The 143,661-nt window shown below is 40.2% G+C and overlaps 1 protein-coding gene and 2 long non-coding RNA genes across 7 annotated transcripts; 1 reads left to right on the top strand and 2 right to left on the bottom strand.

Annotated features, from left to right (window-relative positions):
- Positions 1 to 14,246: 14,246 nt before the first annotated feature.
- Positions 14,247 to 24,270, bottom strand: LOC132657984 (uncharacterized). The gene is made up of 3 exons (XR_009596835.1): positions 23,526 to 24,270; positions 16,245 to 16,429; positions 14,247 to 15,761 (listed from the first exon to the last, which is right to left on the bottom strand). It is a non-coding gene; the product is annotated as an uncharacterized LOC132657984 (long non-coding RNA).
- LOC105609229 (uncharacterized) lies at positions 24,125 to 49,255 on the top strand. 3 transcript variants are annotated; one of them, XR_009596825.1, is made up of 7 exons: positions 24,125 to 24,671; positions 24,937 to 25,007; positions 25,768 to 35,287; positions 35,426 to 35,567; positions 36,177 to 36,363; positions 37,035 to 37,153; positions 38,732 to 49,255. It is a non-coding gene; the product is annotated as an uncharacterized LOC105609229 (long non-coding RNA). The 3 variants fall into 3 exon arrangements; XR_001039406.4 differs by having other exon boundaries at positions 25,768 to 35,567; XR_009596832.1 differs by having other exon boundaries at positions 25,768 to 35,567; positions 37,101 to 37,153.
- ZNHIT6 (zinc finger HIT-type containing 6) lies at positions 48,010 to 110,492 on the bottom strand. Of its 3 annotated transcripts, XM_004002152.6 has the most exons (10): positions 109,680 to 110,492; positions 108,491 to 108,556; positions 108,299 to 108,405; positions 108,123 to 108,208; positions 100,439 to 100,542; positions 74,503 to 74,571; positions 73,387 to 73,467; positions 71,464 to 71,541; positions 55,534 to 55,658; positions 48,010 to 51,568 (listed from the first exon to the last, which is right to left on the bottom strand). In XM_004002152.6, the coding sequence occupies exons 1-10, from the start codon at positions 110,336 to 110,338 to the stop codon at positions 51,528 to 51,530; spliced, it is 1,416 nt and encodes a 471-aa protein (XP_004002201.5). In that variant the 5' UTR covers positions 110,339 to 110,492; the 3' UTR covers positions 48,010 to 51,527. The 3 variants fall into 3 exon arrangements, with proteins under 3 accessions (XP_004002201.5, XP_012030491.4, XP_060256581.1); XM_012175101.5 differs by lacking the exon at positions 71,464 to 71,541; XM_060400598.1 differs by lacking the exon at positions 55,534 to 55,658.
- Between the last annotated feature and the right edge of the window lie 33,169 nt (positions 110,493 to 143,661).

Raw genomic sequence — 143,661 nt, forward strand, 5'->3', positions numbered from 1 at the left:
ACGGCCCCTTCACTTGTGGCATGCAGTATTTTTCAAAGGTGGCTGCAACCATGTCTTCCAACCCACATGCTGTTCAGCAGTGTGACCCTGTTGCTCTCCAAAATAGATGGGGTCTACTTCTCCATCCTCTTGGAGCTGGGTGGGCTCTTTAACCGCCTTGACCAATGAATATCTAAGAGGTCATGTGATATGGTGCTAGTTCCAAATGGTGCACTGGCTAAGTGCTCCTATTTCCTTTCTCTTCAAAAACGAGCTTCCATAAAAGGATTATAAGTACCCCGAGACTAGAAGACTGAGAAGCCCATGCCACAGGGATAGGCTTGAGAGGATGAGATGCCATGTGGAGAGAGAGGAAGATCAGGGAGCCCTTGGGTACCACATGTGTATGAAGACACGATCTTGGAAATGGACCCTCCAGCCCCAACTGCCTCATAAGCTGATGTCTTGTAAATCAGAGATGAGCTGCCTGTTGAATCTTCCCAGAATTCGTGACACATAAAATAATGAACAAACCAATATGATTATTTAAGGCCCTAAGTTTTGAGTGTTGTTTGTTACATGGCAATAGTTAACTGAAACATCACTGGTTTCCAATCTTGACCATCAGTGATCCATTTTCCTTACAGGAGCTGGAGTAATTCTTTAAAAGTGTAAATCAGAAAGAGGTCAGTCCTTGACTTAAAGGCTTGATGGCTTCCTATTGCTCTTGCAATAGGATTCAACTCCTTACTTGGCACACAGCTCCTGGTAACTTGCCTACTTCTTTCATTTACTCACCATAAGTGGAGTTTATGGTGCTCCACTTGCCCCTTCCTCTCTGAAATAAGACATGTAATTTCCTCCTCAGGACCTTTGCACTAGCTGTGTCTCTGCCCCAAATGCCCTGCTCCCTGATCTGAACTTCTTCCTGTCATGCATGTCTCAGCATCAATGCTACATTCTCAGTGACCTTCCCTCCCCACCTAGACCCAGTCTAAAGTAGTCTACAGCAAAGTTGACTGTTTTAAATGTTAATCATATCTAAAAAATACCATCAGGGTAACATCTAGACTTCTGTTCGACCCAGCAAACCATCATTGTAGTCTAGCCAAGTTAACATATAAAATTAACCATGACCGTACTTATGTCATAAAACCTTTTGGGAAGAAGAAACTAACGTCATCTCTCTAAAATGAAATGCATTTTAGCAATCAGAAAAAAGCAAAATTGTTGCTAGATATGCCTACAATCCTTCTAGGCTGGACACTGCTTGGGTATGTATGGGGGAGGGGCGCCAGCCTTGATTTTTCATTGACCAAAGGTATGGGGCACCTCAAGAAGATTTCTAGAACACTAACCCCAAGCTCCATTTCGAGCCAGCAGGATCCACCTCAACTGAAATGGATGTAGGATTCTCATAAAAGCTCTGGAGAATATTCTTCTCCAAACTTTCATAAATGTGGTAAAACACAGTCCCTTGCTTGCACACACTACCAGAAAGAAAACAAGTGCTCCATCCATTGGCTCGTCAGGCAAATCCATGGTAGCAACACCACCACATTGTGAGTGGCTATTTAACTATTCCCAACAGATTTTAAATTCTTTAAAGAGTTTTGTCAATGAATGAGTGCCAACTAAGAACAGATTGAAAGGAGTTTGAGAGCAAGCTTCCCAAACCTCCAGATCTTCATGAAGGAGAGAAAGCAAGTTTGTCCTGCCTTGCCTCATAGCAGATATCCTAAGCACATGTGTGCTAAGTCGCTCCAGTTGTGTCCGACTCTACGGGACCCTATGGATTGTAGCCTGCCAGGCTCCTCTGTCCATGGGATTCTTTAGGCAAGAGTATTGCAGAGGGTTGCCATGCTCTCCTCCAGGGAATCTTCCCAACCCAGGGGTTGAATCCGTGTCTCCTGCAATTGGCAGGTGGGTTCTTTACCACTAGTGCCACCTGGGAAGCCCAGAGGTCCTAGGCTGGTGACTCAAATAGGATTGGACAATAAATATGTTTTATTCAGCCTGCAGAGAGTTTATAAAAACTGGGATCTTCTACCAATATTTGAAAATTGAGTTTTTTTTCATTGCGTTCACCAGAGATGGATGAAGAGGTACACGTGTATTCCTGCGGCTGGCGGAACTGAAGGGCAGGCAGAGATGGTCTTTAAAAATCCAGGATCTTTCTAAAAAAGGCACAACCAGAGCACCACTTTTACTATGAAAGTGCTTCAAAAAAAGATTTTAGGCATGGAAACTCTGCATTATAAGCCCAGGAAAAAATAGAGACCACTTCATTAATTTCAACTCTGTGGGACTGTAAATAAGCCCCCACTCCCATCTTCCTTCTACCATTCCAGACTGTGTATTTTTGTGGAGAAGTTGTACCTATTCCATTTACAATATCATGTCACATTTTTCAACTGACACCGGATAAGTTGATCAAAGATATACACTGCATCCTGAACCTCTGCTGAATTTAACCATCTATTTTTATAGTAACCAAAGAGCCTTCCCAGGAGAGTCATTCCAGGTAGACAGGGGGTTTGTTCTAGAATCTTTTTTAGTGACTCAAAAATGCTTCCTTCAAGTGCTGTCACATAAATATTACTCATTTTTCAGAGATGTTCAATGAACTTCAGATAGATTGAAGACTTTCCTGAGTAGATACAGTTAGTCAGTAGCAAAGCGGACGGCAGACCCCAGGATTTATTCCCTGAGCTTATCCCTGACAGAGTCACTTGGGGTGCAAGAAAGCACTTGGGTTACAGGGACGTTTGGCTGGCTCTTGGTATCAACGTGGCTCCTGGGACAACCAGAGCAAGGATGATGCCCTTCTCCAGCAAACAGAGAATGATTCAACATTGTAAAAATCTGTATCTTCTGTGAAGGAGACTGGCTAACTTAAAAAAAAAAAAAAAGTTGCTCATTCATGGAAGGAGTTTAAATTCTGGGCTCATGAGCAAAACTTTCAAAGAGGTCCCGCCCACGTTCCAAATTAGTTTACTCTTGGAAAGTGCCCCATGTCTTTAATTGACTTCTTGCATTCAAAATGATACTTGGCCTTTTAAAGTGCTCTTTTTAATATTTGGCTTTGTTTTCCTTAACAAAAGAAAGCATCGGTTCAGTTCCGTTCAGTCACTCAGTAGCGTATGACTCTTTGCAACTCCATGAATTGCAGCACGCCAGGTTTCCCTGTCCATCACCAACTCCCGGAGTTCACTCAGACTCACGTCCATCGAGTCCGTGATGCCATCCAGCCATCTCATCCTCGGTCGTCCCCTTCTCCTCCTGCCCCCAATCCCTCCCAGCATCAGAGTCTTTTCCAATGAGTCAACTCTTCGCATGAGGTGGCCAAAGTACTGGAGCTTCAGCTTTAGCATAATTCCTTCCAAAGATAAGAAAGCTGTTGTACATATACACAATGGAGTATTACTCAGCTGTAAAAAAGAATTCATTTGAATCAGTTCTGATGAGATGGATGAAACTGGAGCCGATTATACAGAGTGAAGTAAGCCAGAAAGAAAAACAATACAGTATACTAACACATATATATGGAATTTAGGAAGATGGCAATGACGACCCTGTATGTAAGACAGGGAAAGAGACACAGATGTGTATAACGGACCTTTGGACTCAGAGGGAGAGGGAGAGGGTGGGATGATTTGGGAGAATGACATTCTAACATGTATACTATCATGTAAGAATTGAATCGCCAGTCTATGTCTGACGCAGGATGCAGCATGCTTGGGGCTGGTGCATGGGGATGACCCAGAGAGATGTTATGGGGAGGGGAGGTGGGAGGGGGTTCATGTTTGGGAACGCATGTAAGAATTAAAGATATTAAAATTTAAAAAAATAAAAAACTAAAATTAAAAAAAAAAAAACAAAACAAAAAAAACAAAGAACACTCAGGACTGATCTCCTTTAGAATGGACTGGTTGGATCTCCTTGCAGTCCAAGGGACTCTCAAGAGTCTTCTCCAACACCACAGTTCAAAAGCATCAATTCTTCGGCATTCAGCTTTCTTCACAGTCCAACTCCCACATCCATGCATGACTACTGGAAAAACCATAGCCTTGACTAGACAGACCTTTGTTGGCAAAGTAATGTCTCTGCTTTTTAATATGCTGTCTAGGTTGGTCATAACTTTTCTTCCAAGGAGTAAGCGTCTTTTGATTTCATGACTACAATCACCATCTGCAGTGATTTTGGAGCCCCCCAAAATAAAGTCTGACACTGTTTCCTCTGTTTCCCCATCTATCTTCTGTGAAGTGATGGGACCAGATGCCATGATCTTAGTTTTCTGAATGTTGAGCTTTAAGCCAACTTTTTCACTCTCCTCTTTCACTTTCATCAAGAGGCTCTTTAGTTCTTCATTTTCTGCTATAAAGGTGGTGTCATCTCCATATCTGAAGTTATTGATATTTCTCATGGCAATCTTGATTCCAGCTTGTGTTTCTTCCAGCCCACCATTTCTCATGATTCACTCTGCGTATAAGTTAAATAAGCAGGGTGAGAATATACAGCCTTGACATACTCCTTTTCCTATTTAAAACCAGTCTGTTGTTCCATGTCCAGTTCTTACTGTTGCTTCCTGACCTGCATATAGGTTTCTCAAGAGGCAGGTCAGGTGATCTGGTATTTCCATCTCTTTCAGAATTTTCCACAGTTTATTGTGATCCACACAGTCAAAGGCTTTGGCATAATCAATAAAGCAGAAATAGATGTATTTCTGGAACTCTCTTGCTTTTTCTATGATCTAGTGGATGTTGGCAATTTGATCTCTGGTTCCACAAAAACAGCTTGAACATCTGGAAGCTCGTGGTTCACGTATTGCTGAAGCCTGGCTTGGAGAATTTTGAGCATTACTTTACTAGCGTGTGAGATGAGTGCAATTGTGTGGTAGTTTGAGCATTCTTTGGCATTGCCTTTCTTTGGGATTGGAATGAAAACTGACCTTTTCCATTCCTGTGGCCACTGCTGAGTTTTCCAAATTTGCTGGCATATTCATACTCATACAAATTCAATAGTATAAGAAATACAGAATGTCAAAAATGAAGGTCTCTAGGAGACCCTCCCCTTCACACAGGTCCCCATATCCAGCCTCTTTTATGTGCATACTACCTGTACTTATAGGTTTGGGATGAATAACCTTGTATTCATCATCATCATCATTATTATTATTATTATTATTATGAACAAAAAGATTAGACTACACTCAGAGCTCTACAGTTCTTATATCTTGAAAGTCATTTCATGTTGTTGTGTGTAGTTCCCCTTCAGCCACTGTAGTGGGTTCATAGACTTTCACTCTTTTATTGACGTGCCACAATTTATTCAAGCACTTGGCATGGGGACACCGTTAGATACGCACCTCACAGCCACCCTTCACTTCCTTGACTCCTTGCTAGCAGAGCCCCAGTTTTGTTCAGGTGTTCTCCCTTCCATACGTTCAGGGAAGGAGGCCCTTGTCTCTCCCTAACCCCAGGGGTTGCATCAGGACTGGCTTCAGCCACCATAATGGTCTCATTTCCTTATCCATAGCCCATCCATGATGGGCTATGATTTAATCCGGATCAATGATATTCCAGAAAATATCTCCTGGGGGAGGGTGCTGAAGGGTCTTCTGAGAAAGGATTTCTCTGATAATAAAAAGAAACTAGAAGAGGAGAGCCTTTCTTCTTTGCTGGACATCACCTCTCTTGAGCTCAGGGAGAAGTGTCACTAACACACTGAAGATAGCAGCACAGAATGTAGGAGGCCCCTGGGTCTCTGAAGACATCACTGAGCTGTCCAGTCACCTGACCTTCAACCCCTCTGACATCCATACCTCTTGTTTAGGGTGATAAGAGGAGAAGGCAATGGCACTCCACTCCAGTACTCTTGCCTGGAAAATCCCATGGATGGAGGAGCCTGGTGGGCTGCAGTCCATGGGGTCGCTGAGAGTTGCACACAACTCAGTGACTTCACTTTCACGCTTTGGAGAAGGAAATGGCAACCCACTCCAGTGTTCTTGCCTGGAGAATCCCTGGGATGGAGGAGCCTGGTGGGTTGCCGTCTCTGGGGTTGCACAGAGTCAGACACGACTGAAGCGACTTAGCAGCAGCAGCAGCAGCAGCGTGATAAGAAATATCCTATTGTTCAAGCTATTTTTTTAATTAAACCAACTGTTACAGCTAAAATCATCCTTGTTGTTGTTGTTTAGCCACTAAGTTGTAATTGACTCTTTTACAACACTATGGACTATAGCCCGCCAGGCTCCTCTGTCCATGGGATTTTCCAGGCAAGAATACTGGAGTGGATGCCATGCCCTCCTCCTGGGGATCTTCCCAACCCAGGGATCGAAAGCACATTTCCTGCAATGGGAGGAAGATTCTTACCACTGAGCCATCAGCGAAGCCCGAAATCATCCAACTGATGACTTTACACTTGGCCCTTTTTGAGGCCTATTGATTTTATAAATAACACAAAGATAACCATATCCAAAGAAGGAGAAAGTACTCCCGAAAATGAGTGAATGAACCAACAAACAAATATTTGGCAGAAATATACTATGTCCATTCATTTACCAAACATTTACTGAGTATGTAGTATTTGACAGGCCACATATCAAGACATGGGTAACAGATGAAATAATGAGACATTGTCCCTGGCCACAAGGATGTCGTATCTAGCAGAGGTAGCAAGGTATACAAATAATTCTGGTGCAGAGTAACAGCATTGGAGAACCTAGGACTGTGAGGGTACAAAGGGTAGTCAGAGAAAACTGCACAGAGGACAAAACATCTGAACTGGGTCTTGAAGCATGAATAGGAGTTTGCTACTTGGAATTACTTCCAAAACTGGTAGGGGGCTGGTGGGGAGAAGTACTTGAAGCCTGGGAATTCTATCAAAGCCAGCAAAGTATTTTAAATCTTGGTTTTTACAGTGGATAAGAAGAAAAGCAGCCTTCAGCAGGGACCTACAGAAGACCTGACCTGGTGATGGGGACAGGCCAGACCCTTCTATGGGAATTACCTTTGGAAATCCCCCACCACCACAGCAACAAGAGCTGCCATCCTACAGAGGGTGAAGTAGTGAAGGAGCATTGGCACCACCAGATACAGGCTGAAAATCAATCTGCTTCTCCCATATGACAGCCTCAATATGACAGGTCGATCTCAGACTGATAGGATCCAGTCTAGGCCTGACCCACTGGTAGGTCACTCGAGGAGGCCCTTGTGACTACTTGGACCCAGATTCGAAGGCAAAAAGCCCAGAGAGAAGTGATCTGGATGACTTGGTAGCTGCCACCCTCTTGTTTTTGTGCCACAGACAGAATCTCATAGGAGGCCAGCCCATTAATGCCTTCCAGTTCCTCCTCAAGTGATGCTTCCTGCTAGCTGCACACAGCTTTCTCATCCAGGATCTTAAAGTCTACGGTGTGTGACATGTAAACAAAAGGCCAGAGGGGCAACTCCATGCCGGCTCCTGAAACCTCGTCTATTCTTCCAGAACTCTCATAATTGCACTCACAGTCAAAGTGAATGTCAAGAAAAGGCATAACGAAGCAGTCAAGTGTCTTCATGTTCTGTATGGGCAAGAACTATAAAGTTCCTCATAGACTTTCTGGGCTACACCAATGCTAACCAAGTTAGAGGGTTTGGACTGTGCTATTATGTTGATGTGCTTGGTCTAGACCATTCCAGCTATCTGCACATGCTCTTAAGAATGTATTTAACCTACACCATCACTCTCACTATCATCTGCCTAGAAGCTGTACATTCTCTTGACCCTTTCAGCAGTTACAGACCAGATCTGTTGGCATGAGATAGGAACACAGCCATTTAAATAAATAGAACAGGGCAATGGTTCAGCATCCACAACAGGAGTCACTGTTTTTTTGGGTGAGGAATGGTGAAGCCAAAAAAAGATAAGGAAGAAATCCCCTGTAACATTAGACAGACTGTAAGAAATCATTCTGAATTTGAGCCAAGAAGTCAAGACTAGCAGTCACATTGACCTTTTTTTTGTAATAAAAATTTGGCCTCCATAACAGAAGTTCATTCTTTTGACATATATCTGTACATATATGTCTATCTGCACACATATGTTTATATCTGCACGCATACCACACACACAGTTGTTGTTTATATTCTTGTTTGTCATTGGCCAGGCACAGGGCTGGCTCTTGGAAGGTCCAGCTGGCAGAGGACTTGCCATCTAGAAGTCAGAGCTCAAACACCAATTTCCTCATTCCTGAAGGGCTGCCTCCCAGACCTGATCCTGCTGCTTGGCTCCTTTGGTTTTCTCAGGACCCACACGGAAGGCAATCAGTCAAGGCATGGCCACTACCATTTCCCACTCCCAGAATGGAGGAAGGGCAAGGCCACTCCAGCCTACTGTTCCTGGATAACTGTGGACAAGGGATATTATTTTGAACTTGTGACACACATTCTCTGCAACAGGAGACCCATAAGGTATACCCACACAGGGGCCCAATTTTGTCCTTCCAACATCAAATCTCACCTGGAGTTCTGCGGCATTAAACTGTCACCTAGCACTTACATCTATCCTATCTCACCTAAGATGCTGATGACTGCAAGGCAACATCACCTTTTTACATACCACTGAGAAAAACTCAGCCAGTTAAACTATCCACACCACCTGCAGTAAGAGGCATTGTGATTTCAGCGCTCTTAAAGGGTGAAAACATACTTTTAAGAATCAGTAAAATTCAGGGCTTGTCTTTCCCACTAGACTGTGAGTTCCTAGAGAATAGGGACACACCTTACAATCTCCTCTGCTTTGCTGTGCCTAGTACAGTGTCACACACAGAAAGTCTGTAGCAAACACTTCTGAATGAATGAGTAGCTGATACAAATCCCATGTTCACCTGAGCAATCAAGCAGCCTACTCTGGCAGAGCCAGACAGTCTAGATTGAGCCTGGTTCTTCCTATCACACCTGCCTTTGAAAAGTGCCGGCTCAGAGAGCTTGGAGGGGTCCCCTGAAACACACCTACTCCAGCACTTAGGGCAGCTCCAGGCCTGCTCACCTTAAGGTCGGGTCAACAAGCTTCTGGCCAGACACACTGCAACACCAGGCTCCCCAGGGACCTATTTATGTTTCGCCTGGAAACCGGTGTGTAATATCAAACTCTTGAAAATAAAATCGGAGGTAAAGTAGACTGTGGGAGTTGGCTATTTAGAGGAATTGCTGGCGAGTGCTCTTGTAAAGTCAATAACCACCCCAGATTTATCTATTTTATGACTTTGGATTTTTGTGTATCACGTTCCCTACAAGCAAGGCACACCCTTATATTGAGTTTCCCCACAGCAGAGTCTTTGTGCTGGGTCAGTGGCTTAAAGTGTTTTTGCCATAACGGGCTTCTCTCCCTTGAGGGTTCCTAGTCTGCTCGGGCCCCAGTTAGACCAATCCCCTCCCCCAGATGCCAGGGCTTCCCCGTTGTGGAGGGAACAGATGGAAATCACAGTTTCCTTTGTTCATTTACTTTAGAATTAAGTTCTTTCTGACCAGAGCTGCATTCCAACTTGAGCCAGATGGGCCACAGCGATAATGCAGGTATGTGCCCTGCATTGAACAGAGCATCAGTGAGCATGCGCCACGCCAGCTGGTGAAGAAGGGAGCACTCCGCACGTTCCACCCGCTTGAACTGAGCATCTGAGATGCTCCAGGTTCTGTGCCTGCCTCCTCTGAGGAAGAAAGAGGCGAACAAAGACCATCTCTGGTGGAACTAGTTACAGTGAGTTTTGCTGGATGATTCCAGGCTGCCTCGGCCTGAAAGAGTTGCGGAAGGTTTTTACACGGGGTAGAACCTGGAAGTTGGGCTTGACAGAAAAGGAGCAACGAGAAAGGGAAACCAGGGCTATGAGAACAGCGTGTGAAAAGCCACAGGTGTTCAGGAGCCCCAGAAGCCCTGGGGAAAGATAGGTTCAGAGGGTTCTCTGCAGCCCCTCCCTTTATTCTCACCCAGAGCCGGTGAGGGAGGAGAAAATGGCCCTGGACCCCGCCCGTAATTGCAAGGTCCCCAGGGAACCCGAAACGCCCTCCCAGATGTGCTGTTTCCCACGAACCTGCGACTCTGTGGTCCTCTCGCTCATCCTGGTACCATGGGTGCAGCCCGACCCACGGACCGGAAATGGCGCCCCCACCCCTGGAAAGGTCTTCTCCCCTATAGTTTCACAGGCTAGAGGGGGAGGGGAGCAGGAGAGCGCCAGTTAGGTGCCCTGACAGTGGTGCTGGCACAGAGCTGAATTCCTAATCAGGAATGCCAGATGACTTCCTCTCGCTTGTGTAGTCCTCTTCCCTCGTCCTTCCTGAACTGTCCACACTTGCGAAATCTGCAGGCTCATATTTGCCTGACCTGTTCCTCTGAGTCTGCCTCCAGGGCATAATAAATAATTCCCGGAAAACACAAGTTCTCACGACCCCTCAAGAGTGGTCAGAGACATTCAGGCAGCAGCTATGGGTCTTTGAGCCTTGACTTCTCATTCCCTTAATCTCTGGGCTCTGCACCACCTGTGGACAGTCCTCTCGCTCACCACTGGCAGGCCAGTGTCGGCTGGTCTAGTGCAGAATGCGAGCCCGTCGGGATGAGAAGGACAGAACTGCGGGGATGAATCCTAGGGCGGAACACTTAGGAGAGACTTAGCAGCTCCTGGCTCCACCTACTGCCAGAACCCCCTCCCCACCTGCTCGGCAGGAGGCGACCCAGGCCCTTCTCCGGAATCTCTGTGGTGCCCACTCTGACTCCTGCAGTTCATCCTCCGGACGTGTTAGACATTCTTCTGAATATTAATTTGAAACCCTGTAACTTTTAGATCCTGTGTATGTTTCTCCTCCTGGCACTTTTCAGAATGAATTTAATCCTCTTCCATAGGTCATAAATAAGTCTGTGCTCCATCCTTCATCCCTACTTGCACTGCCAGCCTGTCTTTTCCTTCTTGTTTCTTTTATCCATGGAGAAGAATTTATGGTGGCTACAATGATTTCTCACGTGATCTGATCTTCAGGCCTTCATTTCCTGATTACTTGCTTCCAGGTATACTTGAGTTTGTCAAGGTCACTGTAAAAAAATGCGATGCTGGTGGGTTAGATCTTGGGAGCTAGAGATTGGAGGTCCACTAGATCTTCCCTGAGTGCTGACTCCAGCAAGTCTATCTGCTTCCTTAAGGGACCTAAAGTGTTCTTCTATTCACATACCTACCTTCCCTACTAAACTGTGAGCACTTATTCTCTTGTCTTCCTGGCCCCCAGTGCTAGTACAGGCACAAATTTCAGAGTCCAAGAGAAAATATGGTACAGGAGAATTGGATCTTAAATTCCTTTTATCTTCAGACCCTGACACAAAGCCTGGTAACCAGCAGGCACTTAATAACTATATGGTCTTTAAACCAGTTCATTTGTTTCATGAAAACAGGCTGAGCTTGCATTTAGTTTCTTAGCAGTGTGTCAATGCTTATGGTTAACTGGAATCCTGTGGTCTAATTCTTGTGACATTCTGTAAGGATCATCTGCCAATTCTACTTGTATTGTTGACCTTTCTTAATGTAAATTTAGGACTTGACATTTGTGTATAAAACCCTTCCAAAATTTGGCCACTTAAAACAACAATGACTTAGCATTTGTCACAATTTTGTTGGTTGACTAGGTTTAGCTGGGTGGTTACTCCCGTAATTCCTCATTCAATTAGGAGCCTGGCTGTGAACTGGATGTCTGAGAAGACCCCTCAGCCCCCAGGGTTTCCCTTCTTGTGGCTTTTCATCATCTGTAGTCTAGCCTGAGCTGCTTTACAGCCATGGAGCTGGCTTCTGAGAGGGAGTGTTCCAGGCAGACAAGCCCCACTGTGCAAGTACCTATTAAACCTCTGAGTATGGCACACTCACTGATGCCTCATTGGTCAAAACAAGTCACATGATCACAGAGTCAAGGTGGGAAGGAACTGCGCAAGTTCATGGATGGCAAGAGGTGTGGTTCATCAGGGGCCATCAATGTTACAGTTTACCATGTTTACCCTTATTAAACATCACTGTCACACATTTGAGAGGGAGTATTTTTTTCTCTTTTTTTTTTTTTTTCAAAATCCAAATTTTGTGGATGATGAGGGAGGTGATGAGGAAGATGCATCATTTATTGTCTACTGTGTGCCAGATTGTTCTTCACACATTTACAACTCATGAAAAAAATCTGAAGGACAGAGTTACTCCCATTTTAGAGATGAGTGAGATTCAGAGAACCTCAATAAATTCCTCAAAGTCTCCCAATTAGTTGAAAGGCAGGATTTCAACCTAGACCTCTAATCCAAAGGATGTTTTTTTGTTTGTTTTGTTTTTAGTTGCTGAACCACACTGTTCTCTCTTGGAATCTGTGCTTTTGACTCAAAGAAATATACAGTTGTTTTTCAATTCTAATAAGGAATTCAAAAAGTCAGACGATGCAAAGTAACTTTTCTTTCTCTGGAGTTCTTTAAATGTTTCAATCTCATTTTGTCCTGGGATATTTTTGTTTCTTTTGTTTTACATAGCTAATTCTTCTAAGCAGTGAAGGAGCCCTAAAGTGCTGACCATACAGTAGAGCTGGGATGTTTAAATATCTGGATGAAGGTTCTGATAAGACTTTATAAACACAGCTATAAGGCAGGATTCCTATACAAAAAAGCTAAACTCTATCCCTACTGTCTGAATTCCCAGCCTAATTGGCCTCCAAGTAGAGAACTATGCTTTTTTCTTTATCTACTCTGGTAAATTATTAAAGGGCTCTTCTGCCCATGGGGGAAGATCATTAACTACCTGGGAGATTGCAGAAGGCATCTGGCAGGTGCAGCAAGGTGAACCTGGGCTGCTCTGACTAGGATGGCAGAACTGAGTGTCCTTAGGCAGCTTCCATTGGTGGCCAGAATGACAGAGAGGCCCCCAGTGGGAAGGGGTGGGTGGTGGGGATGGGCCAATGGGCAAGAATGGAGGTGAGAATGGATGGGGAAAGGGGGCCTCCCATGTGCAACCTACAACCTCATTTTAAAATTTTAAACTCATTTAACTAATAAAAACCCAATTTGCCTAGCTGAACATGTGTCAGTATGTGTCTGTGCTTACCCACACTCCATCCTTTCTGTCGTGGAGGGTGGGGCTACTGGGTCACCTGTGAAAGTAGAGGCTGGGCAAATGCCAGACTGCTCACTGGAGACACGCTTGTGTGTGTGACATGGGAGAGCAGGAGGTGTGTGCAGGAGCCACAGACCCTCAGCCAACCTCCTCCCCAGCCAGGTGAGGTGACGTGGGGGGTTATGTGACATGGCCAAGGCCCTGACTTCACTAGTGCCAGAGATGGGGATACAAGCTACCTCTCCTACTTCTGTGGATGTTACGTCACTCCAGTCATGTCCGACTCTTAGTGACCTCGTGCACCATAGCCTGTCAGGTTCCTCTGTCCATGGGATTCTCCAGGCAAGAATACTGGAGTGGGTTGTCATGCCCTCCTCCACACAGTCTTCCTGACCCAGGGATTGAACCTGGGTCTTCTGTGTTGCAGGCAGATTCTTTACTATGTGAGCCACCAGGGAAGTCCCTCCTACTTCCAGGGCAGGGTTTTTTTCCTTGGCACTGGGTGCTGTTGCTGATTTCAATAGCTTTAACCAGTATATTGGGTAGACCATGGAAAGCACTTTTCCCAGAGAGTCTAGGGACTGGAACACTAAATTTTGGCGTTCAGACCAATAACTCACAGCCTAGTTAGTCTTGTGTCCTTGTTCCATCCTTCATTTACTACTCATTTTGGAAAGTGATTGCAGTTGTTGGAGAATTCTCTTGTCTGTGATTCTGCTCTCAGCTTTTCCATCTACAAAGTGGGCCCTGAGTACCACCTTTCACTCCTTCCTTGCTCAAGGATCTGGGAAGGATTTCTGCAGTAATGTGAGGTTCCTCTGGAATGAGAGTCATCCTTCACCATTCACCCTTGTGGTGCCAGAACTCAGCCATATGCAGCCTCTGATTCACTCTGGCCCTGCAATACATGCACGAAAAATCATCTTTTTTTTGATTTGGTGGATGATCCTCTCCTTTTGTGGATGGAGGCACCAGTCGGCCTATGGTGCTAAAGTTGGTAAGGAAAGGGGGGACGGAGGTACGAGACTAGGAGAAAGATTCATCCATGATTATTTTCAACTTATTTTAATGCAGGTGTGCTATTCCTTGCTGAGACCAGTGTCTGGGAGTCTACGTCCCTGACCTTTGGGAGATCACATCTGTGGGAGAGGCAGATCAAAACAAATTATTATTTTTTTTGCAGTATTTATTAAATAGCTTTATTGAGGTATGATTGAAATATAGGAAGCTACATATATTACAAATGTACATACACCCATGAAACCATCACCACAATCAAGATAATAAAAATATCCACCACCAGTTTAAAATTTCCTCATGCACCTTTTCTTTTTTCCTTTTTCTTTTTACATTTATTTTTAATTGGAGGATAATTGCTTTCCAATGTTGTGTTGATTTCTATCATACAACAATGTGAATCAGTCGTAAGAGTATACATATGTCCCCTCCCTCTTCAATCTTCCTCCCACATCCCTAGGCTGTCACAGAGCACCAGGCTGAGCTCCCTGTGTTGTATAGCAACTTCCCACTAGCTATCCATTTTACATATGGTAATGCATATACAACAAATCATTTTAATTCCCCAGGAATGGGAGGTTACGCAGCATAGCCAAGGCCAGAGATGGGACCAGAACCCACATCTCCCACCTCCCAGGGCAGGATTTTCCCTCCACCCCAGAGCTGCCGCCAACTTCAATAGGTGTAAGGAGTGTATTGTGTAAGGTGTAAGTCAGCATGTTTCTCTAGGATCACGGAGTTTGGGGGTGACAAGCAGGCACAAAGCCCTGTGGAGGCAGGGCACAGAGCCTCTGCTTCTGACTGGAGCAGCCCAAGGAGGAGACAGCCTCTGAGCCCCGGAAGACAAGCGGACAAGGAATTAGGGGAAGGCATTCTAGGCTGAGGATATAGCCTGGGCAGAAGCACAGCAGCCCTTAGTAGTCAGGGGCTACTCTGCCTGGCCACAGCCTTCAACCCCACACAGCATGGTGTACAGGAACCAGGTGCCCAGGGGCCGCCCTTGCATTCTTCCTCATGGGAGGCCTCCCAAGGAGGTCCAGAGAGCTCTGCCTCAGGTTCTTATTGTCTGAAGTCACTGAGCCTCCTGAAAGTATTTCAAGAATGTGGAGGCCTGACTCACTCTCTTCCTTGAGTTCACAGTCTGAAGTTCATAAAACCGCTTTCCTCTTTAGTCATTCTTATTCAAACATCGGCTCACATGCCTCACAGATGGAGCTGGCAGGAGGAATCCAGGGACACATTTTTTTGCTCAGGATGTGAAAGTAGATGAGGAGTGAAGGAGATCAAGGAGAGATTATTCACCAAGAGCCAGGCCCCTTTGGCAGGGGCTGTCGATGTGTGCAGAGAACTGCTGGCTGGCTCGGAGCAGAGACCCCAGTAGAAAGGAAAGCTGTGGAAGCCAGCCTCTCCAGCCTCAATTTCCTCAACAGCCTCTTTACACCTACTGTAGAGAGTCAGGCTTCCCTGCTGGCTCAGTTAGTAGAGAGATCGCCTGCAATGCAGGAGATGTGGGTTCAATTGCTGGGTTGAAAAGATCCCCTGGAGGAGGGCATGGCAACCCACTCCAGTATTCTTGCCTGGAGAATCCTGTAGACAGAGGAGCCTGGAAGGCTACGGTCCATAGGGTCTCAAAGAGTTGGACACGCCTGGAGCGACTTAGCATGCACACCTGCATTGTAGAGAGGCATGACAAAGATGAAATGAATTAATGCATGTAAAACACTCAGAATACTTCCTGATACATAATAAACACTCAAGAAATACTAGTTTATTACTAATATCATTACTCATAGTTGGCAAAGAGTGAGTTTTCTAAACACAAAGTGATGGGGAGTGAGGGAGTCTTGCTGGAATAAGACTGCATGGGTTGCCCCTGAAAGTAGAACATCCCCCTGTGGTGTCTGGAGCGGTCTGGCAGAGGAAGACTTGGAAAGTAGCACACAGGAGGAAGGGCAGTGCCAAGAGAAGAAACTCAAGTGTCCGCCTCTGACCAGATGCCACAGACAAAGCTGTAACTAAAGTACTTCTTCTGGATGGGAAATAGGTATCAAAACATCCAGAGAAGAAACAAAAGGGACACAGAAGAAACATTTAGGACTTGGGCTGAGCAGACAAAGAACCCAATGCAAGTTTCCAAATTGGTATTATTCACCTTATTTCTCCTGTTGCCATGTAGCCAATGACATTATCAGCAAGAGAGGCCGGCCAAGAATGGATCAGATGCTCTGTTTTCCTCCTTTCTGACTCTGGCTCACTTTAGAGGATGGAGGATGCCAGGAGACTTCCAGATCAAAACTCCCGTCCACATCACTGCCTCGGGCTGTTTTGAGATCCATCCTAGAACACATCGTCAGTTATCTTGACTCACAGGTTTGAGTCTAAGCAGTCTTAGCACTGTTGGAATTTCGTTTGGCTAAGGCAAACCTTTCTGCCTTTCTGAATTCTCAATCTACAGAGAAACTCTCACTCCTGCCCAACTTAGACAAGGTGCTGAGCACCCTGGCAGAGGTACAGAGAGGGATGCATCCAGCCCCAGAGAGCCTCTGTAATTCACTTGGCAGGCCCACTGCTTTATTTGTTTCTGTTCCCTCGGCCCCTCTGTCCTCATCCCCCTTCCCCTCCTGCTTCAAGTGGCCAAAACATTGAGCACCTGCCTCTGGGTGCATCTGCCATTGCAGTGACCGCAAAGCAAGAATCCTACATGAATTTGAAAGGTCCTTTTAAAAAAGTAAAAATAGTCCCAGAGGCAGAGATGATTAAAGGGTTTCACTGAGGGAATTGAAAAAAATTATTAGCGGCACAAAAAGAGTTGGCTGAATACTATAGGAGGAGAAGGCCACTTTAGACCAATGGCATTACTCTCTTGATGCATGGAAAGTAATTGAGAGGAGAGTTGAGATGAGGTGATTCTTGAAAGAAGGAAAGGTTATTAGATTCCTTACTATTAATCATGAAAATTCCTCAATTTTTTATTAACCAGCTTTCCCCCCTATTAATTAGATACATGCTATGTCAAGTAATTCAAACTGTGTAGAAGGAAATGAGGTAAAAAGTGAAATTCCTTTTCTGCGCTATATACCCTCCTCCCCACACCTCCATGAGTCCCACTCCCTAGCAGAAACCACTCTGAACAGTTCCTTCCCTATCTTTCTAGAATTTTCTATGTACATTCTAGCCACCTCTCACACTACTCTTCTTCTTAACTCATGTACAAAGAGCCTTCAAACTTTGGATCTTGCAGCATTATCCTTCTTTTGTCAGGAAAGCTCTTCTAGTTTTTGTGGCTAGGCCCTTCAGGACTCACGATCTGCTTAGGACTGTCACCAGCTCAGAGAGGCAGCCTAAAACATTTCTGTTTAAATAGGAGCCTCATTGTCACCACCATTCTCTACCCCAACAATCCAGGCTCACCACTGTCGGCCCAACCTGTAGCACAATGTCTGATGCACAGAAGATATTTGATAAATATATGATGGATGCATGAGTGAGTATATTAGTTGCGTGCACGCACACACAGACACACACACACGCACACGCACATACACTGTCATATAAGTGTATAGATTCTTTTCACAAAATATAACTGTGGTGGTATTATAGCTAGGGGTCTGCAAAAATGATAATAAGCAACATTTCTTGAGCGCATTTGTTCCAAGGCCCATTCTAAACTTTCATGTACTCTTTCATTTAATTCTTACAACAATCCCATAAGACAGGTACTAATACTATCCCACTTTACAGATGAGGAAACAAAGAAATGAGACACAGGGAGGTTAACTGACTTCCTCAGGTGACACAGGTTGCAAATGACAGAGCTAGCACAAATACATTTCCCTTAATCTTACAATGACTTTAGCCTCAGCAAATATATTTTTTTGGTGGCAAAATATGCATAACAAAATTTACCATTTTAATCATTTTTAAGTGCATAGTTCAGCGGCATTAGGTACATTCCCATTGTTGTGCAACCACCACCATCCACCTCAGGAACGTTTGTCATCTTCCTAAGCTGAAACTCCGCACCCACTTATTAAACAAAAACTCTCCATCCCCTCTTCCTTCCAGCCCCTGGCAAACACCATTATATTTTCTGTCTCCATGAATTTGAATACTTCAGGTACCTCTAGGGCTTCCCAGGTGGCTCAGTGGTAGAGAATCCACCTGCCTAGCAGGAGATGCCAGTTTGATTCCTGGATCAGGAAGATCCCCTCGAGAAGGAAATGGCAACCCACCCCAATATTCTTGCCTGGGAAATCTCATGGACAGAGGAGCCTAGGAGGCTACAGTCCACTGAGTCAGACACACCTTAGCTACTAATACAACAAGGTACCTCATGTAAGTGGACTCACACAGTATTTGTCCTTCTGTGGCTTATTTCACTTGGCATAATGTCTTCTTTAACTAATATTTTAATGAATAATTTTATTGAATAAAATATTTGAGCACATGATATGAAATTCAAAAGGTACAGAAGGACACAGAATAAAAAGCAAGTTCTTCTCTCACCTCTGTCTCCAGGCACTCCTGGGGCAATCATTCTTCTCAGGACCCAGAGATGCACTATGCATATACAATTATATGCCCACATCTATTTTTTATACCAGTCATTACATATCCTACATACTGTTCTGTCTCTTGCATTTCCCATTTAACTTGGAGATCATTCCATGTCTCTGTACATAGAATGGCCTCTCAGTAACTATTTTAAACTGAAATATAATATGCATAAAGGGAAGTGCATAGACTATAAGAGTCCAGCTGAAAAAGTGTTCACAAACTGAACACATCCATATAACTAGCACCCCGATCGAGAAACGTAACATTATCAGTCTCTCCAAGTCTCTCTCTGGTTCCAGAGAGGTCCAGTCATGGTGCATCCCCTCCTCAAGGGTAGTCGCTTTCCTCACATCTTAACAGACTAGCTCAGGTTTGCCAGTTTATGTAATTTTTACAAAAAGAATTCTACTGCATATCCTCTGGTGAAGGGCTCATTTTGTTCACCATTATGCTGATGAGATCCATCAATGTCAGTGACTTTCAGCTGATATTTAATAAATCTTTGAATAAATTAAGGCCCCTGCTGCTGCTGCTGCTGAGACCATCCCTGCCTGTTTGATGTTTTGCTCAGTGTCAGCCTCACAACACTGGCCTTTCTCTAAATGGCGTGGTAAATGCCCAAAAGAGTTCCCAGATAGCCGAAATTCACCACCAGATGCAGCTCGTGATGAAAACCAGCAGCCTGGTGCTGAGAGGGCTTATGTGGGCATGAGCAGAGGGGAAGGAGGAGCAGCAGCCTTCCTTTCTGATCAGCATCTTTACAGCCACGGCTCAGTAAGACAAGCTTTTGGAGCCCTCATTCACTCAGCCAGGAACTCAAATCTCAAATTCCCTGTACATGAGAAATCATGACAAAGCACTGGTCTGCATTCCCTTTGCAAATGTTACTTTGAACGTGGAGTCAAAACGACTTCCAAGTAAAGAGCAGAGCAGCTTTAACTAATATCGGCAAAAGGCCTAAGAAAAGAGATGGAGTTAATGTATTCCATCTGTTTGTTTGCTCTCTTGTGCCCTAAGACTCAGGACAAAATACCAGTTTGGCAAAGGAATTGTATATACAGGGCAGGAACAAGGTACCAACAGGGCAAGGCTGGGCACACTGTTCAACCTGTGTTGGCCACGTAGGAACTTGAAATCCCAAGCTGGCAAATCTGTCCGCAGTCTCACCCCCACCCCTAGCCTGCCAATGACAGCAGTATCTATTCCCAGATATGAGTTGTTATTCGTCAGGACCAATCAGCACTTTCATGTAGGGCCAATCATCGCTGCCCTGATTGGTTCAGGAGGCAACATGCAGGACTGCATTCTTGCGGTTTGCCCTTCCAGAAAGGCCTTTTCCGAGCACCATATGCTGCCTGCACTGGGTGCAGCAGAAGAAGGGGAGGCAAATCTGTGCCCTGTGGCAGACCCTGTTTTACCAGAATAATACTGTGCTTCTTGCCTGGGTTGAATGCATTCCTTTTCCCCACACAGACCTTCTCTTGCAAGGCTTTGTTACAGTCTCCAAAAGACCTCTTCTCTATTTACCTGCCAGCTTGTAACAAATAATTATAGTGGCTGCTGGGTATCCTTCCAAACTGGTGATGACCTCATTCAGTTATTTTAGCAGCAAAAAAAAAAAAATTCACAGACAACTCAAGACAATCCAAAAATCATCTCCTAGCTTTCAGTTAGGATGTGAGAAGAGAAAAGGAAGGACGGATAAGCATAAGAAGAGAAAAAAGCTTGTGGGAGAAGTTGAAAATAAATCTTTTCCAAGTTCAGAAAGAATATCCCATTTAAGTGCTTTATAAAGGTTTTCTATGATGAGTAGTAGAGAACTGCACAAGATGTATAACTTTTTAGTGGCTTTTCAACCAGGCTTCTTTTGATAGGTGTCTGATACCCACTGCAGACAAGGGGAAAGGATACGGGGGAGACCATGTACCCCTACCGCTAATCAGGGATGGGGAAGGTCTGCCAGGGCCATTGCCATCTCTCAGTTTGTATCACCAGGAGCCTGTGGAGGCCACTCCTGGATAAATACAACCCTGTCTAGCTCTATTCCACAAAATTATATTACAGTCCTTCCTGGAAACTTCTTCAAAAAGAGGATGGAGATGAGAAATGCCCACAGGGAAGGTTTTCATAGCGGTCCACAAGCTCAATTGACTGGAATCTGAAGAAGGCAAAAAAATAAAAAAAAAGAGAAAAGATAGAAAGAAAATGGAATCTTCACCCAAATGATTGAACAGAAGATAATGAAACATCGGGTGACAGAACAAACAGACAGGGAATACGACCTACCAGTCCTGGGAAGGGATACAGTTCTCGTATTCCTATCAAAACGTGAAGAAGTTCTAATTAACTCTGCGGCTTTGAACCCAAGTCTGAGCAAAAGCTTCAGTCTTGATTCCTGGAAGAGCTGTATGAAGTGCAAGGGCCAAGGACTTTTCAAGCTAATAGGATCTGAGAGTCAGTCTCATGTGAACGAAAGTTCCCAGAACCAACAGTAGCTGGCAGCAGATAAACTCTCCAAGCTGGAAGACAGCCGAATCCTTGACTGTTAGTGCCAGAAGGTATCTTAGAGATGGCCCAAGCCCCAGTCCTCTGCTTTAGAGATGAGGAAACCTAGATCCAGAAAGGGTAATAGCTTGTCCCAGGTCACAGAGCTGCGTAATGGCACAGCTGTGACCAGGATCAAGGTGGTCTGGCTTTCATTGCCACCCCTCAGCCAATGTGTAACCCAAGATAAAAATAGTCAGGGGCAGAAGGAAGGGGAAAAGTTATGGGGTTTGAGTCATTAGTAATCCTAGCATTAGATACACAGTGGACATCATTAGCCAGCTAACTCTGCTGATGTCCCATGTCCTCAATGTAAGAGGCAGTATCTATTGTATTAATGAGGGGACTGGTACCATTAGCCATTTGGCAGACATTTTTTTCAAGTTTAGGGTTCTAGCAATATATATATATATATATATATATGTACTAATAGAAGGTATCCCTGATGGCTCAGCGGGTAAAGAATCCTCCTGCAATGCAGGAGCTGCAGGAGACTTGGATTTGATCCCTAGGTTGGGACTATCCCCTGGAGGAGGAAATGGCAACCCACTCCTGTATTTTTGCCAGGAAAATCACATGCAGAGGAGCCTGGTGGGCTACAGTCCAAAGGGTCATAAAGAGTTGGACATGATGAGCATACACACACACACACACACACACACACACACACGTGGAGATTTAAATAATGTAATCACTAAATATACACTTTGACCATTTTATTATGTAGATTGAATGAATGAACATTTGTCCTTTAATTTTGCCAGGAAAAAAAAAATTCCTTTGAATTATACACAAAGTTATATGGCTTGTAGTTTAAAAACAAAATTGGTTAGGTCCCCCTCCTCTTTTTTTACTGTTTATTAGTTTTTAAAAAGTGACTAGTTTTTAAAAAGTAACGAAGGTGTTGAAAGAGCAGACATAAAGTCCATTCAATCATCCCTGGCAGGATGAGGAACATTTGTCCAATGGTGGAGCTCCTGAATCGGGACAAGGAAGAAGGGCTTGCCTGTGAAAGGTATGGGTAAGCTGGTATATTTTAGATGTTTATTTTGAGGGACCCTTCAAGGGACTGAGTAATTAGAATGCCAAGTTGAGAGAGGATATAGAGTTTTTTCTCATTGTTTTCTGATGTAGGTTAGCTAAAACATTAACAATACTGGGAGACCTCTTGTATGTTATTCAAGGTAGATGAACGGCAGTCATAGTCATTTAAGTCTAGCAGGACCTCAGAAATCACCTACTTCAGAACCTTCATTTTCCAGATCAGAAAACAGAGCCCCGGATAGATCCAGTAACTTGATCAAGGTTAGCGCAAGCTCTCCGCGTGTTTTGCCAACCTCTACTGTGTGTACCTGGGGGTGGGAGTGGGGGGGTGGGGGGAGGCAGTGGTAGGGGCAGGGGTGAGGGTGGGGAGACAGCATTCCAGCAAGTCTGTGAATCTTTCCAACTGCAAGCCATACAAAATATGTATGTAGAATACTCCCCTGGCAGATTTCAATCTACATGAATTAACTTGAAGATTTAAATGAAGATTTTAAAATGTTTTGATTATAATCATTACCCAGCCCTCCAAAGTGTTTAGGTGTGAACGCTCTGGAGACAGATTTTCTGTTCTCTTAGAGGTGCTGGAGTCTGTGCAGTTCTAGACCACCGCTGATAAAACAGAATGGGTGGACTGATAGGATCCAGATGCTGGGAGGCCGCTCCTCGTAAGCGTCACCAACTTGCCTCAACTAGGCATCCTAGCTGTTTGTAGCAGATCACCTTTGGCAGCTGAAGTCTATACTTTTCAGTGATGGTCCCATCTTATGACAACTGTCCACAAAACCAAGGCGGGCCAGCACTGAACCTCCTTGGCGCTGCCTTAATGCTCCAAACCTCAGAACCCCAAAGACAGCTCGATGAATGAGCCCACACCCTTTGAGCTTAATGGGATGGCTCTCACCACTCCACAAGGATGGCTTTGAAAAGTAGTAGTAACGGTAGTTGCTCAGTTGTGTCTGACTCTTTTTGACAGCATGGACAGTGGCCCACAAGGCTTCTCTGCCCATGGAGTTCTCCAGGCAAAAAAAACTAGAGTGGGTTGCCATGCCCTCCTCCAGGGGATCTTCCTGACCCAGGGATTGAACCTGAGTCTCCTGCATTGCAGACAGATTCTTTACTATTTGAGCCCCCAAGGAGGACTACTATTTATTTATTGAACAGTTATTGTGTACAGAGCTCAAGACCTGTTATCTTATTTCCTCTCAATATCAGCAATGCAAGGTAGGGATAATGGCTCCCTGATACAGAGATGAGGAAAGCAGAGGTCAGCCAAGGCTTAGTAACTCACCCACTTAACTCACACAGCTTGTAAGCGGCAGAGCTGGTCAAATCGTTGACTCTTGGACTCTAAAACCTTTGCTTCCTGGGTCAGAGTCCCTGCTGGTAAAGCAGCACCCATACACTGCAGTTCCAGACTTCAAGTTATTGTCAGAAACCCTCTTAATTCTAGTGTGTTTGGAATCCTGTCTTCTGAAACTTCATGTCTGTCAAGCATACATACGAGGTCCTTCGATTTCTCTGCAAATTTTTACCACATAAAATCATATGCACTTCCATAGCAACATTACAACACAAACATGGTGTAATCTTTGTCCACTGCAGTACACAGCTTGAAAAGTTTTTTTTTTATTAGAAAAAAAATTACATCTGTATACAGTTGAACTGAACCCCATGGCAACAAATACAAACATAAACGAGGGCTCTTCTCTTTAAGCATTTTCTTCTTTTCTTTGCAGGCAAGAGTTTGAGAACATCAGAAACTGGGTTGTACCACTTGTGACTAAGCAGAGCCCCAGTTCGGTGACCGAGGAGCCGCCAGGGCGACGCGGGCCTCCTGCAGGACAATGGCCCCTGCCCGCTGTGCGCGCGCGCGCGCGCGCCACTCCCGGCCCGGGAGCCCCGGCCGCCGGCGCTTGACGCACGCGGAGCCGCGGAGGCCGCGACCCCGGCCTCCTGGAACCCGAGAGCGGCTAGCAAGACGAGCCGGGTCAGGTCCCCGGGGGAGGCCGGGCGCCACCCGACCCGCAGGAACGCGGGTGGCTGTAAGGGAGGGACCGGGGATGCGGGCACATCCTTCCGTTGCCGCTCTGCCTCTGCACCCCCTGGCGTGGCGCCGGCCGGTCCCATTTCATCCTCCCCACGAACCTCCAAAGCGGTGCTACCATGAGCCACGTTCACAAACGAAATCCTCCAGCCTCACGGAAGATATGAACTTGCCCAAGCCGCCTCGGCTGGGAAGGTGGAGTGAAGCGACTTGAATACAGGACTTTTCTTCTTCTTTTACTTTATTTCGCGCGGCTCCCGATTCCTAGGGCGCCAAGGAAGGTAATTCGCGCCGCTTCGCGCCGGCTGTCGCGATGCTTCCCGGAGCAGTCCAGGGTGCGCCTTCTGGGGAGCGCTGGGGCGGAGGCATCGGCTGCGCTGAGTGATGCAGGTAAAGGCGGGTTTGTAGAGGTCCCTGCTCCTCTCCCCTGATTTTCCCTCCTCCCAGAGCCCCAGCTGTTTAAGACTTTCTATGTCTTGACAAATGGAGACACTACCGAAATGAAGACAATCCCAAACAAACTAGGCAACTGGGGTTTATGCGGTGATTTGTTCTCGTTTCCATAGGGAAAGGCCCAGCACGCACCAGCTGATGGGGGATGGGGGTGGCTGTCACTGAGTAAATGCTATTCTTTGTGTTTCATTTTCTTGAACAGGAGAGACTTATTATGAGCAGGTGCTAAAACCTGAATGTCCTTGGCTGCTTCCTCACTGAGCTTGTGCTGAGGTATCCAGTTGACTGCTGAGGGGGTGGGAGGGGTGGAGGTGGGTGGGTTGAAGAACATCCAAGTGATGATAACAAGAAAACCTCCCATTTCTGAAATACTTGCTAGGTGCCAGGCACTCTGAGAAGCCCTTTATAGCATTTCATCCTGACAAAACAGGGGAGGCAGATAATACTGTTTATTCTTATTTAACTCATGAGAGATCCAGAGCTCTCAGAGGTAATCTGTTTTGCCCCAGATCCTGCAGTGGCGCAGTGGGTTCTGCCCAGGGCTTCAGACTCCAGAGCCTGTCCAGCAGTGACTTCCCTATAGAGGAGGGTGTTGGTTGGTTGGTTAGTGGCACAGTGGTGTCTGACTCCTTTTCGAGTCAGACATATATAGCCCTCCAGGCTCCTCTGTCCATGGGATTTCCCAGGCAGAATACTGGAATGGGTTGCCATTTCTTTCTCCAGGGGATGTTCCCAGCCCGGGGATGGAACCAATGTTTCCTGCTTTGGCAGGCAGGAGAGAGTGACCTAGGGAAGCCCCAGAAGGGGCTGAGTGTGTGCTCAGTCGTGTCTCCTATGCCACCTGAGAAGACACCCATAAGACCGTGCCTGGAGAGACACAGACTCTCAGGTGGTCTTGAACCAGCTTTAGGATATGGTGGGGGAGGAGGAGGAGAGGAGTGGGAACACCCCTGCTTCTTGTCCAGATCCAAAGAGGGGATCCAAAGTTCAGTCAGGAAGGTTCTTTATTTAATCAATTGTTTTTTGTTTTCAGAACTAAAGTGGAAATGACCCAGTGAGGAAGGAAAGTGAGCACTGCCTGCCCTGGCCACACAATTAAAACATATACGCCGGCCAAAGGTGCATTACTCCTCCGCCCATCTCTTCAGAGTGAGAAAGGCTCTTTTTGACCTGGAAGCCTATTAAAGCATTCCACTTGGGGAATTCTCTGCCCCTGCTGAAGGGACACTGTGAGAAAATCTTGTTCTTTAGAATGCAGCCACACAAAGGGTTTTGTGCAAATACCGAGTCATGATTCTATAAATGCAAAGAAGAATTAGGGATGGTATGTGAACAAAAGCTGGACAGAGGATGCACGCCCAGATGCTGTCTTGGCCAGGTTGCAGTTTGAATGATCTAATGTTTTCTGGCTCCTTCCTTTGCTTTTCCAATTTGGTTTGAATATTTGCATTGCTGTATTATTTTCCTGGTACAATTGCTGTTGTCTGTACACAATTAGGTCATTTTCACAGTTGGGTGAGGAGACACTTCAGACCTGAGATGAGCTGCAGCTGTTAGCTGATTCCCTCCTGGGGTGTGTAATTAGATTCCCATCTTGTTGGTCCCAAAGACACCTCTTGCACCCAACATCTGAAAGTTTTAATGTAAGCCATTTAGCCAAGTGGAAAGAAACCATGGCATCCCTTTGTAATGGTGGCTAAGCACATCTTGTCTCTGTAAGTTTCGGGTTAATTTGCTGGTCTAGTCATCCTGCTCTTTGTGCCGAACATAACCTTGCATTTCTATGCTCCAGACAGGAGAAAAGGCCTGTTTCCTGGCAGCCTGTGGCTTCTTGGTTTGTGGCAGGTCTGCTGAAGACCTGGACAAGGCAGGAGAAAAGGAAATTAACAGGATGAGGAGGAAGGACCAGCTGCCTCCAGAAGTGCACACGGAAATTCATGTAGATGCTCCGATCAGTACAGAGGCTAGACTTTGAACTAGGACTTTGAAGAGTGAGAGAAAGGGGATCCCAAAGGAAAGGAGGCTTATTTGGCAGGTGAAAGCTGATCAGGGCCATGTCCACAAAGTTCTCCACAATGCCTCACTGGTGTAAACTCTCACTGATACACACTGACTGATAGAGCTTTCTCAACTAAGTGGAGTTTGTGGCCCTTCAGTCAAGGCCAGGGCTAAAGTTTACGTCCATGCTACTTTGAACTAAGGTTGGGCTAAACAAATGGAAAGGACATCTATGATTATAATCACTAGGGAAGCCCCCTGACTCTTAACATGCTTCATAATCAGACTTGACTGTGCCCAGCTGATTGAAAGGGCAGGATGGTCTCTCTGGCTCAGCCTTCTCATTGTTTTCTGCTTGCTTTCTCTTTGGTACCTTAGGTCTGAATCTGAGAGTGGCCTTGTTACTCCTCTTTTCTTTTTTCCTTTTTATCCAGATCACTCGTTCACCATTCATTTACTAGCTATTTGATCCCCTTCTGTGTGTCAGACATGTGTTAGATGCTGGAGTTACAAGTGAGCAAGGAGTCTTTGCTTTCATGGAGCCTGCAGTCTCGTGAGGAACACCAACCATGAGTGTGAAAGGGAAACCCATATTCAGGTGCTGAGTGATGGCTGAAGGATGAGGCAGCCAACCCTGAGAGATGGGACACCTTATCTAAGCTCTCACAGATGGCTGATGACAAAGTTGAAACTAAAGAGATCATTTGGGAATAGAAACCTGGCCTCCTGCCATCATCTCCTTCGAAGGCACCACACTCACAGTCTTTTCCTCTAATTCTTTCTCATCGAGTTGCACGTGCTTAGTACTTACCCTTTTCTCAAAACTGAGCTATTCCCATCTCAGTAGAATTCACATTTGTCACTAAAGCTAGATGTCTGTCCTATCTCTAAGAATTGATGTGCTGTGCTTTGAGAACTAAACCCAATACAAACCTAAGTAACAAAGCTACTATCTAAAATATTGATTCAATACATGAATCCATCAAGGGATCAACCATTAATTAATACTAGGTTCTGTGAGGGCAGGACATGTCTTCACATACAGGATGGCCCCATCCCTAAAGGAATCTGTGGACAAGCTGATGGTACAGGGTTAAAGAGGGAAGAAAGTAGGCATTTATTGAGTACTTATTGTGTGGTATGCAGTGTACTACCTGCTTGTCCTTACAGTATCTCAGATAATCGTCACAACAATCTAGGAGGTTGGAGTGACTTCTTAATGTATGGATGGAATGCCCTCCCCCAATCCCTGTCTGTTCAGGCGCAACGTAGCATAATAGCTAAAAGCCTTGTAACAGGACTCAAACTTCTTGAATTCATATCCAGGCAATGCTAACTACTTTTGGTATGACTGAGCAATATAGATTCTCTGTACTTCAGTTATTAAATTGGAATGATAAGGATGGTGCCAATTTTATGCTTTGTTGTAAGGATAAGATACATGGGAAGTACTTGCCACAGTGTCTAGTACAGAGTAAGCACTAGATAAAAATTAGGAATTGTTGTTATTATCCAGCTCCAATCCCTTTTCATCTGCAAAGCCTTCCCAGATCCCCCATCAGAATTGATCTCTTTTGCTTCTGTAGTCTGACATTACTGTGGGCATGTCTTAGCACATTCTTATGTGTACGTGGTTATCTGTCTGGCTCAGAAAACACATTTAATAAATGTCGATGGTTGGATGAATGGATGTTTCTGTCTCCTAGATCTCTCTCCTGTGCTCATAGAAGGAAGATAGTATTGTGTTTCTTGCTATAAGGCAGACAAAACACCCAGATGTTCTAAATAAAATACAACAAATATACTTTGAATGCATGGCCAAACTCTTGTGTAAATTAGGAAAATCCTCATGGACACACACACTCATACAAAGAGGGACTGGAATTCAGAGAGGTAAACTGCTACTGAAACTCTGCTGCTTTGAGAAATCTGACTATCTTGTGACTTTGGGGTTTGGTTTCAGGGACTTTATGGAGGACAGAAGACAAGGCATAGTGTTCTCAAAAGATGGTAAGCTGGAGTGAGATGTCTGCATAAAAGTGAGACTCACGAGGGTAGACTAACGGAAGAAAAAACAAAACCCTATCTATATGAAGAAAAATAAAAGAAATGTCTGTCTTGGCCTGTCATAAGATGTTAAAATCACAGACTTCCCCATCACAGATTTTGCATTTAAATTTGTATTACCTGCATGGTCTGGGAACTATGGCTGAAAATTAGTTTCGGTTGGTCTCAGATTGGTAACATCCCAGAGCACCTGGCATCTTCACTGGAGGGATAGTCACTAAGGTCTCACTGGAGTCTAACAGATAAAGCCCCACTGAACATGAGATCACAATCTAAAATTACAAATCACACTAGGAAACAAGCTACCATGAGTGAAAACTAGTAGAAACCATAGAACTAGACATTATAACAGTTATCATATATGAAATATAAATTGCTTAAAATGTTTAAAGAAATAAAGGGGGAAACAAAGACATAAAAATGAATAAATAAAATCTAAAAGATCAGGAAGAATTGAGAAAGAACCAAATACTACTTCTGGAAATAATACATAATTATTAAAGTTAGAAATATGGCAAATACATAAAAGTAGCATAGATACAGATAAAAGGAGAGTTAGGGAACTGGAAGACAGATCTGAAGAAATTGCTCAGGATACAGGAGAAAAAAGGGAGAGCTAGAGAGACAAAGAAATGTGAAACATAAGATGTTAAAGGAGTCAGGGAGGAAAAAAATAGAATATGAGAAAGGCAGCATTTAGATAAAATGGCTAAAGTTTCTAGAGTTCAGTTCAGTCGCTCGGTCATGTCCAACTCTTTGTGACCCCATGGACTGCAGCATGCCAGGCCTCCCTGTCCATCACCAACTCCCGGAGTTTACTTAAGCTCATGTCCATTGAGTCAGTGATGCCATCCAACTGTCTTATCCTCTGTTGTCCCCTTCTCCTCTCTCCTTCAATCTTTCCCAGCATCAGGGTCTTTTCAAATGAGTTAGTTCTTTGCATCAGGTGGCCAAAGTATTGGAGTTTCAGCTTCAACATCAGTCCTTCTAATGAAGGACTTTCAGAGTTAAGGGCAGGAAATAGGACTTGCTTAATTTTTGAATCTAAAGCACTTTGGCAAGGGCCTGACACATAGTAGATGTCCAGTAAGTGTTGAGCTGAATTGACACATGTGCTGTGGAACTTGCTTGTCCTTTACTTCATACACCTATTTATTTTAAAAATATTCACTAAAGATACAGTTGTGAACAAAACAGACAAAATCCTTGTCTTCACAGAACTTATGCTCTGGATGAAGAAAACAAACACGTTAAGAAATTAATATTCAAGATACTTTGATACTGTAAGAAATGTTATGAAGAAAGTGAAAGGGTCATTTAATAGAGAGACTGGGAATAACTTCATTGACAAAGTGAGAGCTCAGTGATAAGAAGTCAAGTGAAGACATTACAGACAAGTGAATGATACAGTGAGTGCAAAGGCCCTGAGTGAGAAATAACTTGGCATTTTTGAGGAAGAGAAAGAAGTCGACGTGTCTAGAGCTGACGCAAAAAGTGGTATGAGGTGATCTGATGGGCAGGAGCAACAGCATTTTTCCCCCTTGAGAGCAGCACAAAGTCACTGGAGGGATTCAAGCACAGGAACATGTATTCTGCCACCCTGCATACTGGGTGGTAATAGATTGTAGGGGTAGCAAGAATAGATTAGGGATCCCAGTTAGTGATTTCAGTCATTCAGGCAAGAGATGACAGCAGCTTGGACTAGGATGATGGCCATGAGTATGGAGAAAAGTGGAGGGACTCAGATATATTTTGGAAGTAGAAACAGGGTATTTGGCTGGTGGCTCAGACAGTAAAGCGTCTGCCTACAATGCAGGAGACCCAGGTTCAATCCCTGGGTCGGGAAGATCTCCTGGAGAAGGAAATGGCAGCCCACTTCAGTATTCTTGACTGGAAAATCCCATGGATGGAGGAACCTGGTAGGCTACAGTCCGTGGGGTTGCAAAGAGTCGGACAGGACTGAGCAACTTCACTTTCTTTCACTTTCTTTTAAAAGGTGAAGGAAAGGGGAGGTGGGATTAAGTGTGATTCTTACGTTTTTGGATTGAGCGGCTGGGTGAATAGCCATGCCATTTTCCAGACAGAGAAGAGTAGAAGAGTAGTACGTGGGTGGGAACATGAAACAGGAGTTCTTTTTTGTGCATGTTAAGCTTGAGATTCCTGTCAGATGTCTGAGCAGACAGCTGTAAATGAGAATATGGAGGAGCTCAGGAAAATGAGCCCCAAGCCAAGGAGTGTTCCTATTTTGCAGCGTATGTTTCCTTCGAGATCCTCCTATAGGGTAGGTATGGATGGGGGTACGCATGGGGGACTGACCACTTTTAGCGACAGACTCTGTGGGAGCAGGGTCAATGGAACTCTGGAGTTTAGGAGACTCTTTTGGGCCCATTGCTTAACTCAGCATGGGAGCTTACAGTCTTCCAGGCCCATGTAACCCTGATGATTTTAATAGCTGCCGTAGTTTTAAGGCGATGTTATTTTTGAGGGATGTCAAAAGTCTGAGTTCAGAAACGACTCAGTGACAAACTCAGGCAGTTCTTGTGTGGGGAGGGGTGGAGAAGTCATCATGTCATCTGGCTCCCACCCACTCCCACCCACTAACTCAGAGCATTGTATCTCAGAGATCCAAGGGAGTCAAGTGTCAAGAATATGACGCATCAGAGATACAAAGGAAAAGGAGATCCCAGCATGAGTTAATGACCAAAGAATGTCTTAGCCCATTACATAAGCGAAAGTGAAACCTCTGAGGAACAAATAAACAAAGGGTATCATATTGATATAAAAATACAAGCTTACTCTGTGGTTGCTAACATACATCACTGTGGAAACAAACTCATGTCCGAAGTGACTATGGTTAAACTTGGAACCACATGACAGGAGCTTTAGGAAGTTTTGAAGTAATCAAGAATAACTTGAACAAAATAGCTTTCTTCCCCAAGCTTATGGCTTTGAGAGAAAGGACAAGGATTCCTCTCTGGAGAGGAGGGACCACAATGCAAGGGGACCAAGTGACTCAAGGTATGTTATTTCATATAAAAGAAAGAAACTACTGTCGCTTCGGAAAACGACTGTAAGTTGACTGCCATCAGTTAGGATTCAGCTCTAAAATCCATGAGACTGTGGTAGGATTCTTTTCTTCTCAGCTATGCATACATTCAAGGTTGCTGAAAAATCTTTCTCCTTTCATTTCTTAGGAAAACCAAGACTGTTACCATGTCGCTCTGCCAACTAGGAAACTCAGAGTCAAACCAAGGCCCACTCTTAACTTATAAGTGCAGAAAACTTTAGGTAAATGTAGCTTTAAGTCCACCTCATTATTGGATTAACTTTGTTTTTAACCCTTATTTTTCTTTCATTCCCCATTTTATGATTTTTTTTAAAACAGTGTGTTTCACATACCATGTGTTTTAGAATGAAGTAGAATACAAGAAAAAAATAAACTTTCTGCCCAAACAAGGCAGCATGAGAAACAGGTACCTGCTGGTGTTACAATATCTCAATGAACAGAACAGGTTCTAATTGCTGTCTGTTAGACACCTACGTCAGTATCATTAAGTTCATTAGATAGACAGGAATCTTGTTGCAGCTATAACATGATGGCACATTAAATGTTCATGAACAAAAGAGGAGGTATTCAAGGTAAGATGGGCAGAGCCAATGAAAACAATCAGCTGTGCAATTCCAACTCTTTTAGGGTTGATTTCCACCCAGCCTGGGAAAGGCTTCCAAGAGGAGCTCCTTTGGCCTGCCTAGGTGGTTCTCTTACAGAAACTTGGTTGTATCCTAGGTACACTTAGTCCCTCAGCTTCCACCTACTGGGACAGACCAGACTGTTGTCCAGACCAATGGGTCAGAACCCACCCTTGACCTCTGGAAAGGTTACTTTGCTTGTTATCTGATTATTTTATTTACATGCTAGCAGTTTTATTTCTTTTTTCTGTTTTTAGAAAATTAAAAAATAATTTTTTAAATCCCAAGAGTAAGAGAAGGGCAATAAAAATTCAGATATACCAAAATATATAAAATATAAAATCAAACTTCCTTTCTTTTCCTCTCTTCTCCCCTTCCAATGCTCCCACCCATTTGTCAAATGTTAGTCAGTTCAGTTCAGTCACTCAGTTGTGTCCGACTCTTTGTGACCCCATGAATTGCAGCATGCCAGGCCTCCCTGTCCATCACCAACTCCTGGAGTTCACTCAAACTCATGTCCATCAAGTCAGTGATGCCATCCAGCCATCTCATCCTCTGTCATCCCCTTCTCCTCCTGCCCCCAACCCCTCCCAGCAACAGAGTCTCTTCCAATGAGTCAACTCTTTGCATGAGGTGGCCAAAGTACTGGAGTTTCAGCCTTAGCATCATTCCTTCCAAAGAACACCCAGGACTGATCTCCTTTAGAATGGACTGGTTGGATGTCCTTGCACTCTAAGGGACTCTCAGGAGTCTTCTCCAACACCGCAGTTCAAAAGCATCTAACTGCAGTGTGAACCCATCTGGATCTTTTCTGTACACATTCAGACATCTTTACATACACATACATGTGCTCATAAAGTCTGTGTATAGTGCTTTTTTCTTTAAAGAATTTTTCTCTTCACATTCTATAACTTGCTTTTTACAGTCAGTAAAATATTGTGAACTACTGTTACATACATAGCAACCACATTCTTTATAATGGCTACTGAATGAATCATGAAACTATACCAAAATGTACTCAACCTATTAAGGAACATAGGTTGTTTCTAATATTATGATAGGACAGATTAATGCTGCATTGAGCAGTCTTATACTTGTATTACTCTTTTTATTTCTAAGAGTAGAACTGCTGGGTCAAAGGGTATGCATGTATTGAATTTTGATAGCCACTGCCAAACTGCCTTCCTGAAAGACTGACCAATTTGTACTTCTACTAACTATGAAAGAATGCCCTTTGTTCACATTCTCATCAACAATGGATATTGCCTGCTTTTTTTCCATTTTCTGTTTTTTTTTTTAAATTTTGGCAGAACTGATTGGCAAGAGCATGGTACTTATTTTAATTTGTATTTACCAGACCAATAGTAAGCTTGATCACTTTTAGTCTTTTACTATGGGTGCAATGAAAGACGAAGTTGAAGGAGGGGTTTTAATGTATTTCTTTTAGATACAGATGACCAATCCAAAGTGTGATATGTTCAGCTACTGATCTCTAAGAGGGCTTCCTTGGTGGCTCAGATGGTAAAGAATCAGCCTGCAATGCAGGAGACCTGAGTTCGATCCCTGGGTTGGAAGATGCCCTGGAGAAGGGAATGGCAACCCACTCCAGTATTCTTGCTTGGAGAATCTCCATGGACAGAGGAGACTGGCAGGGTACAGTCCATAGGGTCACAAAGAGTCAGACATGACTGAGCTACTAAGCACAGCTTAAGAAGATCCACATTTGAATGTTACACATTTCCGTGTTAGGAAAGTCAGTCATAATTGTACTCCCAAGGTCAAATTGCATATGATGTTTATTCTTGGCTTTACATAATGGCTTTGGCCCAGAAAATTAAAAGATGTCAGAACTATATTTTGATAATTTTCCCTTGTGCCAACATTATCACACTAGCAGTTACAAACAACAGAAACAACTCTGACCAAATTATGGATAATAAGTTTATTCTGTAATGGTTGAGAGCCCACAATTGGGCTAATTAATGGGATGACTGGCCCCCAGTCAGACCTTGGTGGTCTCTTAGCAGGCATGGTATGGCTGGAAGGTCTCCTCCACACAGCAAATGTTTTAAATTTCTTGATCTCTGTGCTCAAGAATCTACTTCTAGGGAGAAAGCATCTATTGGTTTAACTTGGGCCTCAAGGGAAGGCAGGCTCTTAATTACAATCCCAATAGACTGAATCCAACAGGAAGAGATCCTTCTTCAAAAGAAAACTGGGGTATTGTCAGGGAGTGAAGTGGATGCTAGTCAGCCAAAACTGAAACAGAACAAACAAAACCATCCTCTACACTAATCCTTCCAGCTGCCATTTCTTCTCTTCCCCTTGTAAACCTCTCAGTGCCCGCAGTCTTCATAATCTTTCAGATAGCATAGCAAGCTGCTTATATCCAGAATGGGGACTCCATGGGAGCATAACAGAGACCATCTTACTCAACTTGCATTTTGTGCTATGCTTTCTTAAGTATTTTCTACTATTCCAGCCCTGGGATCAAAACACCAAAGTCAAGACTTCTCTTGTGGTCCAGTGGTTAAGAATCTGCCTTCTAATGCAGGGAATGAGGGTTCGATCCTTGGATGGGGAACCAGGATTCCACATGCCGTGGAGCTACTAAGCCTGCTCAATACAACTAGAGAGCCCAGGTGCAGTAACTACTGAAGTGCTCCAGAGCCTGCGCTCCACAACAGAGAAGTCCAAGCATCGCAACCAGAGAAAACCTGCACACTGAATGACGACATAGTGCAGCCCAAAGCAAAAAATACGCTGGAGTCTTAGAATAAGAAAAATTTTCCGGAGAGGTTATAATATTGGCTTTCTCTCACTCTGCATTTTACTTGGTTATCCTTGAATACATAGACATTCTGTGCATTTATTTATTCATTCATTCATCCAACTACTACTTATAGAAAGCAATGTTGTGCTATACATTGTTCTAGGTGCTGAAGGAACAGCAATGAAATGGAAAGACAAGGTCTCTGTCCTAGTAACAGACGATGCTGGAAGGAGGAAGCAAGGCTGGAATTTGGACTTGGGATTTTATCCGAAAAGCAATGTAAAATACTTAAAGGTTTTGGACAGGTGAGAAATACAATCAGATTGTATTTTGGATACATCATTTTAATTTGCACTTTAAGTCTGTAGAGAATGGACTATGAGGAGATAAGAAGAGAAGCCAAGAGAGCAGTTTGAGGACCAGTGTAGTAGCTGGATGAGAAAAGATGTTAACTTGGACTAGTTTGGTGGCCAAAGAGAGAATGAGATGTGGACAGAATAAAGAGATATTTAGAAAGCTGAATGAATAGGATCATGTAGCTGGTTGGAGTCTTAGGGAAAAGGAAAGGCGAAAAAGATAATTCTGATATTTCTGGTGTGAGCAACTGAATGAATAGAGATGACCCAGGGGAGCTGGTTAGGGGGAAGTGGAGAAAAGAATGAACTAGCCATGTGTTACACTGAGTACATGTGTGATTGTCAAGAAAGCAGTTAGGTCAGGTCTGAAGGTCAGAAGACAGATTCAGTGGTCACTAAACCAAGGAGTTAGAGGATGATGTCCAAGGAGAGGGTGTAGATTGAATAGATGGGTCACCAACATTGAACTCTTATCTTACATAAAGGAACTCTGGAACAGTTAGCCTCAAGAACTGTCTATTTCCCGTGGAGCCCCACATCAGTTCTTTTCTGCTGCAGTTTTTCCAGTCTCCAGCACCAGCTGGCCCCTGCATGTAAGGAGGTTACTAACTCAAGCAACACTGCTGGTGGACCCATCGTTTGGCCCAGATCATAGAAGGATTCTCAACTAACTCTGTTCAGTACCATCTTGTTTGGAGGGAGACATGTTCCTCATCATGCCCACATCCTCACACAGACTGTAGAGGTAAGTCTCCCAGCTTTGGCTCAAGGGCTTACAGGTTTCTGGGGCCACTGGACACAGGGATACACAGGCTATGTGTATGGGATGGTGGGTCTACCCCTTGATGATATCCTAGCCCCGAGCCCTTTCTACTCTGTTCCTCGGTCTTCATGGCAAATCCGAGGATCCTCCTTCCTCCACCGTGTCCTCTCTGGTGCCACTTGCCCCTCTCCTGCCTCCTTTCCTCACACCAGCACGAGGATGTCCAGTCATTAACTATGGAACGATCGTACACTCAGTGGATCTTTTGGGTCTTGGTTTCTGTTTCCATCTGCAGTGCCCTTAGGTATCAGGGAGAGAGAAGAAGGGAAGGGAAACACACAGGAAGCATGTCAATAGGCTGAGAACTCTGCCACACTTTCAGATGACAGCTCACCTACAGACAGATGGTTCAGGAATCAGCTAAGCGCTGGATTTCTTAATACTGCCAGGAGTAACTCAGAAGGCTGGGGGCAGAGATCAGACACCAAAGCTGTTGAAAACCACAGTTTTGGTAAATATATGCACAATTAAAAAAGTGTATTTGCAAAAATCTAGTTGCCTCCAGTCCAGTCTTGCCTATTAATCAAAGGATTTTTTCTTGAGCTCTGTGGCCCAGTCTATGATCCCAGCTCTGACCGCTGCTGCCCATGCAGGTCTCAATGAATTTCTCTCAGAGTCTCCAGACTGCCTTGGCTGACGACTTGTTCCTCTTGGGACAGATTTCGCCGGAGCTGAGCAGCCTGGCCCCCAGCTGTGCGGGGCCCTCTCTCCGGTAAGAGGAAACGCTTTCAGCTTAGTCCATTAACACAAACATTCAAAAGCAAACATTCAAAAGCCACAGATCGTGTTCACATAAATAAAACAGGATTGAGAAAAGCTTCACCCCAAGAAACCGAAGGGGTGTTTTATAAAACTGCCCCTGCCTTCCAAGTAGGCAGGCAGCAAAAGCCACAGTGATTCCAAAGCCTTGTGTGCTCCTTAGAGCTGGGTGGCTGCAGCCACAGGCCTTTGAAGAGGAAATGCCATCCCTGGGACAGGCAGAGAGCCAGCCCCCAAGTCCTGAAAGTACCAGAGAGAAGCTGAAAGCAGTGAAGGGGAAGGGGGAGCACAGCTGGGAAGTGAAAAATGGGAGGAAGGTGCAGGGAAAATAAAGGGGGAGGCTCTTCCCAACTGGGCTCCCCACACCCAGGCCAAAGAGTCAGTAGACAGAGCAACTCACTGTGCCCCTGAGACAGAGCTGGGTATGGAGAGGCCTGGGCGGCGGGCACAGCCCAGGGTGACTAAGGCTCCGCAGAGGGGTGTGTGTCCCTGCTGAGGGGTGGAGAGGGGTGGTGGTGTCTGGGCTGAGAGATGCCTTTACTTTGAAAGCTTCTGAGGAAATTAACTTTACAAGGTGCCTCCCTGTCTCCCAGAGTTATTAAAAGAAAGGAGGCAGCAAAGAAGAAATGGAAAAATGGTAACACCTCAGGAAGGGCTGAATGATCCCAACTGAAGGAAATGGGAGGCAGCTTAAGGGATGAATGTGCCACCTCCTCTCAGGGAGGAAGAACTCTGAGTGTGACCTTGTGTAAATGGGAAAAAAACACAACAAAACGGAAAACCCCCACACAAAGCACAACACTCAGTGTGGCCAAGGGCAAAACACACAGACACACATACACATGTCCTTTGAATATGCAGGATGAATGACTAATTAAATAGCCTAGGAACGTACAGTAAAAGGTCTGTGGGTACTTCTGTCTCAATGGGGCAGCACTGAATGCTAAAGGAATGGAGCAAGGAGAGGTGCTGTAAATCATGGGGTTCCGAGAAGATGCAAATCTTGGGAGCCTTTGAGTCCTAACAGTGGGGCCCATAGATGGATATCTATCTGGACATCCGTTGCTCATTTGTTGATGAAGAGAAAAAAAGCACTAAATCTAATCACTCTTTAAAAAAAAAAAAGGAAGCCAACTGAAGCCATTCATTTCACAGGAAGCCAGGTGTTTTCCTATGTGTTAAAAATCTGGGATTTAAAAATTTAAACCCCTCCTGCCTGACAATAATCCTCAGATCAGATGAGGCTACCCTCACCCAGCTTTGGCAAGCCCAGTCAGTGTTTGAAAGCATGATCCTTAGAAGCTTGTGCCTGCCCAGACACATGTACCCACAACTGCCTTACATTCAGAATTGCATTCAGGTGGGCTATAGCAAATCCAGGGTTGGAAAAAATATACTGGGAGAGAAACAGCCTACCTTCCGCTCCTCTTCTTGCTCTTCACTCCTAAGCCCTCAGTCTCCTAAGACTCTGCAGGTGACACTTGGAATGAGTGGCCTTCTAGTGGCTGGGTATCTCTGTGTTTCCTTCCAGACGGTGGTGCTACATTTGCCTGGTCGTGGAGGAAACATTTCCAGCTGGTGTCTGCTGGCTCCTTCATCAAAGCTGCTTCTGAACCTCTCATAGTGCTCCTCCCAACATGCAAAGCCTTTGGGTGGTTAGGAGTTTTCTCCACCAAATTGTCAGAGTCCTGATGACAGTACTTCAAGACAGAAGCTGACTCACCCAGGTACACAAAGTCATGATGGACAGCTCCAGTCTCCATGGGCTAACTTTTATTTTCAACTCCTCTAATTATTTTGTGTGTGTTTTAAGAGAATTAGAAACAATCATAGCCACTTATATTAAGTGTTTACCATGTGCCAGATGCTTTATATGTATTACTCTATGTAATTCTTGGCCCGAGACAGGCACCGTGCTGCTTCCTGGGTTAACTGAGGCTCAGAGAGGCTGTGCAGCTTGTGAGAGGATACAGGACTAGAAAGTCAAAGAGTCAGCATTTGAACTCAGTTCTGTTTAATTCACTAATGGGTTCCTTCAATCAGTATCCTGGACTGGCTCCAGGGGCCAAAGATAGGTTTATTTCTGCAACAGAGAAAAATTGGTAAGAAATCCCATGCTGAGCTAAACCTTTACCTAATATAACTCAATGGTCTGCCTCTGGTGTTGACCAGCAGAAACATTAGACAGGCAAAGTTAGGATATCATATTAAAAAAGTTGAGCACCTCCCTAAGTATCTCCTAATCTCTCACTGATATATGCTAAATCCATTAATATTTTCAATCTATATCAGTCTTTTGGATACTAGTTTCTATGTTTATTATTTTCTACATTTACTATATTTTGGGGTACTCAATTGCTTTTAAATTTCAAGGGACACTCACATACTCTGTTATTCCTAGATTTATTGGCTCATAGAAATCAAGACCAAAAGGAAAAAAATCTCAACAGGCTGAAATGATAGAATGAAAATGTGTGAGAACAAACGACAAGTCATGAACTGAGGTTCAGTTACTCAGCTAACTGACTGCAGGATGGGGAACAAAGATGGATGTTGTTATTTCATGGTTAGCCGTGGATAAGGTGATCTTAGGCTGCCCGAATAGAAACACAGAGTCTAGGACAAAGCGGAGGACAGCTCTAGTTTAGTCTACACTGTATATATATTAAGTCATATTCTAGCCACACAGCTTTAATAGTGACAAAGGCATTTGGGTGTTAAATTAAAAAAAAAAAGTGAGAAAACCACATTTCATAAAGAGATCTGAGGTGTGTATTGAGGGAAAAGTGGAAGAGGGCAGGATTAAGTGTCTTGAAACATTTGAAGCCAGGGAACAGCTTCAGAGGGAAAAACTGGAACCAAGTGGAAAGAAATTTCAAGGGGCTGATTTTGGTTCAGTATATGGGATAATTTTTCTACCCAAACTTCCAAAACAGAATGTGCTGCCTTAAATGGTGATAAGCTTTCCATCCTCGGGATATGCAAAAAGAGGCTGGATGACCACTTGTGAGAGATGCTTCGGAGGAAATTCTGAAATTGGAAGTGGGCAAGGGCAATTTCGTGACCTCTAGGCTTCCTTCCACTTATAAGATTCCCCATTTAATATCTCTCATCCTTTATTCACCATCTGGGCAATCCCTAAAACATCCAGTAATCTCTCAAAGCTTCAATTTTCCCTTCAGTAAAAGGATTACATGAAACCTGTTAAATCACAAGTTTACTATGAAAATGCTAGTTGTATTTTACTAGGATTCATAATTATATTTTAAAAAAATTTCATGAATCACATAAAAATCACCTTGCTTAAACCCCTGACGCATCTTTGGAGGTCCTGGAGTAGCTGATTTCTATGGTCCTTTTGGTTCTAAGATCCTACAGTTCTGTGGTTTTGCAGAGACCTTAAAGGTCATGACACACAGGGGAAAGAAAGCTCCTTGGAAAAGATAAGACTACTAAAAAGAGGTGCTTGTTTGAGTTTCCTCACATTCTCTATGTCACTTAGGAAATTTTGTTGTTGTTGCAAATGAAGGGAAAGCCCTCCAGAATGACTCCAAAATGAAAGCAAAATGTTATAACCAGGATCCATCTCTTAGCTCTGCTTCTAGCTTCCCATGCTGGGTCCCCTTGTGGCAGCAAAAATGGTGACATCCCTGAGTTAGGCTAGTGAGGAAGAGAGATGGAGTTCTAGCAGTCCTAGCAACAATTGGAGGCTCACTCTGGTATGGATTTCCATGCCCATTCCTGAACCAATGACTGTGGCTGAGATGGAATGGGAAGGCGGGCATCAATCCCAACCAGCCCTACAGCTGAGGATATGGGGAAGCGGCTCTCAGAAGAAATGTGGAGAACCAGCCAAGACTCAGCAACGTTGCCTGGTCCAGCCTTTGGCTGCCTGACAGCAACCCACAGCTTCCACACACTCAGGGCACGATACTTCTCTACAGGGACATCATGTGAAACTTCATTACTAAAGCTAGATCCAAGTTCAATATTTCATGTCAGTGTGCAAATCTTGTCAAGTGATTCTTCTTTGTTCAGTGATCTGTGGGTAAATGAGAAGTTAAGCCACACCCAGAAAAATTCCAAATTGCAAAGGACATCCAGTGGCTACCAGCCCTCACACATACTACAATCTTTTTGGACAAAAGTGGCAAAGACTCCCTATTTTGCAGTGAAGTGGTGGTCTGGGGCTGCCTCAGTTTCACTTTCTAAGAGGATCCTCTTGTCTCCTGTTTCTGTGAGAGAGCCTTTTCATAGGACAGCACAGCTTTAAATACCATTTCTCTCTGGTATAAATGGGAGTGCATCTGTGCTCGGGGAAGGGGTTCCAAGGACAGTTTTCAGACTGGTTCCCATCTATGTGTTTCTGGTTGTGATGGTTAATTTTATGTATCAACTTGACTGGGTCAGGGGGTACCCAGATATTTGGTAAAACATTATTCTGGATGTTTCTGTAAGGATATTTTGGAAAGAGATTAACATTTAAATCAGAAGAGGCAGTAAAGCAGACTACTCTCCCTAATATGGGTGGGCCTCAGCCAATCAGTTGAAGGCCTGATTAGAGCCAAGCGGTTGACCACCCCCTGAGTAAGAAAGAATCCCTCTGGCCTGACCACCTTTGAACAGGGACACTCCTTCAGACTCAAACTGAAACATCTGCTCTCCTGGGTCTTAGCTTGAGCCCTTACCTTATAGATCTCGGGACTTGCCAGACTCCATAATCACATGAGCCAGTTCCTAATAAATCTGTTTCTCTCTCTACATATATACCAATTGCTTCTGCTTCTCTGGATAACCCTGATAACACACTGGTCAATTCCATGAGTTAGTAATAAAAGCAGAGATCTAGCTGATTTATAGCTTCATTTAGAACGCGGATTTGGGGTGGCTGTAAATTGATGGCTTCTGCCTCTATACTGGCCTCTTTGGGGGCAATGCAATGCAATGACCTGGAGCTACTCTCCTTTGCTGGAGGGCTGCACACCAGCTGCAGCTGTTCAAGAGGCATGGCTGTCCCTTTTGACAGGTCAGGAGCGTGCAACAAGAGGATTCTAGAAGATGTATGGAGATCACACTTATTCTAGGTCCTAATCTTTCTTTGGGCTTTCCAGGTGGCTAAAGAATCCTCCTGCCAATGCAGGAGACCAGGGTTCGATCTCTGGATTGGGAAGATCCCCTGGAGGAGGAAATGGCAACCCACCCACTCCAGTATTCTTCCCTGGGAAATTCCATGGACAGAGGAGCCTGGCGGGCTACAGTCCCTGGGGTTGCAAAAGAGTCAGACATGACCGAGTGAATAAACAACAGTAACAATCTTTCTTTATTGTACTTTTCCCTTCTTTTTTCTTTTGCTCAAACTAATTTAACTTTACAAGGAATCTGGCTTTTCTATTCAGCCAAGGATCCAGATGAATACACTCAGTTGACTTGGGTCACAGGCAGAAACTGTTTTTTGTAGCAAAGCCTTATTTCATTCCTTCTTGGTTTTAGAGGCATTAGCTCTCGTAAAATTTACAAAGGCTTCAACCTGCAACCACTACATTCCTACAACCTGAACTTTCCATCCAAGTCCCTGAATACTGCTGCCTGGAGAGTCACATGGGCTGAAAATCCCAGTATACATTAAACAATTTACCACCAAACAAGAACTGCCAATAACTGACTGTGTTAAAGACCGTTATTGTCCCAATACCCATCTAATTACCCTCCTTAGTAAGAAGAATCCACAATTTTTAGTTAGGCACATTGCTAATCAGAAGGACTTCTTCCCATTCCTTTGAAGCAGGTGTGGCTATATGGCCAAGTTCTGGATATGGGATATCAACAGAAGTGCTGTGTGCAACTTCCACAAACTGTCCATAAAGGGTCCGTTAAGATTATTTTTCCTTTTACAGACCAACCTAATCCTCACTAACACCCAGAAGTTCTTCTATCTTCATTCATCCAATTCTATAATCCAGGGGCTACAACTTGCCGTGCTTCATTTCCTGGTATTAAATTCTGACAGTTGACAGAAAATCTAACTTACATAAACTTGATTAAGGGAGGAAAAAAGAGGAATGTAATGGGTAATGTAACTGAGCACTACACAGGGATATATGGGCTTGGCTTAATCTAGATTCAATCAGCTTCCTCTGAGTTGTCACCAGTCTCAGGCAGGCTCCCCTTACAGTAGCAAAACAAGCTAACCCGCTTTTAACCTGCATCTTTATAGTAGGGGAGATTCTATCTATCTGCCTGTAGAATCTGTAGACCTACAGATTCTATCTGTAGGTCTCTTGGATTGCACCAGCTTAGGTCACCTGCACAGTTCTGAACCAAACACAGGATCACGGGAGTGGGATCTGTTGAGGCTGCTGAAAACCCACCCTAGAGCTAGGGTTGGTCTTAATTCCATCTGAACCAGATCACTGTGAACAGAAGGAGCTACTAGCTTCCCAAAGAAACTCAAGGTAGTGTTCTGAGAAGGGGGATGCATGTTGAGTAGTAAACAACACATTTTACTACACTTTTTAATTTATACTTAGACCGTCACCTGGCCTAAGGTTTACAGATTCACTACCACCCTTCGGAGAAATCTTACACCAGGACTAAAGGAGATTACAAAATATTTTAAAGTCCTTTTGAATAGACTAAATTATAGGATTTCAAATTAAGTACTGTTTGACGGGTTAAGAAAGAACTTGCTGTCCTTCATACTCCTGAGGGGCACGGAAGTTTGGTAGGGGAAAGGAAGATTTGATTGCTTAGGAAAAAAGAAAATCAAACCAAACCTCCCAACAGGTCTTGGCACTTAAGAAAGTTGAGAAAAGAACACCTGGATCATGCTTTCCCTTTGACTGTCCACACACAGGTCAGCCACAAACAGTAGCTTCCTTCTTGCAGAGTCGCATTAATTCAATACCTGGAAGACTGGATGCCTGCTCTCACTTGGTTTCCTGGCCACCTCAAGTTTTCCATTTCCAATGCTTAGAAGTTTTGTTTGTGAGGGTCCAAATGTGGCAGGAACTATTTACAGGCTTCTAAGCTGCACTCGTTGTGCAGGCCAAGGTTGTTGGCTGAACAACCGACCAACCTTTCCAGGGAGAGATCTGAAGCAGGGGATTTGAAAAAACACCTTCCAATCTGTCAGGAACATGGAAAAAGTTGCTGTCTCTTCTACATTGGCGGGGGCGCCAAAGCACAACATCACAGCATCTGGTTAACCAACTGCTAAAACTTCAAAACACAGAGATCAGACGCTCCTGTTTTTCTTTAGGAACACAGAGCAGCAGTCAAGCATAGGACCACAGGGTTCTAGGAAAAATAAGAAGTTATTGGGCTTCAGGGACTGTCTTTGCACCACAGAATCATACTGTATAGACTTAAACTAGAATCAACTGTTCAGAGAGCCAAAAGAAATCATACCAAGAGGTGATATGTGACAATCTCTTCTCATGGTAAAAATAACTGAGAATACTTAGCAGAAAACTGGGAGAAAGGAAGCTTTTCTGAGATACAAAGTGAAACAGTTATTTGATGAACACTGCATTACCTACCCAAGGGGGATGGAAATTTCTTTTAAAAATCAAGAGGCTTAGCTTACTCTCCTTGGTTATATAGTTTAGAGCATGAACACTTGCTTTCATGAAATTAAGACTCACATTTTACTATTTACAAGCCCTTTGTCTTTTCATGGGTTTTCTCCAACTATCCCATTTCCACTTTTGAAGTCATTCTCAAGATTTCCAACAGGTCCTGAGATTACACCTCCTCCCCTATGGTTGTCCAAGCTGCCCAAGCCTGTCCTGTCCTTAGGCAATGCCCAGCAGCTCTCAGTTGGATTCACCAGTGTGCCAAGCATGCGTTCCTGCCGCAGCTCAACATCAGGTCAACTTGACACTCATTAGCAGCTGTCTTTGTGTCCTTATTCCTTTCCATGTGGGCTCCCTTTACCATATAGTCCTGGACAGCCATGTTCCTTGAGGTCGGTTGTAACAGCTCTGAGCAGTGCTCAGTACAGCGGTGCACAATCCATCATGGACAGTGAAACAGACTTGATACTAACATCTTGGATTCCACTAAAAGAAACTGGCACTAGCATTAGCAGCTGGTTTCAAACTAACTGAAGTGATTGAAGGTTTTATGCCCAAACCAGCAAAATATGAGTAACATGGATGAAAGACTCAAGACAGGAACTGAAAACATTAGGAGAAACAGCCCACTGTCCATCAACGGTGAGAAAAACCTCCAAGAAAAGCGGTTTCACAAACTCTGAAGAAACTGTCCTTTTTCAAAAAATTCTTTAGGTAAAGTAGCCTATTAAAATAATTATCCATTTTTAAGTAGCAGTAAACTGTAATAACATCTCAAAATCATTATGAAACATAGTATGACTTCAGGATGACTTGATGACCTGGGCAGAGCCCATCCAGGAGTCCAATTAACCTAATGGTTAGGGACATGACCTCTGAAGCCCATCTTGCCTTGGTTTAAATCGTGGTCTGCCTAGTTAATTTCCATGTAACCCATCTGGTTTGGACCTTAATTTCCTTTCCTATATAAAATGGGGATGATGGTACTGTACTTTATTGACACTAGAACCCACATTTTAACATTCTTGAAATCTTTAGGGCCTTAAAAAAGGCTGGTGGCCAGGCCATAGTCATGATGTACCTGACAATCCTCGTGCATATGTGGTTGTTTCTGGTGGCACAAATGGACATCAGCAATCTTTCGATATTTCATTCCACAGGCTATTGTCTTAACAACAGCTGACCAAAATCCTTCTATTAAATACCTTTAGATCAAGGAAACATCAGCATCAGAACGTGCAGAATGGGTGTCAGTGTCTGACTCTTTGTGACCCCATGGACTGGAGCCTGCCAGGCTCCTCTGTCAGAATTTTCCAGGCAAGAATACTGGAGGGGGCTGCCCTTTCCTCCTCCAGAGGATCTTCCCAAGCCAGGGATCAAATTCATGTCTTTAGTGTCTTCTGTATTGCAGGCAGATTCTTTACCACTATGCCACCTGGGAAGCCCTCATTCCACAGACCATTGTCTTAATAACAGTTGATCAAAACCTTTCTGCTAAATACCTTCTGATTAAGAAAACAGCAGCATAAGAACTTGCAGAATGGGTGTCAGTGACTCTGAAGGAAATTGCACAGACAGTGGTGGAGCAGTTCATTCAGAATTGGTGCATCATGTGGTCTGAGTCATAAAGGTCAGACCGTGAAGTTTTAGGAATGCCTTACCCAGTTAATTTCACTTGTTTAAAATATAAGCACAGAATGATATGCTTGTCTCAATATCACATTACATCAATTCTAGCTATTTTTTCCATATTTTAACATTTCAAGTCAGGATGTGTCATACAATTTGTTGATCCATGTATTTTTATTCTTAGTGCTATACAAAATGGTATGGCTTATAATTGACAAAGTCTGAGATTTATTGAAATGAAACTCCTAAAAGAGCTTTTTGCATAAGCATTCTAAATTTTCTAAAAAGCATTGTCACAATTTAATTGGCAGCATTGTTTTCTGTTAATAAAATGGCACATTTTACCACTAATGACACTGTGGAGTCAATGAAACACAGCAGTACTTACTTCACTGGACTGTGAAGAATCAGTGATTAACAGTTTTAACGTGCTTAGAACGGTGCCTTAAAAATTTGTTTTCAGCCTAGAGAGCTTCCCTACTTCTCCCAACTTATCTCAATATCCAATCTTTACTGAGATCTTACTTTATGCCAGAAACTGCTTGATACTGTGCCATAATTATCAACCATAGATTTGGCCTTCAAGACCAGTTAAACAACAGTTTGAGCAATAAGGAAAATATCGAACACCCATCATTCATCATTTAACAGTGTGATCTAAGGATAAGTTTGAACCTCTATTGCCTTAGTTTCCTCATCTGTAAAATGGATTTATTGTAAACCCCACTGATAATGCTGTCTACCATAACATGAATCAGTTTCATTTTCCACCTGAGCCCCTGTTCACAAATGCACGTGGGCTCAAATTGCAACTCTTGGTCGAGGTGAGGAACATGAAAGACAGGGTGAAGGTGGGTGAGATGGTAGGCTGTCTCAGGAAGTGGGGAGGCAGAGGGTGAGTTATCTCAGAGAAGGGTGCTGAGACGGGCACTGACTACCTGAGAGATTCCTGGGCTCCTGCTATTTTCTTAGATGTACAAGACAGACATAGGCCTGGCTCACAATTGTCAGAATAGTAAGCTATTAATATATGCTAGTTTAACCTTATTATCAGTGTGATATTAAAAACACTCAACAGGCAGTGTGGCATGAGCATCTGCCTCTCAGGAGATGCATGCAGTGTGAACGTAACTATGGGTTCTACGTGAGAGGCTCACAGCCGTGACTGGTCAAGCTGAGTCTCAGAGAGTAGGGAGAATATGCTCATATGGAGATTATGAACAAGGAGAAATGCACTTCAGTGGGGGAAATGCTTGGGATGTATATATGGTAGCATTTTTGTTGTTTTATGAGACTGAAGTTAAAGGGTGGAGATACAGGAAAGAAATGGCTGTAAAATTAGGTTGGGGCCCAGTCATGAAGAGTAAGTGGTATTGTATTCATTAAGAAAACAAAACTGGCGATAGCAGAATTGTATAGCAGCTTATCAAAGGCTAAAGGATGCATTTGGTTATGAAGTTCAAAATGAGTGCAGCTCACCACACTTCAATATGGAAAACTGTCCACATTTCAGTTCATTTTAAAGAACACATGCACACATACTTTAGATAGCTTTCAGCTGACCAAAGTTAAAAGAAAATATTTTGTAATGAAGTACAGATCCTCAGAGGTTTAAGGGTCTATTTTTACTAAAATAGTCATCATTTTTTTGAAGCATTATCCTCCAGTACAACTCTAATTTCAAAATCAGTATTTCTCATATGTTGACGAAATGGGCAATTTCCAAATCCATCTTGGAAACAGACTGGTGCGGTGCATCTGATCAAACCAGTAGCAACATAATGTCAAACACAAATGGGAAGCATTAAAAAAAAAGCCTATAATGGCAACTCAGCAGCAATGGCACAAGTAGGAACTAAAATCTCTAGTTAAAGCCAATGAAGCCCTGCAGATTAATTCTGAATTTTACTCCTTATGTGATTTCAAATCAGTAACCCCCTGCTACTCAAATTCCAATAAATGTGCAATGGACATCTGTTTCTTTTGTATTCTCAGGAACCACCTTTCCTCTACAGTTCCTACACCCTTCCTTTTTCTGGTAATTTCCCCTTCCTTTGGGGGAACTCCTTATCAGCTCAGGGATAGAATGTGATCTAATCTGGTTAAAATGAAAGTTCTTACCCCCAGTTTTACATAACTTGCTGCCAAGCTTTGTATGATGATGTAACTACTATCCTCACCTCAGTGCAAAGTGGGCATCCCCAAAGAGAAAGTTTGCCTAGGAAAGAAAACCAGTCCATGGAAAAAAAAAGAAAAACAGGGTCAAGTATGGGAGATGGAAAGACATACGGCTTCTTTGTTGTTTGGACCCAGTCATGCCTGGACTTCCCAGCACAGGAATCAATAAACTGCCTTTCATGCTGACACTAGTTTGAGTTTTTGACACTTGCAGTTGAAGGATGATTGGTTAATAAAAGTATTCAATACTTACCTGAAAATAAACCTACCACATTTTAATACAGTAATTTATGACTAAATAAAAGCAGCTTAGGTTATCTTTACTTAAAATTTAATGCCTGATATAAAGTCAGGCACAACACACTGTATATGCCAAAGAAATTAAACAAAACATATAAAGTAAATTGTTGGCATTATATGTTTAGCATTTCACTAACATCCTGAAACCTGAATCCTATCACTTGCTACAGTGAAACAAATTGGCTCAACTACACTTAGGAATATTACAGTAACTCTTTAATTCCTATTTATAATATGAACAGGTGCAAGTTTTGTTTACTGTAAATTTATGTCTATTAACCCCATATGTAATAATTAGCAATTATGAAAGGCCTACCTTCCCTTTGAAATCATTGTTTAAAAAATAAAGGCCAGGTGGAGCCCTTCTTTTAAAATATGGTTTGTGAATGAAATGCAGGATGTTGAACTTAACATGGGTCAGGGAGTTTGTTTATTCATCAGAATTTGTCAGGAATCCAAAATGGTGAAGGCCTCTAAAACAGAAATTGGGTTTTAATACTACAAACTTAAAGGGCTCTCAGTGAATTGTTCCCAGTTTACCCCATCCAAGCAGTTGACATAGTTATTCACTACAACACGTTTACTGTAAATTCTGTGGGAATAAATGTGCATATTAATCAAATGATCTGATAGTTATATTAAGGGAACTCTGCTATATTCTTTGGAGAAGGCAATGGCAACCCATTCCAGTACTCTTGCCTGGACCTGGTAGGCTGCAGTCCATGGGGTAGCGAAGAGTCAGACACGACTGAGCGACTTCACTTTCACTTTTCACTTTCATGCATTGGAGAAGGAAATGGCAACCCTCCAGCATTCTTGCCTGGAGAATCCCAAGGACGGAGGAGCCTGGTAGGCTGCTGTCTATGGGGTTGCACAGAGTCAGATACGACTGAATTGACTTGGCGGCAGCAGCAGCAGCAGCAGCAGCTATATTCTTTCCGAAGGAATAGTCCCTAATTTAAAGTCTAACAGAATTCTAGACAACAGATATGGTAAAGATGCAATAGATCATGTGGGGTTTTTTGTTTTGTTTTGTTTTTTTTTTTCCCCCTCCTGGGGAGGGAAAGTACAGGATAAGTCCTTTGGTTTTTGTCCAGTTTTTTAACTTAAATTCTAGATGGGATGGAACTCAACACTTTTCTTGGAAATGAGACACATCATAACAGATTTCACTGTCAGGAAATTCCTCTCCACCCTGATACTCAGATCACATGTTCTTTTTTGTGTACTTTATCCCATTTTTCCCAATAACAATTCTGTGACACGTTTGATTCAATTCATTCTCCTTCTTGCCTGTCTCAAGAAGATAAATCTCACTGTCAAGATTGTGAAATCCCATTTAGTTGTCAGTCCAGTAATTATTGTGAAAAACATAATTCTACACAAAGTTTTTACTATATATAGGGAGAAGATCCCTGAAGCTGCTTTAGGAAGTATATGTATTTTTCAAACGCCTAACCCTTATTGTCTATGAATCACATTTCTACCACTACTCTGTATCAAAGGTCTTTGGGCCATGACTGTCTTCAGATGCTCTTCTCCAATTTCTACCCCAAGTTACATATATTCGTACTCTACAAGTTTCTTCTGTGCTTATAATAATGTTCTCATTATCTTTTCATATTTCTAATCTTTCCAAGTCTCTTTTAATGAATATCTCTGGTTTCTTTTTGGTCTAAAACTTTTCCTAATTATAAACTAAAAATGAATTTCATTGATATTCAATTTTATCATTTGTTTTCTTAACCGTTAGGTACACAGATGCAATACAGATGTAATAATCTTTTATAGTCATATTGCAATTTCATAACTACAAATTCCAATAAAACTAGGAAACTTTAATTTTAATAAGTGAGATCATAATGTATACAGAGCTGCCATAAGGTATAAATTAAATCATGTATATACATAAATACACATACACATTCCAAAAGCACTTTGAAGAGTTCCAAGTGTTTCTTCTTTAGCTATTGTTAGATGTTTCCAAACACAGCGTAAAACTGCTCATCACAACACCCTGTGTGGTAATGTCAAGAGGAGAGTCGAAATGGGGTGCAAGGCACAGAATTCACAGTAAGACACAGCTCACTGTGTGGACAAGGAAAGCCAGATTTGTGAGCACTGATGATTCAAACAACAATGCGGAGCCGCTGCTTTTCTGAACTGACTGTAAGAAATAGCAGTTCCTAGTACTTATACAACCTTTTACATAGGACATCATACCAGGTGCCACCCAAGTATAAAAGATCCATTCAGTTGTCTCAAAAGGTTAAGTTACATACAAATCCTAAGGACAAGAATGGGCACCTGAGAGACCAGTCCTCCTGTGGCTAGATGGTGTGCCATATGGCCCTTCTTTAGTGAGGTCCCGCTAAAGAGAATGCCAACCTTTGGCTAACGCAGGATCCTTGGATCAAACTAACAACAGTTTTCAGCCTACAGAATAAAGCATATTAAAGTCTGAGCCTTACAAGTCAATTCAGGAAGCTAGAAAATACATTAAAACATTTTTTTTTCCAAGATGGTTTAATCAGTTTTCAGAGAAACAAAACTTTCCAATGACCAAGAGAAAGCACCCCCAAATCTTCCAACAAGGTCCTCTGCCACTATCTGGGTACTGTCACATTCTTCCTCCAAAAGAAGTGTTCAATTTTCATCACCAATGTTCTTAGTAGATTCACTTTTCACTGAAAAAATAAGGAAACATACAGTCAAGTGTGTATACTGTTTCTGTTTAGCCTGTTCTGTTTTTCCCTCTTCTCTCCTCCCTTCTGATTCATACCAACAGCACTGCTCATGGGGACAGACAAACCATGTCATGTCCCAGGCAGCTGAGATATACAATTCTGGCCACCATAAATACAGAAATGATGTCTGAAAGTGGCAATTATATTTTGTGAGGTAACATCCTTCCTGCCTCTGTGGAAGACTCAGGAATGGTCACTTCACAGTGTGGGTAGGATCCGATACTTGCACCACTGGACAGACCACTATTATCACTCAGGCTGGCCAAGTGTGGTTGGAATAAATTTTTCCAGGATTTTTTTTAAACTTAAAATTGAGGGTCAGTATATATTGAATGAATGTGGGCTGACAGAAGACTAGCTAATCGCCATCTCCTTCTTTTCACAGGAAAGGAGACTGAGAGCAGAAATGGAGCTCCTTTAAAGGAGCTGTCTTGACTACAGCAAAACTATGATTTACTCACTAATGCAGAGTTCCACGGGGATAGACACTGGGCCTTTCTCTCCTATATTTATTTCCCCAGTGTAGCATGTATACTGAATTAATATAACTGTAAGCTACTCCAACTTATAGACTGGTTTTTTTTTTTTTTTTTTCAATTTGCAAAATGGGAACCAGAATAACTGCTCTCTTTATTTTATTGTACAGGGAAGCTAAAAGGAAATGGCACATAAACACTTTGAAAACTGTTAAGGTTAAAATATAGATTATTTGCTTGAGGCTTATAGCCCTTTATCTCCATTGTGTAGGTAAGGAAAATAAAGCTCAGAGGCAGACTGAATGCCAAGGACCCAGCTAATAAGAGGTGATGTTAGAACCATAAATTTGGATCTTGCTTCATATTCCAATTGCCAAGTTCCTTGGGTTTGTCAATGGTACCTAGATGTAACATTGTACCAGCAACCAAACTGGTGTCCATAGGGTCATTTTCACAAGGAAGGCATTGAAATAGGTTCTACCCAAGATATGGTCCTGATCTTTGTAGAAGTTCATAAAGATCCTAGCAGAGTCCTTCAGGTCTCTCTTCATGATAATACAAGTTACTCGTCTTCTCCTCTGGCTTTCTCAGGATTGAAACCATTATAGACCTTATTGCACTGTAAAGTTGCCAAGCTGTAAAGATGGCCTGAACTCCATCCCCATCCCACTGCCCCCCCTCTCCCTCACCGCACCACACACACACAGAAACAGAAAGGCGGGGGGTGGGGGTTAAAGCAGGAGTGAGGCAGGAGAATGGAAGAAAGGATTTATTGGCCCAAGAAAAGACTGATGTGGGAATTCCCTGATGGTTTGGTGATTAGGACCCAGTGCTTTCACTGCCGAGGGCCCAGGTTCAATCCGTAGTTGGGGAACTAAAATCCCACAAGCCTCATGTCACGGTCAAAATAAATAAATAAGAAAGGACTGATAGGTAAGTAACTTCTATGTTAGTATTTTCACTAATCCAAGTAATCATTTTTGGGTTGTGTGCGTGCATGCTAAGCCACTTCAGTTGTGTCTGACTCTTTTAGACCCTATGGACCATAGCCAGCTAGGCGCCTCTGTCCAAGGGAGTCTCCAGGCTAGAATGCTGGAGTGGGTTGCCATGGCCTCCTCCAAGGGGATCTTCCTCTTAAGTCTCAGTACTGGCAGTGCCACCTGAGAAACCTAAAAAGGCAGAAGTAGTCTGTGATTCTGAGTTATATTAGAGAACAATATTTTGCTAAGTTTTAAGTTAGTGGGCTTTGTCCTGTTTGGTATTGCAGTTTGGGATGCTTTTCCTTTTGTTGCCTACTGAAGTTGCCCAGTTTTCTTCTTTTAATGGAGCTCCATTCTTTTTTTTTTTTCCCCTTAGTCTGAAATGTAGCATGCCTTTACTGTGTCATTTAAATCTACCAGCTAAGTTTGGCAAACAGGACCTGTGAGACAAGAAACACCATTCTGAGCATTTCCCACTGGACTGATACAAGGTGTGGGGACAGCACTCTACACCTCCAATCCAGTGGGGCTACATTAACTGCTTAACCTTTTCCATTTCATAAAAAGCCAAAAGCAAACAAAACTTGTCTATTGCCCATAGATGGAGGCAGACTTTTTAAAAAATAAACTATGGCCATCTATACTCATAACAAACATTTTAACAATCATCAAATGTGAAAACAACTGAATCCCAGGCCAGAAATACACATTCCCCAAACTAGAAGAGAAACACCATTGCTATGAACTCAAGATCAAAATCCAACTTTTTTTGCCTCTGGAGAGAGAAAAAATTTCAAGGCTTTCCAAAGAAAATGCCCCGTTCTTATATAACACCCCCTTTCTGCCTCCCTCTGCCCCCCCCCCCACCCCCGCACTAAGGGACCACCCTGTAGAATATCCAGTGCTGTGAGAATGTACAAAGAAAAAGACACCTTGAGGTGCTTACACAAAGAAATGCATCTATAGGAAAACCTGGCAGTATTTTTAGAGTCCATGTATTCACGATGTGACAGCACTGATGTGGTCCTTAAAATCCTGCTAGGTCCTCTTCAGTTCTCTGCCACAGCAGCTCTAAATAATCCTCTATACTGAAAGCGCAAGTCACTTGAGGTTCGTGTAAATAAGTCAAATATCGAACAACCACCAAAAAATACCAAATTTTACTTCACAGGGTTCCAAGTACACTACAAAAAGTAGCCTTTTCTTTTTGCTTCGTGACAGGAAGCCTTACTTCAATGCGCATTCCTAAACAAGGTGAAAGAGGAGCTGTGTGTGCTGTGTTTATTTACACAGACAATGTTTGCTCTGGCTAGTAACCCATATTACTAAACAACTTTCCCTGAAACCAACATTTAGAGAGAGAGAGAGCTATGTGAATTATATTAAGGAAAAAGAAAGGTATAACACAGTTTAAAAAAAAAAAAAGTGAAACTGGCCATTTAGTACTGAAATTTCTAATTTAATTTGAAAAAATAAAAATGGATGTTCTCAAATTATTAAAAAAAAACACCAAAACATAAAGTCAAGAATTAACCTAAAGATTTAGAGAGCTAATTGATTATTAGAAACTTCATGTTTGCCAATTAAAAATTTGGCTTCAAATTGTGGCACTAACAAAGTTTGGCTAGTTTAAAAAACTTTTTTCTATTAACTTTCACAAAGAAAAAAAGCTACCATACACATATACAGAGAAGACCTTACAACAAAGGCTATTAAGAGTCTATAATGCTGGTATAACAATAAAACCTGAACCATGTATTTCTAATCCAAGGATTTTATGTTTCTCTGGAGTTACAATGAGACTTGACCTGTACCTATAATTCTTAGCTGAAAGTGCTATCTAGTGGTTCTGAGTTAAGGTAAGTAACTTCTTTTTCTTTTTAGAAGTAATTTTTAAATTTTATTCATCTTTTAGAATTTACATTCAGCTACATAATTAGTTTCAACAGTAACTGCAAATACGGATAAGTCACCTTATATACGAACATTTTACACATACCATTGCCAGTTTTGGTACTTCCTCCCAACTTCACTACTCATCAAAGAGGGAAAAGTATAGAATACTAAAAATGTTTTGTGATCTCTCATTTTAGGAATCTCTAAGGAGTTTTAACTAGGGAATAAATTTATCTGATCTTAGACAGACTGTTACTTAAAGATTATTACCTTAGAAAAAGACAAAATACAAAAAATTCCAAAGAGGCAAAGGACATCTTTTTAGAGGCAGACATTCAATGATTCATTCATTTTAAGTTGATAAAAGCTTACAAGCTCTCAAACAGGACAGAAGCAACAGCTCAATCATATTTTTCTTTATAGCATTATCTGTAGTTACAGAGGAAATTCAGTTAAGTGTGTAAATACAGTGGAAAAATATATAAAGACAATCACGTAACTGTTTCAATTTCACCCGTTATTTAAAAGTTACCAGGAAGAAATTTACACTCACCTTGGTGAAGAACTTTCATGTCATTACTGTATTCTTTTAATACTACATGTAATGTTGGGTACTCAATGATCACTTTGCCCCTCAAATTGTCAAGGAGACTTTTGTCAGGATCCAGCTCATAATATCTTTTAGAAAAAAAGCAAAATAAAAATAAAAATACCCTTTTATTTGAAGTTATTCATAAATAAAATGAGTTCCTTATATTAAAAAATTTTACATGGAGATGACAATAATTCAATAACTGTTTCCTTATAATATAGTAAGTTTACCACCACTAAGAAAATTGAGTAAAAGAGCTATTATTATGAGATCCCAAAGTAAATCAAAAGCATATCAAATAATTTGATATTAGGAAAGCTCTAGAATAAGTTATTCATTTTCATCTTAAGGGATAAAGGCTTTTATATAATATCTATATTTGATGTGTCATTAATTTTTCTTGGATACAATACTGACTAGCTAAAAACTCAAATTCCTCAAATATATTTAGTTTGAGCCTTAAAAGATAACCAAACAACTAGCCCTGATAGTTTATAGTAATATATGGCAGTAAAATAACTGGCTATAAAATACTCTGTAAAAATTTAATTCTAAATTATATTTTCCAAAATTTATATTACTATATAATTAAATCTGGCTTTCCTTTATTTTGAAATTAAAAAAAAACAGGTTTGAGTTTATGAATGAGGTAAAAGCACAAAATATAAGAAATATGGAGTTTATCTATAAAGAATTGGAAACGACTGAGTGACTTGCACTTTTTGGGCTTTCTTGATAGCTCAGTTGGTAAAGAATCTGCCTGTGATACAGGAGAACCCAGTTCAATTCCTGGGTTTCGAAGAGCCGCTGGAGAAGGGATAGGCTACCCACTCCAGTTTTCTTAGGCTCCAGTTTTCTTAGGCTTCCCTTGTGGCTCAGCTGGTAAAGAATCTGCCTGCAATGTGGGAGATGTGGGTTCAATTCCTGGGTTGGGAAGATCCCCTAGAGAAGGGAAGGGCTACCCACTCCAGTATTCTGGCCTGGAGAATTCCACGGATTGTATAGTCCATGGGATCGCAGAGTCAGACACATTTTCACTATGACGTAAACCAGTAAATGTGTCACAGGAAATTAGATGTTAATATTCCCTAAAGACGGTAAAGCATTCGGTAAAGCGTCTGCCTACCATGCGGGAGACCCGGGTTCGATCCCGTAGTCGGAAAGATCCCCTGGAGAAGGAAATGGCAACCCACTCCAGTATTCTTGCCTGGAAAAATCTCATGGACAGAGGAGCCTGGTAGGCTGCAGTCCATGGGGTCGCTAAGAGTTGGACACGACTGAGCGACTTCACTATCTATTCCTTAAAGCATGAAATTCTCAAGTCATTATTTAAAAACATTTTTTTTTTTCAGTTGATTAAAGATATATGCCCCTAGCATTCTTCCTTGCTTGCTCTCTGAGGTAGGAGAATTTCAGCTAGCTCATTAGGAGCTGTTTAAGATAATGTGCTGGCATGTGACTATCACGTCATGACCAAGAGGAAAAACCTCAGAACCTCCACCAGTGTAGCGCAGAAGTTCTCCAACTTTTTTTCTCTTATCTCCACAGATGACAGATGATATTCACATGCAAAGCACATATACCAAGAGATACCAGGCCTGACAGCTGAAACACCATCCTCCTTTCTTCCACTCAAGAAAGTACTCTGAAATACCAGTGATCAAGAGTGAGGCTGCTATTGAGATACATTTGAATCTGCTGTAACTTTAAGAGTAAAACATTCAAATTTTAGTATTTCTTAATTAGCAACAAACTGTTTGCACCACACTTTGCAGCTGACTGGAGACAGGCAGCACACTACACTCTTGGTGTAGCGATTCCTCTGTATGCTAACTCTGTCCCATGCACTAGTTTTTCAATGAGGGAAAACAGAATTTCTTCACAAAATGCAAAGCTGAGCCCACTACAAAAACTGATTTCTTTTTAAGAAATGACTGACAAGTGAGAAAACAACTGTAAACCAAAACTTTACTTATGTTTGCATGACCACAATTAAATTCTTCGCTTTAGAATCACAGAATATTTTATCTGTTGAAAAGAAACTTGAAATGCAAAACATCAGTTTTCCTAAACTAGTCACCCTCGTGCCCATAGGCCACAGAACGTGTACATTCTTTTCCCTGTGTAATATAATACAGACGTGTTTACGATATTTTAAAAGTGGTTCCAGCCTTCAAGGAATAAATGTTTCACATCTTTTGCACGTTATTTCCATTTGAAACAAGCCATATTTTTTTTTTAAGTTAACAGTGATTATACAAAAAAGAGAGACTGAATTAGATATAGATGTATACAATTAACTTTTATAAAGTAAAATATAAAAAGGATGTAACTCAATTTTTCTTAGGAGAAAGTAAGACTTGAACTTTCAAATAGGAAGTTTTCAAGTGGCATCCTACAAACACTTGTGGTAACTTATCTTCTGTACATTTTAACTAAATCATAAGGCTTCTATTAAGAGACATTTTCCAAATAAGGGAATGTTTTCTACATATTTAATTATTTTTGGTAAAGAATTTTCAGTTCATATCTAATGTTTTAGGTATTTTCTTTGTAAAATATTAAATCTTCGTTAAGCTTCTCTAGACTTCCAAAGTTAAACAATTAAAATAAACCTGGTCAGTTGTGTGATTTTAATTAGAATCACTGAATTTTACTGTTTACTAAAAGATGTTGCAAACTTATCATAGCAATATTGCTATCGAGTGTCAATCAGCTTGGAGACCTGTTTTCCAGTTTGTCACTTAAAAGAGGTCAGACTTCACTGAAATTCTGAATTTCTTTGATTTTTCTTACTAGTGGTTACTCTTAGTCTACCATTAATATTTGCCAGTAATTAGGAAGTAAATTATATAAACTGTTTTATAAAGAAAGGCTATTAAACAGAAATATGGTAATGTTTTGTGGACCTGGCGTTTAGTTAAAGGAGGAAGTAACTTTTGCTGGTTGCTTGGGTTTGGAGTCTAACACTCAAAGTCCTGGCTCCATCTCTTACTGGTCTGTGATTCTTGACAAGTTACTTCTCTAATTCCTATTCCATGCTCGAAAGTGGAGATAATAACTGTATCATTTCAGAGAGTTATAAGGGCTAAATGATAAAACACAGATATTGTTAACTCATTTACTTAATCTGTGAACACAGTTTTACAGTTGTATTTACATAAAATAACAATGCATTCTTACAGAAACTTTAGTTCAAAACAGTCAGTCAACATTTTCAATAATGAAGAATGGCACTTATGTAGCACTAAAACACTTACTTTTTTATGCGTTCTGCATTTTAGAATGTAGCCTCACAGCCTTCCTCACAACTTTCAAATCATTGTTTCATATTACATTTACTTCCAAGAGGCTGTAACTACTTTGAATGCTTCTGTTTCCATTATCTAGAGGCAAGCTGTACAGTCTAGCTTGGCACTGCCCAAAACCTTTAGGAGTCAGCTCCTTTGCAAACCATTAAGTCACTGAATCCTAAGTGAAAGCTTCATCTTTTTAAAAAATTTTCAAGAACTCTGGTGTTCCCATTAGTAAAAGGGTTCTACTACCACAAGACAAACTACTTGGGTTTGAAAGAATTAACATACCAACATTTGTCTTTTCTTTTTCCCTTAGGGACTCTCTTAGACATTTCCTCTTGTTATTTCACTTGCTTATTACTCTCACAGGCTCACTAGCCGACCCAGCTCTAGGCATCTTCACCGGGGCATTGCAAGGGCAGCACAGCTCAGGAGGCTAAACAGGTATTACAGTGATTGACATCATATACGTAAAAGGGGACTGATATTCAAGGGTATGCTTTTAAGCTTAGCTCTGTTACTAACTTTCAAAGAAACTGGCCAAGTTCTTGAACTTCTTTCTCCGCACTTTATTAGCAAATTAGGATTTTTTAAACTTCCCATAACTCAAAAGGAGACAGATTTAAAAAAAAAAGAGAGAAGAGTCACAAACCACTCTATTTCCTATCTAACCACTGACAACCCTTAGATCACCTTCCCTTTCACCCCCTTAAAAAACAGGTGAACTAAAATTGAATATTCTCCAAATTTAACAGTTTAATAGCAATCCTGAGGCCACAGAATTTTTCCACCACAAAATAAGGTCATTGGGTGAGGTGATCACCAAGCTCCCTTCAGCTCTAAAACTGTGCAAGTTTTTGACATTTATCTACAAAAGGCAGCACTTAACCTATATTCTTCATAGTTGTGTGTTATTTCTTAATTTAGGTTTCTAGGTTAAAAGTGCAAACTGAACACAGTCGAATCTCTTGGTGTTTAGAAAGACTTAGCCTTAACATAAATCAGTTTATTGTTATCTTATAGGCAAATGTTTTTCAAGTATGACTTATCTTGGTATAAACTGAATTCAGTAATCAATTATAAACTAAATGTTTTAGATTCATACTTATCAAATTCCTTTAAAATAAGTACTAAACTTATTTCAATAGAGCAGAAAGAGAACAGATTAAGTGAACAAACTAGTTTTTAAAATCCAAATGAAAAGGAAGAAAGAAACCAGATTGGTAATGAAGACCCAGAATAGGGGGAAAAAGGATACATAAATTCTAACTAACACATGTAAAACCAAACTAAATACAGGGGTCAGACAGTTTTTTTAAAAACTCTTCTGTTTAAAAGAAAATGGCATTAGTTAAAATTTCTCCAAATGATACTCCCGTGTGACAATTTTTGCAACTCAAACTGTCCATGTCACATTAGAAACAGGTTTTGCCAAAGTCAAATTTTCTTCTTACCTAATTTCATTTAGTTTTCATATTAAAAATATAACAGTAGTTGAACCAGTAGTTTGCTGTGCCTTGTTTTGGGACTTTCATGTAATTTATGTAAACATGTAAATGAAGACTCCACATGCTTGGCATGGAGCACTGGTCATGAGTGGGGGCAGTGCAGACACCTGCCTCCGTTCATAAAGCTCTACAGCTCAGAAACACACAGGTAGATGATCCCAGTCTATTGATGACATGAAAGCTATGGGATGTAGTGAAATAAACTGACCAACTACACAATTTAAAACATTCTTTAAAGAGGGCTTTACGAGGCTCTTATTCTACATGCCATTAGTAGTAAGCTCAATTACTTGTAAATCCAGAAGGCTTGGGTTCCAATCTTATCACAGATCCTTACATGCTCTGATTTCTCAAGAGTATTCAGTTTTCCTCATCAGTATAATGATGGACGTTATCTAGCTTGTAAAAGCTATCTAGCTCATCAGCTAGCTTGTAAAGATTATATCTAATAGTGAAAATGTTTCTAAAATGTAACTTGCCAAACTAGTATCAGTAATAAGACTTTGCACTTCAAAGGTAATTTTGTCCCTTTAGCAGGGAAATAACAAACTTTTCAGGAATTATGTTCATCATTTAAATGATGGACAAGTTAGCAGAAAAAAGCATAAATTCTGTAGACAAAAAGACCTGAGTCCAAATCCTGGCTTTGTAACTGTAATTTGGTTTTTTTGGGTAACTCAATTCCTCAGAGTCCACAATCCCTATCTTGTAGAGATACAGTACATGCTTCATTAGAATTAACGCACATGAAAATGTTGTCAACAGTCCCTAGCATTCATTCATCAATCAATTCCTCAAAAATTTATTTAGCATCTACTATGTAAGGTGGCTCAGACGGTAAAGAATTCGCCTGCAATGCAGGAGACACAGGTTCAAACCCTTGGCTGGGGAGATCCCCTGGAGAAGGAAATGGCAACCCACTCTAGTATTCTTGCCTGGGAAATCCCATGGACAGAGGAACCTTGAGGGCTACAGTCCACTAGGGTCGCAGAGTCAGATATGACTGAGTGACTAACACTAAGATAAAGATAGTCTCCTAGGTAATGGAAGTTCACAGAAATAAATCCTACAGTTTATTGGAAGTGCCAGTTAAAGAAACAAGCTATCACATTTCATTGGGACACGTGTCATGATAGAAATCTAAACCTAAGTAGATACTCAATAAACCTTCTCTCTTATCCCTTATTCACCTCCACATGTTCTTTCAGGCTGCAGAGGTGCCTGTAGTATCTAGGCACTTCATTTGCTAACTCAAGCTCCTTCCCTCCTTAACTGGTTTCTTAAAAATCCTTCCCCCTGCATGGATTTTCTCCTAATTAACACAGGGAATTTTAAGTAGTCTTTCTCCTGTTAACAAAGCATATCCTTCTTCTGGTGCTAGACTAAATGCAAGAGTATTATACACCTTCAATCTTCAATAGGAAGTATCACTTTGGAAAATATGATCCTGTTCCTCCAAATAACTTGCTTAAATGTTAAGCAGTTCATGAATTAACTATACCATAGAATTATTTGCCTGTTTGGTTATTCCTCACTCAACACATACTTACTAAGGTCTGCCACGTACCAGCTGCTGTTTCAAGAACTGGGAATACAATGGTGAACTATTAGGTATTCACTAGAGATGAAAAGATGAAGGCTTTCTAGGAAGAAATCACATGTACAAGGTATTAATAGAGAATATGGGGACCCACACAGAATTCAGTTTTGGTACTTATGAATTTCAGTGAGAAGTCTGGTTGAAAAGGAGATGAGGTACTTTGGCTAAAATGAATCACCTAGAAATTTCAATATGTTGTTATTCTCTCTGCAGAGTATATAAAATTTGGCACGAGTTATTATGTAATGTAACTAGCATGGATAAAATTAGTGGATTAACATCAAGCCGAGACTTAAAATTTATTTTCCAAGTTTTTAGAGAAAACTTTTTATGTTTTACATAATCCTCCTAATCAATAATCGAAATAGTATACAGTTGAAATGAGATCATTACTATGGAAACTGTAGGCTTATCATCTGTTGAGACTTTGACTGTCATATCATTTTGGATCTACTTTTCTGTACAATCTCTGTGAAATTAATATTCACAAGTTCACAGCAGCTGAAACTTCAACCACTCATCCATCCAGCTGAGTTTCAGCTTCCCTGGAGCTAAATAAGAGTCAACTTCTCTAAAGCTATGTTTACAATTCTTACCATAAAACTGCCTCAAGCAGAATGCCACACATGAAACCCATTTCATCACTGGATGTGTTGTGAGATGATGAAAATATTCAGCAACCTGTGCTACATATTTTCTTTATGTGTGCAGACAGTCTTCACGTTGATTCTAACATTTTCTAGTTTTGAAATGATCCCTTGCTTCCTCTGTTCTAGAGTCTAGATCCAAAATGTGGCCAACAGTTAAGACCATTTGGAGCATACTCATCCTGCTCATGATTCTCACTTTGGAAAATAATCAATAATCCCAGCAATGGATAACAAAGAACTGGGGTTGAGTTCTACATCTTCCAAGAATGTATACTCTGATCATTTATGGTGCTGAGAGCCATGTGTTATATCGAAAAGACCATACCAAGGCTTTGGAAGCAGGTGTGCCTATGTTTGGACCTAGGTTTCACTAGTCAGTGGTTACAAATTTGCAGTCAGGGCTTTCTGGGTAATAAAACATATTTATGATGTATAATGTACGTATGTTGTTGTTTAGTCGGTAAGTCGTATCTGACTCTTTGACCCCATGGACTGTAGCCCACCAGGCTCCTCTGTCCATGGGATTTCCCAGGCAAGAAAACTGGAATGGGTTGACATTTCCTTCTCTAGGAGAACTTCTGGACCCAGGGATTAAACCCTCATCTCCTGCAGTGCAGGAGGATACTTTACCACTGAGCCACCAGGGAAGCCCAAGGTACATACTGTGTAACATAATTGTAATGTCTATAAAATGCTTAACAAAGTACTTAAAAAACAGTAGGAGGCACTCAATAAAAGTGTCATTAATACTTATATGTTCCATAAAGACATCCAGCAGCCTTTAGATTAACTCTGATTTTAAATACCCTTGCAGCAAACATTTGTGTATGTCTCCATTTGGGAAAACTTATGCACGTTCTTCACATTTTTCTGCTATCATAATCTAAAATAATTTTAGAAAACAAAGATACTTTTGTACATTTTAAAATAGACATCTAAAATTTCATTTAAAAATCTTTATTCACAAGTTTAAACAGATTATAAAGAACATAATTTGTAGTGCAGTGCAAATACTGATAATTTAAAATGAAAAAGTTATATCACTCTTAAGCAAATTCGCTGGAATTTCACCAACTTAAAAATTGTTTGAACAAGTTCTTCCTTAATAGTTAGAAATCTTATATGGTTTCCCTTTCTCCTTGATTGTCTTTCCATTTCAATTTTCCACAGAATTTTATCCTAAATACATTCATGCTTGAAAACCTTTTACTTATCACCCAGTTATACTTCCCTATAACAAAAATGCGTATGTTAGGTAAAAATTTCATTTTATTATCTATGACCTTAAGGCTTTACACGTTAAAATTTCTTCTGGATAGAATAATTTTAATTATTAGTAGTACAAAAACGATCAAAACAAAAACATATCACAAACATTTAAAGTACAATTTTACTGGGAATGCATCTCTTAATGAGATGAGTGAGTGCTGATGATGGCATCTTCTACTAACCTGCAAGGTTTTTTACAACTGATTCTTAGATTAAGTGATTTCCCCCCATTTATCTCTGCAGAATTCATTACTAGAATTAAATTCCAAAAGGGAAACAAAATGAAGTTTAAGTAATCTCATCTAGAGAGCACACTGCTGTTAGTCACTAACCCTTCCTTCATCACAGTTATTCTCAACGGATCTAACTAAAAGGCAAAACCGGTTTCTGGCTATTTACATAAGACAAGGCATCTGAAAGTAGTTAATGCCATTCTTAGAAATCCTGGAATTCCTTTAATGTTCTCTGATATATATTTAATTCTATACCATTATTATCAAAATAATCTTAAGTTCAAAGGTCTTCAGTTCCTTAATGGCAGGATTTTTTTAAATCCTTTTAACATGTATATTATAAATTTTTTATTTAGAATATCTTCAGAGAATACTTTTCAATCATTCTCTGTAAGTCTGAAATAAGATTTAGTTTCTTACTACTAGTTTGATTAGGCAAAGGGTACAGGCCCTATCTTTAAAGATGTAGAAAATATGACTTCAAAAATTCATCCTCAGTTCAGTTCAGTTGTTCAGTCGTGTCTGACTCTGCGACCGCATGAACTGCAGCACCCCAGGCCTCCCTGTCCATCACCAACTCCCGGAGTTCACTCAAACTCATGTCCAAGGAGTCGGTGATGCCATCTAGCCATCTCATCCTCTGTCGTCCCCTTCTCCTCCTGCCCCCAGTCCCTCCAAGCATCAGAGTCTTTTCCAATGAGTCAACTCTTCGCATGAGGTGGCCAAAGTACTGGAGTTTCAGCTTTAGCATCATTCCTTCCAAAGAACATGCAGGACTGATCTCCTTTATAATGGACTGGCTGGATCCTAATGTTACACATTTCTACATACAACTTCAACAACTCCACTGCATAAACATCTACCAAATACGTTTTATATAGAAAATACATTAGATACTTGTACGGGATTTAAAAATGTCCTCAAGGAGTTTACCATTCTGGGCAGTGTTTCTAAATGTGGTTCCAGGGATAACTTCTGTCAGGGTCCCTTAGGAGGCAGAGATTAAAAAATGCAGGTTCTGTGTAAGATTGACTAAACCCAAAACTCTGAAGGAGGGCTGAAAATCAACATTTTCATCTGTCCTAGATAATTATGATGGACACCGAAATCTGAGAAGCAATGTTCTGAGAAAAGAAACACAGGCTAAATAATCAGTTGTAGAGATGCTTATGCTAAGTGAGCAAAATCAGCCAGTAGGTGTCTGCTGCTGCTGCTAAGTCGCTTCAGTCGTTTCCGACTCTGTGTGACCCCATAGACGGCAGCCCACCAGGCTTCCCTGTCCCTGGGATTCTCCAGGCAAGAACGCTGGAGTGGGTTGCCATTTCCTTATCCAATGAATGAAAGTGAAAAGTGAAAGTGAAGTCGCTCAGTCGTGTCTGACTCTTAGCAACCCCATGGACTGCAGCCTACCAGGCTCCTCCGTCCATGGATTTTCCAGGCAAGAGTGCTGGAGTGGGGTGTCATTGCCTTGTCCAGTAGGTGTCTGGGCGAGGTGAAAAGCAAGGAGAGACCTGGAGGAGGTGACACAGGCAGGAGACCAGGCTCTCAGAATCGACAAAGTCTGAGAGGTGGTGCCTTGCAGGCAGAATTCAGAGTCTAGGAAGTCAGAAGCTGAGCAAGTAACCTGAGCTGGGGGGTCACTCTGCTTTACGGTAGAAGTGGGCGGGAGGAGGTCTTTGCTTGCTGGTGGGTGGGTGTTAGTGAAAATAAAAAAGAAGTCAGGAGGGTCTCACTTGAGGCCTTTATGGAGGCAAAACCGATTTCTCTAAAAGGGCATAGGAGAAAGTAACCTCTTAACCTCTTAACTTCACAGTAAATGATTTTTAAATATTTCAAGTTACAGATCCAAAGAAAGTAAAGTAACTTTAGTTTTTTATTTAAAAAACATCCTCTCAGCATGGAAATAAAATCATCCAAGAGAAACAGGTCATTCTTTTGCTGGTTGCTTTTTTGCTTAAAAAAAAAAAAAAAGTGTTCCAAAATTATTAGCTACAACCAACAACCAGCATAGTAGGAAACAACTAATAGAATCTGTTCAGGTACAATAGGTAGTCCCCACAAAAGAGTAATAATGTCTTTGTGACGTTCATGAAATCAAAGCTTAGACAATATTTTAATTTGGTCTGGGTTTAAAGTCTCAACTCCTGGCTCTATATGCTGATTTTTGCAAGTAGAGTGAAGACAACTGGTCTGTGCACCGATCAAAAACTGACATGCAAAGATGCCCATGTTTTCTGCTATGCCATATTATTAAATACAAATCTATTATAACATTTATCACATACCTATCTCCATTCCTCAACTGTGAGCATCTTGAGGGCTAGTCTTTTAGATGTCTATGTGTTCCTAAGGCTTAGCACTGTGCTGGCATATGGAAGGGACTCAATGAACATTAACTGAATAAATGAAAAATAAAGACTTGATCAATCTTAACCTATTGATACTTCAGGTCAAGGTTACATATCAAAAAGCCTGTTCTCTGAACAAGTGCTTTTTCTAAAGAAACTTTACATTATACTTGGCAGTTGTTTTAATAATCTATCTTTCTCTCTCATTTTAGAGAACTGAGAATTGCAGCACGCAGGAATTGGCACACAGTCAGCAGGCCAAATTCTGTCCATCGTCTGTTTTTGTAAATAAGGTCTTACAGTCATACCCAGACAGTAATTTATGTCCTGTCTACAGCTGTTTATGTGCTACTGTGGCAGCTTGACAACTGCAACTGTACTGTCTGGCCACTCGCAAAAAAAGCTGTCCGAACCCCGCTTTAAAGTGGTATCAACGCCTAGCACATAGCAGGCACACATATATTTAAATGAATTAGTATACTACCTACTGGGTCTTCCCTCATGGCTCAGTTGGTAAAGAATCTGCCCGCAATGCAGGAGACCTAGGTTCGATTCCTGGGTTGGGAGGATCCCTGGAGAAGGAAATGGCAACCCATTCCAGTATTCTTGCCTGGAGAATCCCATGGACAGAGGGGTCTGGCAGGCTACAGTTCCTGGAGTCACAAGAGTCAGACACGACTGTGGAACTAAACCACCACCACACTACTTATTGAAAGAGTTAAGACTGAATTCCTACTATGGGAAAGTCACTGACTCAGCACTGTCAGGAATATAAAAATGAAGATGCATATGGCAGCCACTGTTTTCAAAAGGGAGTTTATCACTATACGGGATGTTTCATTGAGATAAATATAAGACAGGGATGCAGGAATCTATGAGAAGCTTTTGATGCTCAAAGGATATAGAAATAGGGAGCTTAGTAATAAGGGATTAATACAGAAAGGCCATTCTTTTTGAAAGTAATGACTGAGAAAATGATGACACTTCTACTTGAAACTCAATGTGCCTTAACCCTCTCCAGACCTTATCTCCATCTCTCAGAAGACAGATCCACACCAGGCACCCCAGTCAACTTTGCTTCATGTCTATTTTCTTCATTACAACAAAACTGTACCCTACTCAGTCTTATATAAACCCCAATTTTTGTAATTTATAGGCCAAGGATAGTAAATGTGCTTAATTAATGGCTTTTGAGTAAATCTGAAAAGAATGCATCCCACAACAGCTTAAATCACATTGTTATCAAAATCAGGATCTTATATGAACATCAAAGCAGCAACAAAGTAAACATAAAACAATAGAAAATGCATCTGAATTTCTTTATGGAAAATAAATGATTCTTTATGGAAAGTAAATAGTAAAATATAGGTCTAAAATTTAATAGTTTTGAAAAATTACAACTGAATGAACAACATCAAAGCTGGGAGTATTCTAACTTATTTTGTCAACAAGTTAGCAGCAATATAATGACTGCCTCTGATGGTGCCTAGTATTACTGTCATAGCCTTTTCTGCTTCAAAACACTCATTTATTCTCTGAAAACAGAAACATGGTGAGAAATGATGTGCAAGAGAGTATCTTACATGAATTCTCCTCCATTGGGAACATGAGCTCCACAGAGTCAAGAATGGTTTTCCTTGCTGCTATCAGTTTAATGTTTATAACACCTGGGCCACAATGGGTACTCACTAAGTGTCTGCTGGATGAATGAATGGATTTACTTAAGCAGACATACTTACATTTATAGTGAGTGAGTGAAAGTCGCTCAGTCACGTCTGACTCTTTGCCACCCTATGGACTATACAGCCCATGAAATTCTCCAGGCTAGAATACTGGAGTGGGTAGCCTTTTCCTTCTCCAGGGGATGTTCCCAACCCAGGGATGGAACTCAGGTTAGGTGGATTCTTTACCAACCGAGCTACAAGGGAAGCCCACTTACTTTTATAAGAAGATACAAATTCAATCCTGTGTATTCTGGAAAGAAAACGCCTAAAGAGCAACAAATTCCTTAGGGTGAGATACACATTCTATGATCACCTCAATCTAAACATAGAAGTTGAATAAAGTAAAGCTAAAGCATGGGAAAATTTAAGATTGCTCTAGCTGATCAGTTACATAATGGGACAATTGTGATAAACCCTCCAAGAATGAAAAACACAACCAGTGGAAATCACCAATACCAAGTATTTGGTCAAAAGACTACTCTGAAGTTACTGGAGTGCTATAAATCGTATGATATATTTAAAATCAGAAAGCCACAAGAAAAATATGTTTCAACCTTCTAAGCGCTTTTCAGGAAATAATAAAACCCTCCTTATCTTAAATTAGAAGTCTGCATTTTATAACCTATAATAATCTTACTTAGATGTTCTCTGAATGTACTTTCCTTTAATGGTGTAACTGTAATTAAGTATACAATGAAGTGTAAATGCTCATCTTAGCCTATCTATGAATGTATAATCTGAAGAATACAGGTTTAAAAATCTTTAATAAAAAAAATACTTCTAAATGTATCTCCATAGTATCAAATATCATTATTCATGATTCAGTTCAGTTCAGTTGTTCAGTCATGTCTGACTCTTTGCGACCCCATGAACTGCAGCACGCCAGGCCTCCCTGTCCATCACCAACTCCCGGAGTTCACTCAAACTCATGTCCATCGAGTTGGTGATGCCATCCAGCCATCTCATCCTCTGTTGTCCCCTTCTCCTCCTATCCCCAATCCCTCCCAGCATCAGAGTCTTTTCCAATGAGTCAATTCTTGGCATGGAAGCTAATAAAACTGGGGAGTTTTGTAGAAATTAGGATAACTATACTTAAGGCTGACTTAACAGTCAAGATATAAGGATGTACCTTAGTCCAACATAGGTCCACCTTCAGGATAAAAGGTATCTCACTTAAGAGTTTCTAACATTATTATTGCCTTAAAGTGAAAAACATCACTTTATTATTTATTTATTTATTGATATATTTATAGTCAAATTACACAGCATGGCAATTTTTAAAAACAAAATTCTTAGACCTTGGTTGTAAGCTACTGCTTCCCCTTTTTGACGGCATTTTCATATATTATTGAGTTTAAGTAAACAACTCAAATGGAGAAATCTGGAAGACATGTTTTCCTACACAGATAAGGGAAAGCCAGAATGCTTTTCATGTTTCTCAGTTTGGCTTGGGTTTAGTATTCTCGGTATTCCTTAAAGTCGATACCACTCATCTTTTACTTTATTACTGTACCATTGTCTCCCCTCTGGGGATTAACAAGGCTAATACAAGGCTCAATAGAAGTCCTTTTTAGGTTTCTAAAGAAGGAAAGCCATAACGTAAAAGAAACTAAAGGCTCTTACAGGGGAATGGAGCCCAGAGAAGTTGAGTGTCTAGAATTAGGTCATCTGATCTTCACTGCAGTACAGTCCTTTGGCCTTTTTTGGTGAAGGTTTGTCCTCTTTGGTCCTTTGTTAAAATATAATCTACCAATTTCACTTGTATCTTCCTGTCTTGCTATGTTTGGATTTCTTTCTATGCAACTTCCTGTAAAGGTTTTACCAACTGCTCCCCTCTGGGTTGTGTCGTGTTCCAGGTATTTCTGTCACTCTCCGAGAAAACTCTGTCCTCTAGGACAAGCTGAGATCACCATTCCCATTCTCTCTTCACAGATTTACAGTATGTATTTCCAAGTCAAAAACGAACACTTACTTGTCTAGGCCTAAGCAGTCTATCCTATATTATAAACTTTGAACTATGCAGTATCTTACATTTACCTTACCTTTTATAATAGGTAAGGAATTAAAGGCATTTTGGTTTCCTTGAATTTTGGAAGGTGTTTTGTAAGAATACATTTATCTGTTGTAATAGTAGTAATAACAGCAATAGTAGCAATAGTAATAATAAAAAGCATGCACTTACCATGTGCTAATCGTTATCTCAGTCTCTCATGACAACCTGATTATAATTACCCCCAGTTTAGAGATGAGGAAACTAAGGCAGTTAGGCTATGTAATTTACTCAAGTTAATGTAATTAGAAACAGACTGAGCCAGGATTCAAACCCCGCTTTGTTTTCACAGCTTGGATGCTTAAATCTCTAAGCTATACAAGCATATGAGACCAATCATATTTAGACTGAAGTGAATCTAGTAGTTTTGTTAATGAAACAAAAGGGGGAAAGCATCACAGATCTTAAGAGATCAGTGTTCTGCAATTTAGTATAATGCACACATAACTGGCACTTATTAAGGACACACTGCAGGGACTCTCAAAGATCTGTCAACGTTGCCTGCTTCATCAATCCATTAAAGAAGGGACAGAGAGCCTACTGATATTGAAACTCTCAAATCACAAGGTTTGTTACAGCCTGGCTTTCTTCACGTTCTGTGTAGAGCTCTTTCCACTGTGATATAGTCTATGGTCAGTTTATCACATGAATTTTTTTATTCCTAAAGCAAAACCTGGAACACTGGAACTCTGTTGTATAGAATAGGCTTCCTCGGTGCCTCAGTAGTAAAGAATCTGCTTCAGTGCAGGAGATGCAAGAGACTTGGGTTTGATCTCTAGGTCAGGAAGATCCTTTAGAGTAGGAAATGGCAACCTACTCCAGTATTCTTGCCTAGGAAATTCCAAGAACAGAGGAACCTGATGGGCTATAGTTCATGGAGTTGTTAAATAGCTGGACATGACTGAGGATGCAAGCACAGACACCTGTACAGAATATTTATTGAAATAAGTTATAATGAAATTTGAAAACCTTTCAGTTGCACATGATGTTATTTCAAAATATTCTAACCAGGGTGATTTTTCAATTGCATTTATCCTATATTATGATGTGTGATTATCTAAAAATTTTAATTTGAAAGTTATTTTTAAAAGCCTAGGCTTTGCTGACAGCCAGATAATTAGTAAAATAACTAGCCACTTCCACTAAGCAAGCTACTTAGTTGTATTACAGAATTGGAAAACATTTAAAGAAATGGAAAGAGAAGCAACTTTACCTTACTAAATTTTGCTGCATATTTTCTACCTTCATTAAAATGCGGACCCCAGTCTGAGAGCAAATGTAGGCTTTCAACCTGAAATAAAACAGTCAGATTAAAGGAAGTAAAACTGCTTTTTAGTGTATTTTAAAACTGTGTCTATGGAAAACTAAGCATCTATAAATAGCTAAGTATAATACTTTAAATTTACCTATCCAAGCACAGAAAAAGGGTTAAAGATATTTTCTAACCACCAATCCAAATGTAAAAAAAATTACCCATCTTCTCTCTGCACAGATTAATCTTGCTAATCTATTTATTATTTTTTTAAAGTATCTAATTTGATGACAGGTATTTTGCCTCACTGTTAAATATATGACCAGTGATAACAATTAGATTATTCGTAGTAAGAGGAAAGGTTTCCCTGGTGGCTCAGTGGTAAAGAATCTGCCTGGTAAGCAGGAGATGCGGGTTTGATCCCTGGGTTGGGAAGATCCCCTGGAGAAGGAAATGGCAACCCACTTCAGTATTCTTGCCTGGGAAATCCCACAAGCACAAGTCTGGGGGGCTACAGTCCATGGGATCGCAGAGAGTCAGACATGAGCTGAATGACTAAACGACAACTACAGTAAAAAGAAAAGAAACATGGCAGCCGTCCCAAAAACACTGTGTGGATGTGACATAGATCGGGTTTGAGTCAACATTTTTTATGAAAAGTAAAAGAAGAGATTTAACTAGAACTGAATCAGATGCTTTAGAATTCACCCAATTTAAAATTTAAAACAACCAAGCATTACTATCTTAAGCAGGTATCACCTGGTGAAAAGAAACTCCTGCTCAGAAACACATTCCCGTACTAACAGTTTCCTTCTTTCAGTGCTGACGACTATGTGTAACATAGGACACACTGCAGGGACTCTCTTTAAAAGCAGTAGTAAAGCAGATTCTTTACTACTGAGGCACCGAGGAAGCCTATTCTATACAACAGAGTTCCAGTGTTCCAGGTTTTGCTTTAGGAATAAAAAAATTCATGTGATAAACTGACCATAGAATATATCACAGTGGAAAGAGCTCTACACAGAACATGAAGAAAGCCAGGCTGTAACAAACCTTGTGATTTGAGAGTTTTAATATCAGTAGGCTCTCTGTCCCTTCTTTAATGGATTGATGAAGCAGGCAACGTTCTGTACCAGGAACCTTATATACATAATTTTTTAAAAGCTTCATAACAACCCCATCTAGTAAACATCATCATTCTCATTTTATTGATGGAAAAAATTAAGGCCCAGAAATTTAGGTAAGTAAGTTAGCTCCTGATCACATAGCTAATAAGGGACAAAATTAGCTATTCTAAAGCAGATATTCATAACTGAATCTTTCCACTATGCTACGTTAACCATTTTTGTCCATGTATTTCTGGACAGGAGGCAGAACTATATTAGTTTTATGAAGACTTGGCTGAAACAGGATTTCCTGTCTTTAACTACCTGGAAACTCTAATTTTCAGAGTTTTGAGCTCAACTTTGAAAGGCAGTTTAGTTTAAGGGGTAAGAGTACAGACTCTGAATCCAGACCGCCTGAATTTGAATCCTAGTTTCCCTAATTATTAGCTCTATGAGGTCACTTAACCACTTTAAGGCTCAGTTTCTCCACCTGTAAAATGGATATAATGGCAATAATCTACTTTAAAGGGCTATTGTGAGGATTAAATGAATTAATACAAAGTGTTAAGTACTGTTATTTTTACTATAACTAAAATTCCCATCCAAAACATCACCTCTGACTGACAAAGCCTTGAGTGCACCCCAAGGAAATGGGACAGAAAGTAAACTGTGAAAATATCACATTCTAATAAAAACATGGCTTTATTTAAATATGCACATAATACACACCTCATTATGTAGAATAATGTCAGAAAGTTACAAGATTTTTGAAACATACCTTTGACGAATTACAGGATCAGACTTTTCAGGATCAATGTAAGGTCTTAGGATTTCATTAATAGTTTTATCATCTGGTACTCTTCCCAACAGAAACAAAAACAATATTTATTATTTATAATTTTCAACTAAAGGTATTAATTTAGAATTATTAAATATTGTGGCTTTAGAGAAAAAACTGAACATAGGCCTTTTATTCTAGTCTTGAAAAATATAACATCCTTTTAAGCAAAAACTACTTAGGAAAAAAGCTCATACATATTCATATACACTACTGTGCTACATATCCCTACCTGCAAAATATAAGTCCTTTCCCTGTTGTTAGTCAGTTATGCAACCTTAAATAATAAAGTTCTTCCCTAAAATTGATATGGCAATTACAAAGAGAGGACATTTATGCATAGTATGAATATATGCTAAAGATATTATTTAAAAGGCAACTTTAAAATTTTCTTAACCCAAGGAATCAAATAGCATACCACCATTCAAATTTTTAAATGGTATCTGAAAACGTTCATAATATGAAAAAAGTAGGATAAACAACCGTTATGTGAATTAATTCCAATTATGAGTATATGTATTATTCATGTCCAAAATAATGTATTTTCTGAGGACACATTGTGATGTTAACAGCAGTAATTTTATCACAGTAGAATTCGGGATTATTTTCATTTCCTGTATAACCACCTGCCTGAAGATGTTTGCTCCTGATTCAGCCCTCCTGATTCTTCCTATGCTGCTCTCCTTAACATCTGTCCCCATGTTGAAGTAAACACTATTGTGATTTCTGTGCTAATCACCTCCCTCAGAGTTTTACCATTACTATAGGTATTCCTAAAGAGTATACTTTTATTTTTTTCCATATTTACATACAAAAATCATACTTTATATTCGTCCTTAACTTGATTTTCTCACTCAACATTACTTTTGAGGTTCATCTACGTTGATATGTGTAATTGTAGTTGATTCTTTTTCAGTGGTGTGTAGCATTTCATTGTATGAATATACCATACTTAGTTATCCATTCTACTACTGACATCACATTTAACAGTTTATTTTAAATACGGAAACGTAATGAAAACAAGTAAATTCTGAATAGACAGTGGTGATACTATACCTTTTTTCTACATACACAGCTTGACTCTGAGGAAATTGAAGCTTTACATGCCAACAAAACTGTCGTTTTCTAAGAGAGAAAACAATCATGTGGGGGATAAAGGCAGACAACAGAAATATGAACACACAACTAACTTTCTAAATTTTTGTTTTCAGATAATAATTCTAGAAGTATTAGAGTTTAAAATTTTTTTCTACTAAAAGCTATTTTTTCTTTTCTAGAATGTTAGAGGCTATGTTTTTTAAACAATATACTTGCAAGAGGTTTTAAGAGGAAAAAATATTAAGCAGAACAGAAATTCCAAGGACTTTGCATTCTTGAATTAAAAGGCAGTTTCTCATAGTTCAAGGGCTTCTGAGATCAGTGAGCTACTACTTGAAGTTTACAAATAAATTTCCTCATGACTAAAAATAAAAAGCTGATGTCTCTGCCTGACTAGTCTGGAAATTAGGTGAATGAAGTATTGTCCAGTTGAGACCAGCTGGCTGCAGATACAATTCTGAGCCATGAGTACGTGCATTCAGTAGCAAAACAGGAGACAACAACTTGGTTGCTAAGCAGAAAGCACTCTGAGTTAGTTGGTTCGCTGTTAGTCTAAACTTTGGCTTGACACAGAATCAACTGTAACAATTCACTAAATGTGTGATTTTAGAAAAATGGCCATATGCTCTATCTATACATCAAAATTTGGAGACCATTCCTTTTTTTAAAAATTTAATGCTCAAAATATTCAATCCATTACAGAAATTTAAATGTCTTCACTACATGATCATTTTATACATGTTTTCCTTTCTTAGCAAATAAATTTCTAACAACCCACTGGCAAGTTTATTGCTAGCTGTACGTACAAGCAATGGTCAACATCTCCTATAAATCTATCCCTTAGCAGCATGGTCCTAAAATCTAAAATAATTTTTAATACTATCTGGTAGAATACCTCCCACCAAACATTTATATGATTTGGTCAATTTTTTGTGTGAAGACTAACATAAAATTAAGTAAAAATCCTTCTATTGATGTAAGTTATCACAGATTTGCTTATGGATGCTTTCTTCAGTAATAAGATAGTTTTGGGCACTAGGTAGAGAAAAACATATTGATGATGCTTGATAGTGCCACTTATGCAAGAAGCAATCATGTTAAATTTTTTTTTTATACATTTCAGTTGTAAAGCACCCCTTACTGATTTAAAGGTTGGATATCTAAAATCTCAGAGGAGAAAACTTAAAGAAAACAAACAAAAAAAAACCTGAACACAAACACAACAGTTACTGATTTTAAATAAAGAATTCTTCTAAAATGAAACACTTTGCAGTATTTGCTATTTGTGAAATAGGTAAGTATAGTATCAAGAGGCCAAGAGACACCACATTTCTTAGTATGAAGTAAAGCAATTTTTTAATCTCAATGCACAATATGGTTTCCTTCTAAATATATTTAACTTACAGAGGGAAGAGGAAAGATTACCAGCTTCTCATGTTTTGGAATTGTAAATCATAATCACGGCAATCATTGCTTGAGTAATTTCAATAACTATTTTCCTTTCTTAACATTCCTTGGATTCCAGATACCCTCAGAAAATACTTAACATTCCAAAAACAAAGACAGAAAAGTCCTTGGAAATAATTTTATTAGTTGTAGTTAACTAGTTGTGCTATATGGAAATCATTCATTACCATTTTATTATATATTGCTAAATTATGTCTATTATCCATTTATATTTGGCCTGAGTTCAAACATGAACAAATCTGAAAAGTGTATTTAGCTTAAAAACAAAAAGAGAATAAAAACATTCAACATACACATAGTCAACCAACTTGCATGTTGCCATATTTATATGCTTGAGATACTTTCTTCTAAGAAATGTAAGATTATAAATGTGGTTGATGAGTCTCTTCACTTTTCCTTGATCCAATTCCCTTCTCCTTAAGAGAAGTAATTACTATTCTGAGGTTGGGTATCTATTTTTGTTATTTATGGTTTTACATTTTTAATACATATATAAACATATCTATAAGGACTATTTTGTGTGATAGCAACACCTATTTCAATGTTATCATACACTAAATACCTCATGTCATGCTATTTATGTTATGCTTTGAAGACTTATGATGATACATGTAAATCAGTTCATTCATTTTAACCATTACACAGCATTCCGTTGCATGAAGAATGCCAAAATCTATTTATCGACTCTCTAGACATTTATGACTGCTTCCCATTTTTTACCACTTGTTCTTGTCCTTACATCACAGTAAAGAAAAAATAGAAGAATGGCCTCAGGGAAGGGGCTACCATCTACTTTTTCCGGTACATAGAACTTAAAGTTAACTTCACTGAAAAACTGCCTCTATGTTTTTACTCTATGATGGTATCAGGGGTATTTGTGAACAGTAATGCAGAGAGTGGACAAAGAGGTTCAAGAGTACTGTATAAAAAATTCCTGAAGTGAATGAGTTAATTAATTACCTCTGAAGTGGTTCTTTAGTGTTCCTGAAATTGATGCAGTCCTGACTAAGGCAATGAAATCTCTAAGTCTGAAAGAATTAACTTTGTTTTTCATTTTTCATACATATATAGAGTGATATGGGCTTCCCTGGTGGCTCAGACAGTAAACAATCTGCCTGCAATGCAAGAGACAGGGTTTGATCCCTGGGTCAGGAAGATCCCTTGGAGAAGGGAATGGCTACCCACTCCAGTATTCTTGCCTGGAGAATTCCACAGACAGAGGAGGCTGGTGGGCTACACTCCATGGGGTCGCAAAGAGTCAGACACAACAGAGTAACTGAATAGCAGCATATCACTATGTGAAAGTGAAAGGAGTCACTCAGTTGCGCCCGACTCTTTGTTACCCCATGGACTGCAGCCCACCACCAGGTTCCTCTGTCCAAGGGTTTTTTCCAGACAAGAATATTGGAGGGGACTGCCATTTCTTTCTCCAGGGGATCTTCCTGACCTAGGGATCAAACCCGCATCTCCTGCATTGCAGGCAGATTCTTTACTGCTGAGCCACCAGGGAAACCCATATAGTGATAAAAGTCCTACTTAAAAGAATACATACATCAAAATGAAAGGAGTCACTCAGTCGTGCCCGACCCTTTGTGACCCCATGGACTACAGCCCACCAGGTTCCTCTGTCCATGGGTTTTTTCCAGACAAGAATACTAGAGGGGACTGCCATTTCCTTCTCCAGGGGATCTTCCTGACCTAGGGATCAAACCCACATCTCCTGCATTGCAGGCAGATTCTTTACTGCTGAGCCACCAGGGAAGCCCGTAGAGTGATAAAAGTCCTACTTAAAAGAATACATACATCAAAATCCCAACAACATTATTTTTTGGGGGAACTGAGTCCCCGTCTCTTTTGTTTGTAAGTTTTCTGAAAGACTATTTTGTAAAAAGAAAAAAAAAGATTAAAATTAATAATGGTTCAGCGAGCATCTCCAGGCATACATACAATTGTTTCTGAATTTTGGGTTATTTTCTAAATATAGATTTCAAGATATAGCATCCTTAGGATAAAGCTGGGTTTCTCAACCTCAGCAGTGCTGACAATTTGGACCAGATAATTCTATTATGGTTCACGGTGGGGATACATCAACCTGTGCACTGCAAGATGTTTAGCACCAGGCCTCTCACCGTGAGGTGCCACTAGCAACACCCACTCCCTCAGTTGTGACAACTAAAAATGTTCCCAAACACTGCAAATGTCCTCTGGGAGGCAAAATCATGATTTTTGACAGCCACTGGGATAGAGGTTTAAATATTTATTATTGTTCTTAATGCATTAGGACTTCTATTCCCTCAATTCAACAAAATGCCTTCAATTATAAAGATGTCATTGTGTCCTTGCCATATGTATCAACATTCTCAAGGATGGAATTACTATACCCAGAATATTCTCAGCAACTTAGGCACCCTAAAGCACGACATTTGTAGTTCGATAATAGACCAGTGAAGTAATGGTGGCAATAATTAAATCTAATGTTCCCTTCTGGACAACCTGACAAGGTAGTAAAAACACTGGCTCATTCTCTGAGTGCCATGAAACTGAAGTAATCATTCATGCACAGCAAAGCCTTTTCTCCTCCTCTCCCAAATACACACACACATACACACACACTTTCTCTCTCTCACACACACACACACTTTCACTCTCTCTCTCTCTCTCTCTCACACACACACACACACACACACACACACACACACCATACATTCTCAATGTGGGAAGCATCACTCCCAAAAGGCTGAAAACTGGTTCTTAACAGGGTAAAAAAAAAATTAGTATAATGGTTTGTTTGTGGCTCTTTGGAGGGCTCCAGTACATAAACAGATAAATACGTGGTATCAAAACATCAGGGTGGGCAGGCAGGCAGCAATTTGAGGGAAAATGTTTAAAAAGGTTCCTTGGGAGGTGATAATGAGGAAAGACTGAGAAACACCTATGTGAACAAGTATTAAATGACAAAAATAATTATTATTTTACACTTGATTTTAGTGAGTTAACATAGGGCATTTATTCAACAACTCCTGCTTACTAGAAACTGTTGAGGTTCATTCTCTCCCACAGTTCCAAGACAGTAATATGTGGATGAAACACAAATTTGGGGCTGGGGAAGTACTGTATTTATATACTCAACTACTCTTCTGACTTCATGACTTTGTATTTAGAAGTATGAAGGATACGCCCCAAATTTTAACTACGGTTATTTCTTAACATTATGAAAGGACTTCATTCTTTCTTTGTGTGTCTGTATTAAATAAACTGTTGACATAATGACTGGCTATTTTTTATTATCAGAAAAATCAAAGATGCTTTCATGGGGAAGTCACAGAACACACAAGAATAATTTTAACATTCTTTTTAAACTTAAAGATATTTTACTCACTGACATATATACACTACCATATGTAAAACAGATTGCTAGTGGGAAGCTACTGTGTAACACAGGGAGCCCAGCCTGTGCTCTGCGAGGACCTAGATGGGTGAGATGGTGGGGGTGGGAGGGAGGCTCCAGAGGAAGAGAATATATATATGACTGATTCACGTTGCTATATGGCACAAACCATCACAACATTGTAAAGCAATTATCCTATTAAAAACAAATAAATAAAAGTGATGAATATTCAGGGGAAAATTCTCAAGTTTTTCCAAATAAAAAAATTTTATTATTAGAAGTCCTATTTTAAACTGTTTATCTCAGAAATTATTACTCAACCAGAACTAGGGTTCCTTATTTAATCTTCTGACAGCTTCAAAGCTTTGTGCCTCAAGAAATATGTTGCAACTAAGAGTAACATATGGAGACTGAATTCTAAGAACTAAGATTTCTAATACAAAGTTTAAATGCACGTGAACACTTTTGTTCCTTAAAAAAGTTGCCAATTCTCATTCCATTACATCACTGATTAACCAACATTTACTCAAAGAACACTTATGAGGGCTCGTTGGGTATTAGGGATGCAAAGAGACAGAGGGGATGAGCCCAAAGCAGCCTCTTTTTAAAAGGGCAGTGAATGAACCACCAACGCAATGTTTTTCCTTCCAAATCACTGTAAGAAGAGTATAGAGTCTCACATAAAAGAACTCTGTTCTTTATTGATACTGTACACAGAAAAGATATCCAATACATTGTAATGCACAGAGGCAGGAGAGGGGAGAGGTTAAGTGGACTCTGTTTGAATCCTACTCTTAACAAAATTTATTACTTCATGTGATCTTGAGAAAGAGACACATCTCCTCAACGCCTCAGCGTTCTCACAGTAAAACAGGGAGAACAATATTTATATCATAGGATTAGGTGAGTATATATAGGTCAAGCGCTCAGAATGCCACAACCAAAAACGTCAGTTACTGTTATTACTACTGTTATAATTTTACATTCAATTTAATGTCCTGTGCGTTATGAAGCTTAGAACAGAAATACTGGAGGTCTTCAACTTAGAATATTGTGCCACGAGTTTATAACCAAAATCTACTTTCATGGAATTCAGTGTTTATGAAACTGGATATGTGGGCTAATACCAGAGTGCAAAGGGCTCTGAACGTTCTGTCAAACAATACGGATTTTATTCTGATTAACGCACTACCAACAAAGGTTTTTAAAGAAGAGCAAAATGAAGGCTTAGAAGGAAGTCTATCATCCTGCTATTTAACTCTCCTAATAACTGTTTCTACGGTATATTCAGGCCATTAACTCTTCAACCCTTGTTTGCAGTTATTAAGGGAAGTATTTCCTACTATTGTGGAGAAGCTTGCTGATACAGTGCAGTTTAAATATGCCTGAAATTTTTACTTATGATTCATAAATACAGGTGACGTCTTGAGGTAAGTGAAAGCTAAATTTTCTACAAGTCTGGTCTTCAGACGACCATGTGTACGTGCGTGCTCAGTCACTTCAGTCGTGTCTGACTCTTCATGGCCCTATGGACTGTAGCCCGCCAGGCTTCTCTGTCCATGGAAGTCTCAGGCAAGAATACTGGAGTGGGTTGCCATGCCCTCTTCCAGGGGATCTTCCTGATCCAGGCATCCAACTCATACCATTCATTAACTCAGAAAAGTCTACAGGTTATGCAAACTACCAGTGAAGCCTTATACCAGAAAGCACTAGCTAGTAGCAACAGCAATAACAATAGTCATCCTTTGGTATCCTGGGGGAATTGGTTCAGTCCTCCCCTGCACCCTGCTGCACAGATACCAAAATTGAAGATGCTCAAGTCCTTTACATAAAATGTCTATCAGCATATAACCTACACACATCCTCCCAAATACTTTAAAATCATCTCTAGACTGCTTATAATATCTAACACAGTATAAATGCTATGTAAACAGTTGCTGGTATACAGCATATTCAAGTTTTGCTTTTTTGGAACCTTCCAAGATTTTCCGCAAATATTTTTAATCTGTGATTGATTAAATCTGTAGATGCAGAACTGGCAGATGCAGAGGGCTGACTAGTTTATTAAGTGCCTCCTGAATGCCAGGCATTGTTCTAAGTGTTTTATATGTATCAATTAATTAAATTCTTGCAATTCTATGGGATAAAGGCTACTATTTCATTTATAGGAGAGCACACTAAGGTAAAGACAAGTCAGGCACTCTTCCAACATTATTATTCTGCTGGAAAGTGGCAGAGCTGGGGTTTGAACACAGGCAGCACTTTAATTCTTAAGAGTTTAGGCTGCAATCTAGCATACTATTATGAACTTTCCAGAAATCAAAGTTCAATAACAAACCATGTATTTTTCTGTACTAATAACTCAAATGGATCTCAATTTTATTTTAAACACTTGCCTCCATATTTTAAAATCACTTTTAAGAGTTATCTTGGACATTCTGTTTCCTTGGCAATCCTTTACCTCCATTCTCCTTCCTAATCCATAATCAGATTTTGATGAATAGATCCCATCCCCATCTCTAGGAACACACACTTACTGTTTGGCTTAAGAAAGTCACATTTTATATTCTCCTGAACACAAGGTCTCAGGATTGGACAGATGACCTAGGTGGTCCAATCACAGTGAATTTCAGGTTTCCTGTTCAGTTACACTGGGAAACAAGCACTCCTAAATATGTTACCTAAACCATTGGAAGGATTTGGCAGACATCACAGAAAATACAATGAAGAATCATCAATAAATAAACTGGGTCTTTCATGATACAATTGAGTCACTGTACCTGAAGTCTATCCTACCTGTGGACATTCAGTTATGAAAGCCTATATAATAATACACCACATTTATAGCTCAAATTAGTTTGAACTGAATATTTTATTTCATGCAAATAAAGCATCTTGTTTCATACAAGAGATTACATTTTTCTTTCTAGGTTCCTTCTTGCATTTCTAAGCCATAATGAAGATAGATTAATCAATATATTGTCAACTGCTATAAAATTTGGAAACAGAAAATAACACCCAATGGAATATCAGGAAAAAGGAATTTTATTCCACTGTGGATTATAAAATCTAAGCAGAAAAGAAAACCTACAAAAATGTGAAACCCTTCAATAATAAATAAATGCACATAATCCTTCACTCACAGGCATTTTATCTTTTGAAATTTAAATTTTTGTCTTTTAAATTTAAAGCCTCAAAAATAAACATAACTATCTTCATAAAAATAACCCATCTATTTTGTTAGGATTGGTACCATAGTAAATGTTTTTGGAAGAGTGAATGCAAAGGGTTACTGGAACTGGGGAGAATGAAAACCGTAATTTTATGCCTCACATCATTATGAAATACTTTGAGAAGTTCCAGTTATATTTTGCTCTTTTAAAAACCAGTTTCACTACTGGTAATACTTGATAATAATAGGAAACAGGTTAACCTATTTGTGGAGTATGTGCTAGACAGTATATTAAGAAAACGGATATAGTAGGTAAAGATCAAAATGAAAAAAAGTACATTTTGCTTCAAATAACTAATATATATTCGAACACTTAATAAGGCAGTTCTCCACCGGGAGTGGCACCAACCTCATTTGGAAGCGGCTAGGCAGTTTTGATTGTTCCAAGACTGGGGAGCACTTTAGGTATTTAGTGGGCAGGGACCAGAAATGCCAACCTTCCTGTAATGCACACGAAAGTGCCACACAACAGAAACTGTCCTGTTCAAAATGTCAACAGAGCCCTTACCAAGAAACTCTAGAATACAGAAAGGAGAACAGATACATGCATACCAAAAACGGAACACCAGCACTAAATGCAGGCATCTGTTTTACATTAACTTTGGAGAAAATATGTACCATAGGAACCCTGGCAAAGGAGACATAATGGAGAGGATGAGCTACCATGTGTACTTCACAGATGTCTAGGGAACAGGAAAGGGGAAGGCATTCGAGGATTAATAATATAACCACTCTGGGTACCTTTAGTTGAACACACTAGGAAATCAGGTGGGGACATATCTGAAAATCTACTGTTTAGTATGGATCCCAATCCTTAGAGGAACAGGAGCATACTGCTTCAAGTAAGAAATATTTGGAAGAGATATTTCCAACTGCTGAAAAGTAGCAATTTCAAATGGGGGGTGGGTAGGGAGGGATAAAGGAAGGTAATTTTAGGTCACAGAAAAGAATAAAACACTTGAGACCTTCAGACAGTCCAAAGCTGGTGAGGTGACAAATTTCACCTACTGGCAATTCTGCCTGTGACTAGTACAGGTATCTTGGAGCTAATGACTCCTGTGGGCACAGAAGCAGTAAAGGATTCTGAGCAGGTGACCATAAACACACGCTTTTAGAAGATGGATTGGCATCAATGTATAAGAGTGACTGAAGTAAGGAGACACTGAAGGTACGGAGAGTTCCTTAGAGGTTCCCCCATAAGCCCAGGTGAGGCAACATGGGCCTGCCTGGGAGAAGATGATAGCTGCTGGATGCTACAGATGATAGATGCTACAGTGAAGGAAGTGGAAAGGTACTCATTCCTGAGATGACCAAGCAGACTCGATGACTGAGGACAGACTTTCCTAACTGAACCAATACGGGGACCATAACATCATCAACAATGTTTGGTTTCCACTTGCGTGAATGCTGCCTGTTGCCGTGGAAAGGTACACCCTCTCTGATGCTGTGGAGTAAAAACTTCCTTACCACTGTCTACATGGCCCCAGTAAGGAAATACCTGATTAACCGAAGAACCATTAGAAAAACAGTGTGAAAGAATAGAGGCAGTAAGTCCTTATTGTTGCTTTGAAATTCTTCCATCAAACTCTTATCAGTTATGGGAAAGCACCACAGAGCTAACCATGTTCAATTAGTTAACAAGTTTGCACTGAAAACCTACTACGTCATATTCTCTAACCCACCTCTCTCATCATCTAATCCATCTCTCTCTCTCATTAGACCATAACTGCTAAATCCATTATTTCATTTTCTTTTGTTCTTTTCTTAAGTCAGTTTGCAGCAAGGTAAAAACCTATACTACTTATAAAACACCATGCCCAAAACGAAACAAAAAGCTCAAACCCACAAAAACAAAACCAAAAACCTATCCTTTAAGAAATGTATTGCCATATAATTGTTGAAGGAAAAAAGTGCTACTGATGTTAATACAGTGATGGATAGGTATATCACTGCAATAAAATTTGAATGTTATAATTTTATTCAAAAAGTAATGAAAAATAATTTTACTGAAGCGTAGTTGATTTAGAATGTTTTGCCAATCGTTGCTATACAGCAAAGTGACTTAATTATACACATTTAGACGTTTTTACAAAAAGTAATTTTAAGACTCTGTAAAAGGTTATTTCTTTACAAGAGAGACATCTAGTGGCTAGCTTCTAAAACAGGACTGGAGCTCAAATATCAATTCATACTGCTGTTTAACAATGGACACACTTCTACTATCTAAACACTCTAAGTTTAAGACAGACCCATAGACAGAGAGCCTAAGAACTCTGAGCCAAAGTAAGATAGCAACTCAGTTCTAAGTTGACAGTGGTAAAGGAATGAAGATAGACTGGGATGCTTAGAACTGAGGGTCAGGGTCATGCGGAGATAAACTGCCAGAAGAGGAAGGTCAAAAGCTGGGTCCACTCCTAGGGAATAAGAGGTTAGACCACACAAGAGAGCATATGCCTGGAGATAAGGTAAATATATTACTGGGGAGGAGTCCTCAGTCCAATTCTTTTTTTCCAAATGATAACTCAAAATATATTGCTCCTCACTGCTGAATCCTCAGCTCAGACCCTAATAGCCCAGGAAAATAAAATAAGGAACTTAGGCAACCAAATGAGATGTTATTCAAACACAATCAAGATAATCTCTAGGTTTGCTACCCATGGCTTCCTTTAAAAGAAAAAATAAAAAACTAAAATACAACTGAAAAGATGAAGCCATGGATAAAAACATGGAATTTTATCTGAGTATCAGAATACTTTCTGAAGACTATAACTACAACTCAAAATGTATAATGGTCCTACCACATTTATCAATTTTTAAAAAATTATCATTTAAAAAATTCATTTATTCTTAAAATAAATATAACATGCACAGTCTAAAATTCAAAAAAGGTACAAAAGGGCACATAATTCCCACTCCTGTCCTCTACATAGTTCCCCTCCCTTAAGATAACTACTATTAATAGCTTATAACATAAGAAGAGATATTATATTAACCTTTACTTTTCACACAGTGGCAGAAAATGGTAGTATATCATGAATGTAGTTCTGTATCTGCCTTTATTCACTTAGTATTTCTGGCAACCACTCCATATTCATACATTTAGAGTTGCTGAATTTTTTTCCCATTATAAAGGCACACCATAATTCACTTAAGTAGTCCACTATTGATGGGTATTTAGATTCATACTACTCTCTTACTATCAAAACACTGCACTGAATATCTTTGTACATATTTAATTTTCCACACATATGATTATATGTGCCAGATACATTTCTAAGAGTAGCACTGTTCAGTGAACAAGTCATTATCATGCCTTCCTGATCCATCTCTCTTCAACAACTGAAGTTCCCTTCGTTCAGGGCCACTACTTATTTCAAGCCATTAGTGCAAAATGGTAAAGAAGATCATCTGAAAATCCTCTCAAAGCACGCAATAAGAAATCCTGGACAAATACAGCAAACATATTGAGCTCATCAAAAAGTAAGAAAAATCTTCAGGAGCCAAAAGGAAGCAGGAACTAAAAACCATAATGGAATGAGGAAACTACACTGCTCTGGAGGCCTCTGCCTCTGAGTAACCAAGAGGCTTAGTAATTAAAAGGCTTATGTTTCAACAGCCACTGGGTAACATGAGACAAGATAATGGTATCACATAAGGCGAAGACCTTAAATTGAGACCACTGCATAAAACTAATGAAAAGGTGAACCAGAAAAATTGTGCCTACCAGCAAAGGGAGATGAAGAAACAAGTTCATCTCAGTTTAAGCCTGAGGATCAGGGGTTGGGGGAAAGGTTTCAATTGAGAATGAATAACTATGAAATCCTCAAATGGGGTTGGAGTTCAAATCATTACCATAGTATAGTCTGATAAAATTCAAACTAAGAAATCAAAGAGGGTCCTGGACTGGTGCATTGGGGTATCTGGCATAAGCAATCGCATACCACCTTCTACATGAACTTGACTTCACAATTACATTTTAGAAAAAAACAAGGAAATAAGCCATCATAATGAAGAATCAGCAGAAACAGCAGATAGCTGTAGCAAATTTCCAAGAAATTCAGACAGAATTATTTATGCAGATAACAGATGTATTAAATTATTTAATAAAAAGGGAGGTTAAAACCTGAGAAGGGAACACATTCTTCTTAAAAGACCAGATACATTTGAAAAAGGAACATAACTCCTAGACATGAAAAATGTAACTGAAACAAAAAACCCATCCAGTGCATGGGCTAAAGGTCAGATTAATTAGACACAACAAGGAGGGAAAAGTGACTTGGCTGATACAGCTGAATTAATTGCCCAGAATGTAGCAAAGATGAACAAAGAAGCAAAAAGTTAAGGTAACATATTAGAATTTTCCAGAATTACCCAGAAAGCATACCACCACCGAAGGAAGATAAATCATCCAAAGACAAAAATGAAGAACTTAAAAGCAATCGACATAGAAAGACTATATAAAACAACAATGTTCTCAATAGTGGCAAAAGAAGTGAGAAGACAGTGTAACAAATAATTAAACTGAAGTACTAAAATGTGACCCTGAGAAACTTCATATTCAGGTAAACTATTGTTCAAAAGCAAGGGTGGAGCTATAGGATTCATACATATGAAATTTTAAAACAGGCAAAATTCATCTTCAGGGGAAAAATTAGAATAGGTTGTCTAGGGAGGAAATGAGATAACTAGGAAAAATCTTTTGGGTGATGATAGTGTTTTACCTATTTACAGGGACTGGGTTATACAGGTATATATGCATTTGTCAAAACTCAACAAATATACACTTAAGATTTGTGTATTTCACTGCATGTAAATTTCACAACAGTAGTAAAAGTTAGCTTCTTATCTTTCAGACAACTAAACTCCAATATTATTTTTTCACTGGATATTTATCATGGATGTCATGGCATGACAATACTTCTATATCTAATTTAATGGTTGCATAGAATTCCACTGTATGAAGGCATCATTATTATTAACTTAGCTCAGTCCAGTACCGAGGGACACTCAAAGTTGTTTCCAGGTTTTGAGTTATTAAAAACAGTACTGCACTAGATAAATATGTACATATCTCTGTGAACTGTACTAATACATGTGTAGGCTAAATTCCCTGAAGAGGCATGCATAACATTTTTAGAAATACTGCCTTCTAAAATGACTCCTAAGTTTTTACTCTCAAGAACAGTGAAAGAAGAAAATGGTCTGGGTAGCTCACACGTTCACTGTATTAGATTTTATCAATATATGCTTGTCAGATACGTACTCTGTGTGTACACACACACACACATACATGCACATCTTTCTATGACTATCTATTCTTACCCTTTGTCCTCTTTCTTAGTTACTAGTGTTTTTTCCTATCAATGCATAAACATTCTGTCATATATGTCAAAGATTTTTTTGGAGAGGGGGGGTCTTGATTTTATTATGGTCTTTTCAGGCTATACAATTTTTTTTTTAAGCTATGTAAATTTAGTTATTTTCCCTTAATGTCTTTGGATGGGATGCTTCTCTCTTCAAAATTATGAAAATATTTCCATATTTTTATTTCAAGTTTTAGATTTTACTAACATGATGTTGTAGGTCACTTAGACTTCAAAAATAAATTTACTCATTCACAGAAAATGAGATCAGATTTCTGGTTACTGAAGAGAAGGGAGAAGGAAAGGGAACTGGAGAAGGGTAGTCAAAAAGTACAAACTTCCAGTTATAAGAGAGATAAGCACTAAGAAGATAAAAAAACAACATGATAAATATAATCAATGAAAGTTGCTCAGAGAGTAAATCCTAAGCATTCTCATCACAAGAAAACCTTTCCTATTTCTTTAATTTTTTCTCTATGAGATGAGGGATGTTTACTAAATTTATTATGATAATCACTTCATGATGTTAGTAAATCAAATCATTAGGCTGTACACCTTACACAGAGCTATATGTCAATTATATCTCAATTAATTCCACCTGGACCTTCATCAAAAGATCATTTGAATGCTGAGCAACTTTCACAAAACAACTTCTGAACACTGGTGGAGGACACCAGGCACGCAGAAAGGCAGCCCATTCTCTCCCAAAGGAGGTAGGACAAAATATAAAAGACAAGAAGAGAGGCAAAAGAGTTAGGGATGGAGACCTGTTCTGGGGAGTCGTGAAGGAGAAGTTTCCACACAATAAGAAACCCTCTCACAGGCGGGTCTGTGGGGAGTTCTGGAATCTCAGAAGGCAACATAACCTAGAGGGGGAAAAAAAAAGCCCAGAGAATACACGCCTAACCGCAACTGTGGAAAAGAGAACTTTCCCAGACAGGCTCTGACCTAACAACCTAACATGCAGCCTGGCCTGATCACAGCACAAAGGACTGAGCAAATACCAAAGAAGAGCTAGCATGTACCAGCCCCTCCCCGCCCAGAGGCAAAGAGGCAGCCTTGACACAGCCAGAGCCTGAAGGCAAGGGGCTCCTAGCTGCAGAGAGGGCATCTTAGCCCTGGAGAGGGCATCTTCCACCAAACTGTGAGCAGGCTCCCAGCTGCTAACCATTTCTTCCTGAGATCCTGGATGGCTGACATCTGCCAGGAGGGTCACAGCCTGAGATCAGCTCTCCAGCGGAGACACATGACACACATGCTTTTACTGCGCAGACAGGACCCGGAAGGTGATTAAGACGTACAGCCCACCTGAGACAGTGCGCTCGCCAAGCACCTGGTCACCTGAGCTGTTCAGACCAGGGAAGGGCACAAAACACATGCCCAACCCACAGAAACTGAGCCAGAACTGTGTCTGAGTGTCTACTCTTAAAGTACGGGTCAGCAGTGGCCTACTGCAGGGGCAGGGGCTCTGGGTGCAGCAGACCTGGGTATGGCATAAGCTCTCTTGGAGGAGGTCGCCATTAACCCCACCATAGAACTTCCAGAACTTACACAGAACTGGGGAAACAAACTCCTGGAAGTGAAAGTGAAGTTGCTCAGTCATGTCCAACTCTTTACGATCCCATGGACTGTAGTCTACCAGGCTTCTCTATCCATGGGATTTTCCAGGCAAGAGTACTGGAGTGGGTTGCCATTTCCTTCTCCAGGGGATCTTCCTGACCCAAGGATTGAACCCAGGTCTCCTGCATTGCAGCTTTGCCCTGAGCCACCAGGGAGGGCACAAGCACCCTGTGTACACCAGGACCCAGGAGAAAGGAGCAGTGACCCCACAAAAGACTGACCCAGATATGCCTATGAGTGTCCAGGAGTCTCCAGTGGAGGTGCGGGTCAGAGGTGGCCCACGACAGGGTCAGAGGCACTGAGTGCAGCTGTGCATGCATGGGACCTCTCCACCATAGTTCAGCCTCAGGTCAAGCAACAGGGAGGGAACACAGCCTATCAACAGAAAATTGGATTAAAGATTTACTGAACACAGCCCCACCCATCAGAAGACCCAGTTTCCCCCTCAGTCAGTCTCTCCCTTCAGGAAGCTTCCATAAGCCTCTTATCCCCATCCATCAGAAGGCAGACAGCATGAAAACCACAATCACAGAAAATTAACCAAACTGATCACATGGACCACAGCCTTGACTAGCTCAATGAAACTATGAGCCATGCCTCGCAGGGCACCAACGATGGATGGGTCATGGCAGAGGGTTCTGACAAAACGTGGTCCACTGGAGAAGGGAATGGCAAACCACTTCAGTATTCTTGCCTTGAGAACCCAATGAACAGTATGAAAAGGCAAAAAGGTATGACACTGAAAGATGAACTCCCCAGGTCGGTAGGTGCCCAATATGCTACTGGAGAAGAGTGGAAAAATAACCCCAGAAAGAATGAAGAGACAGAGCAAAAGCAAACACAATACCCAGCTGTGGATATGACTGGTGATGGAAGTAAAGTCCAAAGCTGTAAAGAGCAATATTGCATAGGAACCTGGAATGTTAAGTCCATGAAAAAAGGCAAATTGGAAATGGTCAAATAGGAGATGGCAAGAGTGAACGTTGACATTTTAGGAATCAGCAAACTAAAATGGACTGGAATGGGTGAATTTAACTTAGATGACCATTATATCTACTACTGTGGGCAAGAATCCCTTAGAAGAAATGGAGTAGCCATCATAGTCAACAAGAGTCTGAAATGCAGTACTTGGATGCAATCTCAAAAACAACAGAATGATCTGTTTGTTTCTAAGGCAAAACATTCAATATCACAGTAATCCAAGTCTATGTTCCGACCAGTAATGCTGAAAAAGCTGAAGTTGAACGGTTCTATGAAGACCTATAAGACCTTATAGAACTAACACCCAAAAAGATGTTCTTTTCATTACAGGGGACTGGAATGCAAAAGTAGGAAATCAAGAGCTACCTGGAGTAACAGGCAAATTTTGGCCTTGGAGTACAAAATGAAACAGGGCAAAGGCTATAGAGTTTTGTCAAGAGAACGCACTCGTCATAGTAAACACCCTTTTCCAACAACACAAGTGAAAACTCTACACATGGACACCACCAGATGGTCAACACCGAAATCAGACTGATTATATTCTTTGCAACCAAAGATGGAGAAACTCTATAAAGTCAGCAAAAACAAGACTGGGAGCTGACTGAGGCTCAGACCATGAACTTTTTACGACCAAATTCAGACTTAAATTGAAGAAAGTAGGGAAAACCTGGAGAAGGCAATAGCACCCCACTCCAGTACTCTTGCCTGGAAAATCCCATGGGTGGAGGAGCCTGGTAGGCTGCAATCCATGGGGTTGCAAAGAGTTGGACACGACTGAGCGACTTCACTTTCACTTTTCACTTTCATGCATTGGAGAAGGCAATGGCAACCCACTCCAGTGTTCTTGCCTGGAGAATCCCAGGGACAGGGGAGCCTGGTGGGCTGCCGTCTATGGAGTTGCAAAGAGTTGGACACGACTGAAGCGACTTAGCAGCAGCAGCAGCAACAGCAGGGAAAACCACTAGACCATTCAGGTATGACCTAAATAAAATCCCTTACTATTTTACAGTGGAAGTGACAAACAGATTCAAGGGATTAGATCTGATAGAGTGCCTGAAGAACTATGGATGGAGATTGCAACACTGTACAGGAGGCAGATTTCAAGACCATCTCCAAGAAAAAGAAATGCAAAAAGGCAAAATGGCTGTCTGAGGAGGCTTTACAAATAGCTGAGAAAAGAAGAGAAGTGAAAGGCGAAGGAAAGATATACCCATCTGAATGCAGAGTTCCAAAGAATAGCTAGGAGAGATAAGAAAGCCTTCCTCAGGGATCAATGCAAAGATATAGAGGAAAATAATACATGGTAAAGACTAGAGATCTCTTCAAGAAAATAAGAGATATCAAGGGAACATTTTGTGCAAAGATGAGCACAATAAAGGACAGAAATGGTATGGATCTAACAGAAGATAATAAGAAGAGGTGGCAAGGATATACAAAACTGTACAAAAAAGAACTTCATGATCCAGATAATCACCATGGTGTGATCACTCACACTCACCTAGTCCCAGACATCCTGGAATGTGAAGTCAAGTGGACCTTAAGAAGCATCACTAAGAACAAAGCTAGTGAAGGTGACGGAATTCCAGTTGAGCTATTTCAAATCCTAAAAGATGATGCTGTGAAAGTGCTGCACTCAATATGCCAGCAAATCTGGACAACTCAGCAGTGGCCACAGGACTGGAAAAAGTCAGTTTTCTCCAATCACAAAGAAAGGCAATGCCGAAGATGTTCAAACTACCACACAATTGCACTCATCTCACACACTAGTAAAGTAATGCTCAAAATTCTCCAAGCCAGGCTTCAGCAATACGTGAACCATGAACTTTCAGATGTGCAACTTGGTTTTAGAAAAGGCAGAGGAACCAGAGATCAAATTGCCAACATCCGCTGGATCATCAAAAGAGCAGGAGAGTTCCAGAAAACATCTATTTCTGCTTTATTGACTATGCCAAAGCCTTCCATTGAGTGTATCACAACGAACTGTGGAAAATTCTGAAAGAGCTGCGAAACCAGACTACCTGACCTGTCTCCTGAGAAACCTGTACGCAGGTCAGGAAGCAACAGTTAGAACTGGACATGGAACAACAGACTGGTTCCAAATAGGAAAAGGAGTACGTCAAGTCTGTATATTGTCACCCTGCTTATTTAACTTAAATGCAGAGTACATCATGAGAAACGCTGGGCTGGAGGGAAGCACAAGCTGGAATCAAGATTGCCGGGAGAAATATCAATAACCTCAGATATGCAGATGACACCACCCTTATGGCAGAAAGCGAAGAACTAAAGAGCCTCTTGATGAAAGTGAAAGAGGAGAGTGAAAAAGTTGGCTTAAAGCTCAACATTCAGAAAACTTAAGATCATGGCATCTGGTCCCATCACTTCATGGGAAATAGATGGCGAAACAGTGGAAACAGTGTCAGACTTCATTTTGGGGGGCTCCAAAATCACTGCAGATGGTGATTGCAGCCATGAAATTAAAAGATGCTTACTCCTTGGAAGGAAAGCTATAACCAACCTAGACAGCATATTAAAAAGCAGAGACATTACTTTGCCAACAAAGGTCCATCTAGTCAAGGCTATGGTTTTTCCAGTAGTCATGTATGGATGTGAGAGTTGGACTATAAGAGAGTTTAGTGCCAAAGAATTAATGCTTTTGAACTGTGGTGTTGGAGAAGACTCTTGAGAGTCCCTTGGAATGCAAGGAGATCCAACCAGTCCATCCTAAAGGAGATCGGTCCTGAGTGTTCATTGGAAGGACTGATGTTGAAGCTGAAACTCCAATACTTTGGCCACCTGATGCAAAGAGGTGACTCATTTGAAAAGACCCTGATGTTGGGAAAGATTGAGGGCAGGAGGAGAAGGGGACAATTGAGGATGAGATGGTGGATGGCATCACCGACTCAATGGACATGGGTTTGGGTAGACTCCAGCAGTTGGTGATGGAGAGGGAGGCCTGGTGTGCTGTGGTTTACGGGGTTGCAAAGAGTTGGACACAACTGAGCGACTGAACTGAACTGAACTGAGTTGGAGGTGTTGGCATTCTAGTTGAGCTATTTCAAATATTAAAGATGATGCTGTGAAAGTGCTGCACTCAATATGCCAGCAAATTTGGAAAACTCAGCAGTAGCCACAGGACTGGAAAAGGTCAGTTTTCATTCCAATCCCAAAGAAAGGCAATGCCAAAGAATGCCAAAGTACTACACAATGGCACTCATCTCTCACATTGGCAAAGTAATGCTCAAAATTCTCCATGTCAGGTTTCTACAGTATGTGAACCATGAACTTCCAGATTTTTAAGCTGGATTTAGAAAAGGCAGAGGAACCAGAGATCCAATTGCCAACATCTGTCGGATCATCAAAAAAGCATGAGAGTTCCAGAAAACATCTACTTCTGCTTTTGACTATGCCAAAGGCTTTGACTGTGTGGATCACAAGAAACTGTGGAAAATTCTTACAGAGATGGGAATACCAGATCACCTGACCTGCCTCCTGAGAAATCTGTATCCATGTCAAGAAGCAATAGTTAGAAATGGACATGGAACAGACTGGTTCCAAATTGGGAAAGGAGTACATCAAGGCTGTATATTGTCACTCTGCTTATCATGCAAAATGCCAGGCTAGATGAAGCACAAGTTGGAATCAAGATTGCTGGGAGAAATATCAGTAACCTCAGATACACAGATGATACCACCCTTATGGCAGAAAGCGAAGAAGAACTAAAGAGCCTCTTGATGAAAGTGAAAGAGGAGAGTGAAAAAGTTGGCTTAAAACTCATTCAGAAAACTAAGATCATGGCATCCGGTCCTATCACTTCATGGCAAATAGACAGGGAAACAATGGAACCAGTGAGACTATTTTTTTGGGCTCCAAAATCACTGCAGCTGGTGACTGCAGCCATGAAAGATGAGTGCCAAAGAATTGATGCTTTTGAAGGGTGGTGTTGGAGAAGACTGTTGAGAGTCCCTTGGATTGCAAGGAGATCCAACCAGTCCATCCTAAAGGAAATCAGTCCTGAATATTCACTGGAAGGATTGATGCTGAAGCTGAAACTCTAAAACGCTGGCCGTCTGATGCAAAGAACCGACTCATCTGAAAAGATCCTGATGCTGGGAAAGATTGGAGGTGGGAAGAGAAGGGGATGACAGGGAATGAGATGGTTGGATGGCATCACCGATGCAATGTACATGAGTTTGAGTATGCTCCGGGAGTTGGTGATGGAACAGGGAAGGTTGGCGTGCTGTGGTCTCTGGGGTCACAAAGAGCTGGACACTACTGAGAAATTGAACTGACTGGACATTCTAGTAAAAAAAACAACAACAAAAAAAACTGTCAAATGGCAGGCTGTCTCAACTGCATTTATTAAATAAGTCATTATCTATACTAATTTGAAATGCTATCTCTATCTGATCATATACTAGAATGCCAAATAGCCTCATGTCTAATATCTATAATCTCACTGTAGAATTTTACATCAATACCATAAAACTTTACTATAATTTCATACATTTTAATGAGTCCAGCCTTATTCCTCTTTCCCCCCCCTGGTTTTTCCTGGTGCTTCTCCCATGTTTATTTTTCAGAAAAAACTAAAATCATTTTATGGATCCTTTCCTTCTCCCCCCCGAAAATAATTTCCAAAATAAAAAACAAACAGAATTTTATTAGTGATTTCATTAGGACCATATCAGATTTAAAGATCATTTAAGAAATAAATGTTGCTTCTGTAATATTGAGTCAGCTAATAACAAGGTCCTTTTCCCCCATTTGCTTGACTTTTTTTAAGCCATTCAGTAGAATTTTAAGTTTTCTTCGTACAGATCTTTCCTATTCTTTCAACAGTTTCTGATTAGCCCTGGGTGAGAATAAATATAGTTATATGCCATACAAAAAGCTGAGGCAGAGCATTTACCTCTGAAAGAGTCACTATTTAAAAGAAGTAGTTTGGGGTTCACTCTAAATGTTGGCCAACTGATGCAGAGAGCCAATTCACCGGAAAAGACCCTGATGCTGGGAAAGAGTGAAGGCAGGAGAACAGGGCGACAGAGGATGAGATGGTTGGATGGCATCACCGACTCAACAGACATGATTCTGAGCAAACTCCATGAGATACTGAAAGACAGCGAAATCTGCGTGCTGAAGTCCATGGCGTTGCAAATAGTTGGACATGACATAGTGGCTGAATAACAATGACTAAAATAAGTAGGGGAGCCTTATACCATTTTCCTACCAAGCTCCTCTATTTTTAACAGAGAATGTCTATTTTGTATTGGCTCAAGTTATTCTTAACATAAGCATCTCTTAACTTTTCTTTGTTCATTAAAGTTATCCATTGTGACATTCCAGCAAATTCACCAGTCCTTTAAAATTTACAGCTATGAAATATACTTTTGACATCACAGGCTGGGTAATGTTATATCACACTTCGACTATAAAATGAAAATTATGGTTCCGAGTCTTAGAAAATTTTATTTATCACATAATTTTGCATATGATTTTGGAAATTTGAAGTCATACTGGTCAAAAACTTCTACCATAAAGAATGCCTGGCTTAAAATGAACCTATGATTCTAAGGTATTAATGCACTTGCTACTATATAACTTGCTATTAGTCCTACAGAGGTAATTCAGGCACAATGTACATTAGTCACACTTCATGGAGGCAGGGGCGGGGAGGGGGGGTGTAGGTATTTAATTTTTTTTAAACCCTCTTATTTTCAAATAATTTCAAACTTTACAGAAAAGTTACAAAAATACCACAAAGAATTCTTCACTCAGATTGCTCAAAAGTTACCACTGGAACATTCAATTTTAAATAACTTCAATTTGAGTTTTTGTATATATTGTAGCTCAAGCTGCTTAAATAAGCAAAAGACCAATTTAATGCCTAGGGAGTAATTACAATAATCTTAGTACAGGACCAAAATCACATGGGAACAATTCCAAGCCCTGAATCTCTGAAGCTGAAAGATTTTCATAACTCCTCCAGCAGCAAAAAACTGACTGAGCTCATTTATACTCATTATTTTCCCATTTTAATTTAAACATTTGGAGGTTTCACTGGAGAAATAGTATTGTTTGATTATAATGCTGCCCTAGACCTACTAGGAATGAATATAATATAGTAAATGTATTCCAAAAGATTTCTAGTACGAAAATGCAGATCTTTTATTGCTGTACATTATCTACTAGTTGCTGGGTATTATTTTAATATTATTTCATTTATTCCCATCAACAATCTAGCAAATTCACTTTTGCCCAAGGACACCTAACATATACCAAGTGTAGAAACAACATTCAAATTCACGTTTATCTCAGTCAAAACTTTAACCACTTCTTAAAGTTTAAAAAAGCATTATAAACAATTCTCTTAAAAACAGAATATCGGAGATATGGGAGGTAAAAATAATTCTTTGATAAGAGATAGTATCCCCTTCTTCCTTCCTTCCAGCAAATAACATCATGATCCTCAAAAGTTTTTACCATTTTCATACAAATGTCTGCGAAACCACAGGCATCACAAAGAATTCCTTTGTGTGTTTGTTACCAATATCCAGTGAGTAGAGGCCAGGGATGCTGCTAAACATCCTAAAGGGCACACTCACAACAGGAGCTCTGTGGTTAAATATTTTAGCAGCACCAAGATAAGAAATCATGACCTAAATCACTGATGAAAATGCTGAAAAATGAACAAAGTATAAGGACACACTCAAAAGACTTCCAAGCTATTAACCAACTGAGCAGACTATTGACTAAGCATGGCTATCAACTAAATGGGAACTCACCTTCATGCTTTATTATTCAAGGAACATCCAAATACAGACGTTTTAAATTCAGTTTGTGGCATGATTATTTTCCATTTAGAAATAATAATGGGCAATTTAACTAAGAACAAATGGAAAAATTCTGTCCCACAGATCTGAATTACTTATTTTACCAAAACAGTTCTAAGATCATCTTACTACCACAGATTAGATTAAGTCAAACTTCTCATTTGAATTTTAAAATATTGCTTTGAAACACATGGGCAAATACTCCATATCTACGTAGCAATTAAGTAAAAGCAAATTAAAATAATTTCCACCTTCCAAAATAGCAACAAATATTAAAAAAGAGACAATTCAGTGCTACTGAAATGTTTAAATAGGATTTCTAAGTTACTGTCAATGGAAATGAAAACTGGCTTATCCCTAGTTTATTATTACTAGCCCTACTTTATAGATAAGGAACTGAAGCACAAGGAAGTTAGGTGGCTTAGCTTAGTATCACATGGCTAGAAGAGGAAGGTCAGAAATTTGAACCCAGGCAGCCTAGCTCCAGTTTGTGTTCTTAACCACTCCACTTTACTATCTTTATGTTTTATAGAACCTTTCTTCTTTTTAGCAATTCTTTACAATGCATCAAAAATGACCAGAAGGCCAAATAAAGCATGGAAAGACTGGTAAAAACATTTACAATGCATGCAACTGATCAAGATGAGATAAAAACATGCATATCTGAATGAAAAAGTTGAAGAATTCAACCTCTAATCAGATAGCAAAGAAGTTTAATAATATTCAGTTAAAGCACAGTATAACTAAAATAAGTACTCATACATTTTTGTAAAAACTACAAAGTGGTATTTTTTTTTTGAGAGGACAATTTGGAGTTTCTCTCAACAGTTTAAATGCATGTAATCTGTGACCCAGTAATGCCACTTATCAGGAATCGATCTACAGAAAAGTCACATAAGCATGCAAAACAATTTGTTCAGGGATGTTTACAACAGCATTATTTGTAATAATTAAAAACCAGAAATTAAGCAACTGTTCGTGAATCTGGTAATAAATAAATTTGGATACAGTAGTTATAGTTTAAATATACTACTTAAAACAAAGCAGACTGCATTAACAACCATGCAGTTCATAATATGTTGCTAAATAGGGAAAAGCTAGCTGTAGAAAAAAGTGTACCTTTATTTATAAAGTAATGCTTAACTTGAGAGTCAAGCAAATTTTTATACTTTTATGTAAGGATTTATTATATTTTATTTTATTAATTGAAAAAACAGAAGCAAACATGAGAAGGAAACATGAAATATTATCATTGGTTATCTCTACATAGTGGAATTACAGTTGCTATTTTTCCTTTAAACTCTTGATGCTGAGGGTTTATTACTTTCACAATTGCTACTATATGGTGATTTCTTCCTACCCTCAAGTTAGTGTCTAGGTAAATTAACACACTAAGGTCAGGACTAAACAGTAGCTATCATTAGCTCCGTTTTACAGAGGTGAAAACAGCTGAAAAACTAATTAAAGTCTATTGTGTTCTATGTTGCTAATCTCTTCATGGCAAGACACTAAAAATATAAAAACATCAAGCCCAAATCATTGTAAAGTCATGAGTAAATGGCATAATGCAAGAAGAGTCTGATTTGCTACCTCACAGATGAGGAATTCCAAAATAACAGCATAAATTTGTAATCTAAACCCAGAAAATACACTGAATGTAGTAGTCTTGGAAAAAACTTCCCACAAACATTTATGTATCTAGAGACCTCAAAGTTTTACATTTGAGGCTCTGAATCTTTTCTTTCACAAAACAGGAATATATTTTATATTTCAGAAGGCACAAACCAGTTACTTTAAATTTCAAACAAATCATGTCAATTTCTATGTCAGTTTCAAAACACACAAAAGAATTATCTCCTATTTGATAAATGCAAAGTGAAATGAAGTCGCTCAGTCGTGTCTGACTCTTTGCGACCCCATGGACTATATAGCCTGCCAGAATACTGTAGTGGGTTGCTATTTCCTTCTCCAGGGGATCTTCCCAACCCAGGGATCAAGCCTGGTCTCCCGCACTGCAGGCAGACTATGGCCTAAGCCACCAGGGAAGTCTGATAAATGCATAATATTTCTATAATCTTGGAAACCAACCAAAAAAAGAAAAAACCACCTTTATAACTATTTGTTTTGAAATATATAACTGGATAACACCATTCTCTAAAAATATAGCATGTTGAAAAGGTGGAAGATTTTTAGAATAATGATAATTCTGATGGTTCTGTTTTTTAAATTTACGTAATAAAATTAGCGTTACCTAGTTCAACCCCCACCATTATACAGATAGAGCCTGGAGAAAGGAAGTTATTTGCTCAAGGCCTTGCAGTTACTAAGAGGCTAAAGAGGGAGGGACTCAGGCTTTTTGACTCTAAAACCTGAATCTTGACTTTGTAAAGGTATTATCTAATAATTTAATGGGCTACTTACAGTACTTTGGGATCCTGTTCTCCTCTGTACGAATGGGGCCTTTTTGACCTAGCAATTTCAGAGAGCAAAAAACTAATCTCTAATGTATTATCTCTATTCAGATTTTCTATAGAGTAAGAGTAGATGTTTTCCAAGTTCCCCTTCCTCTCCATCACTGACTCTCAAATGAATTACTATTTGGAATTCCAAAGTAGAAAGCAGTATAAAAGTCAAGCTCCTCTTGTTAAAATATGCAGAAATTCTGCTTTGACTTCTTGTTTTGTCCTTGAAGCTTCTGAAATACTTTCATGGTATTTTAGGTCTCAGAGGGAAAGATACATACATATACACTACACGCTACCTTCTCTCCATCTCTCTCTCTCAAACACACAGGGAGCAAACCAAAAATGTTCAAGTCACATGACATAAAACTAGCATAAGTTCCTAAATGCTTAAGTCCAGTTTCTGCAGTCATCTTGTCCTCTACCAATCAATGACAAACATCTCACAGGCCACACTTAGAGGAGCAATGTTCCAAGCAAACCAAACCTTAAAAGATGCGCCTCATCAAATTAGAACATCTAATATACTAAAAAAGAAGTCAGAAACTTACTTCTTATCAAAAAATGTTGAATTTTCTTTTCTTTTTGTGAATCCATTGGGTAGAAGTTTTAAATTAATACCTTGCTTTCGAGCACGATTTTTCATAAAGTACATCTAACAAACAAAAACAAATAGACAAATTAATTTTCAAATAGCTTAAATTCCAAAAGCACATGAAACAATGTTTAAAACATAAGTTAAGATTTATCAAATACTTACGCTTCACAAACTACACTAAACAGCAATATATCATTTAATCCTCACAATATTATGAAGCCAGTACTATTATTACTCTCATTTCTGCTATTTCAGAGATGTAAAGTCTACATTTAAATCCAGGTCTGTCTAATTGCAGTCTGTACTTTTAACCATGTATCTTATAAGCCAAAAGAAGAATTTCATGGGGATTGTAAAAAAATACAGGTTTTAGCAATCACAGGGATTACCTATACAGTTTTTTTCCTTCTTTTTTACTGATGGTTTCATACCATAGTTAGCTATATATATATGCCTGCTTCTGTTTACTCGGCAGGTAGGTCATTCAGGGAAGGAACTATGGCGCTGCCTAGTATAAGCTTAATTTAAAAGTAGCCACTGATGTAGGATGTACAAAATGAGGTACGAGAATTCTAGCTCTGACATGTATTATTCCACTGACCACGTAGGTTGGTTGAGCTGAATTAGTCAACTCCAGAGAGTACTGAAGGAAGTAATATCATCAAGGAAGAAGAAAGATCACTCAAAGAAGTGGCAAAATATAAACGCAACTTTTAAAGTGAGTGGCATGTAGACTTTGCAATGTACAGAGTTAGACAATCAAGTCATAAGTCAAGAGGAAGGGAGGGTCAGTAAAAAATGACTTAAGAAATTACATGCAATTTCACAGTGCATGGAACTTTGGTTTCAGTAATGACAGTGATTATAAGGACCCAACTCTCCTACTAAAAACATCTAAGAATGCTATATATATTTGTGTGTGTGTATATATATATGTGTGTGTGTAAATATTTTTAAAGATCACCTTAAAAGCACTGAAGAGCTGACAGAAACAAGAAACTACAGGCCAATATTTAATGAAAAGTGAAACTCAGAGAAGCAAAAAGCACTGAAGCCACTTTTGCTAATTATGGCAAATATAGGCTTCCCCTTTCTAGAGCCTCCTCAGCAAGATAGTCAAGATCCAGTTATATTTGTGGAACATAACATTTCATTTCTCAAATGAAATGAAACTGAGTCACAGAATAATACACCCTCAGGATAAGGGTCACCAGAGCATACTAGGAATTTTTTTATTAGTCTGACTGGAACAGGGGGAATAAGAAAAATCCATTAGAAATCGTCTAGCCTGGCCATGGCAGTCCATGCTCAGACTGGAAATGATTTGCCTTGCTTTGGGATTAATGTAATCTTAAGCCTTCAACCTGGTTTAAGATAGTCTAGATCTGCAATGCTTCTAGGTATCTGGTAGAATAAAAGAAGGCCTATTTATTTATTCCAGCCTTCAAACAATTCTCATAAGTAATTTTTAAAGGGAAAAATAAAAGGAGTACTCAATAAAAAATAAACAAGCACAACCAATATAAGAAAATAAGAGGGTCTTCCCTGGTGGTCTAGTGATTAAGAATCCACCTGCCAATGCAGCTTTGATCCCTGGTTAGGGGACTAAGATCCTATATGCCAAGGGGCAACTAAGTCCAAGTGCCACAGGTGCCGAGCTGTATGCTGCAACCACTAAAGCTGATGCACTGTAGAGTCTGAGCTCTGCAACAACAGAAGCCACCACAATGAAAAAAAAATAAAGAAGAAAGTAAGCCTCAGTATACAGGATCCAAAAGAGAAAAAGAGATTCAGTTAAGAGTTACAGATTGTCAAAATGGAGAAAAACTAGAACTATATGGTACTTTGAAAAGACACACACAGAACATAAGGATACAAAAAGGCCTAAAGTAAAAGTCAGTGATAAAATACACCAAAGGAGTGAAATAGTTTAATAACAGACAAATAAGGGTTACAACATAGGGCCAAAGGTTAAATACACCAATAATTTCCTGAAGTATGCATCTAATAACGTACCCTTAAAGCATATGAAGCAAAGCTAACTGAACCACAAGGAGAAACATACAAATCCTTCTGATTTTATCTACTTGAAGTATTAACATATGTCTCTCAGTAACTGGTAGAAGAAAGAAACAAACAAACAAAAAATGAGAAATGTTATAATTTGAACAACGTATTTAACAAACCTGACCTAAAAGGAATATGTTTAGAATAAGATATTTAGCAATTGCAGAATACTTATCCTGCTCACCCAAGAAAACAGGGAACGTTACAAAATTTGACTATATGCTGGGACATAAACACAAGTCTTAACACATTTTTAAAAAAATGAACTCAGAAAAAAGTATGTTCTTTGACCATAATGCAATTAAGCTAAAAATAAAAAAGGATATAACAGAAGAGGACACAGTAACTAAATAGAAAAGGAATCCGTAATAGCAACTGATCTAGAAAAAAAGACACAAGTAAGCAATATCACAAATGATAATACTACAATTCCTACAGACACATTAAGGAAAATGTTATGAAGAACTTTATGTCAATACATTGGAAAATTTAGGTAAAATGAACAAATTCTTAGGAAAATGTAGTCTTAAGACAGAATAATGACGTGAGACAGAGAAAACCTGAACGGTCCCATTCATAATAAAGAATAAACTTCTGCAACCTATTAAAAAATTATATCAAACTCCCAAGGAAGAAATAATCCCAATATTAATGCATTTAAGAACAAAATGGGAACATCATCAAATAATTTTATGAAACTGGAATCACATCAATAGAGAAACTTAAGAATACCAAAAAGGAAAATTAGAAGTTATCTCACTCATGAACAGAAATGCAAAATGAATGAAAGGATAATGTGTTCACATATATAACACAACTGAATTCTACAAAGTATAAAAAGCATGATATGATAATACACCATGCAAGTTTAGCTTAAAATAGAAAATCAGCTGAAAGATTATTCATGTTCTTATTAGAATATTATATATTAAAATAATAAAATATAGAAAAAACATTTGATAAAATATAACCACCATTCATGTTAACATGTGTTAGCAAACTGGGAACAGAATTTCTTTAATCTAGGTATCAAACTATACCTACAAACTGAAAAGTAAACATGGTGAAATCTTAAAACTTTTCCCTCTATGATCAGGGTTATAAAACAAAGATATAGAAAAGAGCTAACATACGAGGCCTGAAACTTATCCTTAGAAAGCTCTGTTGGCAACGTTTGCTCTTGGCTGATGTCTGGTAATTTGACTGACTGGTAAATGGAACCTAAACTGACAAAAAATTTCTCCTAAAATGGTAGGAAAAATGGTAGGTTCTGCTTCATTATGCTGAAATTGTACAAAAATGTGGTTTTTATCTGCTTTCCTTCTGCGTGTATGGAACTTGGCAAATGCTAGGCTAAGGGTGTTTCTGCAACCAGTCCCCATAAAAACCTTGGGCACTGAGTCTCTAATGAGTTTCCCTGGTAGACAATAAACTTTAAACATTAGTTATCACAACCCGTTGCCGGAGGAAATTAACTGTGTATTGTATGACTCCAATAGGAGAGGAATCTGGGAAGCTTGTGGCTGGATTCCTACAGGCTTAGCCCCATATACATTTTCCTTTTGCAAAGTCTGCTCTGTATCCTTTGACTGTAATAAACTTTAGTCATGAGTTCCACTGTATGTTGCATCCTGTGAACCCCTCGAGCAAATCATCAAACTCAGGAGTGGACTTTAAATATCTACTATCATCACTACTATTTCACATTACTGGAAGTTCTTACTATTCTAATAAGGTAAGAAGAAGAGATAAAAGAATAAGGACAGAAAGCTAGAAACAAATTGTGATGAACTGTTTATAGAGAAAACCTCAAAAAATCTATAGATAAGGTATTGGAATAGATTTTAATATGACTACTACCATAAAATGGACAACAACAAAAACTTTCATTCCTGAATACCAACAAAAAGATAATAAAAAAAATTTAAAAGAAAATACTATTTAAAATACTATGAAAACATAAAGTACTCAAGAATAAGTCTAACAAAAAATGTGCAAGACCTTCACTGAGAAAATTACAGAGGTGTTAAAGACCCAAATAAATGCAGAGATACAACAATCAAGGATTTAAATATTCAATGCCATGAAATCCAATCACCCAAGTAACTCTACAAAATAAACGCAAATCCAATCAAAATACCCAAGTGCGGAAGGTAGGACTATAAATCAGTTGGCTGATTTTTCACATTTGTATAAAGTTGCAAAGAGCCAGATCTGTATTTCAGACAATACTCTAGAAAACAGTCTAGAAAAATGGCTATGGTCTAATCTAAACAATGAACAAAGTGAGAAGATTTACTTCTTCAGTGAGTTCAGGAAAGACTATAATAGTTGCAAGAGACAAGAGGTAGAACAGAACAGAACAGACAGGCCAGAAACAAACAGGCCAAGCATATGTGGATGCCTGATAATATAACAGAGATGGTCCTGCAAAGCAGGGGAGAAAGGATGAAGTTTTCAATAACTGGTGCTAGAAAAAGGAGATTATTCATTTGGAAAATTAAATAGGACCTCTACTTCACATGATAAACAAAAATCAGTTCCATGTTTACAGACATAAACGGGAGACGTGATACTACAAAGCTTTCAGAAAATCATTACAGGAGAGAACCTTCATAACCTCAAGGAAGGGAAGGATTTCTTTAAAAACACATAAAACTAAAAAAAAAAAACAAAAAAAACAAAAAAAAAACACACACATAAAACTATTAACTATAAAGGAAACACAAGACAATTTCTACTACATTAAATTTTAAAAAAGCTGTTTACCGTAAGACATGAAAAAGAGTACAAACACAAGCCACAGAATGAAGGATTTATAACATACACAATCAACATCAGCACCTAAAAACACAAAGAAAACCAATAGGAAAAAAAAAACAGACCAAAGACAAGATGAGCAAAGACTTAACAGGCATACACCACAAAGGGGAATATCCAAAGACCACTAAAATATTTGAAAGGTGCCCAATCTCATTAAGAGGCTTCCTTGATAGCTCAGTTGGTAAAGAATCCACCTGCAATGCAGGAGATCCCGGTTCAACTCCTGGGTCGAGAAGATCCACTGGAGAAGGGATAAGCTATCCACTCCAGTATTCTTGGGCTTCTCTTGTGGCACAGCTGGTAAAGAATCTGCCTGCAATGCAGGAGACCTGGGTTCTACCCCTGGGGTGGGAAGATCCCCTGGAGAAGGGTAAGGCGACCCACTCCAGTATTCTGGCCTGGAGAATTCCATGGACCATATAGTCCATGGGGTTGCAAAGAGTCAGACACAACTGAGCAACTTTTACTGTCATTTTCAATCTCATTAAGAATTGGACAACTGTAGATTAAAAATCATAATAAAGTAACAGAGCCATCAAACTGACAAAAGCTCAAAAACTATGACCAAGTCAAGAATCTGGAGAGGATGTGACAACAGGTATACTTAAATACTGTGAGTATAAACTGGCATCACCACTTTGGAAAATATTTTGGTAACATACAGTCAAATTGAAGATATGCATACTCCACAACAAAGCAATTTCACTCCTAGGTATGAACTCCAGAAAAACATATGCATAAGCAAACCGCAATTCCTAAACAAAAGTGTTCACTATAGCTTTGTTCATAAAATTTATTACAGAAAACCCAGAAATAAGAATGGTTCAGGGATGGGCATAACATGGCAGTAGGAATTCTTGAGAAGCTGGTTATGTTCTCATTCTAGATCTATGTGGTAACTACATGGATGCTCACTCCATAATTATTATTAAATGGTATATTTCTGTTTTATGCTTTTTATATGGATGCCATATTTCATAAAAAGAAAAATTTAAAAAGCAGTTTATCCTTTTTGCAACCCCATGGATAGTAGCCTGCACCAAGCTCCTCCGTCCATGGGATTTTCAAGGCAAGAGTACTAGAGTGGGTTGCCATTTCCTTCTCCAGGGAATCTTCCCAACCCAGAGATCGAACCCAGGTCTCTCATATTGTAGACAGACGCTTTACAGTGTGAGCCACCAGGGAAGTAAGTATATAACTTAATGATGTTTAATTAAGCTCGAGGAAAAAAAACTTGATGTATGGTAATTTTTCTTTCAGACATGTGTAATGTCATGTCTGTACCATAATACCAATAAAATAAACTGTTTAAAGAGTATTAAAATTCTGCAACTCCAATACCACTATGGTCTCTGAAAAACAAAGATAATTCCATGATGTGATTAAGTAATATTAAAGAATTTTTAGAACAACAGCAGTTGGAAAATATTTCCAATATGTAAGCTTTTAATTGTGCACAGTGCTTAAGGAATGAAAAAGAAATTAAAGAGTATAACACGTTTATTAAAATAGCAAGTCTTATTAGCCCTTCTTTCAAAATTCAAATCTAATCACTTCCCCTGTATAGCACAGGGAACTCAGTGCTAGTGGTGATCTAAATGGAAGGCAATCTAAGGAAGAGAGGATATACATTTATACATGTTGCTGATTCACTCTGCTGTACAGCAGAAACTAATAGAACATTGTAAAGCAACTATACGCCAATTTAAAAAAACACATCTAATCACTTCCCAATAATTCTGTGATCAGAACCACAACAACAGCTCTGTAACTGATCTCCCAGCTTCCAATCTTCCACTCTTGCCAATTCAAGTCCACTTTCCAGAGAGCCTCAAGAGTGATCTTTCAAAAAGCAAACATGCTCAATTGCCTCCCATGGCCTCCATTTTTACTTTGAATACATTAGGAGACTTCATCAGTTTCTTTAACCTCACCGTTCAGCATGCTCCTCACTCAACTATGCTACAGTCACTGGGCTCCTCTTTTAAGCCCTCAAACACACTAACTCTGACCCTGATTCATTCTATACTTCTGCTTTTATCTCGTCTGTAAAGTCTTCCTTCAAACGATCACGTGACTGCCTCTTTCTCATCATTCCCATTGCTGCTTGATGTCATCTCTTCGAGAAGACTCTCCTGACTACTCTCAGAACCCCCTCCCCCCACAAACACCGTTTTGATTTTCTAAGGAGATCAGCCCTGGGATTTCTGTGGAAGGAATGATGCTAAAGCTGAAACTCCAATACTCTGGCCACCTCATGCGAAGAATTGACTCACTGTAAAAGACTGATGCTGGGAGGGATTGGGGGCAGGAGAAGGGGACGACAGAGGATGAGATAGCTGGATGGTATCACTGACTCGATGGACATGAGTCTGAGTGAATTCCGGGAGTTGGTGATGGACAGGGAGGCCTGCCGTGCTGCGATTCATGGGGTTGCGAAGAGTCAAACACGACTGAGTGACTGAACTGAACTAAACTGAACTAAACCTACTGTTGTCCTCTATCTTTCAGATGCACTTAACTCTATCTGAAATTATATTTGTTCCTGTACTCATCCCCTGTCTCTCCCGCTACAAGTTCCATGAGGGGAAGGACTTAGTTTTGGTCACTGCTGTATCCCTAGCAACTGGAATAGCCCTGGATCATAGTAGCCACTTAATACACTATTTGTTGAGTGCAAAAAGAAAAAAAAGAATCCATTTGACTAGAAGAAATTCTAACTGGGAAAGAACAGAAGAAATACTTACATGTTTATTGCTGATTGGTCTTTTCAAGAAAGCATCTCTAGAAATATGGTCTGCTGTTCTTGCCACATCTTCTAAAAATCGATAATCTACAAATTTAAAAAAAAAACAGAAAAATAAATAAATGATATATGCCTATGGCCAAGAAGCATCAGTCTGCTATACATAAGATGGCTTACCACTTAGGAGATTCATTTCTGTAAACTGTTGTATTGAAACATACGCAGTTTTATCTCGAACTCCATTACATGTTAGTTCTGCTTTGTGTTTCTTTACACAGGGCAAACTGAAGGGACAAAGAGAAGGAACTTTTACCTTTTGAGATTAAAAGGGTACAGGCAGAGATAATAAGGTAGAAATTACATATATACCTGCAGGAATACCGCAAACAACGTGGACATCTGTACTTTGCTTCTTCTGTACCACAAGTTTCACATCTACAAAAGCCCATAAGAAACTTAATAAATTATCAAATATTAATTCTATATATTTATTTATAAACTTTTAATCCATCACAATTCACAGACATGCAGTCACAGTGAATAAAGTAGATGCAAGTAACTCTAATGAAATAATGGACAGCTGTCAAACATTATTAGAAAATTCCCCTCTAGGAAACCATCTCTAAATGACACTACATTTACAATGTTGTTTAATGATAGGTAATTCAAGAAAACATGTACTACATTTAAAAAATTATCTCACTGAGACTTCCTTTTCTAAATAATCAGACAGTGAGATCGTTTATTGATATTTTAACTTTGTAACTCCTGACGCTGTTAACAACTGTGTGTGTGCACATACCCAGAAGTCCAATCCATGAGCTGTGTATATATCTTAAAGGCAGACACATTCAGAAAAAGAAGACCCAGGCAAATTTAGAGAGCAGCAGTTGCATCTTTTTTCCTCAGTTCCTCACGCAACTGAGAATGGGCACCAAAACCCTCTAGAAATACTACTACCCATCATCTGTCTCCAACTGATCTTTCACTTGAGTGACAGTGTACAATGACAATCAAACTACAAACAGACAAGCAAACTACATGTTGGTTCACTGTATTCGAGACAGAAATGGTCCCAAGAATCTGACTACTCTCATGCCACATGATCACACTATAAAGAAATTAAATCAAAAGCAATAAATGTTCACAGTACCCATAGAGAAAAACTAGCCAAGTGAGTGAGTCACAATGTACTTTGCCTAATTTTAACTTACTCCACTTTTCCTTGCTGGTTTTATTAGACTGTTCCTCACACCTATCCTCTCTCAAAGGAATACTGAGCCAAGGGCATACAAAGTCAAGCCAGATTCTGGTCCACGGGTTTTCCGGTCCCAAGAATTTTCACTTCCTAACTTGGCCACTGGACACTAGTACCAACCTCACATATTTCCACAGAATTTGCTGTTATCAGACAAAACCCTCCTTTCCTAATCGCCCCTCCCTCCACCACTCAGACTCCCGGCCCAAACACGCGCTTATTTTTCATTATTCCACACCTTACTGATCGTGTAGTTTCTTTCAACCTAGATAACAAAGGACCTTCACAGCTCTGCCCTACCTTGACATGGCCAGTTTCCGCTTGGAGCCCACTGAGGGATTTATTTGAGGCTCTTCTTTCACCCTTGTATCATCCATCATTTCTTCTTTGGGGGAATACTTCTCTTCTTTTACATACACTTCATCCATTATTTCCTCCTTTTTAATATTCTGATCAAGAGACACTTCCTCACGTTTAATATCCAAGCTATCTTTCTTCTCTTCCTTCACTTCCAGCCAGTCCATCACTTCTTCCTTCACCTTCACTTTCTCTTCCTTTATCTCTGTTTCTTCCACCTTTTCTTCTTTTACCATCAAACTACTATCCATCTCCTGCTTCACCTCCAGTGTGGCTGGTTTTTCCTCTTTCACCTCATGTCCGTCCTCCTCCTGCTTTACCCACTGGCCATTCAGTGTACCTTCTACCATTTCTGACCAGTCCATTACTTCTTGCTTCACAACCGTTAGGGCTATTCGCATCTCCTCTGCTCTTCGTCTACTTTCTTCTTCCCCTGCCCCTGTCTTCTCCATTCCGGTCAGACCATTCTCCGCCCCTCCAGCGCCAGACTCCTCCGTCCTTACTTTCTCTTGATCTGACTCGAGACTTAGCCGCGCCCCCTCAGCTTCACTCTGGAGACCTCCTCCCGACATCTCTTCACTTTCAGCAGCAAAATCCATCATCTCAAGATCCTTGACCTCCGTTGCCACTCCGTCCTTCAATGTGTTTGGTTCACGCCAAGAGGGCTGAGTTACCTGCAAAAACACGAAGAGCTGCCCACGTGCATAACAGAGAAGTAGCAAGCAGTGGACGCCGACCCGGCGCGCCTGTCCCAACGGTCGTAAAGCAACGCTTCCGCACCGTGCCCTTTCACGACTCATGGAGCTCTTTACGGCTCTGCGGCAGTCCCGCCCAGATCTTCCCGGGATCCGTCTGAGACCACGCCCACTTCGATCCCGCTTGCGGGGCGGGGTTTCATCAAACCCTTCCCTTGGAGAGGCGGTGCTTTCTGCACGGGGCCGCATGCTTCCGCTTTAAGAGACCGGAGGAGTTCAGAATAAGGGAGAGAGGCGGAATCCTCGCTACATTCGAATGTGAAGACCTACCCTACTCTGTTCTAAGCTTGCATGAAGATGGAAGAAATACCTAATAGCACTATTCTCCATGCTTCAGTTTCTTAAGCAGTACTCCAGAGACGATGGTATTATAAATCTCTTAGTTTAGTTTGATGTTACGTGTAATAATGTATGGAAATAAGCTAGCAGTGATAAAACAAACAACATATCGTCTCTATTATTACCGGGAGGTTTCAGGTAGAAAGAAGGCATTATTTTTATTCTTTCAGTTATTTGTCAATAACAGCTGGCATCAGCCAGTTCCCTATTTACAGCATATATTTAAAGACTGGGTCAAAAAAATCAGTCTCCAGGATTTCCTAGAACTTATAGGGGAAAAAACCCAAAACAACCCTCAATAAATGAAAATTTTTCTGGCATCCATTTCAGTTACTTTTGTTGTTGTTGTGTTGTTGAGTTGCTAAGTCATTTCCAACTCTTTTGCAAGTCCACCAGGCTCCTCCTCTGTACTCTAGGCAAGAGTACTGAAATTGGTTGCCATTTTCTTCTTTAGGGAATCTTCCCTACCCAGGAGTTGAACTCGTATCTCCAGCGTCTTTGCATTGCAAGTGGATTTTTACCACTGAGCCACCAGTTACTTTTAAAGATTGTTATCACGTACTGATAACCATGATGGTGTGATCACTCACCTAGAGCCAGATATCCTGAAATGTGAAGTCAAGTGGGCCTTAGAAAGCATCACTATGAACAAAGCTAGTGGAGGTGATGGAATTCCAGTTGAGCTATTTCAGATTCTAAAAGATGATGCTGTGAAAGTGCTACACTCAATATGCCAGCAAATTTGGAAAACTTAGCGTGGCCACAGGACTGGAAAAGGTCAGTTTTCATTCTAATCCCAAAGAAAGGCAATGCCAAAGAATGCTCAAACCACTGCACGATTACACTCATCTCACATGCTAGTGAAGTAATGCTCAAAATGCTCCAAGCCAGGATTCAGCAATATGTGAACCGTGAACTTCCAGATGTTCAAGTTGGTTTTAGAAAAGGCAGAGGAACCAGAGATCAAATTGCCAACATCCGCTAGATCATGGAAAAAGCAAGAGAGTTCCAGAAAAACCTCTATTTCTGCTTTATTGACTATGCCAAATCCTTTAACTGGGTGGATTACGATAAACTGGAAAATTCTGAGAGAGATGGGAATACAGACCACCTGACCTGCCTCTTGAGAAACCTATATGCAGATCAGGAAGCAACAGTTAGAATTGAACATGGAACAACAGACTGGTTCCAAATAGGAAAAGGAGTACATCAAGGCTGTATATTGTCACTCTGTTTATTTAACTTATATGCAGAGTACATCATGAGAAAGGCTGGTCTGGAAGAAGCACAAGCTTGAATCAAGATTGCCGGGAGAAATATCAATAACCTCAGATATGCAGATGACACCACCCTTATGGCAAAAAGTGAAGAGGAACTAAAAAGCCTCTTGATGAAAGTGAAAGAGGAGAGTGAAAAAATTGACTTAAAGCTCAACATTCAGAAAACGAAGATCATGGCATCTGGTCCCACCATCACTTCATGGGAAATAGATGGGGAAACAGTGGAAACAGTGCTAGACTTTACTTTTTTGGGCTCCAAAATCACTGCAGATGGTAACTGCAGCCATGAAATTAAAAGATGCTTACTCCTTGGAGGGAAAGTTATGACCAACCTAGATAGCATATTGAAAAGCAGAGACATTACTGCCGACTAAGGTCCATCTAGTGAAGGCTATGGTTTTTCCTGTGGTCATGTATGGATGTGAGAGTTGGACTGTGAAGAAAGCTGAGCGCCAAAGAATTGATGCTTTTAAACTGTGATGTTGGAGAAGACTCTTGAAAGTCCCTTGGAGACTGCAAGGAGATCAGTCCTGGGTATTCATTGGAAGGACTGATGCTGAAGCTGAAAACTCCAGTACTTTGGCCACCACATGCGAAGAATTGACTCATTGGAAAAGACCTTGATGGGAGGGATTGTGGGCAGGAGGAGAAGGGGACGACAGAGGATGAGATGGCTGGATGGCATCACTGTCTCGATGGACATGAGTTTGGGTAAACTCCGGGAGTTGGCGATGGACAGGGAGGCCTGGTGTGCTGCGATTCATGGGGTCGTAAACAGTCAGACACGACTGAGTGACTGAACTGAACTGGTCACGTACTGGGCATTAAGAGTTTTCACTTAATGTTTGCATAGTGTCTATGAGATACACTATTTTTCTCTGTGCGTAAGGAGACTTCAAAGAAATGGATTTTTAGCTGTGGGCTGCTTTCTTTTACTCCCTCAAATTCTGTTACGGTTTGCAGGATGCTCAGCTGTTATCACTCATTCACACTTGATGAAGGAGTGGGTGAGAAGAATGAGGATATTTTGAAACTTTAGTTGAGGCTGCACTGATTGAGCAGCACTGGAAGTAGCACTGAAGTATGTCGGGAAAGTTTTGTGAAATTTTCTTATGGGTTAAGGTAAAGAGGCTTACAGAGAAGTCCTGACAGTGTTTTCTGAGATACTTAGAGGTACCAGCTGCCCATAGAGTCAAAGAGCCTTACTGGTAACCCTGTTAGCGATCAGGTTTTTTGGACTCCTTCATCAATAGAAATTGCTAAGAGACCAGGCAAGAAAATCAGGCACGGCTTTATTGGGAGGGAAAGCAAGGAACAGATGATTTTGCTCACTGCTGGGAATGGGGGAGGGGTGCTCCAGGGCAAGCTGGTTCCTTTTATGGGGTGAGGGTAGGGGTGGGTCTAGGGTTCTGGGATTAAAGGGTGGCTTAGTTGGTCTGCCTCACCCCTTGGTGGTGCTGTGTGCCGGATGTGTGCACAGTTCCCTGCTTTTGTTCCAGACTCTTTAGAAGTGGTAGTTAGGTTTTTGGTCTTTTTTCTCTTGTTCATAATTTGCCCCAGCTGCCCATGCAGGCAGTTATATTTTTAGTCCCTTATGGTTTCTTTGTATTTTGTTGCTGGAGGAGACTTTTGTCCAGGTGCAAGCACTGCAGCAAAGGGTCGCAGGTCTCACGGCCCAGCCTGTCTCAGATTTACAGGCCGGATTACATGTTTATGCGAGGAATAGTGCTAAATAACAAGGAATCCACGTGGCCTTGCTAAAGACAAAATTTGGGGGAAGATAGTAACAGGAGGATGTGTTTATCCTCAAGAGAATAAAACCATCTGGATTTCCATTTAAGATTACAGGGCAAGTTGTGAAACTACAAATCAGACACCAGAAGTAAAAACACTTTGGACTATTTTTGATATTTGTCGTTTTCCTACATTTGTTCTTGTAATCTCTGTGTGTTTTTTAACGGTCATTGGAGGGAAAATTGTTAAACCAGTAAGGATTCTTGACAGCATCACAGCTAATTACTTACCTGAGTTAAACAATTAACACTGTAAGACTAGTTTTAATGGAGGTATCAGAGGTTATGGGGCTTCCCTGGTGGCTCAGGGATAAAGAATCTGCCTACAATGCAGGAAATGCAGGTTTGATTCCTGAGTGGGGAAGATCCCCTGAAGGAGGGAATGGCAACCCACTTCAGGATTCTTGCCTGGAGAATCACATGGACAGAGGAACCTGGCAGGCTTCAGTCTATAGGGTCGCAAAGAGTCAGACATGACTGAAGTGACTGAGCATGCATGCATGCAGAGGTTGTGATGATATTGTTAAAGGGCAGTTTTGAAGGAGGAGGGGGACTTGAGTGGTCCAGACAACCCTAGAACTTTGGGTTGTCTGAGCATAGAGCAACCTGCTATGTCTAGGACAGACATGGCAGGGATTCTGGGTTAGAGGGGAGGGAGAAGTTATTTGTGAGGCTCTCATCGAATTCCTATCCAGTTCCTCAGACTCTTCGCCCTCCCTTTTTTTGCTTCAATGGAGTAGAAGGACAAGCCTAGCTCCTTCAGTATAGGATTGAAACTTCATGCTGTCCCTGTCGTCTCTGTCCACCATCCCTGCATAAGGTATCATGGTGCTCTGTCCTCCTCACTTTGGCAGCTGGTGCTTTGCCGAAATCATAGTTGGTTCAATTTAACAGCTAGGAAGCTGGGAATGCTTTCTATGAAAGCATTTTAGCTCAGACTGAAATACCACGAGAGAGTGTATAGTAGGGATGGTTAAAGCCATTTTGGTGGCTCAGCAGGCACTGTGGGTAGTCAACTGTCTAGTTGACTATAGAGTGAAATTAGGAGTGTTTTTTCCTGACCACTCAATGGACAGATAAGGAAATGGAGACCCATGGAAAGACAATGCTTTGCTCAGTGTTATGTGTCTATTGGTGGCAGTACTGAAGTAGAAAATGATCTGGTCAGAGCCTTTTGTTCACACTTGAGTCTGGTTAAGACAAAGGCTGGTAAGTGCGGCTGTGTCCACATGAGAAGCAGGAGCCGGAAAGCCTGAATTTTACCTTGTGCCCATGTGTTGTGATGTATTGCAGGTTAGGTTACTGAGAAACAGATGCTGATAGGAGTTATTAGGGTTCAATGCTTATAAAAGGAAGGAGGATGAAGCAGGACTGGCCAAAGAAAAAAAATTAAGTTGTGATGCAAACCTGACAAATCCTTGGCCAACCTGTAGGGTGTTGCTGAGAAAGCATTTTCTTCTCGAGTGTCCCCGATCAGGGCAGAGCTGCCCCATACTTTATATCTAACCCCACTCAGTCTCCTGACGGGTCCTGTCCCAGAAAGGGAATCATCTTGGGCAATGGGCTTCCCTGCAGCTGGAGGTCACAGCGGGAGGCTGATGACTGCCCTTCTTGTAACAAGTAACAAGCTGGGTAACAAGTTAAGGGAGATTTAGGTGGTGGTTCTCCATGGCTACCACCGTGTGAATGTGTATTTGCCTTGGTGGTCATGGGGCCTTTTGTCGCTGAATTTGCTTGGTTCTTCTTTCTTAAAATGGAGATAGGTATGCCTATTTCACAAAGCTATTTTGAGAATTAAATGAGAAAATGTATGTGAGCTTTTGAACAGTAAAGGCAGTTATAACTATTATTTTCCTCATTCTACTAGTAATTTTGAAATCTCCCAATGGTGACAGCTTACTTGTTTTCTCAGACTGGAGGACAAAGCTGAGATAATCACATTCACTAGTTCTTGGCACGTTCTCACCATATGCGACAACCCTCTCTGTTTTCACCATTTGTACGTCACCACTGTCATTACCCTTCCTCTCACTCTCATGCATTTGATATGATTCTTTACATAAACACATGTCTTTGTGAAGTACATAGTATTGTTTTATCATGTGCTATTTTTTAACAACTTCATTGAGATATACATGTGTGTGCTCAGTCATGTCGAACTTTTTGTAGCACCATGGACTGTAGACTACCAGGCTCATCTATCCATAGAATTTCCCAGGCAAGGATATTGGAGTGGGTTGCCATTTCCTTCTCCAGGGGATCTTCCCAACCCACATCTCCTGCATTGGCAGGAGGATTTTTTACCACTGCGCCACCTGGGAAGCCCCTCATTGAAGTATAGTTTACATAAAAATATACCTGTTAAAAAATACACCCACAATAAACTTACAGTTCAGTAACTTTACATTTATAGAGTTGTTCAATCACCACTATCCAGTTTTAGAACATTTTAATTTTCTCCTTAAGTTCCCTTGTTTCTGTTTGCAGTCAATCCCTGTTCCTAGGCCTAGCCCCAGGCAACCATTGATCTGCTTTCTATCTCTCGAGATTTGCCTTTTTTGGAAGTTTCATATGAAATCATATAATACATGATCATTTGAGTTTGGCTTCTTTTATTTAGCATAAAGTTTTTGAGGCTTATCTATGTTGTAGCATGTGTCAGTAGTTTGTTCCTTTTCATTGCTGAATAATATTCCATTGTATCAATATATCGCATTTTGTTCATTCCTTTACTAGTTGATGGACATTTGGATTATTTCCAGATTTGGTATTATGAATGATTTTGCTTCCATAGTCACATGTAAATCTTTGTGTATACATATATTTTTCACTTCCCTTTGGTGGATAGGAACCTGGGAGTGGAATTTCTGGGCCATGTGTAAAGTTTGTGTTTAATGTTTTGATGGTCAAACTGTTTCCCAAAGAGGCTATGCCATTTTACATTCCCAGTAATAATGTATTGAGGTTCTAATTTCTCTACATCCTTACTAAAATTTGGTATGGTCAGTCTTTTTGATTATGTGTATATAGGGGCTACCAAGGTGGCTTAGTGGTAAAGAATTCTGCCAGTGCAAGAGACACAGGTTTGATCCCTGTGTTAGGAAGATCCCCTGGAGAAGGAAATGGTAACCCAAATTGGTGTTCTTGCCTGGAAAATTCTATGAACTGAGGAGTCTGGTGGGCTGCAGTCCGTGGGCTTGCAAGAGTCAGACACAACTGAGCATGCATGGGCATATGTAGTAATATCTCATTGTGAATTTCACTTGCATTCTCTTAATCATCTAAAGGAGATCAGCCCTGGGTGTTCTTTGGAACGAATGACAGTAAAGTCGAAACTCCAGTACTTTGGCCGCCTCACCTGAAAAGTTGACTCATTGGAAAAGACTCTGATGCTGCGAGGGATTGGGGGCAGGAGGAAAAGGGGACAACAGAGGATGAGATGGCTGGATGGCATCACCGACTCGATGGACGTGAGTCTGAGTGAACTCCAGGAGTTGGTGATGGACAGGGAGGCCTGGCGTGCTGTGATTCATGGGGTCGCAAAAAGTCAGACACGACTGAGTGCCTGAACTGAACTGAGCTGAATCACTAGTAATGATATTGAGTATCTTTTCATGTGCTTACTGGTCATTTGTATGTGAAATGTTTATTAGTAAAACATTTATTCAGATCTTTTGCCTGTTTTTTAATGTTATTTTTTATTTTTCAAATTAAAATTTTAATACAATTTTAAAAAGTTACTTTCCATTTAGTTATTACGAAGTATTGGCTGTATTACCTGTGTCATATGATATGCTTGAGGTTACCTCACAGTCAATAGTTGGTACCTCTCACTCCCCTACTCTTGTATTGCCCTGCCCCCTGCATCCTCGCTGGTTACCAGTAGTTTGTTCTCTGTCTGTGAGTCTGATTTATTTTGTTATTATGTATTAGTGGTAGGGCTAGTGTGCAGTGGTAGGGCTAGTGGTAGGGCTTCCCAGGTGGTGCTAGTGGTAAAGTGGTGTACTGCCTGCCAATGCAGGAGGTATAAGAATCGTGAGTTCTATCCCTGGGTCAGGAAGATCCCTTGGAGAGGGCATGGCAGCTCACTCCAGTGTTCTTGCTTGGAGAATCCCATGGACAGAGGAGCCTGGAGGGCTACAGTCTATAGGGTCCAAAGGAGTTGGACTCAACTGAAGCGACTTGGCATACAGTATGCAGCCATTAGCGTGAGACCATTAGGGCCTAACCATTAGCACTTGTGGGTTAGAAGTACTACTCCACCAGTAGTCTGCTATCAGTCATTCTCGGGGCAGAGAGTGAGGTAAGAAGCTGATCTCCCCAGGGCCCTCCAGGCCCTCTGACCTTGGGCTGGTGAGTGAGCTGGGAGTGGAGGTGGGACAGGCTGAGGGCTGTGTCCTGCAAAGCTCCAGAGCCCTCAGCATGGCTGCCCACTGTCCAGACCTGGGTCTTCAGCAGCAGCAATCCTTTTCCCTTTCCCTACCTCTGTGACCTATTGTGGTGGCAGTATCCTTCGGTTGCAGTCGGGGAAACTCGGCACCCATTTGGGTGGCCTGAGGAATCTGAGGGCCAGCTGAGTCCTGGGTGCCTGGTTCTCTCAGTGATGACAGCTGGTCAGGGTCTGGGAACCTCACCCTGAGGGCACTGCCACCTGGGATATGCCTTTTTAGCTGGGCCTGGACATTGGCAAGAGGATCCAGACTGGGTATTGGAAGAAAGCTCTTGGGCAGGGTAACCAGTCCTTACAGGGATCTCCCCCTCCTTTTACCCAGGGCCTGAACCTCTGAGGGCAAAAATTGAGCCTTGGAACTTGTCTTTGCTTTTCAGAACGGAGAATACATTTCTTTCAGTGGAGGTTTACAGGAATGTTATGACCTGACTTCACTTCAGGAACAAAGGATCTGACACCAAGAAGTTTGCAACAGCTAATCATGCCCCTTCCTCACCTTTCTTATAAAAGGCTATGCTGAAAGTCCTCAGCGAGTTTGAGGTTTTTAAGGCATGAGTAACCATCTCCTTGCATGGTGCTTCACTAAACCTTCTCTGCTCTAAACTCTGACCGTTTGTATTATTTGGTCTCACTTTGCGTTGGGCGCATGGATTTGTATTCATTCCGTAACATTTATATTCACTAGTCTGTTGTGTTTTCTAGATTTCACATAGAAATGATATCATACATTATCTGTTTGGCTTATTTTGCTTAGCATAATGCCCTCCAAATTCCTACAGAGGGCAAAATTTTGCTCTTTTCATGGCTGAGTAGTATTCCATCATCTAGACATACCGCTTCTTCTGTATCTGTTTATCTGCTGAGGAACACTTAAGTTGCTTTCATGTCTTGGCGATTGTAAATAATGCTGCTATTAACCTTGGGGTGCATGTATTTTTTCAAATTGTTTTGTTTTCTTCAGACATATACCCAGGAATCCAATTGGCATTCTATTTTCAGTTATATTTATGGTCTTTTTGAGAAACCTCCACACTGTTTTCTACAGCAACTTCACTAGTTTACATTCCCATCAACTGTGTACACAGGCTGCTTTGTTTTTGTTGTTGTTTTGAACTGCTCGGTTTTAATTGAATGAATTTAGAATTGGGAGAATTTTTCCAAGAAAGATATGAAACTTATGCCTAAAATTCAAGGCTACTTAGAGCCTTATTGTTATGGTTTTTCTTTTCTCATTCTCAATCGGTCTCTATCTCTGGATTTTTTTACTTAATCATAAAGTACTAATGCATAAAGTTTTGAGCCAGGAGAAGGTAAAAACACTGAAATTCTTGGAGTTTCTTGAAATGCTATGGGTTACCAGAGTTCAGAGTAGTTTTTTCTAATGAAATAAAGTGAGACTTTGTCTTTTGTCTTATTAGAGCATATGAATTATATTACCATAGTATATTAAAACTACTTATTTTTAGATATATTTATCCAAATTAATATTATCCTTCTAAGTAGTCACCTAGGGATTGCATATACTTACTTTTCTTGATGCTATTGTTTAAAGATAGGCTTTATAAATTTTTTTCTTAAATTTATCTTCTGGAATACTTTGAATCAAGCTAAAGTTTGTTTCACATATTGTTTTTATTATTTTTAAAAATTATTTTTATTGGAGTACAGTTGATGTACAATGTTGTGTTTCAGGTGTACAGCAAAATGATTCAGTTATACATATATATTCTGTTTTCCAGATTCTTTTCTCATATACATTATTAGAGAATATTGAGTAGAGTTCCCTGCATTATATACTAGGACTTTATAGAGTATCAATTTTATATATAATAAAAAATTATATAAAAAATATATATTTAAATTTATATATTTAATTTATATTTTATATATATAAAAATATGGTATATATATATATGCTAATCTAGAATTCCTAATTTATCCCTTCTCCCACCATTTCCGTTTGGTAAATAGAAGTCTTCTATGTCTGTGAGTCTGTGCTGTGTAATTAAGTTATTTCATATCATTTTTTTTGATTCTATATATAAGTGATATTATATGATATTTGACTTTGTCTGATTTATATCACTTAGTATGATAATCTCTAGGTCGATCCATGTTGCTGCAAATGGTATTTCATTCTTTTTAATGGCTGAGCAATATTCCATTGTATATATGTACCACATATTTATCCATTCATGTGCTGATGTACATTTAGGTTGCTTCCATGTCTTGTCTACTGTAAATAGTGCTGCAATGAATATTGGGGTGCATGTATTTTTCTAAGTGTGGTTTTCTTCAAATATATGCCCCCAAGTGGGATTGGTGGATTGTATGGTAGCTCCATTTTTAGTTTTGTAAGAAACCTGAACTGTTCTCCATAGTGGTTGTACCAGTTTACATTTCTCCCAACAGTGTGGGAGGGTTTTTTTCTCCACACCCTGTCCAGCTTTTAATGCTTATAGACTTTTTGATGGTGATCATTGTGACGCTGTGAGGTGATACCGCATTGTAGTTTTGATCTGCATTTCTCTAATTATTATTTGCTCAGTCATGTCTGACTCTTTGTGACCCTATGCACTGTAGACTGCCAGACTTCTCTGTCCATGGGATTCTCCAGGCAAGAAACTGGAGTGGGTTGCCATTTTCTTCTCCAGGGAATTTTGCTGACCCAGGGATCAAACCCAGGTCTCCTGCATTGCAGGGAGATTCTTTACCATCTGACGTTGAGCATCTTTTCATATACTTTTTGGCCATCTGTATGTCTTCTTTGGACAAATAGCTAGTTAGATCTTCTACTCATTTTTTAATTGGGTTGTTTGTTGTTGTTTTCTTATATTGAGCTGCATGAGCTATTTGTAGATATTGGAGATTGATTGCTTGACAGTCTCTTTGTTTGCAAATATTATCTCCCATTCTGTGAGTTGGCTTTTTGTTTTATGATTTCCTTTGCCATGCAAAAGCTTTGAAGGTTAATTAGGTCTCATTTGTTTATTTTTGTTTTTATTTTCATTACTCTAGCAGGTGGGTCCCAAAAGATATTATTGCAATTTATGTCTGATTTATGCAGAGTGTCCTGCCTATGTTTTCCTCAAAGAGATTTATAGCATCCAGCCTTCCATTAGTCCTTTGTTTCTGTTTTGAGTTTATTTTGGGGTAAGGTATTAGAGGGAGAAGGCAATGGCAACCCACTCCGGTACCCTTGCCTGGAAAATCCCATGGATGGAGGAACCTGGTAGGCTGCAGTCCATGGGGTCACAAAGAGTCAGACATGATTGAGCGACATCACTTTCACTTTTCACTTGCATGCATTGGAGAAGGAAATGGCAACCCACTCCAGTGTCCTTGTCTGGAGAATCCCAGGGATGGGGGATCCTGGTGGGCTGCCATCTATGGGGTAGTACAGAGTCGGACACGACTGAAGCGACTTAGTAGCAGCAGCAGCAGATTGCTTTGCCTGTTTAGGCTCTTTTGTGTTTGCATATACATTTTAAGATTTTTTTTTCTTCTAGGTCTGTAAAAAATGCCATCAGTAATTTGATAGAGATTGCATTGAATCTGTAGATTGCCTTGGGTGGTATAGTCATTCTGACAATATGGATTCTTCCAGTCTAGGAACATATTTCCATGTGTTCATCTCATCTTTAGTTTCTTTCTTCACTGTCTATAGTTTTATGAGTATAGATCATTTGCCTCTTCAGGTAGGTTTATTCCTAGTTATTTTATTCTTTTTGATATGATAGTAAAAGGAGTTTTTCCCCTTCCTTGTTATAGAAATGTAACAGAATTCTGTGTATTTTGTAACCTGCAAATTTACTGAATTCATTGAGCTCTAGTAGTTTTCTGGTAGAATCTTTAGGATTTTTTAATATAAAGTATCATGTTATCAGGAAACAGTAACAGCTTTGTTTCTTCTTTTCCAGTTTGGATTCATTTAATTTAATTTCCTCCTGATTGCTCTGGCTAGGATTTCCAAAACTATGTTGAATAAATGTGGCGAGAATCAACATCCTTGTCTTGCTTCTGATCTTAGTGGAAATATTTTCAGCTTTTCACCATTCAGTTCAGTCAATTGCTCAGTCATGTCTGACTTGCGACCCCATGTACTGTAGCACACCAGGGCTCCCTGTCCATCACCAACTCCCAGAACTTGCTCAAACTCATGTCCATCGAGTTGGTGATGCTATTCAACCATCGCATCCTCTGTCATTCCCTTTTCCTCCTGCCTTCAATCTTTCCCAGCATTAGGGTCTTTTCCAGTGAGTCAGTTCTTCACATCAGGTGGCCAAAATATTGGAGTTTCAGCTTCAACATCAGTCCTTCCAGTGAACACCCAGGACTGATCTCCTTTAGGATGGACTGGTTGGATCTCCTTGCAGTCCAAGGAATTCTCAAGAGTCTTCTCCAACACCACAGTTCAAAAGCATCAATTCTTTGGTGCTCAGCTTCTTTTATAGCCCAACTCTCACATCTATACATGACTACTGGAAAAACCATAGCTTTGACTAGACAGACCTTTGTTGGCAAATTAATGTCTCTGCTTTTTAATATGCTGTCTAGGTTGGTCATAGCTTTTCTTGCAAGGAGTAAGCATCTTTTAATTTCATGGCTGAAGTCACCATCTTCAGTGATCTTGGAGCCCAAGAAAATAAAGTCTGTCACTGTTTTGATTGTTCCCTATCTATTTGCCATGAAGTGATGGGACCAGATGCCATGATCTTAGTTTTTTGAGTGTTGAATTTTAAGCCAGCCTTTTCACTCTCCTCTTTCACTTTCATTAAGAGGCTCTTTAGTTCCTCTTCATTTTTTTGCCATAATGGGGGCATCATCTGAGTATCTGAGGTTATTGATATTTCTCCTGGCAGTTTTGGTACCAGCTTGTGCTTCATCCAGCCTGGCATTTCACATGATGTACTCTGCATATAAGTTAAATGGGCAGGGTGACGATATACAGCCTTGACTTACTCCTTTCCCCATTTGGAACCAGTCTGTTGTTCCATGTCTGGTTCTAACCTGCATGCTTCTTGACCCGCATACAGATTTCTCAGGAGGCAGGTAAGATGGTCTGGTATTCCCATCTCTCGAAGAATTTTCCACAGTTTGTTGTGATCTATACAGTCAAAGGCTTTTGCATAATCAATAAAGCAAAAGTAGATGTTTTTCTGGAATTCTCTTGCTTTTTGTATGATCCAATGGATGTTGGCAATTTGATCTCTAGTTCCTCTGCTGTTTTCAAATCCAACTTGAACATCTGGAAGTTCATGGTTCACATACTGTTGAAGCCTGGCTTGAGAATTTTCACCATTTGTATGATAGTTGAGCATGATGTAAGCTGTAGGACATATGTAGCCTTTATTATGTTGAGGTAGGTTCATTCCCTCTATGCCTGCTTTATTGAGTTTTTATCATAAATGGGTGTTGAATTTTGTCAAAAGGTTTTTCTCCATTTATTGAGATGATCATATGGCGTTTATTCCTTGGTTTGTTGATGTGATGTGTCAAACTGATTGATTTGAGGATATTGAAAAATCCTTGAATCCTTAGGAGAAATCCCACTTGATCATGGTGTATGATCATTTTAATGTATCTTTGATTCAATTTTCTAGTGTTTTGTTGAGGATTTTTCATCTGTTCGTCAGTGATATTAGCCTGTAATTTTGTGTGTGTGTGTGTGTGTGTGCAGGCGGGGTAGGGAGGACTCTCTTTGATGTTGGTATCAGAATGATAGTGGCCTCATAGAATGAGTTTGGGAGTTCTTCCTCTGCAATTTTTGGGAATATTTTCAGAAGGATAGGTGTTCCTTCTTCTCTAAATGTTTGATAGAATTCACCTGAGAAGCCATCTGGTCCTGGACTTTTGTTGTAAGTTTTCAAATATCAGTTTCAATTTCAGTATGTGATTAGTCTGTTCATATTTTCTATTTTCTTCCTGGTTCAGTCTTGGAAGATTGTACCTTTCTAAGAATATGTCCATTACTTCTAGGTTGTCCCATTTTATTAGCATATAGTTCCTTGTAGTAGTCGCTCACGATACTTTGTATTTTCTATGATGCCTGTAGTAACCTCTCTTTTTTTCATTTCAAATTTTATTGACACCTCTCCCTTTTTTTCCTGGTGAGTCTGGTCAAAGGTTTAGCAATTTTATCTTTTCAAAGAACCAGCTTTTAGTTTCACTGATCTTTTCTATTGTTATCGTTGTGTTTATTTCATTTATTTCTGCTCTGATATTTATGACTTCTTTCCTTGTATACTAACTTTGGATTTTGTTTGCTCTTCTTTCTCTGGTTGCTTTAGGTCCAAGGTTAGGTTGTTTATTTGAAATTTTTCTTATTTCATGAAGTAAGATTTTATTGTTATAAACATCCTTCTTAGAACTGCTTTTGTTGTATGCCATAGATTTTGGATCATTTTTCACTTTCATTTGTCTCTAGGTACTTTTTGATTTTCTCTTTGATTTCTTCAGTGTTCCATTGATTGTTTAGTAGCGTATTATTTAGCCTCCACACATTTGTGTTTCTTATGTTTTTTCTACCTTGTAGTTGATTTCTAATCTCATAAAAGATGCTTGATATGATTTCAGTTTTCTCAAATTTATGGAAGCTTACTTTCTGGCCCAGCATGTGATCTATCCTGGAGAATGTGCCATCTGCACTTGAAAAGAATGTGTACTCTACTGCTTTTGCATGGAATGCTCTATAAATATCAATTAATTCCATCTCATCTAATGTGTTATTTAAGGCCTTTGTTTCCCTATTGATTTTCTGTCTGGATCATCTGTCCATTGATATAAATGGAATGTTGACATCCCCCGACTATTAATGTCTTACTGATAATTTCTCCTTTTATGGCTGTTAGCATTTGCCTTATATGTTGAGGTGCTCTTATGTTGGGTGCATATATATTTACCATTACTATATTTTCTTCTTGAATTGGTCCCTTGATCATTATGTAGTATCCATCTTTGTCTCTTGTAACAGTCTTTAAAGTCAATTTTGTCTGATGTGTGTGTTGTTATCCCAGCTTTCTTTTGATTTTCATTTGCATAGAATACCTTTATCCATCCCCTCACTTTGAATCTGTGTGTTTCCCTATATCTGAAGTGGATCTCTTGTAGAAAGAATATATATGGATCTTATTTTTGTGTTCATTCAGCCACTATTTGTCTTTTGGTTGGAGCATTTAATCCATTTACATTGAAGGTGATTATTGGTGTGTATGTTCTTATTGCCATTTTGTTAATTGTTTTAAATTTGTTTTTGTAGGCCCTTTTCCTTCCCTTCCTCTTTTGTTCTGTTGTGCTTTGACACACTTTAGTGTTGTGTTTGGACTCCTATTTATTTTTTGTCTGTATCTCTATTGTAGATTTTTGGTTTGTGGTTATCATGAAGTTTTGATCTAGCAGTCCACATTTATAAAGATTGTTTTAAACCTGTTGGTCTCTTAGTTTCAGATGTATTCCCAGTGTCCTGCATTTGTACCCTCCTGTTCTCATTATTGCTGGTTTTGATATATTTGCATGAGGATGATTTCCTGCCTTTACTATATGTGCTTAGTCACTTGGTCATGTTTGATTCTTTGTGACCCCGTGGATTTTAGCCCACCAGGCTTCTCTGTCCATAGGATTTCTTCGGCCAGAATACTGGAGTGGGTTGCTATTTCCTACTCCAGGGGATCTTCTGGACTCAGGAATCAAACACAGGTCTCCTGCCAGTCTTCTGCATTACAGGGGGATTCTTTACCCACTGACCCATCAAGAAAGCCCATACCTTTATGTTTGCCTTTATTAGTGAATTTTCCCATTTGCAATTTTCTTGTTCCTAGTTGTAGGCTTTTCTTTTTTTTCACCTAGAGAAGTTCCTTTAGCATTTGTTGTAAAACTGCCTGGTGGTGATGAATTGTCTTAGCTTTTGCTTGTCTGTAAAGCTTTTGATTTCTCTGTTGAATCTGAATGAGAACCTTTCTGGGTACAGTATTCTTGGTTGTAGGTTTTTCTCTTTTATCCCTTTAAATATATTGTGCCACTCCCTTCTGGCCTACAGAGTTCCTGCTGAAAAATAAACTAATAATGTTATAGGTAACTTCTTGTATGTTCTTTGTTGCTTTTAATATTGCCTCTGTTTTTAGTTGTTATCAATTTGATTAACGTGTGTCTCAGCATCTTCCTCCTTGGGTTTATCCTGTATGGCACTTGTTGCGATTCCTGGACTTGGGTGACTATTTCTTTGTCTATCTTAGGGAAGTTTACGGCTATTCTCTCTTCAAATATTTTCTCAGGCTCTTTCTTTCTTTTCTTTCTGGGACTCCTCTAGAGTGCAAATGTTGGTGTATTTAATGTTGTCTTAGAGGGCTCTTAAAATTGTCCTCAATTCTTTTCATTACTTTTTCTTTCTTCTGTTCTGCAGCAGCGAGTTTCACTATTCTCTCTTCCAGGTTACTTACCAGTTTTCTGCATCAGTTATTCTGCTACTGATTCCTTCTAGTGTATATTTTATTTCAGTTTTAGTCCAACTCTGTTTATTCTTTAAAATTTCTAGCTCCTTGGTAAACATTTCTTGTATCTTCTCAGTCTTTACCTCCATTATTTTTCAGAGATTTGGATCATCTTTACTATCATTACTCTGAATTCTGTCTTCAGTAGGTGGCCTGTCTCTATCTCACTTAGTTATTATTTTCTTGGGCTTTATCTTGTTACTCCTTCTGGAACATATTCCTATGTCATCTCATTTTGTATTTCTTCTCAGTCTCTGTTCTGCAGGTTGCAGGGTTGTAGCTCACCTTGCTTCTGGTGTCTGGCCCCTCATGGGTGAGGCTGGTCTAGAGGCTTGTAAAGGTTTCTGGTTGGGAGGGACTGGTACCTGCCCACTGATGGGTGGAGCTGGGTCTTGTTCTTCCTGTGGGCAGGGCCATGTCAAGGGGTGTTTGGAGGTGTCTCTAGGCTGAGGAAGACTTTAAGCATTCTGTCTGCTGATGAGTAGAAATGCATTCCCACCTTGTTGGTTGTTTGGCCTGAGGTGTCCCTAGGTATGGCCAAGTCTTTTCTTTTTTTTAAATTGGAGTATAGCTGCTTTACAATGTTGTGTTAGTTTCTGCTGTACAGCAAAGTGAGTCAGCTATATGTATACATATATCCCATCTTTTTTAGATTTCCTTCTCATTTAGGTCGCCACAGAGCACTGAGTAGAGTTCCCTGTGCTATATAATAGGTTCTTATTAGGTATCTGAGAAGGCAGTGGCAACTCACTCCAGTACTCTTGCCTGGAAAATCCCATGGATGGAGGTAGGCTGCAGTCCATGGGGTCGCTAAAAGTTGGACACGACTGAAGTGACTTAGCAGCAGTAGCAGCAGCATTAGGTATCTATTTTATATTTAGTACTGTTTATGTCAATCACAATCTCCTAATTCATCCCGCACCCCCTTTCCTCCTTGGTATATATATCTTTGTTCTCTGCATTTGTGTCTCTATTTCTGTTCTGCACATAATTTCATCTGTACCATTTTTTCTAAATTCCACATATTAGTGACATTATATAATATTTGTTTTCCTGTTTCTGACTTACTTCACTCTATATGACAGCCTCTAGGTCCATCCATGACTCTGTGAATGGCACAGTTTTATTCCTTTTTAATGGCTGACTAATAGTCCATTGTAGAGATGTACCATATCTTCTTTCGTCTGTTCTTCTGTTGATGCACATCTAGGTTGTTTCCATGTTTTGGCTGTTGCAAATAGTGCTGCAGTGAACATGGGGCGCATGTATCTTTTGGAATTATGACTTTCTTTGGGTATATGCTCAGGATTGAGATAACTGGGTCATGCTGCTACTGCTGCTAAGTCACTTCAGTAGTGTCCAACTCTGTGCGACCCCATAGATGGCAGCCCACCAGGCTCCTCTGTCCCTTGGATTCTCCAGGCAAGAACACTGGAGTGGGTTGGTTTCCTTCTCCAATGCATGAAAGTGAAAAGTTAAAGTGAAGTCGCTCAATCGTGTCCGACTCTTAACGACCGCATGGACTGCGGCCCACCAGGCTCCTCCATCCATGGGATTTTCCAGGCAAGAGTACTGGAGTGGGGTGCCATTGTCTTCTCCCAACTGGGTCATATAATAGTTCTATTTTGAGTTTTTTAGGGAACCTCCATCCTGTTCTCCATAGTGGCTTTATCAATTTACTCCTACCAACAGTTTAAGAGAATTCCCTTTTCTCTACACCCTCTCTAGCATTTATTGCTGTAGATTTTAAAATTTTTAATTGGAGGATAATTGCTTCATAATGTTGTATTGGTTTCTGCCATACAACAATGTGAATCAGCCATAAGTATGCATAAGTCTCCTTCCTTCTTGAACATCCTTTGCACCCCCACCACATCCTACCCCTCTCGGTTGTCACAGAGCACCAGGTTGAGCTTACTGCATTATACACCCACTTCCCACTAGCTATCTTTTTTTACACAGAGTAATGTATATGTTTCAGTGATAGTCAATTCATCCCACCCTCGCCTTCCCCCACTGTGTCCACAAGTCTGTTCTCTATGTCTGTGTCTCTATTCTTACCCTACACATAGGTTCATCAGTACCATTTTCCTAGATTCCATATATATATGGAATATATCTATATATCTATATATAATATATACACACATATACAGTATTTGTTTTTCTCTTTCTGACTTACTTCACTCTGTATAACAGGCTATAGATTCACCCACCTCAGTTAGAACTGACTCAAATTTGTTTCCCTTTCTGACTAAGTAATACTCCATTGTATATATGTATAATACCACAACTTCTTTATCCATTCATCTTTTGATGGATATCTAGGTTGCTTCCATGTCCTGGCTGTTTAAATAGTGCTGCAGTGAACATTGGGGAATATGTGTCCTTTTGAATTATGTTTTTTTATTGTCATGGTCCAAGTAACGGGGTTGCTGGGTCATATGGTAGTTTTATTCCTGTTTATTTTTAAGGAATCTCCATACTGTTCTCCGTAGTGACTGTATCAATTTACATTCCCACCAGAAGTTCTAAAGGATTCCCTTTTCTCCACATCATCTCCAGAGTTTATTGTTCATAGAGTTTTAAAAGTTAAGTTGTTTAATTGGAGGATAATTGCTTTACAGTATTGTGTTGGTTTCAGCCTTTATTATTGGTCAGTTGCTCAGCTGCTGCATCCGACTCTTTGCTGACACCATGGGCAGTAGTATGCGAGACTTCTCTGTCCACTGTCTCCCAGAGTTTGCTCAAATTCAAGCCCATTGGGTCGATGATGCCATCCAATCATCTCATCTTCTGTCACCCTCTTCTCCTGCTACACTTAATTGTTCCCAACATCAGAGTCTTTTCCAATGACTGGACTCTTCACGTCAAGTGGTCAAGTATTGGAACTTCAGCATCAGTCCTTCCAATGAATATTCAGGGTTGATTTCCTGCAGTGTTATGAACCTCTGTCCTGTACAATGAATTATACAGAATTGATCTCCTGTACAATGTTATGAACCTCTGTTCTCAGGCATTCTGTCTACTAGATCTAATACCTTAAATTTGTCCCTTCCACTGTATAACTATAAAGGATTTGATTTAGGTCATACCTGAGTGGCCTAGTAGTTTTCCCTACTTTCTTCAATTTAAACCTGCATTTTGCAATAAGAAGCTCATAATCTGAGCCATAATCACCTCCCAATCTTTTTTTCTTTTGCTGACTGTATAGAACTTCTCCATCTTTGGCTACAAAAACATGACAAATCTGATTTTGGTATTGACCATTTGTTGATGTCCATATGTAGAGTCGTCTCTTGTGCTGTTAGAAGAGGGTGTTTGCTATGATCAGTGCATTCTCTTGATAAAACTCTGTTAGCCTTTGCCCTGCTTCATTTGTACTATAAACCAAACTTACCTGTTACTCCAGGTATCTCTTGACTTTTGCATTCCAGTCCCCTGTGATGAAAAAGATGTATTTTTTGGTGTGTGTGTTGGTTCCAGAAGGTCTTATAGGTCTTCAGAGAACCAGTCAAATTCAACTTCTTCATCATGAGTGGTTGGGACATAGACTTCCTGTTGAATGGCTTGCCTTGGAAATGAACTGAGATCATTCTGTTTTTAAGATTGCACCCAAGTACTGCATTTTGGACTCTTTTGTTGACTATGAGGGCTACTCCATTTCTTCTAAAGGATTCTTGCCCACAGTAGTATATATAATGGTCATCTGAATGAAAATTCACCCATTCCTGTCCATTTTAGTTCACTGATTTATAAAATGTCAGTGTTTACTTTGCCATGTCTGGTTTGCCATGTCTGCCATGTCTTGTCCTCTTCTCCTGCCTTAAGTCTTTCCAAGCATCAAGAGCCCTTGTTAGTCGGCTCTTCACATCAGGTGGCTAAAGTATTGGAGCTTCAGTTTCAGTGTCAGTCCTTCTAATGAATATTCAGGGCTGATTTCCTTTAGGATTGACTAGTTTAATCTCCTTGCTGTCCAAGGGACTCTCAAGAATCTTCTCCAGCACACTTCTCTAACACCACAGTTCAGAAGCAACAATTCTTTGGTGCTCAGCCCTCTTTATGGTCCAACTCTCACATGCATACATGACTACTGGAAAAACTATAGCTTTGACTATATGAACCTTTGGCGGCAAAGTAATGTCTCTGCTTTTTAATATTCTGTCTGGGTTTGTCATAGCTTTTCTTCCAAGGAGGAAGTGTTTTAATTTTGTGGCTGCAGTCACCATCTGCAGTGATTTTGGAGCCCAAGAAAATAAAGTCTGTCACTGTTTCCATTATTTCCCCATCTATTTGCCATGAAGTGATGGAACTGGGTGCCATGATCTTAGTTTTTTGAATGTTGAATTTTAAGTCAGCTTTTTCACTCTCCTCTTTTACTTTCATCAAGAGGGTCTTTAGTTCCTCTTCATTTTCTGCCATTAGAGTGGTATCATCTGCATTTCTGAGGTTCTTGATATTTCTCATGAAAATCTTAACTCCAGCTTGTGCTTCATCCAGCCTGGCATTTCTCATGATGTATTCTGCCTATAAGTTAAATGAGCAGGGTGACAATATACAGCTTTGATGTACTCCTTTCCCAATTTGGAACCAGTCTGATGTTTTGTGTCCACTTCTAACTGTTGCTTCTTAACCTACATACAGGTTTCTCAGGAGGCAGGTAAGTTGGTTAGGTGTTCTCATCTCTTTAAGAATTTTCTACAGATTTTTGTGATCCACACAGTCAAAGGGTGTCGATCTTCATAGTCAATGAAGCAGAAGTAGATTACCTTCATTCATGAACCTAACTTTCTAGGTTCCTATGCAGTACTATTCTTTATAGCATCAGACTTTACTTTCACCACCAGACAGATACACAGCTGGGTGTCATTTCCACTATGGCTCAGCCTCTTCATTCCTTCTGTATTTATTTCTCTACTCTTCTCCAGCAGTGTATTGGACACCTATCAACCTGGAGAGGTTCATCTTTCAGTGTTATACCTTTTTGCCTTTTCATATGTTTATGGGCTTCTCAAGGCAAGAATTCTGAAATAGTTTGCCATGCCCTTCTCCAGTGGACCACATTTTGTCGGAGCTCTCCCAAACACCCATTTGTCTTAGGAAGCATGTCGGGGCATGGCTCATAGTTTCACAGAGTTACACAAGACTGTTATCCATGTGATCATTTGGTTAGTTCTCTATTATTGCGATTTTCATTCTGTCTGCCCTCTGATGGATGAGGATAAGAGGCTGTGCAAGCTTCCTGATGGGAGAGATAGCCTGTGGATTTCTGTCATAGAGCAACATAAATCAGTCATGGATATATGTATCTCCCCTTCCTCTTGGGCCTCCCGCCCACATCCCACCCCATCCCACCCTTCTCAGTTGTCCGGGAGCACTGGATTTGAGCTCCCTGCATCATACAACAAATTTACACTGGATATATAATTTTACATATGGTAACGTATATATTCTCAAGCTACTCTCTGAATTATTCCCACCATTCCCTTCCCCCACTGTGTCCATAAGTCTGTTCTCTATGTCTGTGTCTCCATTGCTTCCCTGCAGATAGATTCATCAGCACCTTCTTTCTAGATTACTTATATATGTGTGGTGGGCCGGGGCCAGGCTTCTATAAAGTTACTGCTTTTTCTGTGGATCTTTGTACACCTAGGACACTGTGTGTGCTCCCTGTGATATTTGTTTTTCTCTTTCGGAGTTATTTCACCTTATATAATAGGCTCTGTGTTCATCCACCTTCTTAGAACTGAGTCAAATGTGTTCCTTTTTATGGATGAGTAATATTCATTGTTCCAAATTGGGAAGGGAGTAGGTCAAGGCTGTATATTGTCACCCTGCTTATTTAACTTCTATGCAGAGTACATCATGAGAAACGCTGGACTGGATGAAGCACAAGCTGGAATCAAGATTGCTGGGAGAAATATCAATAACCTCAGATATGCAGATGACACCACCCTTATGGCAGAAAGTGAAGAGGAGCTAAAAGCCTCTTGATGAAAGTGAAAGTGGAGAGTGAAAAAGTTGGCTTAAAGCTCAACATTCAGAAAACAAAGATCATGGCATCCAGTCCCATCACTTCATGGGAAATAGATGGGGAAACAGTGGAAACAGTGTCAGACTTTATTTTCTTAGGTTCCAAAATCATTGCAGATGGTGATTGCAGCCATGAAATTAAAAGATGCTTACTCCTTGGAAGGAAAGTTATGACCAACCTAGACAGCATATTAAAAAGCAAAAGCATTACTTCATCAACAAAGGTCCATCTAGTCAAAGGCTGTGGTTTTTCTAGTAGTCATGTATGGATGTGAGAGTTGGACTATAAAGAAAGTTGAGTGCCAAAGAATTGATGTTGAGAGTCCATTGGACTGCAAGGAGATCCAACCAGTCCATCCTAAGGGAGATCAGCCCTGAGTGTTCATTGGAAGAACTGATGTTGAAGCTGAAACTCCAATACTTTGGCCACCTGATGCGAAGGGCTGACTCATTTGAAAAGACCCTGATGCTAAGAAAGATTGAGGACAGGAGGAGAAGGGGTTGACAGGGAATGAGATGGTTGGATGGCATCACCGACTAAACAGACATGAGTTTGGGTAAACCCCGGGAGTTGGTGATGGATAGGGAGGCCTGATGTGCTGCAGTCCTTGGGGTCACAAAGAGTCGAACACAACGGAGCAACTGAACTGAACGGAATATTCATTGTGTGTATGTACCACAGTTTCTTTACCCACTTATCTATAGATGGACATACAGGTTGCTTCCATGTCCTAGCTGTTGTATACATGCTGCAATGAACTTTGGTGTACATGTGTTTTTTTCAGTTATTGTTTCCTCAGGGTGTATGCCCAGTAGTAGGATTGTTGGATCATATTTATTCCTAGTTTTTAAAGGAGTCTTCATATTGTTCTCCATGGTGGCTGTATTAATTTGCCTTCCTGCCAACAGTGCAGGAGGGCTCCCTTTCTTCACATCCTCTGCAGTTTTATGGTTTGTAGATTTTTTGATGATGGCCATTTTGTCTAGTGTGAGGTGATATCTCGTTGTGGTTTTGATTTGCATTTTTCTAATAATGAACAGTTCAGTTCAGTTCAGTCGCTCAGTTGTGTCTGACTCTTTGGGACCCCATGAATTGCAGCACTCCAGGCCTCCCTGTCCATCACCAAATCCCGGAGTTCACTGAGATTCATGTCCATCGAGTCGGTGATCCCATCCAGCCATCTCATCCTCTGTTGTCCCCTTCTCCTCCTGCCCCCATTCCCACCCAGCATCAGAGTCTTTTCCAATGAGTCTACTCTTCGCATGAGGTGGCCAAAGTACTGGAGTTTCAGCTTTAGCATTATTCCTTCCAAAGAAATCCCAGGGCTGATCTTCAGAATGGGTTGGTTAGATCTCCCTTGCGGTCCAAGGGACTCTCAAGAGTCTTCTCCAACACCACAGTTCAAAAGCATCAATTCTTCAGCGCTCAGCCTTCACAGTCCAACTCTCACATCCATACATGACCACTGGAAAAACCATAGCCCTTGACTAGATGGACCTTAGTCGGCAAAGTAATGTCTCTGCTTTTGAATATGCTATCTAGGTTTTCCTTAACTTTTCTTCCAAGGAGTAAGTGTCTTTTAATTTCATGGCTGCAATCACCATCTGCAGTGATTTTGGAGCCCCACAAAGTAAAGTCTGACACTGTTTCCACTGTTTCCCCATCTATTTCCCATGAAGTGATGGGACCGGATGCCATGACCTTCGTTTTCTGAATGTTGAGCTTAAGCCAACTTTTTCACTCTCCTCTTTCACCTTCATCAAGAGGCTTTTTAGCTCCTCTTCACTTTCTGCCATAAGGGTGGTGTCATTTGCATATCTGAGGTTATTGATATTTCTCCCGGCAATCTTGATTCCAGCTTGTGTTTCTTCCAGCCCAGCATCTCTCATGATGTACTCTGCATATAAGTTAAATAAGCAGAGTGACAATATACAGCCTTGACATACTCCTTTTCCTATTTGGAACCAGTCTGTTGTTCCATGTCCAGTTTTAACTGTCGTGTTGAGTATCTTTTCATGTTTATTAGCCATCTGTGTGTCTTCTTTGGAGAAATGTCTGTTTAGGTTTTTTTGACCCATTTTAAAATCTCCTTTTCTTTTTTTTAATTTTGAATTTAATTTTATATTTTATACAATTTTTAAAGGTTATATTTCATTTACAGTCATAAAAATAAGCCATATTCCCCATGTTGTATAGTACATTCTTTTTTTCTTTTTTTTACTTTACAGTACTGTATTGGTTTTGCCGTACATCAACATGAATCTGCCACCGGTGTACATAAGTTCCCACTCCTGAACACCCCTCCTACCTCCCTCCCCATACCATCCCTCTGGGTTATCCCCATGCACCAGCCCCAAGCATCCTGTATCCTGCATTGAACCTAGACTGGCGATTCATTTCTTATATGATATTATACATGTTTCAATGCCATTCTCCCAAATCATCCCGCCCTCTCCCTCTCCCACAGAGTCAAAAAGTCTGTTCTGTACATCTGCATCTCTTTTGCTGTCTCACATACAAGGTTATCATTACCATCTTTCTAAATTCCATATATATATGTGTGTTAGTATACTGTATTGGTGTTTTTCCTTCTAGCTTACTTCACTCTGTATAATCGGCTCCAGTTTCATCCACCTCATTAGAACTGATTCAAATGTATTCTTTTTGATGGCTGAGTAATACTCCATTGTGTATATGTACCACAGCTTTCTTATCCATTCAACTGCTGATGGACATCTAGGTTGCTTCCATGTCCTGGCTATTCTAAACAGTGCTGCGATGAACACTGGAGTACACGTGTCTCTTTCAATTTTGGTTTCCTCTGTGTATGCCCAGCAGTGGGATTGCTGGGTCATATGGCAGTTCTATTTCCAGTTTTTTAAGGAATCTCCACACTGTTCTCCATAGTGGCTGTACTAGTTTGCATTCCCACCAACAGTGTAAGAGGGTTCCCTTTTCTCCACACCCTCTCCAGCATTTATTGCTTGTAGACTTTTGGATTGCAGCCATTCTGACTGGCGTGAAATGGTACCTCATTGCGGTCTTGATTTGCATTTCTCTGATAATGAATGATGTTGAGCATCTTTTCATGTGTTTGTTAGCCATCTGTATGTCTTCTTTGGAGAAATGTCTATTTAGTTTTTTGGCCCATTTTTTTGATTGGGTCATTTATTTTTCTGGAATTGAGCTGCAAGAGTTGCTTGTATATTTTTGAGATTAGTTGTTTGTCAGTTGCTTCATTTGCTATTATTTTCTCCCATTCCGAAGGCTGTCTTTCCACCTTGCTTATAGTTTCCTTTGTTGTGCAGAAGCTTTTAAGTTTAATTAGGTCCCATTTGTTTATTTTTGCTTTTATTTCCAATATTCTGGGAGGTGGATCATAGAGGATCCTGCTGTGATTTATGTCTGAGAGTGTTTTGCCTATGTTCTCCTCTAGGAGTTTTATAGTTTCTGGTCTTATGTTTAGATCTTTAATCCATTTTGAGTTTATTTTTGTGTAGGGTGTTAGAAAGTGTTCTAGTTTCATTCTTTTACAAGTGGTTGACCAGTTTTCCCAGCACCACTTGTTAAGGAGATTGTCTTTAATCCATTGTATATTCTTGCCTCCTTTGTCGAAGATAAGGTGTCCATAGGTGCGTGGATTTATCTCTGGGCTTTCTATTTTGTTCCATTGATCTATATTTCTGTCTTTGTGTCAGTACCATACTGTCTTGATGACTGTGGCTTTGTAGTAGAGCCTGAAGTCAGGTAGGTTGATTCTTCCAGTTCCATTCTTCATTCTCAAGATTGCTTTGGCTATTCGATTTTTTTTTTTTTTTGTATTTCCATACAAATTGTGAAATTATTTGTTCTAGCTCTGTGAAAAATTCCAGGACAATATGAAACGTTCCAACATTTGAATTATAGGAGTCCCAGAAGAAGAAGACCAAAAGAAAGACCATGAGAAAATACTTGAGGAGATAATAGTTGAAAACTTTCTAAAATGGGGAAGGAAATAATCACCCAAGTCCAAGACACGCGGAGAGTCCCAAACAGGATAAACCCAAGGTGAAACACTCCAAGACACATATTAATCAAATTAAGAAAGATCAAACACAAAGAACAAATATTAAAAGCAGCAAGGGAAAAACAACAAATAACACACAAGGGGATTCCCATAAGGATAACAGCTGATCTCTGAATAGAAACTCTTCAGACCAGGAGGGAATGGCAAGACATACTTAAAGTGAGGAAAGAAAATAACCTACAGCCCAGGTTACTGTACCCAGCAAGGATCTCATTCAAATATGAAGGAGAAATTAAAAGCTTTACAGATAAGCAAAAGCTGAGATAATTCAGCACCACCAAACCAGCTCTCCAACAAATGCTAAAGGATATTCTCTAGACAGGAAACACACAAAAAAGTGTATAAACCCAAACCCAAACCCAAAACAATAAAGTAAATGGCAGTGGGACCATACTTATCAATAATTACCTTAAACATAAATGGATTGAATATCAGAACCAAAAGACAAAGACTGGCTGAATGGATACAAAAACAAGATCCCTATATATGTTGTCTACAAGAGACCTACCTCAAAACAAGGGACACATACAGACTGAAAGTGAAGGGCTGGAAAAAGATATTCCACGCAGATAGAGACCAAAAGAAATCAGGAGTAGCAATAATCATATCAGATAAAATAGACTTTAAAACTAAGGCTGTGAAAAGAGACAAAGAAGGCCACTACATAATGATCAAAGGATCAATCCAAGAAGAAGATATAACAATTATAAATATATATGCACCCAATATAGGAGCACTGCAATATGTAAGACAAATGCTAACAAGTATGAAAGTGGAAATTAACAATAACACAATAATAGTGGGAGACTTTAATGCCCCATTTTTGATTTGATTTGATTGTTTTCCTGGGATTGAGCTGAATGAGCTGCTTGTGTATTTTGGAGATTAATCCTTTGTCAGTTGTTTCATTTGGAGTTATTTTCTCTTATTTGAGGGTTGTATTATCACCTTGTTTATAGTTTGCTTTGCTGTGTTAAAGCTTAAGTTTAATTTCATGTCATTTGTTTATTTTTGTTTTTATTTCCATTACCGTAGCAGATGGGTCATAGAGGATCTTGTTGTGGTTTATTTCAGAGTATTCTGTTTTTCTTTAAGAATTTTATAGTTTCTGGTCTTACATTTATGTCTTTAATCCATTTTGAGTTTATTTTTGTGTATGATATTAGGAAGTGTTCTCCTTTCATGCATCTTTTCTCCATTGTATATTATTGCTTCATTTATCAAAGATAAGGTGCCCTTTGGTGTATAGGTTTATCTCTGGGCTTTCCATCTTGTTCCATTCTTCTGTATTTCTGTTTCGTACCAGTACTATACTGTCTTGGTGGCTGTAGCTTTGTAGTATAGTCTAAAGTCAAACATGTTGATTCCTCCAGCTCCATGTTGTTTTTCTCAAGATTGCTTTAGTTCTTCGGGGTCTTTTGTATTTCCATACAAATTGTGAAAATTTTTTCTAGTTCTGTGAAAAATACCATTGGTATTTTGATAAGGATTGCATTTGTTTGTAGATTTTTTTTTGATGATGGCCATTCTTACCAGTGTAATGTGATACCTCAGTGTAGTTTTGACTTTAATTTCTCTAATAATTATTGATATTGAGCATCTTTTCATGTATTTGTTTTTCATCTCTATGTTTTCTTGGGTGGGACCAGGTGTTGGTGTCAAAATGGCTGTCTCAAGAAGAGCTCTCACCTATGCAATATTGCTCTTTACAGCATTGGATCTTGCTTCTATCACCAGTCACGTCCACAACTGGGTATTGTTTTTGCTTTGGCTCCATCCCTTCATTCTTTCTGGATTTATTTCTCCACTGATCTCTGGTAGCATATTGGGCACATAATGACTATGTGGATCACAATAAACTGTGGAAAATTCTGAAAGAGATGGGAATACCAGACCACCTAACCTGCCTCTTGAGAAATCTGTATGCAGGTCAGGAAGCAACAGTTAGAACTGGACATGGAACAACAGACTGGTTCCAAATAGGAAAAGGAGTATGTCAAGGCTGTATATTGTCACTCTGCTTATTTAACTTCTATGCAGAGTACATCATGAGAAACACTGGACTGGAAGAAACACAAGCTGGAATCAAGATTGCTGGGAGAAATATCAATAACCTCAGATATGCAGATGACACCATCCTTATGGCAGAAAGTGAAGAGGAGCTAAAAAGCCTCTTGATGAAAGTGAAAGAGGAGAGTGAAAAAGTTGGCTTAAAGCTCAACATTCAGAAAACTTAAGATCATGGCATCCAGTCCCATCACTTCATGGGAAATAGATGGGGAAACAGTGGAAACAGTGTCAGACGTTATTTTCTTAGGTTCCAAAATCATTGCAGATGGTGATTGCAGCCATGAAATTAAAAGACACTTACTCCTTGGAAGAAAAGTTATGACCAACCTAGATAATATATTCAAAAGCAGAGACATTACTTTGCCAACTAAGGTCTGTCTAGTCCAGGCTATGGTTTTCCAGTGGTCATGTATGGATGTGAGAGTTGGACTGTGAAGAAGGCTGAGCGCTGAAGAACTGATGCTTTTGAACTGTGGTGTTGGAGAAGACTCTTGAGAGTCCCTTGGACTGCAAGGAGATCCAACCAGTCCATTCTGAAGGAGATCAACCCTGGGATTTCTTTGGAAGGAATGATGTTAAAGCTGAAGCTCCAGTACTTTGGCCACCTCATGTGAAGAGTTGACTCACTGGAAAAGACTCTGATGCTGGGAGGGATTAGGGGCAGGAGGAGAAGGGGACGACAGAGGATGAGATGGCTGGATGGCATCACGGACTCGATGGACATGAGTCTGAGTGAACTCCGGGAGTTGGTGATGGACAGGGAGGTCTGGCGTGCTGCGATTCATGGGGTCTTAAAGAGTCGGATATGACTGAGCGACTGAAATGAACTGAACTGAACCTTTGCCACAAGTTTCCTTGTGGGCACACTGACTTAAAGCTGCACCCCACCCCCACCTCTCCAGGAGACCCTCCAATACCCGCAGGTAGGTCTGGTCCAGGCTTCTATGAAGTTACACTTTTTCCATGGAAAAGCAGCCATTTATCTAGTCATCTGTTGATGGACGTTTAGTTTGCTTCTATGTCTTGGCTATTGTAAATACAGTAAGTCCCCTGTATATGAATGTGTTCCATTCTGAGAGCAAGTTTATTAAGGCCAACTCATTTAAATCCAGCAAAATTAGCCTAAGTATCCAACAAATATTATAACAGCTTTATAATACTTTTCACACAAATAATATATAAAAAACAAAGAAACACAAAGAATAAAGGAAACATTTTAAATCTTATAGTACTGCATTCTAAAATATGCAGTATACAGTAAAGTATACAGTATACTATAAAGTATACAGTAATACATTTGACATATAGGGGCTGGCATCAACTGAACTGACAAGAAGAGTTGCTGACTAGAGGAGGGAGAGGATGTGGGAGATGGTAGAGCTGAAGGGTCACCAGCAATAGGAAAAGGAGGGCAAGCTGCAGTTTCACTCAGAGGCACAGGTTATAATTCCTTGCAGGATTTAATTCTATCTACCCTCTTAAAATAAATGATCCAGTGATCTTTGGGAAGTAGCTCTTTTTTCTCACCATAGATGACATGGTAGCACTGGATCGCATTCTGAACAGCTGCTGCAACCTTTGCATACTGTTTTACATTTGAGTCTTAGGCCTCAAAAACGCAAGTGTTTTCTCAAATAAGGAACACCCCCTTGTAATTTTCTGTGTTATGAATCTTTACAGTTCTTCAGTTGTTTTGTCTTCATCTTGTCTGCATCATTTCTCTGGTCCTTCAGTTCCTGGTGCTTCTTAGCCATACCAGCTACATCACTGCTGCTTTTAAGCTTGCTTCTGGACATCCTGGGCTTGTACTATTGTACTCTATACAGTACTATACAATAAACAAAAGCACAACTACTTGTCGAGGATGAACATACATAACAATGTATTCCAGACAAATGATTGGACATGCAATTGAATATTTGCATCTTTGAAAGTTCGAAACTTGAAGGTTTGTATGTAGGGGACTTGCTGTAGTGCTGCAGTGACTATTGGGGAGTGTGCATCTTTTTCAATTAGATTTTTCTCCAGTTATATGCCCAGGAATGGAAATGCTGGGTCATATGATAGTTCTGTTTTTAGTTTCTTGCTGCTGCTGCTGCTGCTAAGTTGCTTCAGTCATGTCCAACTCTGTGCTACCCTGTAGACGGCAGCCCACCAGGCTTTCCCATCCCTGGGATTCTCCAGACAAGAATACTGGAGTGGGTTGCCATTGGCCTTCTCCAACTCATGAAAGTGAAAAGTGAAAGTGAGGTGGCTCAGTCGTGTCCGACACTTAAGAAACCTCAATACTGTTCTCTGTAGTAGCTGCACCAATTTACATTCCCAGCAATAATGTAAGAGTGTTCCTTTTCCTCTCCACCCTCTCTGGCATTTAATATTTGTAGAATTTTTAAATGATGGCCATTCTGACTGCTGTGAGGTGACCTTATTGTAGCTTTGATTTTCATTTCTCTGGTAATTAGTGATACTAAGCATCTTTTCATTTGCCTGCTAGCCATTTGTATAATGTCTGTTTAGGTCTTTTTTGATTTTTTAAAAAATATTGAGCTGTATGAGTTGTTTGTATATTTTGGAGATTAATTCATTTTGGTCATATCTTGAGAAAGAAGAACAGAACTTGAAGAATCATGCTTCCTGACTTTAGATCCTGCTACAAAGCTACAGTAATCAAACCAGTGTGGTACTGGCACAAAAACAGAGACACAGACACAGAACAATGAAACAGGATAGAGTCCAGAAATAAGCCTACGCATTTAGGTTCAATTATGCTATGACAAAGGAGGCGACAGTCAACATTTGAGGAAAGACAGCCTCTTCTATATGTGGTGCTGGGAAAATGAGACAGTTACATGTAAAAGAATGAAATTAGAACATTCGCTAACAATGTATCCAAAAATTAACTCAAAATGGATTAAAGACCTAAATGTGAAATCAGATACTATAAAACTCCTAGAGAAAAAATAGGTCGAACACTCTCTGACTTAAATTACAGTAATATATTTTTTGGGATCCATTTCTTAAAGTAAAAAAAAAAAAAAGCTGACATAAATTATTGGGACCTAGTTAAAAGGTTTTGAACAGCAAAGGAAATCAACAAAGTGAAAAGACAATCTTTTGCCTATTTTTATTTGCTATTTGTTTTATTATCAAATTGTAGTAGTTCTTTGTATATTATGGATAAAAGTCTTCCTTACATAGTTACCAAAGTGTTCCCTAATGATAGCACACCAGATTCTCCTGTCCTTCACTGACTCCCAGAATTTGCTCAAATTCATTTTCATTGAGTCAGTGATGCCATCTAACCATCTCATCCTTTGTTGCCTGTTTCTCCTCTTGTCCTCAATCGTTCCCAGCATCAGGGTCTTCTCCAGTGAGTTAGCTCTTTGCATCAAATAGCCAAAGTATTGGAGCTTCAGCATCAGTCCTTCCAGTGAATATTCAGGGTTATGTAGATTCTGAATGTGAAGAACCTTTCCAAATTGTTCCAAGATTGGTCTATATTACCAATAGTGTACAGAAGCAGTAACATTTTACTCCCTAAGTTAGGTTTGGAAAAAGGCTGTGGTTTCTGTCTCAGGCAATTGCTTTCTTACTGTCTTTCCTAGATCACCAAATATGGGGAAAGTAAGTTGCCATGTTTTGAGTAGCTCTATAGGGAGGCCCATGTGTCAGGGAAGTGGAATTTCTGTTAACAAATTCAGATGCTGAAACCCTAACCCTTAGTATCTCCAAATGTGGTTGTTTGGAGATTGGGCCTTTCAAGAGGTGAAATTAAAATGAGCCATTCAGTTGCTCAGTTCAGTTGCTCAGTCGTGTCTGACTCTTTGCAACCCCATGAACCGCAGCACGCCAGGCCTCCTCATCCATCACCAACTGCCAGAGTCCACCCAAACCCATGTCCATTGAGTCCGTGATGCTATCCAACCATCTCATCCTCTGTTGTCCCCTTCTCCTCCTGCCCTCAATCTTTCCTAACATCAGGGTCTTTTCAAATGAGTCAGCTCTTCGCATCAAGTGGCCAAAGTATTGAAGTTTCAGCTTCAACATCAGTCCTTCCAGTGAACACCCAGGACTGATCTCCTTTAGGATGGACTGGTTGGATCTCCTTGCATTCCAAGGGACTCTCAAGAGTCTTCTCCAACACCACAGTTCAAAAGCATTAATTCTTTGGCACTAAGCTCTCTTATAGTCCAACTCTCACATCCATACATGACTACTGGAAAAACCATAGCCTTGACTAGATGGACCTTTGTTGACAAAGTAATGTCTCTGCTTTTTAATATGCTGTCTAGGTTGGTTATAGCTTTCCTTCCAAGGAGTAAGCATCTTTTAATTTCATGGCTGCAATCACCATCTGCAGTGATTTTGGAGCCCCACAAAATAAAGTCTGTCACTGTTTCCATTGTTTTTCCATCTATTTGCCATGAAGTGATGGGACCAGATGCCATGATCTTAGTTTTCTGAATGTTGAGCTTTAAGCCAACTTTTCACTCTCCTCTTTCACTTTCATCAAGAGGCTCTTAAGTTCTTCTTCACTTTCTGCCATAAGGGTGGTGTCATCTGCATATCTGAGGTTATTGATATTTCTCCCAGCAATCTTGATTCCAGCTTGTGCTTCATCCAGTCCAGCGTTTCTCATGATGTACTCTGCA

Source organism: Ovis aries, chromosome 1 (genome assembly GCF_016772045.2).
Source record: "Ovis aries strain OAR_USU_Benz2616 breed Rambouillet chromosome 1, ARS-UI_Ramb_v3.0, whole genome shotgun sequence".
NCBI classification, from domain to species: Eukaryota; Metazoa; Chordata; class Mammalia; order Artiodactyla; family Bovidae; genus Ovis; species Ovis aries.

Bases quoted from the DNA above. Each gene is read 5' to 3' on its own strand.
- ZNHIT6 (XM_004002152.6), bottom strand. From the start codon at position 110,338: ATGATGGATTTTGCTGCTGAAAGTGAAGAGATGTCGGGAGGAGGTCTC. The intron at 108,557-109,679 runs GTAGGGCAGAGC...GGGCTTTTGTAG, and splicing joins CGGAAACTGGCCATGTCAAG to ATGTGAAACTTGTGGTACAG. The intron at 74,572-100,438 runs GTAAGTTTCTGA...TTTCTCTCTTAG, and splicing joins TCAACATTTTTTGATAAGAA to AAAACGACAGTTTTGTTGGC.